Source organism: Trifolium pratense, linkage group LG7 (genome assembly GCF_020283565.1).
Source record: "Trifolium pratense cultivar HEN17-A07 linkage group LG7, ARS_RC_1.1, whole genome shotgun sequence".
Lineage (NCBI taxonomy): Eukaryota > Viridiplantae > Streptophyta > Magnoliopsida > Fabales > Fabaceae > Trifolium > Trifolium pratense.
The window spans coordinates 12083242-12205137 of NC_060065.1; the positions used below are offsets into that span (position 1 = coordinate 12083242).

Genomic DNA, 121896 nt, shown 5'->3' on the forward strand with positions numbered 1-121896 from the left:
AAAGGATTAATACTAGACAGAACAGTACAAGACATAACAGCACAACACATGGCAGAACAACACAGAACAAACTTGTATGATATTGAACATTTTTTTGGCTTAACAATGTTTGGTGAATAAAATAGTATTTTGGTATTTTATACAACTTGTACTTGGGACAAAAAGTTGTGTTGTGGTTTAGTGGGGGACAAAAATTTTTGTTTTTGTCCTGTCCCTTGCCTTCCAGTTTGTCCGGTCCCTGAAACAGTTTTACAATCAAACACAGTATAACTAGAGTTGTCCTGTCCAGTCCCTTATTTTTTAGGGGATCAAACGCACCCATAAGTTCTGTTACTTGTTTGTTTCTCTCAATCTATTTTGTTTCTACTTTAAGATTTGTGGGTTAAAATAATCTGAAAGCATGCTCATGTCAAAGCTATATTTGGGATTGAAAACTAAATTAACATTTGAAGTATCCAATTTAGATCTGATTCAAAAAGTTCATTGTTTACCTCTGATTTTTCTTTGCTAAGTTGTTCAAGATTGGTTCCTATTTCCTAACTTTAATTCAGAGAACGATAACTATTTCTTATCTAAAATAACAATAAGAATAGTACTCACCATAGTTACTTTTGGCACTAATGCATTCTTATACTGAATTTTTGTTTGCCGAACTGAATTTTCTTCATTAAAATCATCTTCATCAACCAAGTCTGACAACGTTTTGCCTTTATATTTATCAGGATTAATATCCATATCATTCAAAATCATTTGCTCAGCTACATTAATCTGCCACAACTGCAACAAAAAAAAAAATGCATTTGTGTGATGGGCAAGTAAAGATTATAACCATAATTTCAGGAAAGAACGAGGAAAAAACAGAAAAGAACATATCACAGATGCAAGAAACAGAATGATCCACTTCCGTTAGGTCTAAGCCGCCTAAAATTCCAACATATTCCATATCTTTCGGTTATATTCCCGCCATCAAATCCAAGCACTCTCACCCATTGATTGGCAGCCACCTGCCTGTTCTAACAGACTCCCCCACCTCAATTGTCATCCTGCCCTAAGTGCCTTATGATTACCAGCCCCTCTTCTTTTTATTTTTTTGGTGCAACCCCCTGTTCTTTCTTTGAAACATCTGAACTGGGCCCTAAATAAGCACAGTAATGGAGTGCCCATTAAAGTCAATCTACCAGTCCATATTTTAACTGCATTTCAATGTTATAATAAGTATGTTATGTTCACGTTACTCTTAGAGCATATTAGAGTTTCAACTGTCACCCATTGAAGGACACAATATCTAGTGAGTGTAGGTGATGGATCAATTATGCATATAATAAATATAATAAAACAAAACACTTTTTTATGAAATCAAGAGAATTGAAGTATTTTAGACTAAAACCAGCAGTTATACTAGTTATAATCAGGAAATAATGGACGAAGCTAGTAAAAAGCAGCCAATTAATTTGAGATCCATATTGTCACACAATATTATGCATTTTAAATGTCTGTTAGAAGCCCCGCATTGGCTAGAGATATGGCAAAGATAGCCTTTATAAGTGTAGTGCAAACCTCAACTCTCAAACTAGCTTTTGTGGTTGAGTATAGGTCTCTCAAATTCTAATATGGTATCAGAGTCTATCCTAGATCCATTTGTTGTTTGTTGTGGAGACCTCCCATATTTGGGGCACCCGTTGTTGTTGATTCCACATTCCAGCTTGTTCAGTCCTGGACGTGAGAGGGTGTGTTAGAAGTCCCACATTGGCTAGAGATATGGCAAAGATAGCCTTTATAAGTGTAGTGCAAACCTCAACTCTCAAGCTAGCTTTTGTGGTTGAGTATAGGCCTCTCAAATTCTAATATGTCAATCAACAAAGGATAGCTTCATTACCACAAAGCTAATGTAGCATCAGAAGCTTTAGCTATATGAGCTCAGTCATGTTAACGCATTATCAGGGTGGGATAGTCAGTTATAAAACTACCCTTTATCTTCTATGTCCGGAGTTGCCCAGGAATATTGTTAACATAATGACAGAATCATAAATAAGCACCTCCTCAATCTATTCTATTAGTTTTGTGGTCTCATTTTTTACAACAGCACTGAATTGACGAGTACCAAGATAGGGTTGAGGAGACCAGATTTAGCATTTAAATGAGAGAATTTGCTTCAATATATGAAACAGCAGATCCTAGTGACAGACACAGGTTCATGTGAAACATTTAGAATGTTCTTATTTGGCTTCACATTATGGAGGTGTGAATAGGATCTCATATGGGGTCCATGACCACCCTAAGGATAAGGGTGGAAACAGGTTATAAACTAAAAAAGCCTATGCACTCACAAGGATTTGGAACCACCGTGTGCTTGTTAAGAGAAAGTTGCCATAATCAAGAACCATCAATGATTTCTACTGACCAATATAGCCTATGCATGAGATAAACAGTCACTCTAATCGTCCCTTGCAAATTTTTAAAAACAGTCCATCAGAACAAACCTTTTCGACATATGGGTGATTAGAAACTAGAGGTTCTTCCTCTGGCTTGTCTCTTGGATCTTTTCTAGGAACAGGAGGTCTTCCACAGTCACGCTGCAAATTTTAAAATATCAAATACAAAAAATGCGATCATAATAAAGCATTAATTTTGATATCAAGAATAACTGAATGGTATTGAAAAGGTACCAACGATTTTGTTAGAAGGTAAACCTTTGTTACTAATTCCCAAAGTATCATATTAATATTTACAAGATGAAGTCCAATTGATCAATCTGCCCCTAATTTTCTGAATTAAATCTGAAGTTACACAGAATCCAATTTTTTAAAATAATATCATCCAGCCGTTAGCATCTGATAGGTAATGATTATAATAGTTTGTGCAAACAGAAACTTCTTTTTTGTTAAATTAAATTGGTGTGCAGAAGCATCACTTTAGAACCCAACCAAACAGATACTTTGCTGGAAACAAACCTAAAGACAATATCTTGCATTAAGTATAATTAGATACCGACAAATCCTTAGAGAATAAATATACATTTGAACTTTTACTTTTCAGAAAATGAAAGCATGGATTATTCACAGCAATGTTACAATACAAAGAGCTTTGAAGTTTGGTGAATGCAAAAATATTTTCCATCTGCAAAAAAATTGAGGTGGTTTAGGGAAAAGTGCAAACCCGCAATTCATCAGGATTAGTATCTTCCTCACGGTGAAATATTGGTGGGAACTCGAATCTGTTAAAGCTGAAGTATGAAAATGAAAAATGTGTTAAAATTATCAATTGTAATCAAATTAATAGTGTTTTAACTATATATTATGAAGTGTTATTTATAGAGGTTGAACATCACAAACACATAATCGTACATCAGATGATCTATATTTGGATCAACAAAACGAAGTTCGATTGGGAACCGGAAGCGATAAGGATCTCGTTTTGCCTACAAAGTAAAATTGCAAATGAGTTAAGGAGTCTATAGTAAACAATCATTAAAAGAAGTCCACTTATGCTCAAAAAAGATATAAATGAACTATGTATATGTTATAGAATCAGTCATATAGCCGTGTGTATCCTACCTACATTGCCTGTAAAACGATGCAGAAAAGCTTAAAATATGGATGCACAGAACAATTTCAGTCACATGCAACCAATGACATGGTTAAATGGTGAATTATAGTGCAAAGTTGAAACAAGACTAGACCTTTCTGAGTACCAAAAATGGATAAATAAAATAAATACCCATCAACCACTGGGGTCATAGGTGCCCAGGTCCGACACATAGACCAGCCTTTTGATGGATAAGGCTTGTGATTGGTCCACAGTTGGGTTAAACATATCCCCCCATTTCCCTTTGGAATGAGGTGAGCCATAAACTGGAAAATTGGACACCTAATGTGCCAAAACATGAATAATACAATTTGAGCTAGAGTTCCTATTTCAAAACATGAATATAACACATGAAAAAAAATGCAGCTCCAAACTAGTTTTGTAGCGATGGGTCAAAACATACTACAAAAGCTTCAGCATTGTGTTATTAAGTAATTTAAGGTAAATATTAAGTGACAACTAGTGACTGAAACACTCACCGTAATTTCAACAATGACAGTCATACCCACATTTATATGATGGCGAATCCAAAACCAATCATTGTTCTTTATAGGAACCCACCTAGAACACATTACAGTCGATGAATATTCCAGAAGAAAACTTGCATAAAAGTAAAAGCTAAAACAGTTATACTGAACAAGATAAACAATGCCACAGAAGTAAAGCCTCTAAGTTACTCATGATAACAATATGAAGTGCTAGTTACACAGCTGCAAAAAACAAAAGAAACTATGCATAATCCATGGCTGTGTATACATTGAAAACAATATCTCCTAGTCAAAGATAAAAGAAAGAGAAAACAATTTCAATGTTGAATAGTTTTTAGTAACCTGGGCTACCACATGATACAAAAGAGACAATATGGTAACCACTTATTTTCTAACAAAAGAATGCATCCAAAGTCCAAAGATTTAACCAGTCTCGAGTATGTGTGTCTCGTCACTTTTTTGGTACTTATTTTGTTACTGCTGATGGCTTTGGATGTCAATGGAGCATTTCAGTGCTGCTATAGATGCTTGTGAAGTTGCTTTTCCCGATTTTGAAATTTGTCCCATTGTTATTTTTGTCCCCCGTGATATTTGATTATGTATGCATTAAATGCCGTTAAACAATCTAAAACTATAGTTATTAACTTAGCAAGAATATCATTGTGGAAGCAACTCAATATTGCTTGAGTAGTACTCCAGCATCCAAAACAATGAGGAAATAAACACCCTACGCAGAAAAGTTAAGGGAACACTTAAAAGATGGACATAAGGATTGGTAGGTACCCATCATATACCCCGCCAATGTCAACAAATGCCCCTTGATAGAGATGCAAAGTTGTAACCTTCCCCACACAAACCTGCAATGAAAAATTTCCCACGTAATTAATGATTCCACATAATTATCATTTAAGCATTTATGAAAATGGAACAAAAAAAAACAAAGAATTACATATTTATTTATTAAGAATTATGATACAGAAAAGGACTGATTTCAATTATATGGATGCAAATAAAGCCAAACAAAAATAGGATCATCCATTGGATTACAAATACAGTTGTCCAATTAGAGACACCATAACTGAGCAAAGCCAAAAAAAAAAAAAAACTGTGACAACGCGATGCTGACATTAAAGGGTAAATTCAGCTATTCATAGTTTTCTTAAACAAATTTTCCAGTCAGCAATTGAAAAATGCAACTTTCATGTCATAATTTGCCTACTGAAGACTAGTCGAAGCCTTCCATATAAAATCATTTTTTTCCAAGCAGCATAGAATGATATACATATACAATGCTATGCTTGCTAGCTTGCTTGTTCCATGCACATAAAACCATGATAGTAGTAATTCGTAACAGCCAGGTTGTATACGAAAACACATGAATACCCATAGGAAATCTTAATACTGACAAAAAGTAAAGCATCTGCTTCATAGACAACAGCAATAGAGTACAATAATCCATAAATATGAGTCTCATGAACTAAGAATTGCTTAATAGCTTACCTGGCCAGGATAATAGAACGGTAGCTCGTACTGCAAAAACCATTAAAAAAATTAGTTAGCACCAGAACAACTTTACTTTCTCACATTCCAAAGACATACCAACAAGAAAGAAGAAATACGAAATTCATCAAATCCTACCATGCCCTCCTTGTAGTCCTTGCCTCTTTTCCTTCTACCAGGGTAATAATCTTGGTCAATCTGCCACATTCACATCAAAATTAGCATTAACAATCCAGATAAACCGAAGTAAAAAAAAATCATGAATGCACAAGTATGAAATTGAAACCTTATAAGATTCCTCTTCCAATATATCCTTGTTAGCTTCCACCCACTCGTTGTACTGTTTCAAAAACACCTTATACCTATCCAAACACACATCATCAGTTTCAGTTCTAACTCCATTTTCTATATCCTCCAACCTCACTCTCTTCGTCTGCACCTTATGTGCTTCTCGAATAAACGCCAGTTCCTCCCGATCCACCTCCCACCCTCTCGGCGGCCAATCACGCGGTGGCACTAACCTTACCACCAAAGGTCCCGCCCACTTAGTCACCAACGGCTCCGGAATCTCTCCCTTAATCTCGAACTGCTTCGCGAGGTACTCCTCTTCCGTCAATCCCATTTCCTCCATCTTCTTCTTACGGTACCTAGGGTCCAACATTTTGAAAGCTTCAATGGATTCCGGTGAACTGAGAGGAACTTCTTCACCTTCATTGAGACTCGTACGCGCGAATTCGGCTTCTGGAGTGAGGATTTCATCCCAGGGAGCCCAGCCGCGTTCAATCCAGTTGCGTCTTCGAGCTTCCTCCTCCGTTTCCTTGCTTTTGGGGCCGAATGTCTCGATGAAGGTTTCGTCGACGGGGAACTCGTCGGAGGTGTAGGACTTGGCGACAGTGGTGAGTGGCGATTTTTGATGAAGTATGGACGGAGGAGGAGGACGGTGGAAGTGGAGAAGGGGAGAGGGAGGGTTTAGGGGTTTAGGGAAAGTGAAAAGATAAGAGTTGGGGAAGACTTGCATTGTTCCACTTCACCAACTTACTTCACAGAACCAGCATTACTTTGCTTGTAGATATACTACTGGATACTAGCGTAATTGTAACTTAGCACCGAGTTAGTTTTCACTTACAAAAATCTTGAAAGGTTATTTTTTGAGAGAAAAAAAAAATATTCATTCTAATAATTAATAGAGGGCGAGTTCTACTGTGCACAAGTCACTAATGCCTTGCATGATGCAAGACTTGATTTTAACCGTTAGATGGATTCAGTACATCCTAATATCCTACATCCTCACCACATTATCCTATGTTGGATTAATCTTTCTCTCTCATCAATTAATCCCAGATCTCTCTCTGCTGAATCAACCTCATTTCATCTTTCTCTCCTCAATTAATCTCATCTATCTCTCTGCTCCAATTAATTTCACATAACCCACTCACTCATTCATTGTGAAAAACATAGCTTTTTCTAAGAAATTGTATGGAAGAAGAAATTGGTAACAACACCAAAAAATTCACTTTAAATTTTTTCTCTATAACGATGGCAGAAAATGGTGATGAATAGGGAATAGCAGAAATTTTGATGAAGAAAACATTCAAGAGTGGGGGAGGAGAGAAACGTGGACAAATTAATTAGGATCAATAAATCTTGAATCATTTTTATTGTTATAATTTTTTTTTTTGAAACAGTTATAATTATAAATAATTCTTGAATTTTTGAAGCAGTTATATTCTTGAACTTTGAAATTATTTGTTATTGGAAATAATTTCTGGGTTTTTTTAGTTTGTCATTGTTGTACACTATGTGCTTGAAAAAGATTTGAACAAAAATAAATAAATAAAATTTCGTAAATTAAAAAAAAATGAAAAGAAAAACTAAAGTGATTTTTTTTCGTCAAAAAGAAAAAACGGAAATAAAAGTTGATATAGTGTGGAGGGAACATGAAAGCATTTTGTAGAATAACTTGATCCAACGATTCAAACAAGTGTTGCATCATGAAACACATGTGAAACTCTTCCATATTAGACAAAGCCATTAATAGAGTAATACAAATTCAATATCATTACAAATAAAAAAATAATCTGCGAACAAACTCACAACATCAAATTAATAGCATACGACGGCAAAATATCTACAAATAATATGATAAAATTAAAGTCACCGGAATGTCCATGCTTCCAGATCTGCAATGTTAATACTCAAATAATCTCCAATTGATTGAAGTTGATTTTTCAATATGAACTAAACGAATACCGCAACAAGACAAAATATCAATAACATCGTACCAAGACGACGACCAACACAACGCCGCACTTTGACGACGATGACACAAATACAAAAAAAAAATAACTAAAAGACTCAATCCATGTGAAAATATGCAAAGGGGTGATTTTAGGCCAAAATGATCTAAAACTACCCCTCATCGGTAGAGGAGGAAGAAGAAAACTCAAAAAAAGAAACTAGGACCGAAAGGCAAGAGGAGTGTATGAAGAGCAGTGGTTTAATTAATCTTTCTGAAAGGTTATTTGAATAACTAATTTTTAATAATTTATTTTACAATTTTTATTTCTCATGTTCTTTCTCTATTGTTTTTATCCAATGAAAATAGAAAAAAAATGAAAGATCTCAAAATTGTCTTAAAATTGTTGTTCAAATAACATACCTCAAAAATCATACTCCCTTTATAATACTTTATAAGCAAAAATACATTTTTAGGTTCATTGTATATTTAGTGTATCTGGTCTATTATGGAGCAAATACAATAAATATATAATAAACTTAGAAAGTGTTTTTTTTGCTTAAAGTGTTACGGATGAAGTATATCTATATCTACTTCTACAAAGGCGGTATAATAGAAAAGAGAAATATAATTCTTGTGAAAGAAAAAAAAAAAAAAAAAAAAAAAGAGAGCAGGGTTGAGGATCTACAATAAGATATAGTATATTGATTCATCTAAATCATGATTAATTGGTTTAAAAGATTGGTAATGATGAATCTCTAAAAATTATTAAGAATTAATTTTAACTTTTTTATTTTTAAATTTTTTATTTTGAAATTGTTTGTTCTTTTATTTTATTTTTTAAAAGTGGCTATCCATTGGATTTAAAATTAATAACTATCAATCATCCATTGATTTTAAAATTTAGGTGGATAGATCCAATCCATTAACAATTTTTTTTACTTATAGATGGATCCATTAGTGAATTGATTGGATGAATAATGCATAAATGATTTTTTTTACACCCCTATCATGGATCAGTATGTGTCATTGATCCATATTAAAATTTGTCTTATTTTGAATCGCCTATACTTGATTTTGAGTGGTTGAAGGCATAATACTGTTATGAGTCATGAGAGTAAAAAAAATACGGTTAGATTTTTTTTAATTGTTTTTCTCCATATTACTAAGAAAAAAAATTAAATAACAAATAATTTAAGAAAGGGAAAATAGACATGAAAAGTCAAGTCATGTAAGCTAAACTCAGTTGGTAAACTATATGGGACATTAGTGGCGAGACTAGAGTTCAAACAAAAAAAAAAGTATGAGGAACCGGTGCATTACACTGATGAACTGATGCATTGTTAAGTTTTTGGGGATTTTGAACATGTGTATGGCTTTCTTGCAGACGGTGCATAAGCTATTCAATCTGTTTTTTATTTTTAATAAATTTCTTGAACTGGTGCATGTTTTCTTAATGAACCGGTTCGTGTTAGACCACTAAAGTTGCCTTGTTGTCACTTCATTTTATTCTGCCTATAACAACATTGCAAAAATCATAAACTATGAGAACTTTAACTTAGTTCCTTTATCTTTTTCACTCTCTTCAATCACTATCTCTCTATTGTTATTCAAACGATTGATCCGAAGATAACATCCATGGTAGCTAATTGCGATTAGCTTTTGGGTTGGAATAAGTTTGGGAATTCTCAAGCAAGCACATGAAATTTTCACTTCAATTGGGATTGAAGTATTGTGCGACAAGCTTCGTTCAATAGAATCGGCCATAGCTCGGGTGGGTCGGAGATTGAGATATTGGTGTGTTAACTACACAATCAATCAAAGAGAAAAATAGAAAAGGAGCAAAAGAGGCTAGGATTTACATTGCTCTAACCTAACATAATGAAAGTTACAAGAAAACATATATAGTAGAACTTAATGAACTATACTAACCTAAAAGCTTTAAGGGCTCAATAACATAAGCCCATATTTATTATTATCTAACATCTACCCTCAAACTCACGATGCAACAACAAGAAGCATCGAGAGTTTGTCAAACAAAATGAAAAACATAATAATATAAACTCCTTAATGCTACCCCTCAAGCTAAAGCTTACTAAGCTTTAAGTTTGTTACAAAATTATTCCAATAACTCATCAATCTAATCCAACTAATATCACAATTCATATCCAATAGAGAGCAATCCAACAACCAATGAGACGAACCAAACAGCAAACCAAACCAAATTGTTCCAATCCAAATTGAACCAAATCAAACCATCCAAGGTAGAGAGAATAACCAAACGAAATAGAGAGAGAAGCAACCAAGCAGAAGAACAAATAGAGAGATGAGCAACCAAACAAAAGAACTAATAGGGAGAGAAGATCAATCAGACAAAAGAAAATCGGCAGAGAGCAGCAATCAAACATAAGAAAGTCAACAAAGAGGAGTAATCATACAGAAGTCAGACCAAACAATCATCAAGGAGAAGCAAACAGAAGAAAACATCGGAGGGAAACAATCAGACAAAAGAAATCATCAGAGAGAAGTGATAATACAGAAGAATAGAGAGATAACCAAATAGAACCAATAGGGAGAGAAACAATCAAAGTGAAGAAACCAATAGGGAGAGAAACAAACCAAACAGAAGAATTCAACAGAGAGGAGCAATTAAACAAAAAGAAAGTCAATAGGGATGAGATGGTCAATCAACCAGAGTCAAACCAAACGATCCAAATAGACCAGTCTAAATGGAACCAAACAAAATCAAATCAAACAAATTCAAATTCAACCAAACTGCAAAATCAAACCAACTAATACCATAACAAAAAGCCATAGAGAAGAAGACAATCAAAGACATGAGTGGTGGCCAAAAATTTAAATCTTTCTTCAATGAGAACTTTTCACAAACACCTTAGAAGCACTAAGCAAACAAAACCAGCCATAACAAAACAAACCAAACCAAACTGCAATAATCTAAACTAAGCATATCCAAATGAAAACAGAACCAACCAACGCCATAGACCAAACCAAACATTAAACTGCCTCGGAAAAACAAAAACTATATCTTAACACAAATTGTAAAAGAATTACATACGGTGGCACTAGAAGGCAACAACAACAACAGAAAAAAAAAAAAAAAAAAAACAATCAATGCTCCCACCAAAACAAAATTTCAAGACTTTATAATAGAATTCAAAAAGAGAAACTGAACACATAGAACCTACCTTATCAAAATAGTATTGATATCAAACACGTGATGTGGAAAACTGAGTATCACAAAATCAGACCGGTCAATTAGAAACAAATAATCAAACAAAAGACTCGACCAAGAGAACTGAGATGCAATTGAACAAATTAAATAGAGGCAATCAAAACCGAATAACCCAATAATTTGCAGACAACTACTGATACGACAATCAACAAATTCAGACCATTAACCGTAACTCAAAAATCCAGAAACTCGATTCACGATTTTGTTCCCAAATTTTTTGAGAACTCGCCATCAGAAGCCAACAGGTGGTTCAAGCGGATCGAAACAAGCTCTCGATACCATGTTAACTACACAATCAATCAAAGAGAGAAATAGAAAAGGAGCAAAAGAGGCTAGGGTTTACATTGCACTAACCTAACATAATGAAAGTTACAAGAAAACATATATAGTAGAACTTAATGAACTATACTAACCTAAAAGCTTTAAGGGCTCAATAACATAAGCCCATATTTATTATTATCTAACATCTACCCTCAAACTCACGATGCAACAACAAGAAGCATCGAGAGTTTGTCAAACAAAATGAAAAACATAATAATATAAACTCCTTAATGCTACCCCTCAAGCTAAAGCTTACTAAGCTTTAAGTTTGTTACAAAATTATTCCAATAACTCATCAATCTAATCCAACTAATATCACAATTCATATCCAATAGAGAGCAATCCAACAACCAATGAGACGAACCAAACAGCAAACCAAACCAAATTGTTCCAATCCAAATTGAACCAAATCAAACCATCCAAGGTAGAGAGAATAACCAAACGAAATAGAGAGAGAAGCAACCAAGCAGAAGAACAAATAGAGAGATGAGCAACCAAACAAAAGAACTAATAGGGAGAGAAGATCAATCAGACAAAAGAAAATCGGCAGAGAGCAGCAATCAGACATAAGAAAGTCAACAAAGAGGAGTAATCATACAGAAGTCAGACCAAACAATCATCAAGGAGAAGCAAACAGAAGAAATCATCGGAGGGAAACAATCAGACAAAAGAAATCATCAGAGAGAAGTGATAATACAGAAGAATAGAGAGATAACCAAATAGAACCAATAGGGAGAGAAACAATCAAAGTGAAGAAACCAATAGGGAGAGAAACAAACCAAACAGAAGAATTCAACAGAGAGGAGCAATTAAACAAAAAGAAAGTCAATAGAGAGGAGATGGTCAATCAACCAGAGTCAAACCAAACGATCCAAATAGACCAGTCTAAATGGAACCAAACAAAATCAAATCAAACAAATTCAAATTCAACCAAACTGCAAAATCAAACCAACTAATACCATAACAAAGAGCCATAGAGAAGAAGACAATCAAAGACATGAGTGGTGGCCAAAAATTTAAATCTTTCTTCAATGAGAACTTTTCACAAACACCTTAGAAGCACTAAGCAAACAAAACCAGCCATAACAAAACAAACCAAACCAAACTGCAATAATCTAAACTAAGCATATCCAAATGAAAACAGAACCAACCAACGCCATAGACCAAACCAAACATTAAACTGCCTCGGAAAAACAAAAACTATATCTTAACACAAATTGTAAAAGAATTACATACGGTGGCACTAGAAGGCAACAACAACAACAGAAAAAGAAAAAAAACAATCAATGCTCCCACCAAAACAAAATTTCAAGACTTTATAATAGAATTCAAAAAGAGAAACTGAACACATAGAACCTACCTTATCAAAATAGTATTGATATCAAACACGTGATGTGGAAAACTGAGTATCACAAAATCAGACCGGTCAATTAGAAACAAATAATCAAACAAAAGACTCGACCAAGAGAACTGAGATGCAATTGAACAAATTAAATAGAGGCAATCAAAACCGAATAACCCAATAATTTGCAGACAACTACTGATACGACAATCAACAAATTCAGACCATTAACCGTAACTCAAAAATCCAGAAACTCGATTCACGATTTCGTTCCCAAATTTTTTGAGAACTCGCCATCAGAAGCCAACAGGTGGTTCAAGCGGATCGAAACAAGCTCTCGATACCATGTTAACTACACAATCAATCAAAGAGAGAAATAGAAAATGAGCAAAAGAGGCTAGGGTTTACATTGCACTAACCTAACATAATGAAAGTTACAAGAAAACATATATAGTAGAACTTAATGGACTATACTAACCTAAAAGCTTTAAGGGTCCAATAACATAAGCTCATATTTATTATTATCTAACATGGTGAAGATTTAGTACTTGCAACAAGGAGCCAATTGGAGGTTTAAGGAGAAGCTTGGGGTTTGATCTTTCTTGAAGATCAAGGTTTCAAAAGCGTTGGAGTCCATTCATCAAGATTGAACAGGGGTCTCAATTGTTGTTGTAATTGTATCTCTAAACATTTGTGTTGTAACTCTTTTAAAATAGATTTTGAAATAAACGGCTCAATTTCTCTTTTTGGAAATTGGGAGAGACTTACAGACAAGCAGGGACAAGAAACTTGAAAACTCCCTAAACGAACATTCAATTTCTCTTTTTGTGTGTTGTTTATTTTCTCCTTATCGATTATTTTTGTTCGTAGTTATCGCTTTGAAACTTTAATTGACTATTAGTGATCAAGCCTCATTGTGTTTTCAATTAACATTGTGAATATTGCACACCAAGTGTTTGATAAAAACACTCGTGTCAATTTCATTGATTTTAATCAAACTTCGAAGGCTTGAACAACCAATTGCTCGATAAAAGTTTCAAACATCATTTTTCCTAAATTTCGCTAAATTGGAAACATGTAAACCTCGTGTAATATAATTGATTAGGTTACTGATTAGCGATTATTTGATTTGGCGCAGGACGGAAGCGCTAGGTTAGCAAAACGCTAAACCTAATGGATAAAGACAAGCCGCAAACACAAACTTGTCAAAATAGGGTTTCGGAGTCCACCGAAAGAGTAATTTGGAATCCACCAAATTTGAGAAAAATCTCTGAATTTTTATTGAATCAAAAGGTTTTTTTCAAGGCTACAATAATTTAGTTTAAATAGGAGTGGAAAATAAAAATAACAAATCTCCTAAAAAGATTGTAAAAGAAAATAACAAACCTAACTAAATAAAAATAAGAAATCTACCAAAAATATAATAAAACTAAATCTAACTAAAATAATAATATACACAAGAAATCCTCCTACATCAGTCTCCTCTACCTCAAAAGAACTCGACCCCGAGTTCTCGTCTTGATAAAGAGCTTTCTTTGCAGGTTGACTCCTCCAATGAACAAGAGACCACCCTCCTGGATCCCATTGAATGAAGTGAAAGGACCTTTCTCGTGTCAACACATCCAAACGAGGTATTAGAATATATGGGGTGCAATTCTCAGTGAAATTTAGCACTGCAGAAACAGCATGAGCCTGTACTCGAGCATTTTCAAAATCATCCATGGCACTAGCTAATGCCGGAAGCACTAAGTGGTGATATTTAACTTGCAAGTCTGGCCCTAAATCTGTGGACAACTGCCCAATTGCGTTTATAGCCGCCCATCGCACCCTAGGGTGTGGGTGAGAAAATGAATTCAAAACCATTGACAATACATGCTCCAGATTCTTTGTCATCACCTTTGAACAACCCTCTGCAATTTGTGCGATGGCAACGAGCGCAACATTGTGCTTTTGCCATTCAGGGGAAACCAAGTAAGTCGGCAACAACTCAGACGCAACCGGCACAATCGTGTTCCCACCCAAAGAAATTGAAAGTCTGTCCAAACATTCCTGTCCAAATCCATAGTTAGTAGTCTCACCAGCATCCTCATCCTCGGTCAGTGCAGCATGCCAAGCAGGATCATCTTCAATATCCACCAAGGAATCAGGGTAAGTTTGTTTGCATAAATTGAAGAGATTTTCGGCTTGGGAACGGTGGTCGTTGGAGGTTGACATGAGATTTGTAATTAGGGATTCGAAGTGAGTGGAATCTTGGCCGAGAATTAACGCCATCTGAGTTTGGTTGTTTGGATCGTTGGCGGCGGCCATGGTGAGAGAGGCGGTGGCGGAGGAATTGAATTGAGTTTTTTGAGTGGTGGTGTTGTTGGATAACTTTGTCACCTGTGTTGTCAGAGCTGTGATGGCCGCGGTTAAAGCCGTCATGGCACCGTAAAACTCTGCTTTCGTCACCGGGTGATCTCCCATCTGATCACGTTAGAAAAAGAACAGGAGAAACCTGCTCTGATACCAACTGGCGCAGGACGGAAGCGCTAGGTTAGCAAAACGCTAAACCTAATGGATAAAGACAAGCCGCAAACACAAACTTGTCAAAATAGGGTTTCGGAGTCCACCGAAAGAGTAATTTGGAATCCACCAAATTTGAGAAAAATCTCTGAATTTTTATTGAATCAAAAGGTTTTTTTCAAGGCTACAATAATTTAGTTTAAATAGGAGTGGAAAATAAAAATAACAAATCTCCTAAAAGATTGTAAAAGAAAATAACAAACCTAACTAAATAAAAATAAGAAATCTACCAAAAATATAATAAAACTAAATCTAACTAAAATAATAATATACACAAGAAATCCTCCTACATCATGATTTCTCCTCGAAAATTCAAGAACAGTTTTATTCACATTACTTTCCTCTCCAATAGTTCGGGATAGACGTAAGTCGATCCGGAACCGCTTCGCAAACGCAAAATTTTTAAAACTTTCACCCCTTCTAAGTCGAAAGCCATAGGTCTAACACATAACTATTCCGTGTCAAAATGCAGAAAATAGTGTAATCTACAAAGATCTCAACTAACGCAGGAAATAAAAATAAAAAAATCCAACATATTGAACCAAAATGAGAAAGCTTGCACATATAATGCTTGTCTTTTACCAATATACTTGCCTTCAAATTATGTAACACAGATAGATTAATTGTAATTATCTGTACACTAAAACAATCTTATGTTACATAATACGAGACAACCTGTATTGATTCTTTGTTGTTGCTTCCATCTTTCGGTCAGAAAATCTTCATTGCTTTTAACTTTGAGATACTCATCTATATCATCATATCTCAATCCTTTTGATTTAGCTGAGAATGACTGCTCCGGATTACTATAAACTTTTCCAATTTTACTGAATACATCCTTTCCAACATACTCCTTAAGGTAATCAGGACTCCAGCTTCCACGACTGCTGCTAGAACAGTTACTTTGATCTTTCAAATGTTCCTATAACATGATGAATTTCAATAACCTTTGTCAGATAAACGGAGAAAATTAAAAACTACACATATCGTAATATGTAAGACAACAATCATTGGCACTCTTGAAAATTTGTGAATGTCAACAACATACTTATACGATGTATTCACATCATATATCAGCAGATGTCAAAAATTTAAGACGGTGATTATACATTTCAATGTAATTTTCCTAAACTTGTGTTTTTTAGCAGTCAATGGAAGTGTGCATGTGAAGACTTGATGCATAAATATGTTCATATTTAAATGGTCATGTTACTTTTCCATGAGATCTCAAATGCATTTGAAAACAAATTAAAAGTTCAGTGATAACCTGAGTGGAACTCGGGGTGGCAGTATTTGGAGTTGATGTCAAAAGTGCCTTATTCATGTTTGTCCTAGGAGTAGTTTCGTTACTTGTTTCCCATTGCAACCATGGTAACGTAATCCCGTCCATCAAAACAGGAAGAGGTCTAGGGAACGGTGGACTACTACTAAATGTTTCCGGTTTTATCAGTCCTCCAATGGATGAGCTCGTGTCACTCCTTTCTCCATCAAGCGACGAAATATCTGTATCTTCAACATTTGAAATAAAGTCTTCAATATATCTCTCAGCCTCTTCAGTCAACCGCATAGACATTCTGTTTCTGTCATTACTTTTCTGGAAAATAAAATAAAATAAAATGAAAACAGTGCTTAAAAAACAAAAATGACGCATATGCTTTTCTTTTCCTTCACAATGAAAAACAAAAAATGGTTTTATTCAAATTACAAGGAAACTATTGTCAGAAACTCAGAATACTGAACACGATAGAGGCATGCACCTTCCTGGCTCTTGGCGGTTCTGGTATAGAAAAACTCTTTCTAGCAGGACTCAAATTGATCTTTTTAGTGGGACTCAGTTCACTAACAATCTTGGAAAGTTCTCTTCCTCGCTGGTCCTCAAACACAATTTCAGCTAATAAATCTTGTTTTCGTTTCTCTGACTGTAATTTTAAATAAAATAAATAAATGGTGTTGTTAGGCTAGCTACAACTTAACTCAAAAAAACCCTAAGAATAAAATATCAACTAGAGAAGAGGTAATATTAGGACATTATGCAATCAGAAACCATAAAGTATTACTCAGAATTTCACAGTATTCTATTAAAAGATACAAAAGAAAATTGCAAATGTTAAAAACGTGAAAGAGCTAATATTCAATAAAAATAACTATTAACTTCTAATACCTGTTCCAATTCAGTTTCATAGCTCCTTCTGACTGAAGAAACAGCCTGAACAGCATCAGAATCATCTGACAGCAACCGGTTACCTGGGGATAAAGGGGAGGCCCTTGATTTCACCACCGCCTTAAAAATGAAAGTTTCATTAGAGAGTAGGAAAAATTTCGGCGCACAGGGAAGGGTTGCATCAAAAGAACATACAGACAAGCAGATTTACATAAAACTAATTCACATTTCACATACTAGATTAGTTTCCATGTGCCTCAATTCTTTCCGCATTGATTTGTGCAATTCATTAGCCGTGTCAATGAGTCCAACCTGAAGGTGTTTTAAAACAAGAAGAATATTAGAAGTGCAATTCATAAAATTCAGGCACTACTTGCACAACTGTAATTCATCAACCTTATTCTGGGCATGAACCGCTCGTAACTTCTCACTTCCACTTTTTTTGAAATGAGCACCAGCACCTTCATCATCGGTGAGAACTGAAGAATGACTCTGAAGTTTCATAGTCACAATCACAGGTTAACTAAAATACGTGCATTGATAAAATGAGAATAATTTATGACAGTATAGATGTCACTTTGCACTTTCACCTCTATTTTTTAAATTCATTTGCGTCCTCTCAACATAAAAAAAATTTACTAGTACAAGTACAAGCTTTCATAGTGAGACAAACAAATATTAATTTACCAGAATCCGGACAATTATCACACTTACAGAGTAACCATCATAAGATCTCAAATCCTTTTGACTAAGAGACTTGTTCAGCACTTGTCTTTGACCCGAAGCAACTGGATTTTGCATTAGCGTGCTCCTAATATCATTATTTTTCAGATTTGCCCGACTTTTAGAGTTTTGAGAACGATCCAGGTCACTCTGTATCAGCAAACACACAAATACATCGGTATTTCATAATTGAATGTGCTCAAGGGAAATATGACAAATTTAATTGGAAGTCAAATTAGTCTCATAGAGTCCCAGTAGCTATATTCAAAACAAATTGTGTCTTTTTTGCATTCACTAACTGTTACAGTAGATAGTAGCTATATTCAAAACAAATTGTGTCTTTTTTGCATTTCCTATGTTAGATTTAGTTAGTTAGGTAAATAAGTTGGTTAGGAAGTTGATGTTAGTTAGCACAACTTTATAAATAGGATCACTCGTTGTATAGTTTCTTTCACATATTATTAATAAGAGTCTTATGCTCTCTATCTTTCATATGCATTTGATCTAGAACCATAGAATCCTCTGATTATTAATACTAAAAATATCATATTATTTTTATATTTTTTTGAAGAAGCTAAATTTGCCCAACCAAATTGGTACTAGAGAGAACCCTTAAGGAAGAACACACTCCCAGTCCCAGGTCCCAAGCTAATACCACCAGAAGCGGGTTCAATATCATATTATGTTATTCATTGGCAAGATAGAATTGGTTCAAAATCGATTTCTCAAGAGTAATACTAGCACCATTGATAAAATTAATAATACTCTCTGTTTATAGGGACATTTCCTATGGGGTAGAAATTGGAAAACACTTGAATTTCACCAAATAATAGAAATGACATTGAGCATGTGTTCTGTGTTCCAAATCATTATTCATTAGAAAAATAAAATGTCACTCCATCATCAGGTTAGGTCCCACTGGTCCAGCTGAATCCAGCTAGCTCATCAGTAATAAAAAAAAATATATAACAAACAAAATAAATTCAAAATTCAAACAAAGGAGCATTAATTATTACCTCAGAATCACTAATTTGGCAGCGAACCACCGAAAGCGATCTCCTTCGTCTCGAATTAGCATCAGAAACAGTTCTTCCTCCGCCGGCGCCACCAATACTGCTCCTTCTATCATCCCCAACACCAGAACTCCTCCTCGCAGACCTCCCTCGCCTCAACGACGAAGTTCCACCAGCAGGAGTAGACTCCGATTCAGAGCTTCTAGAATCAAGACGTCCACGATTTGCCGACTCAAAAAACTCAATAGCTAGATCATCAAGACTGATCTCCGGGAAGCCACAGCCTCTAACTGTGTTCACGAACTTCCCTCTAGGCGCAGGGAGGTCGGTGTCTGTGTCACCAGAGTAGCGAGAACGGGCAGGTCGGCTCAGGCTCCGAGAGCGGCGGTGGAGGGAGGAGGAGGAGGAGGAGGAGTCTTCGACGGAGGAAGCTCCAACGGGGATTCTTTTAGTGGTAGATTTGAATGCTGCGGTGGCCATTGGTAGAAGTGAAGTAGTTGAAATTTCAAATAAATTATGTGGGTTTTAATTTAAAAGATCCATTTTTTTCGTGTTTGAATTTATTGATGAAGAATAGAAGGGGTAAGATGTGTAGAAGAGAAACGGGGGAAAACAAATATAGCGGAGATATCGACAGAGCGTTATAAGGATTTGATTTGATTTTAATAACGTTTACCGTAACTGTATTAAAGCTTATTAAGGTTAATAAATCAATTTTCGATTTTATATCTGTTCTGGACTGGGCCAAGAGCTGGCCCAATCCCTTCTGCCCGGAGTTTGGGGCACAGCCCAATAAGGGGAGACTTCCCCGACACGTCAGCTAATGACGTGCCCTGCTCGACATAATGGGTAAGCAGCACGTCAAACACGTGCTCGCCTAACCATGCATGCCGATCCATTCAACCGTAGCTTAACAGCTAAGCAGCACGTTTAGCACGTGCTCCTTTATTCAAGCACACCTGTCATCGAGCCTATCCCTTACCCGCGAATAGCGGAACGGCTCCAACCAAGATAGAGGCAAATAACGGCCTTCCCCTACGATACAGGGACTATCTTGGCAGTTGAGTCTATTGGGCCGGTTATCCCGGCCCAATAGACCAACCTTTGGCCCAGCGCTGGGGGCACTATATAAGCTCTCCTAGACAGGAGAGCCAGGTATTCTGAATCATTAGCATTCATACTTTCTCTCTCTTCTTTTGTATCTCTCTGTTCACTTTGCTGACTTAGGCATCGGAGCACCTGCAGGTACAAACCCCCCCTCCAGTGTGGACGCTCGCTCAACGGACCGGCCATCAATCTATTCTGATCACCAGGTACGATCAGTGGCGCCGTCTGTGGGGACTGAGTTCTTCCCCATTCTTTAACCTTTCCTCAAAAGAAACAAAGATAAAAAACCAAACCTCTCAAGAAACTTCATCATGGCCAGTTCTTCGCAGCCACTCAACACCGACGCCAGCGACGACAACGTGCTCAACGTTCCGTCCTCTCCGCCGCCGCAGCATAACACCGTGCTATCACCGGTGCGTGACAATACCACCGTACCACGCGGTCCAGAAACCGACTCCCGCGACGGACGGGAAACCTCACTCTCTTCCGATGAAGAAGACGTTGAGAACCTAACCGATCGTCGTATGGGCAAACGCCCGCAATTCAAGCAAGAAGCTCCGGCAAACAACGCCGAACAGCCCCCCGTCTTGGCCAACTCTGAGGTCGCAGCCTTGATCGCTGCCCTCAAACAAACAACGGAGGCCATGCAGGCTCAAAATCGTCGACTGGACGAGCAGAGCGAAAGAATCGCCGCGCTGGAGAAAAGCCGGCGTCGCAGAAAGACCAACTCTCCCCCGCGGAGACACCAGGCTACTCCTTCCCCTCCTCGACCGGCGGCCGTCAAACATCGACGCCCCGACTTAGAGAGGGTCGAAGTTACTCCTCGGAAGAGGGACCGTACTCCTCCACATCGCGAGGGTAGGCTCTCCCCGGGCAAGAAAGGAAAACACGAAGCTCCGCGCCGCCATTCACCTCAAGGGTTGGCGAACATGGCCAAGCATGGCGCGTCGGGCAGCTACCGTCCTCGCAAATCTCGCAGTCCAACGCCCATGCCCGGCGACTATTCTCCCCGGTCTTCCGAGGACCATTCTCCTAACGGGAGCGACGAGGGTGATCCCCGATGCCCCCTGACCGCAGACATTCTGAGGAAGCGTGTCCCAAAGGGCTTCGAGAGACCTCCTACGCTCCCCGCGTACGATGGTTTGACCGACCCCGACGATCACATAGCTAATGTCAACGCTAACCTGGATTTCAGGAACATTAGCGGGGCCATTAGGTGCAGACTGTTCCCAACCACGCTGAGGAAGGGAGCAATGGCATGGTACCAAAGCCTGCCCCCTCAATCCATCCATTCATGGAGGGATCTTACTGAACAGTTTTGCAGACACTTCACTGCTTCCCGCAAGCACCCAAAGACTGTGCATGCCTTGGAGGCCATATACCAAGCTGAAGACGAAACTCTCCGCAACTTCGTCGAGAGATTCAACAAAGAGGCTGTGCAGGTCGAAACGACCGACGACATGAAAAAATACTTGCTGCAGAGGGGCCTTCGCCCGGGCAGCGATTTTGCCAAAGCTGTGGGCATAGAAAAGCCACCCACCTGGGACGACCTCCTCCTAAAAGCTCAAAAGTACATTGATTACGAGGAAGTCCAGGCAGCTGATGTCGCCCGCCTTGCTCGACCTGGAAGCAGCCACCCTGCCCGCGAGTCCTCCCATAGGAACGATGACAGGGGTGGCGACAAGGGAAGCGATAGAGGCGGCGACAGGGGGGGCGAGAGGGGCAGAGACAGAAGGAGGGGCGAAAGACGAGAGCCTCGTGGCCCTCCAAGCACATTCGCCACCTACACCCCCCTCGTCAAATCACGGGGAGAGATATTCGCTGAGGTTCACATCTCTGAGTTCGACAGAGCAAATGTGAAGCAACCAAAGCCGACCCCCTTGAAGCCCGGCCAAGACAAAAATAGGTATTGCAGATACCACAAAAGTTATGGTCACAGGACCGACGACTGCATCCAACTGAAGGATGCTATTGAAATCATGATCAGAAACGGACAACTAAGACAGTTCGTGAAAAGAAACAACGACCCTCGACCAGAGGCCGCGGAGACACGCGCGGTCGAGGAAGTACCTCCCCAACCAGCCGGGAAGAACAACGCCAAGCAGATAGCTATGAGCGTCTCCCGGCCAGAAGATTTTGCTATCCCCAGCGGTTTTGGGGACACCCATACTAGTCCTACGCTTAGCACGGGGGACTACTTCACAGACTCACTCGTCATATCCGGCGGTCACATGGACAAGCACACCGTCGGATCAATAAAAAGAAAATTCGAGGATCTCATCAACACGTCCTCGAATATGAACGCGACGCTGGACAAGGCGAAGGGGCGATCAATGCCTTTAGCCTTCTATCGAGAAGAGCTGCCCGGTGGGACAGCCAATTTCCAAATTCCCCTCCTCGTCCGGGCAGACATGGCCAACATGGACGTTCGTCGAGTCCTCATCGATCCGGGGAGCTCCTGCGACATCATGTACGCCAGTTTGTTCAGGACCTTACAGCTGGACGAGACACATCTCACCCCGTACTTGGGCTCAGATCTCACAGGATTCAATGGAGCAACTACTAGGCCTTGGGGTTATGTCGACCTGATCGTCACCTTTGGCTCCGAAGAGACTGCTAAGTCGATCAGGGTGAAATTCTTGGTCGTGGACTGCCCTTGCCTCTACCAGTGCATCATCGGCAGGACGGCCATAGCAGACCTGGTTGCTGTCCCTTCTACTGCCCACCTGAAGATGAAGTATTACACTCACAAGGGGCAGGTTGCTACTCTACACGGGGACATTGAAGCCGCGAGGAGGTGCTTTGACGCAGCATCCAAAGGCAACAACTTCATTGGCAAAGCTCCCGAAGCAAAGAAGCCAAAGCCTTCCTCGGAAACACCACCAAAGCCGTCCCAGGAAGCACCACCAAGTCTGCCCGGTCCAAGTGTGAGCTCTGTTGATCTTGACAGCCGCACCTCCAAGAAATAGCATAAGGAGGAGAAAAAGCTGAGGAAGGAGGAGAAGGAGGACGACGAGGCGAGCAAAGAGCATTATCGCCCCATTCCAGATGGAGACTTTGAGATAGTCCAGTTTGGCGAGGATCCAGAAAAAGGAGTCAAGATTGGTACGGGGCTCCCCGAGTTGGCGAGGAAGCAGCTGAAAGCCTGCCTTAGAGAAAATGCTGACTTGTTCGCATGGCACGCTGCCGACATGCCCGGGCTGGATCCAAACATCGCTTGTCATCAACTTACTGTCGACCCACTTGCTAGTGCTGTAGTGCAACGTAGGCGTAGGCAGTCTCCCGAAAAAGCGGAGGCTGCTGAAAAAGCTGTAAAAGACCTCCTAGAGGCAAATTTTATTTCTGAAGCCAGATACACTACCTGGTTGTCAAACGTTGTACTAGTTAAAAAATCTAATGGAAAATGGCGCATGTGTGTTGACTATACCGATCTCAATAGGGCTTGCCCTAAAGATTCCTATCCTTTACCTTGCATTGATAAATTAGTCGATAATTCTTCTGGCTTTAAATTATTGTCTTTTATGGATGCATATTCAGGATACAACCAAATCCCAATGGCTGTGGCCGACAGGGGAAAAACAGCTTTCATGACCGAGTCGGGCAACTATTACTACAACGTAATGCCCTTCGGTCTAAAAAACGCTGGTGCTACATACCAGCGGATGATGAACAAAGTATTCCGGGCAGAAATAGGCGACATGCTCGAAGTCTACATGGACGACATGATCGTAAAATCCCATGAGGAAATCGACCATACCGCCCACTTACGTAAGGTCTTCGAGCAGGCCAGAAAACACAACATGCGATTCAACCCAGAAAAGTGCACCTTCGGGGTACGAGCAGGAAAGTTCCTCGGATTCTACCTAACAGAACGAGGAATCGAAGCCAACCCCGACAAATGTCGTGCCTTTACGGAGCTCCCAACTCCGAGCAACAAAAAATCCATACAAACCTTGAACGGAATGCTGACCTCATTGTCTCGCTTCGTAGCAAAATCTGCTCAACACGCATTACCGCTTTTCAAATTACTAAGGAAAGAAGCTGTGTTCGAATGGACGGACGAGTGCGAGCAGGCCCTCCAACATCTTAAGAAGGCCCTGTCCGAACCCCCAGTCCTCTCGCGCCCGGATGTCGAGGAAGTGTTATACATCTACCTCTCCGTCGCATCCGAGGCCGTCAGCGCAGCCCTTGTCCGCGAAACAACGGAAGGACAAAAACCAGTGTACTTCACGAGCAAGGCTCTACAGGGGCCCGAACTCAGATATACACAAATCGAAAAGGTGGCCCTCGCCTTGATCAACGCAGCAAGAAGACTACGTCACTACTTCCTAGCACACACAATCATAGTACGAACCGACCAACCCATCAAATCATTGCTTGGTCGACCAGACATGGCGGGCAGGATGCTCAAATGGTCCCTCGAGCTTTCCGAATTCGACATTTGTTATGAAAGCAGGAAAGCGCTAAAATCACAAGTCCTAGCAGACTTTGTGGCCGAAATGACGAGTCCAGACTCCTCGACAAGCGAGGCAGACAAATGGACAATATTCGTCGACGGAGCGTCAAGCTCCACGGGAGCAGGAGCAGGAATTATCCTGGAAAATGAAAATGGGATCATCATCGAAGTTTCCCTGGCACTATCCTTCCCGACATCAAATAACCAAGCAGAATACGAAGCCTTCCTAGCAGGGCTACGGTTGGCCGAGGACATGGAGGCAAAAGAAGTAAAAATTTTCACAGATTCACAACTTGTTGCCTCACAAGTATTGGGAGAATATCAAGCCAAAAATGATAATCTCTCTGAATATCTAGCATTAGTGAAGGAAAAAATCACTAAGTTCGAATCCGTGGAGGTGCAACACGTTCCACGCGAGCACAACAAACGGGCAGATATCCTGTCCAAACTGGCGAGCACAAAAAAGAAAGGCGGAAACAAATCCGTCATTCAGGAAGTACTCCCCCGACCAAGCATCGAGAAGGCGAACAACGTCCTCGACATTAATGTCATTGGCGACCAAAATTGCTGGATGACCCCCGTGTACAACTTCCTCGCGAATGGAACCCTCCCCGACAATCAGAAAGAGGCAGCAATAATTAGACGTCGAGCATGCGCATATGTCGTCCTCGACGGAAAGTTATATAGAAGAGGATTCTCAATCCCACTCCTTAAATGTGTCGACGAGGAAACAGTCGACTATATCTTGCGCGAGGTACACGAGGGAATCAACGCCCAGCATCTGGGAGGAAGATCGCTGGCCAGGAAAGCTCTTCGAGCAGGATACTACTGGCCCACCATGCAGCAAGACGCAAAGGACCATGTGAAGAAATGCGACAAATGTCAACGACATGGGGACATGCACCTAGCTCCTCCCCACGAACTCAAATCTTTGTCGTCACCATGGCCCTTCGCTTGGTGGGGCATGGACATACTTGGCCCCTTCACAAAGGGACTCCACCAAAATAAATTTCTGATAGTCGCCGTGGACTATTTCACCAAGTGGGTAGAGGCTGAACCCCTCTCCGACATAACGTCGTTCAGGATACTCCGTTTCTTCAAACGCGACGTACTCTGCCGATTTGGGATACCACAGGCCGTCGTCACGGACAACGGGACACAATTCACGGACAAAGGTTTCCAAGACTTCCTCGCTGCCCTGGGGACTAAGCAACATTTCACTTCCGTGGAACATCCCCAGACTAACGGGCAAGCCGAGGCCGCCAACAGAGTAATCCTGCGCGGCCTACGTCGAAGATTGGACCAGAACAAAAAGATATGGGTCGAGGAGCTTGAAAGCGTCCTTTGGGCCTATCGCACAACACCACACTCCACAACCGGGGAGACTCCATTTAGAATGGTATATGGAACAGAAGCAGTCATCCCCGTGGAGGTGGGCGAGCCATCTCGCCGAACCGAGCAACCGCTCGAAGAAGAAATGAACGACGAAGCTCTCCGTGAAGAGCTTGATCTCGTCGAAGAGATCCGCACGGGGGCATCCCTTCGGGAAGCCACCCTTAAACAAAAAATAGCTGTCCGACATGACGTCAAAGTCATCAAAAGAGAATTTGAAGTGGGCAGCCTCGTCTTAAGACGAAATACTAAGGACTCCCAGGATGGTAAATTGGCGGCCAACTGGGAAGGACCATATCGCGTCATTGACAAAACAGAAAATGGCGCGTATTATCTCGAGGATCTTCGAGGAAAGAAACTTCCTCGACCTTGGAACGCCCAAAAATTAAAACAATATTATAGCTAAGTTATTGCCAAAGTAAAAAACACTTCTAAAAGGCTGCTCGGATCCTCTAGCAACGAGCCCGACACCTCGACAACGGAAAGCACGCGGGCACACGTGCTCGATCCAAATAACTGAAAAGAAGATACTCTGGCTCAGGAAGGGCAGAGCATCTCCCCGACGAGGATGACCTTTGAGACAAGCTCCTCGTCTTCGTGCCAAGGCTTAACGCCCAGCTCGCGATGGGAAGTTCAAGCCGCGGGGACGGGCACAACAACGTGTCGGTCTCCGTATTAGCCTCAGAAAACAACTCTAGGCTAGTTAGTTCCCTAAACTTTCTAAGTTAAAACCGAGGACGAAACGCGCTCGCAACAAAAAACTTACAAATATAAAAACGGTTTTGTCGAGCAGGCATACAACAATGTCGAGCAAGTATACGAATATCAAAACCAAAAATTTGTTAAGTTAAAAACGAGCAAGCATAAAGACATGCATATTCCACGCAGGTATAACTTAGCAAAACAAAAACAATAATTTAAACATACACACGAGGAGAACGAAATAAACGAGCAGGATTAACAAAACGGGCACTGTTATAAATACCGGGCATAAAAACCCACTTGTTCAAATATTACAAAACCGGGCACGCAGGCCCCCAAATATTGTTCAAAAACAAAGAAAATTACAAGTTAACGGCGCGCAGGCCCAAATAAAACAGTCGAGGAGGATCAGGTGCTCTCATCATGGCCCACTGGGTTATCCTCCGGTGCCTGGTCCTCCCCGACAGCTTCCTCCTCAGCTTCCTCCTCCTCCTCGTCATCATCATCACCAGCTTCATCGTACTTCTCCTCCTCAAGGGCCATTTTCTGATACTCTTCAGGAATAACAATCTGCCCGTTCTCAACCCGTTTGAGCTTGTGAATGCCATCAGTAATCAAGCCATGCTCGGCATTCACAACCCTGAGTTGGGCGATCGCATTCTTCCACCCATGCACCATGCTCGCCAACATCAAGCCCCCTTGCCTTTTAATCTCCTTCACCAAGTCTGCCCGACTCACCAGCCTGGAAGTCTCAATGGCCTCGTCGGCAGCTGGAGCGAGCTTGGACTGCAGGTCCGCTATCACCGCTTCCAAGCTCTTTTTCTCCTCGGCTCTCCGGGTCTCCACCTCCTCGAGCCTTTTCTTAGCAAGCTCCAGCTCATCCCGGCTTTCCCTAACATCTTCCAGCAGCTGGCCATAATTCTCTTGCTTGCCCCTAAGGTCGATGAGCTCACCCTCCAGCTTCACAATGTGCCCCTCCAGCTTGGCGTTTCGGGCAGCCAACTTTTCCACCTCACGAGTTGGCCCCCCTTCATTTAATACCAGGGCTGTCTCCGCCAGCCGGATGACCGCAGCAATATCCTCATTCAGCTGATTCTGTCGGGCAGCTGAAGAAACACCCAGAACATAACTCTTCTCCGATGCAGGCACTTGGAGGGGATTTTTGTCAAAAAAGCTCCGGTTGCTCAAACACGCGGGGAGGACAAAACCACCGTCCCCCTCCGACAAGTCGACGATAGGCGTCATCTGTTCCTCCCGATGCCTCTTTGCACGACCTCCCGGGGTCCCAGCTGAGCTTCCCACCGGTGAAGATTGGGTGATGCTCCCCGAAGCAGTCCGTTCGGCAATCAGAATATTAGGCTTGGATCTCCTCGCCTTCTTCTTTGACTTCTCCCCTTTTTGCTCAGCAGCTATCCTCATCAGTTCGGAAGCAAGATCAGCCATTCTACCTGCAAAGTCAGAAACATGGTCAGAAAAACGGGGAGAAACTCAAAACATCAAAAAATGCTGAATTTAAAACAAGTAAAAAACGCGCAGGGTAAAACAAGTAGATACCCAACAAAGTGTGTAACGACCCGATTTTTAGTAAATCGATATTTTATATATTTGCATATATTTTGGGTTAGTGTTAAATATTTATTTACGCGACCTATGATTATTTAGCGCGAACTTAAGTTTGTGAGCGAAACCTTTGTCGTGTTAGTGGGCTTGGGCGTGTGATAGAAGCTTAGTGGGCTTAGGCAAGTTGGGCTTGAACCAAGAGAATTGGAGAGTAGTATAAGTACCAAGTCAAACCCATGAATAGGATCACAATTCATTTTTTCATGAGAAGTGAGGTTTGTAAGCTTAGAAGCAAAGCAAGAACCCTAGGAGAGCAAGAAGAAGAACTCGAGCAAGGAGAAGAGATTTAGAGGCCAAGAATCATCATTCAATCCAAGGTGAGAGTGGTTAAGCATAAGCTTGGGTGATCCAAGAGAGGGGAGGTGTCTAGCCTCCATTCCTAAACTCTCTCATCCAATTTCTTTGGGGTTTGGGTGAAGTTTCTTTATCATAAACATGTCTTTTCATCTTAGTATGCTTAATGAACATCTAGGAGGGAATATGTATATGTTTGATGATGTTTTTGCATGTTTATGCAACTTTGCTTATTTTGCAAGAAATTGACATGATTTTGTATGTGTGATGTGTTTTGGTGTTTTTGATTGTTGATACATGTATATATGTATGGTATATACATGATTGATCACTTGTTATGCATTTATAACATGTTTAGATGTATTTTTGAGTGGAATCAATGTTAAACCGCCTTAGAAACTCAAGAACAGATATTTTCTGGTGTGGTTCGCTACCTGTTCGCTCAGCGAATAGTTCGCTACGAGTTCGCTACATGTTCGCCATGTACCTGTCACCCTCTGATGTTGTTCGCTACGTGTTCGCTACGGGTTCGCTCAGCGAACAGCTCTGTGACAGCAATTTTTGTTAATGTTTGTAAAGTGTGTGTATCCATGTATTTGGTTTCGTTTTGGTTTGGAATTATTATATGTTTAATAATTGTGTTGTGTAATGGCATTTATATAAAATGTCAAAGAAGAATATTAAGGTTTGTATACTTTAATAAAGAGGGATATCAGCTTGTCTGATAAAGAAGTAAGTTGGATTAGGTTATCCATTTGTGAGTTTACCATATGTTTGGTATTTGCATGACATTCATACATTCATGCATTATTTAGGGATTTCAGACTTGTCTGATAAAGAGGATATTGGGCTTGCCCAATAAAGAGGATATCAAAGGTCAGGTTCTTTGATAAAGACGATGGTACCACATGCATTAGTCGTGTCTAGGTTGGCATGACATTGAATGTTTGGCATTAGTCGCGTTTAAGTAAATGTGCATTTATTTGGTAAGTGTTATGTGAGTTCTTTGTGTGGTCCGAAACGACGCGAAACTATCTGGTTGTGTATTTGTGAGTATGTGTTATCTGGTGTGTTGCTTATGGAGGCATGTGTGTGAGTTAGTAATATGTGATAGGTTGAATATAGGTGCGTTTCTATATTCGTATGTATGTGATTATGTTTACTAACTCTCTACCTATTTGTTATGTGCTGGACCTTTGGGGGTTCAGGTATTCAGGTCGAGGTTTCGATCGAGCTTTAGCTGTAGATCGTTTTGGTGAGGAGCACTTTTGGTGAGGAGCTAGTGTAGGCTACCTTTGTATAGTTTTGTTAAGTTAGTTTGGTTGTGATGTATATTAGTGCTCTGGTATGTTGTAACATCGAGTCGGGGATCGTTTGTATTCCGTCGTATATCGATGCGAACATCTTAACTTATGTTTTATGTAAATGAATTATCTTTTGAACTATTTTGTTCATTGCTTTGAAAATCCTTTATGTTGTGTTTTCCGCTGCGACGTTTCGTGTCGTGTGCACGATCGTTTTATAAAAATGTTTTCCCGTAGCGCTCCGGCTACTTATCTTTAAAGAGTTTTTAAGATCACGTTTTTAAGGGTAGTTAGTTCGGGGTGTTACAATAGTTGGTATCAGAGCAGGTCGGTTCATGTGAGCCATTAGGATTTTCTTTCTCTTGTATGAGCATGTGTTGGGTACACTGTTAATACATTCTAACGTCGAGTTGTGATTCGTTCAGGAATCATGGCTGCTGCTAGGACCAACGCTCAGATTGCACAAGCTTTGACTGCTTTGACTACATTGGTGGTAAGAGATAATGACCCGGGAAGGGATAGTGAGAAAAGATTGGAAAGGTTTATGTCGCATAAACCGACTCTGTTTACCGGGGGCTATAACCCGGAGGGAGCTATCAAGTGGTTAGATGAGGTGGAGATCATCTTTGAAGCAATGTGTTGTTCTGAGGAGAACAAGACTACTTTGGGAACTTATGCCCTTAGAGAGGAGGCAATCGTTTGGTGGAGGAATGTGAGACTCAGGATAGGAGTGGACGGTGTTGCTATCGTTTGGGAAACTTTCAAAAGGGAATTTTTAAGGAAGTACTTTCCGGCTGATGTGAAGAATAAGAAAGTGATTGAGTTCATGGAGCTCAAGCAAGGAAATTTATCAGTCGCCGAGTATTCGGCTAAGTTTGAAGCTTTGTGTGTGTTTAGTCCACACTACAACACGGTGGAAGCCGAAGAGGATAAGTGTGTCAAGTTCGAGAGTGGACTTCGTCCGGATAACAAGCTTTTGATTGGATTTTCTGAAATCAGGGATTTTCCGACCCTTATGACCAAGGCAAGGATTTGTGATGAAGATAGCAAAGCTAAGACCAACTACTATAAGGTTCTGAATGATAGGAAAGGAAAAGGTTTGGATCGTGGTAAGCCGTATGAGAACAAGGGCAATGGAAGTGGAAAGAAGAAGCAAGGAAGTGGAAGTTGTTACAAATGTGGAGAGCGGGGTCATATGTCATATGATTGCCCGAGGAAAAGCGACAAGTGTTTCAATTGTGGGCAGTTTGGGCACAAGGCCGATGCTTGTCGGGTGAAAGTGTTTTGTTTCAATTGTGGCGAGGAAGGTCACAAGAGTCCGGCGTGCAAGAAACCGAAGATGCCTCGTTGAGGGTTCGTTCTCTGCTTTATCTCTTAGGTAATTTCGAGGGCGAAATTCTTTTAAGGGGGGTAGAGTTGTAACGACCCGATTTTTAGTAAATCGATATTTTATATATTTGCATATATTTTGGGTTAGTGTTAAATATTTATTTACGCGACCTATGATTATTTAGCGCGAACTTAAGTTTGTGAGCGAAACCTTTGTCGTGTTAGTGGGCTTGGGCGTGTGATAGAAGCTTAGTGGGCTTAGGCAAGTTGGGCTTGAACCAAGAGAATTGGAGAGTAGTATAAGTACCAAGTCAAACCCATGAATAGGATCACAATTCATTTTTTCATGAGAAGTGAGGTTTGTAAGCTTAGAAGCAAAGCAAGAACCCTAGGAGAGCAAGAAGAAGAACTCGAGCAAGGAGAAGAGATTTAGAGGCCAAGAATCATCATTCAATCCAAGGTGAGAGTGGTTAAGCATAAGCTTGGGTGATCCAAGAGAGGGGAGGTGTCTAGCCTCCATTCCTAAACTCTCTCATCCAATTTCTTTGGGGTTTGGGTGAAGTTTCTTTATCATAAACATGTCTTTTCATCTTAGTATGCTTAATGAACATCTAGGAGGGAATATGTATATGTTTGATGATGTTTTTGCATGTTTATGCAACTTTGCTTATTTTGCAAGAAATTGACATGATTTTGTATGTGTGATGTGTTTTGGTGTTTTTGATTGTTGATACATGTATATATGTATGGTATATACATGATTGATCACTTGTTATGCATTTATAACATGTTTAGATGTATTTTTGAGTGGAATCAATGTTAAACCGCCTTAGAAACTCAAGAACAGATATTTTCTGGTGTGGTTCGCTACCTGTTCGCTCAGCGAATAGTTCGCTACGAGTTCGCTACATGTTCGCCATGTACCTGTCACCCTCTGATGTTGTTCGCTACGTGTTCGCTACGGGTTCGCTCAGCGAACAGCTCTGTGACAGCAATTTTTGTTAATGTTTGTAAAGTGTGTGTATCCATGTATTTGGTTTCGTTTTGGTTTGGAATTATTATATGTTTAATAATTGTGTTGTGTAATGGCATTTATATAAAATGTCAAAGAAGAATATTAAGGTTTGTATACTTTAATAAAGAGGGATATCAGCTTGTCTGATAAAGAAGTAAGTTGGATTAGGTTATCCATTTGTGAGTTTACCATATGTTTGGTATTTGCATGACATTCATACATTCATGCATTATTTAGGGATTTCAGACTTGTCTGATAAAGAGGATATTGGGCTTGCCCAATAAAGAGGATATCAAAGGTCAGGTTCTTTGATAAAGACGATGGTACCACATGCATTAGTCGTGTCTAGGTTGGCATGACATTGAATGTTTGGCATTAGTCGCGTTTAAGTAAATGTGCATTTATTTGGTAAGTGTTATGTGAGTTCTTTGTGTGGTCCGAAACGACGCGAAACTATCTGGTTGTGTATTTGTGAGTATGTGTTATCTGGTGTGTTGCTTATGGAGGCATGTGTGTGAGTTAGTAATATGTGATAGGTTGAATATAGGTGCGTTTCTATATTCGTATGTATGTGATTATGTTTACTAACTCTCTACCTATTTGTTATGTGCTGGACCTTTGGGGGTTCAGGTATTCAGGTCGAGGTTTCGATCGAGCTTTAGCTGTAGATCGTTTTGGTGAGGAGCACTTTTGGTGAGGAGCTAGTGTAGGCTACCTTTGTATAGTTTTGTTAAGTTAGTTTGGTTGTGATGTATATTAGTGCTCTGGTATGTTGTAACATCGAGTCGGGGATCGTTTGTATTCCGTCGTATATCGATGCGAACATCTTAACTTATGTTTTATGTAAATGAATTATCTTTTGAACTATTTTGTTCATTGCTTTGAAAATCCTTTATGTTGTGTTTTCCGCTGCGACGTTTCGTGTCGTGTGCACGATCGTTTTATAAAAATGTTTTCCCGTAGCGCTCCGGCTACTTATCTTTAAAGAGTTTTTAAGATCACGTTTTTAAGGGTAGTTAGTTCGGGGTGTTACAAAGTGTCCTCGGCAGAAACAGTTTTGCACGACAGTAATAATCTGGTATTAACGAAACGAGGTTCGATCCTCGGTCTACCATGCTTATCCAAAGCAACATCCCCTAAGCTGGTTATAACTTTGCAAGGCTTAAAGCCATCCACATACGCTTTCAGCTTCTCAAAGCCCGCCATCTCTGCCGGGGACAGGTCCTCGCCAGCCGTTAAGTACTCGTCGGTCCGCAATAAGAAATGCCCCGACGACCATGACAGCGGGAAACGCAGACTCCACTCCGTTACCTGCTCGCCCTCCTCGTCCAGCTGAGGAGACCCATCCTCAAGGAATACAGGCCTGTCCATATATAAAGAGTTCAAAGCAAACTCCGTCACCGGCCTCACTACGTAGTACCTCTCCTTGAATCCCCGAGCAGACTCCACGAACATCTTAAATATCTTGCTCGATTGATGCTTCAAGGAAATCCAACCTTGCTGGTCCCCGACCTTCTGTCGTTGGATTTTGAAGATATAGAAAAATAAAGAAACAGTGGCCTCCACCTCCAGATATCGACAAAGAATCTGGTACGCTCAGATGAACGCCAACGCGTTTGGATGAAGCTGGGAGGGAGCTACCCTTAACCGACCAAAAATCTCGGCTTCGAGGTTGTTGAAGGGCAAACGATATCCCATCTCCTTGAACGCCAGTTCGTACATGGTAAATCCACCTTCCGTGTACGGCGAACAAATCCGCTCCCCCTCAGCAGGTATGTGAACCTCCCAGTTGACCGCGCCAGCCTCCTCGACGATGGTAAAAAGCCGGGGATCCTGAGCGGTAATTGTCGAAGCAATGCCCCGAGGCTCGGGCGCAACCCAGGCCAGCTCCGGATCTGTTATGGTGTCGACCAGCTTATGTTTTGACGCCGCTTGGCTCCCCGTAGCCTCCTCTGTGTCTGACATTTCGAATACCTGAAAAGCAGCGAAAATAAAGTGAATTCGACAGTCATATCAAATCCACCCTTTCACCACAATTCAAGTGAAAGGGCGTGTAGTAGGGCGAGGACGCTGTCCCCGACCAAAAGCCCTTATCAAAATGGCAAAACAAAGACAAAAACAGAGGAGACGAGGAGAACCATTTAACAAAAACGGGGAGAAGCTCCCCGACACAAGCTCAAAACGTTGCTCGACGCTTAGAAGCAAACTTAGTTTTGCATAAAATCCTAAAGTCAAAAACGGGGAGAAGGTCCCCGACACAGAGTTTTTACAAACTCATTTTTCTCAAAAGAAAAAGCGGGGAGAAGGTCCCCGACATTCATACAATTCATAAAGACGCTCAAAATATGCGCGAAGGCGAAAACGGGGAGAACTAACCTAGTTTTTTGCTACAATAAACGGGGAGAGGAAACAACACTCTCCTCCACGACATAAAACCCAGAATTCCCAGAAATTCAAACTACTCATGGTGTTCTTTGCAGAACCCAGAAGATTCATCTTCATATTCATCACTTTAGCCCAGAAATGCATGAATGTTCATCAACATTCAAACGATTTTTCCAGAAACCCATATGTTCTTCATTTTCCCAGAAAGTCTAACGAAAAACAGGCTTGAATCTAACGAGAAAAGGTCAAGGATTTAAGGCACCAACACATAGGGCAAAATGGGTACAAAACAAACCCAAAACAACAGAAGCAAAAGGCAAATAAAAGCAAAACTACAAGTAAAGTTCAAAGGGCCAAAACGCATGAAAATGCAAACACAGAGTTACCATCAACATAGAGTGGATCTCAAAATCAAAGAGGAAAAAGAACTTTGGTTACCTTTGATTAGGAAGAAATTCGAAGTTTGGAGCTTGAAGTCTGCGGGCTTGGAACACGAACCTTTGGAATACGAATGGCAACAGCAAATAGCAAGCAGCAACAAGTGCAGAGGAAACAAACAGGTGAAGAAGGGAAAAGCTACAAATGACCTTTCCTCCCCCTATTTATAGACTCTCCAAACCCTGCACCTACATCACAAAAAGATACGCCCCTTTCATCACCACCGTTGATCAAAATCTTACGGCCCTGATTAAAACCCATCAAAGGGCCCTGATTCAATCTGATGAGAATCGAAGAGACGCGCCAATCCAACGGCTTAAACGCCTCCTCGTAAAACGAAGCAACAGATGCGTGTTCCCAATGTCATCATTGCACCCGTCAAATAGCCCATACACGTGGCAACAAAAGATGAAGAATCCGTCTTTTCACATCCCATCGAACAGACCACGCGTCTCTCGAGGGACTCATCGTCATCACCAACGCAATTATCTCCCCGACATAACGGACAAGCGCGAATTACGGGCAAGCAAAACAAACGCCGTAAATAAACGTGCCCGCAAAAACAGGCAACATCAACAAGATGCACTTAACACAACACCTCCTCGACAACCCGTCGAGGAAAGTAAAAGCAAATGACCTAGAAAGGCAAAATTCCTTCCCCGTAATTTCCTCCACGAACATCCTGGCACGCGTCACGAGCAAAAGGAAATTTCCTCCTTGGATACTTCTCCTCGTCGTGCCAAGGAGGAATTTACGAGCAACATACAAGTGCGCCCCTCGCGCAAACGAGCAACAATCATGGCCAATGAATTATGAACTCCTCCTAGGAGTGACGGGGAAAACAACTCCTCGACATACGGGGCCTGGACCTTAAGTCATTACTCCTATGCCTAGGAGCAACGACTTGGGGGGCTCCTGTTCTGGACTGGGCCAAGAGCTGGCCCAATCCCTTCTGCCCGGAGTTTGGGGCACAGCCCAATAAGGGGAGACTTCCCCGACACGTCAGCTAATGACGTGCCCTGCTCGACATAATGGGTAAGCAGCACGTCAAACACGTGCTCGCCTAACCATGCATGCCGATCCATTCAACCGTAGCTTAACAGCTAAGCAGCACGTTTAGCACGTGCTCCTTTATCCAAGCACACCTGTCATCGAGCCTATCCCTTACCCGCGAATAGCGGAACGGCTCCAACCAAGATAGAGGCAAATAACGGCCTTCCCCTACGATACAGGGACTATCTTGGCAGTTGAGTCTATTGGGCCGGTTATCCCGGCCCAATAGACCAACCTTTGGCCCAGCGCTGGGGGCACTATATAAGCTCTCCTAGACAGGAGAGCCAGGTATTCTGAATCATTAGCATTCATACTTTCTCTCTCTTCTTTTGTATCTCTCTGTTCACTTTGCTGACTTAGGCATCGGAGCACCTGCAGGTACAAACCCCCCCTCCGGTGTGGACGCTCGCTCAACGGACCGGCCATCAATCTATTCTGATCACCAGGTACGATCAATATCTTTATTACAAACAAACAAACAAACAAACAGAAAACAAAATTATGACAATCAATCGCACACAAAAAATTTAATTTGCTGTATATATGTTGTTAACCCTCTGGATATTATATTCAGAAGATTGAGGAATGTTCTAACAAAGATTCTTTAATATTTCTCATACAAAAAAATCTTTAATTGGAAGTTTAAAATGTCTAAAAAAACCGATTTTCAGCATTTTATTGGAAGTTTGAAAATAAAGTATTTTATGTCATAATTTAGTAATTTTTTTTCAAGAAGTCAGTAATATTTTAGAGTCTGTTTGTTACAAATTACAAAAATAGTGATTTTGATGTAAAATAATTTAGAGATTAGTTTTTAGAAATTTTTAGAAAAGTTTAATTTACTTTGTGTTTGTTTATTATAATAAAATTATTTTTTTTTAAATAAAATAATCTTTAGTTTGTTTGGATACAACTTATAAAAGTGATTTTTTTAATTACAAATAACTTTCTTGTTTTAACATTTCTTTTCTCTCTCGTCTAAAAAAATATAGAGTAAATAGGGTTTTACCCCCCTGCAAAATGGACGAATTTTGCATTACCCACTTGCAAAAACATATTTTGTGATTACCCCCTGTAATATAAAGATTCATTCAATTACCCCCTAATTCGCCAACTAGACATGGAATCTTTTTTTGTTATGATGTGGCATGCATATGTGGATTTTCTTAGAATTTTTATTTATTTTTATTATTATAATTATTCCAAATCATTGTTATTTAAAATAAAAAAAATAAAAAAAATCTTCATCTCAAATCCCACAATTTTTTTTCTTCCAAAAAACAACTTTCATATCAAATCTCAGGAAGCAACTTTCATCTCAAATCCCTAAATCGAAAAAAAAAAAAATCATCATCTCCACAGTTCCTCCAATTCAAACTCTTCCTCCACCTCCTCCATAACCACCACCACCAACAACAACCCTAACATAATCAACTCCTTCATCCCTCTCCTTCATGATCTCTACCTCTCACGTGTTTATTCCTTTGATCTTGGTGAATGATATGGGTTGGGTTAGCAATTACAAGTTCAAGAAAAATAACAACAACACATGTTCTCCAAACATCATTAATTCTGATTTAATTTTAATTTTTTGGAAAATCAACAAACAACAAAATTCAGATCTGAAAATCGGCGGAAATTAGTGAGAGTGATGCTGCAAGGAAGAGAGATGCAATTGGTGGGAAAGAGAGATGGACGACGACAGTGGTGGTGGCTGGTGGTGGAGAATGAACCGTGAGATTTTATGTTTTGAGAAACTTATGAGTTTTTTATGGTTTTGGATTTATGGGTTTGAGAGTGAATTGATGAGATGAAATTTAAGATTGAAGATGAAGTTTGTTGTTGTTGTTTTGATTTTTTTTTTTTAATTGAATGAAAGAATGGGTTGTTGTTGTTTGTTCTTCCCATAAGAGTGGTAAAGATTGTTGATGTTTCTTGCTGTTTGTTTTTCCCCTTTTTTGTTTTTTGTTTTTTATTTTTTATTTTTTTTAAATGACATAGCTCAATATGTGGCAAAATAAAAATTAAATAAATAAAAACAGTAAAAAAAGCCATGTGTAAAAAAAAAAAACCACGTATGGTTGCCATGTCAGCAAAATTAAGATTCCAAATCCATGTTGTCAATTCAGGGGGTAAAACAAAGAATCTTAATATTACGAGGGGGAATCACAACTTTTTATTTTACAGGGGGTAATGCAAAACTCTCCTATTTTGCAGGGGGTAAAACCCTATTTACCCAAAAATATATTATTTTATAAGCTGGTATAGGAAGTAGGAACATCAGCAATAGCTGCACACGAAAGGTGGACACCACTGGAGCAAGGAAAGTACAAGTGTAATGTTGATGCGTTGATATTTAAGGAGCAAAATTGTTTAGGTTAAGTTTCAATTGGAGACAAGCCAACAATGTAGCTCGTTTGTTAGCAAGAGCGGTGTTGTTCTCTGCTATTCGCCAATATTTTGATTATATATCATCCTATATTGAATTTGAGTTGATGAATGAAATAAATTAAGTTTATTGCGGTACAAAAAAAAAGGGTATTTTCTTTTCTTTTTTGTCAACTAGTCTAGTGGCTAGAAATTTCACCTTAAAGGTGAATAAGTGGAGTGTCCGGGGTGGATAAGTGGAGTGTCCATGGTTCGAAGCCCGGCTCCTGCACATACAGTGCGATGTCCCTACTAACTGAGCTAAACTCACATTGACAAAAAAAAAGGCTTAAATGCACTTTTGATCCCCCTATTTTCAAAAAAATGAAGTTTTGGTCCCCTATTTTAAAAACCAACTTTTTAGTCCCCCAATTTTAATTTTTTTTTGAGTTTTGATCCCCCATCCCATTTTAAGGCTAATTTTATTGATGTGGCATTGCCACAAATGCATATCAGCATCCATGTGGACAAATTTAATATACATGTCATTATTTATTTTTAATTCAATAAAACTTATTTTATAAAATATTTTAATTACTAAAATTATAGTATTTTTTAAAAAGAAATCAATCAAAAAATAATTCAAAAAAAATCAAAAATCACATCAAACAATCCATAGCCCCCATTATCATCATCCACTTATCCAGTTATCTTTACTCTTCTTACCAACCCAGAAAACAAAATAATCATGTTTCATCATCGTATCATCATCGTAAACTCATTAAAATAAAAATCTCAAAATTCACAACATCTAATTTATTAAACCTAAGAAAAAACAATCACAACATGGACATGGTCCTCTTTTATTCAAATCAAACAATTGCATATTGAAAGCAAGTTTTGTGTTTCAAGAACCTCCAACTTTTATCATCATCCAACTTTATATAAAACCAATCTAGAATTCAACTTCAAACAATTTCTGGGTTTTCATTCAAATTCATCCAAAGTCATAGATAGTTTAAAGAGTATGAGTAATTTCTATTGAAACACAAAATCATCTCTAATTTCTTTTTGTTTTTAAAAATTCAGAAATTGTTGAGTTTGAACGGAAATCATAGAATTTGTGAAATCCATAAGAAGGATTCTCTCTGACGGTGAATAAAATTCTAGTAGTTGAAGGTTTGATAATTAGGGTTTCAAATTTCATATTTTATAAGATTTAACAATTATTATTTCAGTTGATTATATAATTCTAATAATTAAAATATTTTATAAATAAAGTTTTATTGAATTTAAAAATATATAATAATGACATGGATATTAAATTTGTCCACATGAATGTTGCTACATCATTAGTTACAAGACCACATCAACAAAATTAACCCCAAAATGGGATGGTGGATCAAAACTCAAAAAAATGAAAATTGGGGGACTAAAAAACTAGTTTTTTAAATAGGAGGACCAAAACTTCATTTTTTTGAAAATAGGGGGACCAAAAATGCATTTAAACCAAAAAAAAAGTCATTTCAAATAAATGACAATTTGACTTTTTTTTTTTTGGGAATATCCAAAAACCCAACTGCTCCAAACAGTTAGCGATAGTTATAATTGTGGTTTTTTTTTTTTTATAAACTATTTTATTTTATTTTAAAGTGTTAAATAAATTTTTGGTCCGTATAAATATCTCGAACTTTATTTTTAGTCCTTATAAAATTTTTCAGTAACTTTTTGTCCCTACTTTTCATAAAACTCTTGTATACTTTCATATTTTTGAATGATTTTTTGTATTCATGTTTATAATATTATAAGAACATCTCCCATAAAAATTTATAATTTTTAGGCTAAATTGCACTTTGGTCCCCTAAGTTTCACAAAGTTGCAATTTTGTCCCCCTAATTTTCAAAATAACACTTTTGACCCCTATCTTTACCCGCTTTTCAAAAGATCAATTTTGACCAAGTCAACGCCGATGTGGCAAGTCACTTAAGTAACTCGGCTGCCACGTCAGCTTCTTTTGCCACATAATAATTAACAAAAAATTAAATTAAATAAAAAGGAATAGAAGGAAGTCATGTGTAGGAGCATAGAGATCCTTATCAATCCTTCAGACTGGTTTGGTTGGACTAGACTTGCGAAGGTAACTAACTAGGCTGGTTTTGTTTCTCTAATTTGGTATTGTCTCTAATCCGAGAGTTGCCATATTTGCAGCAGGCATTGCAACAGAGAACGAGGCTGCCGCCGAGGATCCAAATCGGAGATCGGTGAGTTTGTGTGTGAAAAAGGAAATTTTGAAGGTATTCTATATGGCCTATATTGTTGATGCAGCTGGTACTATTGTGGGGTCAGCATTAGGTGTTACAACAACTGCAACATTTGTGGAATCATCAGCTGGGATGAGAGAAGGGGGTAGGACAGGATTAACAGCTGTGATTATTGGTTTGTTTTTCTTCTTGTCATTGTTTTTCACTCCTCTTTTCTCAAGTGTTCCTCCATGGGCTATAGGTCCTTCACTTGTGATGGTTGGGGTAATGATGATGAAAGTTGTGAAGGATATTGACTGGACAAATATAAAGGAGGCTGTTCCTGCTTTTGCTATAATGCTTCTTATGCCTCTAACATATTCCATATATCAAATGGGATTGTTGCTGGTATTGGACTTTATGTTTCTTTTAGTCTTTTTGACTATGCTGCACTGCAAGTATCATAAATTGGTTGGGGGAAATGAGAAGAATCGTGATTAAGGAGCATAATCAAGTGTCGGCCACTACAACAGGTGTTGACTCAATAGTGAAAATTATTTGAAATTTTAGTGTATCCTTGCTTGTCTAGGGATCTCTAGTTATAAGAGACCTAAGCAGTTACAAGATAAATTGCATTCGTAGTAGTAGCCTAGTGAGGGTGGTTTTGTATATTTATTTAGGAAATGGATTAGGTGCAGTCGACTTTTCTGTTCAGTCGTTTTATAGCCGTCCAATCATGATCGGACAGTTAAAACAAATGCAATCGACAAATACAGTTTTTAAATCCAGTCGTCTGAAATATGTTTATAATATTTCAAAAACACAAAAATAGAGACCAAGTAAAAAGTAACATCTTCAATTGAAAAATAAAACCAAAATAATTATAGGATAATAACAACAATAAGATTAAGAACAGTACTCAGGTTTTAATTGATAATATAAAGCTATTCTAGTACACAGGGCAAAGAGGTAGCAAAAGAACATCTAAACATTGCAGCATAGGACTCTACTAACATCAGTTGTGGTTTATATGTACAGAAATGATACGCTCAAACTTGTTCACAACCCGAAAAACACACACATCACCTGGTTTAATATTATTTTCTCTTTGAAAATCTAACCATCCACTTGCCAACCATGTTTTTTTATGGCAAAGGACCGGCCACAATCTCCCCAGTGGATCCCTAAGCAACACCACCATCCCCTTCGTTCCTATTCCAGCTCGAGATAACGACAAGCATAGTGACAATTTCTGCAGTACATGAAAGTCCAAATGGTCAAAAACTGATATTGATAGAAGAATATTGAGCAACCATGGACAATTTAAAATTACAACAAAGATGACAGTAGTAAATTTTAGCATTCAATCAGATGGAGAATCACGAGCATTCAAAATAAAAATAAAAATAAAAATAAAATCTAGTTCTGAGCTAGATGCAACCATAAACCCTGCTCCTACAATCCCAGTTTGTAAGGCAAAATCAATTTAGTATAAATAAACTACAAAACAATAACAATGTATATAAATACAACCGCAGATAGCGGTGTTAATTTCATACAAGATAATGATTATTAGTGAGCACTTCAGAGGTGACAGTTTCCGCAGCTTCAGCTTCATTAAACTCTCCCTCAATAACCTCTGGCGACCCTGCAATCGAACATCTTAATTTAAATGTAAACAAATGCATGCAGCCACAAGTAATGAAAGTGGGAGATACAAAGAAAAACACCTGTCGCATTTAATTTGTCATTGAAACTGCCCAACTTGGGAGTCATTTCCATAGGCACTTCCTTTATTTCACCTGAAATTATAACAACTGAAATGATTACTTCGGGTGAATCAAGAGGCTCCTCTGAGAAAAAATATATTTAGACTGAAAAGACGCACCAAAGTGAATTCGATCATTTAAGAGATTGGAGGTATCATTGGGTTCCTGTTTAGCGTTCTGAAAACCAGCAATATCAATAATATGCAAAGCATGTTGGCGACTTAGTAACTTCGAATTTAATCAGTTGGAAAAATTACAAGCATTCAAAAAATTGAACTATCTCTGCGAAGTGCAAACATAACTTGTGCTACCAAAATCCCAGTTTGTGAGGCAAAATCAATTTATCTCAAACTATATAACAATGCATAAAACAAGCTCAAATAGGGACGGTTAGTTTCGTACCATACGGTCATTATCAGTGAGCACCACAGACGAGACAGTGGCAGCAGTCTCAAAGTGCCTGTCAATATCTTGATTAAACTCTCCCTTAACAACCTTTGGCAACTCTGCGATCAAACATAGCTATCCGTGAGACAGAATCCAGTAATGTATGTGCCAATAAATGCAAGCAGCCACAAACAATGATAATGAGAAATATAAAAGAAAACACCTGTTGCATGCAATATATCATTGAAATTGAAACTGCCAATTTTGGGAGTCATGTTCATAGGCACTTCCTTCATTTCACCTGAAATCATAATGGTTAATTGATTACTTCAAGAGAATCAAGTGGCTCTGTGAATATATATATATATATATATATATATATATATATATATATATATATATATGGGGAGGGATCAAATTACACCGGTGTAACATTTGAGTAATGTTACACCGTTCAATAACACTTAAACGAATACAAATTTTACAAAATCTACCGTTGGATTGAAAGCTTATATCGTATAGATCATCTATGTTGAATTGTATAAAAATCTAAAATCGTTTGATATGTTTTTGAGATAGATCAAGATTAACGGTATTCAATAAAAACGCATAAACCATTAATCTTCATCGGTCTCAATAACATATCAAACGATTTTAGATTTTTGTAAAATTTAACATGGATGATTTATACGATATAAGCTTTCAATCCAACGGTGGATTTTGTAAAATTTGAATTCGAATAAAGCTGTCAATTTATAAGTTTTTTTTTTATCATTTTTGCAAATTTATGTGCCTGTGTAGGGTTAGAATTTGCCCCGACTACTAAGAATATATATATATATATATATATATATATATATATATATATATATATATATATATATATATATATATATATATATATATATATATATATATGTATGTATAAACTGAAAAGTCGCACCAATGTGAATTTGAGCATTTAGGAAATTTCTGATCTTGTTGCACCTCTCTTCAGCCGCCGAATCACTTCCTAAAAATGAGCCAATGTAATGAAAAACTTAAAAATAAAATAAAATAAAAAAAAATAAAAAAAAACTGTAGGAAATCATCGCATATATTTTAAGAAAATAAACCAAGAAGCCTGGAGTCCTATTATGTGTGAAACAAACCAAGCTGTGCAATATTTATCTGATGATCCATTAACAAAATGAACAAGAAGCAGCTCTGTTAAATGGAGTACCTAAGCCTTCAGCAAACAGGCACTCTTGAATTTCCTTTTCGGACATGATGAATTTTCCCTCTTTGTTTTCTTCAAGTTTCAAAGTAGAAGTCTTGGCATATCCACTTTTGCCTGAATCACCAACAGAATTGTTTCCTCCAGAAGTTTCAAAGCGACTCTCATTATCTTGATTAAACTTTGGCAACTCTGCAATCAAACACGGTTATCAGTGAGACAGAATCCAGTAATGTCCGTGCGGATAAATGCGCTAGCCACAAATAATGATAGTGTGAAACATAAAAGAAAACACCTGTTGCATGCAATTTATCAGTGAAACTGCACATTTTGGGAGTCATGTTAATGGGCACTTCATTCAATTCACCTGTAATCATAATACTTGATTAATTACTTCAGGGGATTCAAGTACCTCGTTTGAAAATATATATATAAAAAAACTGAAAAGACACACCAATGTGAATTTGAGCATCTGAGAGATATCTCGTCTCATTGGGCCACTCTCCATATATCACCTCTGAATCACTTCCTAAAAATGAGCCAATGTAATAAAAAAATAATAAAAAGCTGGCTGTAGGAAATCATAAGATTTAAGAAAATAAACCAAGCCTAGAGCCGTATTATTGTGTGAAACAAAGTTAATATTTATCTGATCCATCAACAAAATGAACAAGAAGCTATTCTATTAATTGTAGTACCTAAGCCTTCAGCAAACTGGCACTCTTCAATTTCCTTTTGGGATATGATGGATTTTCCCTTTTTGTTTTCTTCAAGTTTCAAAGGAGGAGACTCGTCATGCACGCCTTTGTCAGAATCGACGAGAGAATTGTTTCTTCCAAAAATTTCAACTTCAAGTGCATTTGAGGGACTTTCGTCTTTGGATATTGTCGCCTCAGCACTTCCTAAAAATAAGTCAATGTAATGGAAAATATTAAATTGGCAATTATAGGAAATCATCACACATAGTATATTACAAGAAATAAACCATGATTCTTGACGCCCTACAAGTGTGTGAAACAAAAACCATGCTTTGAAATACTTATCTGACCCCTTTACAAAACAAAAACGAAGTTATTCGGTTAATTATAGTACCTAAGCTCTCAACAAGTTGGCACTCTTGAGCCTCCCTATCGAACATAATGGATTTCTGCTCTTTATTTTGTCCATGTATAAGAGCAGAACTATCGTCATATGCGCTTTTATCTGTCTCACCAAGATAACTGTTTCTTCCCAACAATAAAAGTTTAGATGCATATGAGGTATCCCCTGTACCCAACACTTCTTCAAGCATAGGATCTTTGTTAAAAACAGCTAGATCATCATTTTGATATATGTAGCTTGTTATGTAACATGGGTCTTCAATGTGTTCTGATGTACACTTAGATCGAACCCTTCGATCCTCATTATCATTTTCTGAAATATTTTCTATGCAATTTTGTCTAACAAACTTACCACTTCTATCTCTCTTTCTCCCATTTCTTTTTTTAGAAAAATCTAGTCTTTCACACACAGATTCATCATAGATCTTGACATCAAAATTCAACTTGTTAATGAAATTGAATACCACAATATCTCCAATTTCAAGCCCATGCTCCTTTGAGAAAACATCCCATCCTTCCTTAAAAGCAAAAGAACCGTCAACTTTTGATATTGTAACAATTGTTCGCCCTCCCGCTGAATCCTCGAGATTGATTTTCTTACCAATCAAGGTTGACATAATATGATTCAACTTTGGTGGAAGATACTGCATTTTATTTTAAATAAAAGATGTAAAATATATACAACATCATAAATAGACATGTTCACAAACATGAATCAAAACAATGAATGAATGTATTTTTAATCAAGCTAAAAAAAAAGAAAAAAAGTATTGACTTGTATATATTGTCACACACAATAGCCAAAAAAAAATGTGCATGTGTGAATTTGCAATTAGTTTGACAGAATTACATCGAGTAAACCCTAAACTCGCCGTAATTTTGGTAAACCTACCGTAAGCAATTTAACAGTAAACAAGTTAGAAATGTAAAAGATAATGTTGAGGAAGATACCAAAACATTGAAATCATCAGTATGAGGACGGATGAGCTTGTAGAAAGAGTTAGGGGAGGTTGTGGGTGTTCGATGAGAGTGAAAGAATCGACAGTTGTGAAGACAAGATAGACACACTTGTTGTGGATTGCGACCCATTAATTACAATCTTGAAAAGGAAAATGTAGAACTAGAAGAGAGGCGAATACACAGAGAGTCAGGAAAAATAAATGAAAATGTTGAAATGCTTGTTGAGTTTAGAGTTATGTGATGATTTCATATAGTACTCCCTCCGGTCATTATTAATTTATTAATTTAGTCAATAATGTATCAGATTCATCAATTTTACTATGAACCTAAAGAATGGTTTTTACTTAGACCATGTGTAGTGGTGTTGAATGAGGGGTGTTGAATGAAGGTCAACATGTTGAAACTATTGGAGTGAAGGTGTTTAATGTGATGTGGAGGAGGGAGATGATGAATGAATTCAACATGTTGAATCTGCAACCAGGGGGACGCGTGCCGCTTCTTTATTTGCGCAGCCAGGCGCGTGCGTCACACGCGCGGACAGGGCGCGTGTGTGCAGAGGGCGGAGAGAGAATTTGTTTTTTAAGATAAAGCGTGCCACTTGTTAGCTGCTGATTGGTTCGCTGGATTTTTATCCTTTGAACTCAATTATCTCATTGCAAATTAATTTTTTATTTTTTTACCAAAATTCGTGATTTTTTTTTCTCTACAAATAGAGACTTGGTTCATTTCATTTGGACACAGAAAAAAAAACAAGTTTTTCACTATCTTAATCTATTATTATCTTTCTAATTAGTCTTTCTTTTGAAGTTTTAATCTTTTTTTAGTGAAATGGATCCCAACAATTCTTCTAATTATCCCAACAATTCTCAAAATCCCAACAATTATCAAAACTCCGACAATTATCAAAACCCAAACCCCAACAATTATCAAAATCCCAACAATTATCAAAATTCAAATCAATTTTTCAACCAACATCCTCAAAACATACCTAATTTTGGTTTAACACCAAATTTCAATCAATCATCCTTTGTTCCAAACTATACAAATTTCAACCAATCATACCTAATTTTGGTTTAACACCAAATTTCAACCAATCAACCCTCACTCGTTAAGTGTTAATTATTTTAATTTAATTTTAATCGATAATTATAATTTTATTTAATCATAAAAACAAAAATTTAAATTTAAATAAGAATATGAAATAGAAAGTGGTGGGGTAGAAAAAGTGGTGGGGTAGGATGTTGAATAGAAAAACCATTAGAGAGGGTAAAAGTTGAATGTGTGTTGAATGATTAGGTGGAAGAAATAGAAAATCATGTGGAGTGAAAAAGTGGGTGTTGAATATATTTTGGTGTTGAGACCATTGTACATGGTCTTATAATAGTCACGGAGGGAGTATTTTTTTTCCTTGGTTTGCACGTTTTGTGTCTTGCAGAGGAGAGGGGGTGGAAGGAAGGAAGAAGCGAGTGTGACATAAAGGTTACACGCGTCTCACTATTATTGGGACGTTTCCAAAAGCTTTAGATTCGAATCTAGCCTGAAAAGACAGTAGAAGATACGCCCAACAAAATATTTTTTCTAATCACACTCCTAAAATTTCTGATTACACCTCAAATTAACTAAAATCCTCACGGGTTTATTAATTAAGTTCATGAAAATTAAGTTAACGGTGAATCTCTTAAACCGACTGGAACTGTGAATTAAGTTTACAGAATGTTATGTGAACTGAATTTACTTAGGTTATTATTATGATTTGAAATATATTTTATAGGTAAATGATCTTATGTTACGTTTAAATTATATTACACTTACTAACGATTGAATTCACACACAAACATGAAACCACATGAAGAAAAAAAAATGTCTTGAAATTGAAAAGGTATTTCTTAAAAGAATATTTTCAAAATTCAATTTTTTATTGTGATTAATAAGACATTAATGAAGTTTGTGAGTTTGTGAGAGATAACATATTAACTCATTGATGTATCTCATTGATGTATCTCATTGACATATCAAATGATTTTCGATTAATGTTATATTATATAAATATTTTTCAATTCAACGGTCGATTTTGTAATATGATTATCCGGTAAAGAATTATCGAATGTGTTATATAAAAAGTTTGACACATTTATGTCATTTGATCATGACTCATATATATATAAGATACATATATTGACTCCAAAAGTATGTCATTAGTATTACTCCAGATCTTCACCCTTCATTTTATTTTAATCCAATTGATTAAATTCATTTTAATTAATAATCATGTGAGCTCGTTTTTTTAATTATTCTCACAATGTTTTACGTTTTTTTTTTTGTCAAATAGCCTAGTGACTGAAAATTTGGATGATCAGAGTTCGAACTCTGGCCCCCTACATATATAATGCAATGTCTCTGTCAACTGAACTAAGTTCATTAGACACAATTTCATTCCTTTTATTACTCTAATATTCACGATTTCCTTTTTTTCTCAATATTCACGTTCATCTGTATTATTCTGAACTCATATCCTCTTTAATCTAAATTTCTCCGATGTCATTTTCTTAACACGAATTCTATTTGAATTTAATTTCAATTTTGAAATTGTGCACTTCATTACATTGTTTTGGTTACATTGCTGCATTGCGTTGCTTTCACATGCTCTCCTTTTTTCTGTCAAGTAGTCTAGTGGCTAGAAAATCCACCTTAAAGATGAATAAGTTGAATGTTCTTGTTTGAACCCCGGCTCCTACACATATAGTGCGATGTCTCTGTCAACTTCGTTAAGATCATCGGGACTCCTATCACGTATTTGTCATTATTTTACCATTAAATTGATTTTTTTTTTAAATCAACCCACTAAATTAAATTTAACCGCATATTTTTTTCCACTTCTATATTTTTTTTTATTATTATTTTTTTAAGATAAAAGACCACATATGATTTAATTTACCAATAAAAGGATTATTGGTCCCAATTTAATAAATCGGGGGTGATTTTATTTTCTTTTGGTGATTTAACTTTTTTGCTTTCAATGATCGATTGTAGACTCATAGTAGTAGTTAATTATTATATACATGATGATTTCAATAGATCTAATTACCAAGAAATTTGTTTGAATTCATTCTCACTTAACGATTTGTAATGCAGTAAAATAAGAACGGAGTATAGTCAAAAAATAAATAAATAATAATAATCCATATATATAAATCCTAGATAGTTGTGGAATTGTCTATCTAAACCCTAATCCACAAACCAATGAAAACATTTCATTTAGCCACATCATCCACTTACATCCATTTAATGTGGGGTACTAATTGTAATAATAATAATAATAATAATAATAATAATAATAATAATAATTATTATTATTATTATTATTATTATTATTATTATTATTATTATTGTTTTGGGTTATTATTCATTTTAAATTTTTTTGTTCATTTTATTATTTTGTGTATTTTATTGTTTTTTTTTTTCAAAAAAGTTAATGCTTTTGCTAATTTATTGTAATCTTTTTGAAATGTATAAACACATCTAATATAAAGATAAGAAGAACGACGGTGGGTTAATGGAGAATATAATGATAGATTTTCATTTAATAAAAAAAAAATAATGATAGATTTTCATAGGCACCTCAAAGTAGGGGTGACAAAGTGGGTCGGTCGGCCCATCCAGTTTAAGCCTGTCCAAAAGCGTGACGGGGCGGGGCAACTTAGGTGTATGGGCTCAAACTCGCCCCGTTTATTGGTAGCGTGCTCTACGGTCACACCCAATTAATTGGACTGCTCTACAACCACATCCAATAGAGAGAAAGCGAAAGCCTAGTGAAAATCTTTGGAATCAATTTTGAACTTGCCGTCATAACTCATTCATTTCACTCCTCACTCATCCTTCGATTCATCATCTATCTCCACTACTCCATCACATTTTAGTGGTTTCATTCAACCCCGTAATTTTTTTTTAAATTCAAGTAAATTAATGATTTATATTTTTGTTTATATGCTTTATAATCAATGAATATTTCTCCCATAGCATGATCTTTTATGGGCTGGTATTTTTTCATCTTCTTCACGGATTTGATTATCTACTCCGAAGTTTTTTTTCAGGTGAAATTCACTCCAAAGTTATTCCATCATAAAAAGAAATTCATATCCATTGTTCTTAAACTAATCTTCCTTTATGAATATTCACGGATCTATTTGTGTTGATCTTATTCTTCACATGACAATAAAAAGTATGTCGAATTTCATAATTTTTAACAATGAACTATAGTTAAAAGATGAACAGTTTAAAAAAAATGGTTTAAATGCATTTTTGGTCCCTCTATTTTCAAAAAAATGAAGTTTTGGTCCTCCTATTTAAAAAACTAGTTTTTTAGTCCCCCAATTTTCATTTTTTTTTAGTTTTGATCCCCCATCCCATTTTGGGGTTAATTTTGTTGATGTGGTCTTCTAACTAATAATGTGGCAACATTCATGTGGACAAATTTAATATCCATGTCATTATTATATATTTTTAAATTTAATAAAACTTTATTTATAAAATATTTTAATTATTAGAATTATATAATCAACTGAAATAATAATTGTTAAATCTTATAAAATATGAAATTTGAAACCCTAATTATCAAACCTTCAACTACTAGAATTTTATTCACCGTCAGAGAGAATCCTTCTTATGGATTTCACCAATTCTATGATTTCCGTTCAAACTCAACAATTTCTGGATTTTTAAAAACAAAAAGAAATTAGAGATGATTTTGTGTTTCAATAGAAATTACTCATACTCTTTAAACTATCTATGACTTTGGATGAATTTGAATGAAAACCCAGAAATTGTTTGAAGTTGAATTCTAGATTGGTTTTATATAAAGTTGGATGATGATAAAAGTTGGAGGTTCTTGAAACACAAAACTTGCTTTCAATATGCAATTGTTTGATTTGAATCAAAGAGGATCATGTCCATGTTGTGATTGTTTGTTTTTTCTTAGGTTTAATAAATTAGAGGTTGTGAATTTTGAGATTTTTATTTTAATGAGTTTACGATGATGATACGATGATGAAACATGATTATTTTGTTTTCTGGGTTGGTAAGAAGAGTAAGGATAACTGGATAAGTGGATGATGATAATGGGGGCTATGGATTGTTTGATGTGATTTTTGATTTTTTTGAATTATTTTTTGATTGATTTCTTTTTAAAAAATACTATAGTTTTAGTAATTAAAATATTTTATAAAATAGGTTTTATTGAATTAAAAATAAATAATGACATGTATATTAAATTTGTCCACATGGATGCTGATATGCATTAGTGGCAATGTCACATCAATAAAATTAGCCTTAAAATGGGATGGGGATCAAAACTCAAAAAAAAATTAAAATTGGGGGACTAAAAAGTTGGTTTTTAAAATAGGGGGACCAAAACTTCATTTTTTTGAAAATAGGGGGATCAAAAGTGCATTTAAGCCAAAAAAAAATATATTATTGCATATTTTACTTTCGTTATCATTTGTTCATCCAAGGGTTGTGATAACTCTTGTCATCTCTCACAGTGAAACTCCTCTCACTTGAAAGTATACAAGCGAGGACTATACCTTACTCAAAAAATAAAATGTAAAAGAAGCTAATCAAAGCTATAACAAGGAATTCCCAAGTTATCTTGTATAAAATCATCCATAATTACAAGCGGTATTACATTCCACCAAGTTAATGTAGGCAACAAGTGACCGTAATTCGCGAGCTTGTCAACACATGTAACACCTCAACTGGCGAGCTGTTAGCGAGCTGTTAGCGAGCGTGTTCGCTGTAGCGAGCATGTAGCGAACCACACCAGAAGAACATCTGTTCTTGAGTTTTCTAAGGCGGTTTAACATTGAATCCAACCAAAAATTCATTCAAACATGTTATAAATTCTCTTAAACAACAATTCCAAGCATATATGATATCAAGGAACATTAATCATCCCTTCCAAACATCCAAATACATCAAACAATCAAAATCATGTCAATTTCTTGCAAAATAAGCAAAGTTGCATAAACATGCAAAACCATCATCAAACATATACATATTCCCTCCTAGATGTTCATTAAGCATACTAAGATGAAAAGACATGTTTATGATAGAGAAATTTCACCCAAACCCCAAAGAAATTGGGTGAGAGAGTTTGGGAATGGAGGCTAGACACCTCCCCTCTCTTGGATCACCCAAGCTTATGCTTAACCACTCTCACCTTAGATTGAATGATGATTCTTGGCCTCTAAATCTCTTCTCCTTGCTCGTGTTCTTCTAGCCAAAACCCTAGCTTAGCTTGTTCTTGCTCACTCAAAACTCAAAGAAATGAAATGAGATACTATTCATTGGTTTGACTTGCTACTTATACTACTCTCTATTGGTCTTGAACCAAGCCCAATGGCTTAGGCCCATTAAGCTCTATCACACGCCCCAAGCCCACTAATATGGCAAAGGTTTCGCTCACAAACTTATGTTCGCGATAAATAATTATACGTCGCGTAAATAAATATTTAACACTAACCCAAAATATATGCAAATATATAAAATATCGATTTACTAAAAATCGGGTCGTTACAACACACATGTTACCAGCTTCAAGAAAAATGTGGGAGTAAATCACAGTCAACCCAAGAGCAAAACAATTCGCCCAGCTATTTCGAAGATCTCAAGGAACAATTGAAAGATCTTTAAATGCACAAATTGCTATCATCAAGTCACTTCCAGCCAGGTGTTATTCCAATTTTTAGAACTCGCCACCTCCATTGCTAAGATCATTCATGTGAGTTTAGCGTGTAGTACTAACTCACGAGGGATAAGAGATGTGAAACTGCCAAGATGGTTAGACGAAGTATCCTGAAGCTAACCTTAATGGAATTGTTAATCTTTCATTTCACTGAGTTTTCATTGAATGAATGAATTCGACCTTCTTTACAATGAGTTACAGTTACACTTAAATAGAACTGCTTTTCTATCCTAGGTGGCAAAGCCACATCACCATAGTCTAACTGACTAGTGCCACATCAGCACTTAGTTGTAACTGAATCCTAACAACTTGTGCCACATCACTATTATTTACAACTGACTTTGTTGACTAGTATCTTTACAAATTCATATAGATCTAATACTCTATTATTCCCCCCTCAAACACAAGGGGTTTCATGAGTTGGAAACACTTTGAGTTTGGTGCGAATCACTGCATAATTGGCAGGAGAGAGAGGTTTGGTGAGAGGGTCTGCCAGTTGATCAGTGGTCGGTACATGAAGAACCTGCAGTTGTTTTGATAGAACTTTCTCTCTGACAAAGTGAATGTCAAGTTCTATATGTTTGGTCCTTGCATGAAGAATAGGATTATGTGCTAAGGACACAACACTGATATTGTCACACAATAGAGTAGGTATATGATAAGGGACCTGAAGTTCTTGCAGAAGAGATTGAATCCATAGTAATTCAGCAGTGGTGTTGGCCATACTCCTATACTCAGCTTCAGTGCTTGACCTTGCTACAAGAGGCTGCTTTTTAGATCCCCAAGACACGAGGTTAGAACCAAAATAAATGCATGATCCAGAAGTGGACCTTCTGTCATCTTGGTCTGTTGCCCAGTCAGCATCACTGTAGGCTCTCAAGGAAAATGAAGGACTTGAAGAAGATGGATGTAGTAAGAGACCATGATTTACTGTACCTTTGAGGTACCTAAGAATTCTTTTGACTGCTTTCCAATGTGATTCAAGAGGATGTGCAATGAATTGACAGACCTTGTTGACACTGAATGATATGTCTGGTCTTGTTAGAGTTGCATATTGAAGTGCCCCAACAGTGGATCTGTATAGAGAAGGATCAGACATGGCATCTGTGCCAAATCTGCTAAGTCTGCAGCTATTAACCATGGGAGAGCCAATTGGTTTGCAGTTGTCCATTGTGGTTTTACATAGCAGATCCCTGATGTATTTGCTTTGATTGAGTATCAAGCCTCCTGAAGCAGTTTTATGTACTTTAATACCTAAAAAATAGTCTACTTCTCCTAACTGCTTTAAAGCCAATTTGAAGTTGAGTTTTTGAATGACATCTTGAATGAGATGAGGAGCAGACCCTGTGATGAGGATATCATCAACATATATTAGCACATAAGTACAAGCTCCTTGTTGGTGAAGGACCATAAGAGAGGGGTCACACTTGCTTGCAATGAAACCCATTTGAAGCAAGGTTTGAGCGAGTCTTTCATACCAAGCACGAGGGGCTTGTTTTAAGCCATATAGTGATTTGTGTAATTTACAAACCAATGATTTGTCAGAGGATTCAAAACCTGTTGGTTGAGTCATGTAAACTTCTTCATGTAGTATACCATTCAAGAATGCATTGTTGATGTCAATTTGTTGCACAGGCCATTTGTATGTTACAACTAAGGTTAAAATGATTCTGATGGTCACCGGTTTGATGACAGGTGGGAAGGTTTCAGTGAAATCAAAACTTGGAGTTTGAAGGAAGCCTTTTGCCACTAAACGTGCTTTGTATTTATTAATAGTGCCATCAGGGTTTTCTTTTATCCGGAAGATCCATTTGCACCCAATAGCCTTTTTGTGTGGTGGGAGAGGTACTAAGGACCATGTATTATTGTCTGTGAGTGCTTTGAATTCAGTTTGCATAGCTTGCAGCCATTGAGGATCTGCAAGTGCACTTTTCACAGTGGTGGGTTCAAAGATAGTGGTAAAGGCTTTTGGTTTGAGGTGGCATGTTTTGGCTCTAGTAATCATGGAGTGGTCATTATGATGGGAGATGATGGTAGGTGGTAGTGAGTTATGAGTTTTATTTGTAGTTAAAGAGGGAGAGTTAGCAGGACTGTTGGTTATTGGTGAATTACTGTGGTGTTCAGTGTTTTTGTTGACTGAAGCTTGTTTTGGTGGGTTAGGATATGACTTTTCAGGATTGTGACTTGTACTGGTTACAGAAAAGGAGGATTCATTTTGAGGCATGTGATGAGAGAGAATAGAATGAGTGGAGGAGTTGACATAGTTATCAGGGCTATTGGATGAGTTAGGAAACATAGTGACATAGGGAAATTGGGTTTAATGAAATATGACATCTTTTGATATATAAATTCTACCCTGCTCATCTAGACACTTGTGACCTTTGTGTTGAGGAGATATTCCTAAGTAAACATAGGGACTGGATCTGTATTGTAATTTATGTTTGTTATAAGGTCTGAGATGAGGAAAACATAAACAGCTAAAAACTTTGATTTGAGTGTAGTCAGGATGAGATTTGAATAGAGCATGATGAGGAGAATTAAACTGACTTAAGGCACTGGTAGGCAGTTTGTTAATAAGATACACAGATTGAGTGAAGCTATGATCCCAAAATTTTAAAGGAAGAGAGGATTGAGATAAGAGAGTGAGCCCCATTTCCACTATTTGTCTGTGTTTTCTTTCTACAGTCCCATTCTGATGTGATGTATGAGGGCAGGTCAGTCTATGTTTCATTCCTAACTCATTCAATAAGGTGGTGAAGGGGCGAAATTCACCACCCCAATCAGATTGTAAGGCCTTAATGGTTGCTTGAAATTGATTTTGAACAAAGGCTAAATATTGTGTAAAGGTTTTTAGTGCATCTGATTTGTGTTTGAGAAAGTAGATCCAAGTATACTTGGTATAAGTGTCAACAAAAGTAATGTAGTAGTTGTATCCATAATGAGATGTGTAAGGGGCTGTTCCCCACAAGTCACAATGTATTACCTCAAAGGGTTTAGTATAAGTGGTATTGGATAAAGGAGCAAAGAGTCTATGAGATTTACCAATACAGCAGAAAGTACAGAAGGTAAAAACACTTTTATTTGAATATGGAATATTACATAGATGCAATACAGATTCAACAGCTTTATTGTGAGCATGGCCTAATCTTAGGTGCCATTTTTGAAACTCACTACCTAACTTGTTAGAGGACACAACTGTGTTACAACTAACATTTTTATTGAAAGCAGGAAATTGATTAAAGCTAGAATTAACAGACTCTTTGAAAGCAGGAAATTGAGTAAGACTAGAGTGAACAGACTTATTGAAAGTAGAAGTACTAGGAGACTGAACTTTGGAGTTGGCATCTGTGGTAGCAATGAAGTTGAATGGCTTGAATTGGTATAAGCCATCTGCTCCAACTGTGCCTTCAAGCAGAGTTTTCTTAGAGTCCTGAGATTTAACATAGCAATTATATGGGTGAAATTCAAAGACTACATTATTGTCTTGAGCAAATTTGCTAACAGATAACAGGTTTTTAGATATATCAGGAACAAGCAACAAATCATTAAGCCTAAGGTGCACATCAGGATTATTAGGAGATTTAAATTTTGAGTGACCTAAAGCATGAATAGACACACCTTGGCCGTTTCCCATCATCACTTGATCATGGCCTTGATAAGGAGCACGATAGCCAAAGTTATGTGGATTGTAAGTAAGGTGATGTGAAGCACCAGAGTCAGGGTACCAAGAAGCACTTGACATAGAATCAAACTCTGTAGTTGGTGTGAAATATTGTGGAATAGCTAAATGTGCAGTGGGACGAGCATAGGGGTTAAAGTGTGGTGTTCTAGGGTTGGAAGAGGGATTGCAGCCACGAGCTTGAGGTTTTGCATTAGATGGATCATACCTGTACCAGCAGATAGAGGCATCGTGATTGGGCCTGTCACAAATTTGACATTGCACTTTACCTGTGTTTTGAGAGTTTTGAGTGCGGCCTCGACCTCGACCTCTTCCTTTGCCACGACCTTTCCCAAGATTTGCAGTGACATTATAATGTTCAGTTCCTGATTCTTGAGTGGTAGTATCCACAATTGGATCATTGGAATGTGTTTCAGTGTGAGCAACGTTTGCAGATACGCTAGGGTTCGCTAATTCTTGCCTGAATTTCTCGAATTGAACCTCTTGAAGAAGGAGCAGTGCTTCTACATCTTCAACTGTTGGCGTTTCAAATCTGCTGTAGATCATCATTACAAAGGAGTTATACTCTTCTGGTAAACCTTCAAGAATTGCGTCTACCTGTTCTTGCTCAGAGACGTTGTCGCCTACTGCAATTAACGAATTCACAATTGATTTGACGCGAAGAAGATACTCATTGACAGATCTGGCATGTTTCTTGGTGTTCTTGAGCTCCGATCTCAATTGTCGCGCACGAGATTTCAGAACTGAATTGAAATATTTGTGTATTTTCTCCCATACTTCGTAAGAGTGCTTACAGCTGAGTACTCGTGGAAGAACGCCATCAGAGATGGTGGAGAGGAGCCATGTAAACAAGGTTTGATCCTTGAAAAGCCATTGTTGATATTCATCAGAGTTCTTGCCGTCCAAACGATCTGCAACGGTGGCGAATTGAAGCGGGATCTGAGGATTCACAACGAATCGATGGAGATTGTGTGCAGTTATGACGCCGTTAACTTGTTGACTCCAAAGGAAGAAGTTTTTGTCATCTAATTTGATGGTGAGTGAGTGTGTTAGACCGGATTTGGATGAATCTTTCTTAGTGTTAGGAAGATCGGTGATGATTTCGTTAGTTTTGGCGGTGTTGTTTGTTTCTTCCGCCATTGTTGAAGGTTGAAGCTTGCGGAAGCGTTGAACAATGGAACCTAGAGGCTCGCAGATACCATATTGGAATTGTTAATCTTTCATTTCACTGAGTTTTCATTGAATGAATGAATTCAACCTTCTTTACAATGAGTTGCAGTTACACTTAAATAGAACTGCTTTTTTATCCTAGGTGGCAAAGCCACATCACCATAGTCTAACTGACTAGTGCCACATCAACACTTAGTTGTAACTGAATCCTAACAACTTGTGCCACATCACTATTATTTACAACTGACTTTGTTGACTAGTATCTTTACAAATTCATACAGATCTAATACTCTATTAAACCTCCACAAGCTGAAGAAGTTGTGTTAACTGAGCGTATCCGCTTTTAACCGAAGAAACAGGCGGTGTCTTCCTATGGACCTGCATAATTTTCGGGGCATGATGAAGAATAGGAGTCACAGGGAGACTATGCAAGATGTCAAGATCAGCTTGGGACGCTGAACAACAGTCGTTATCCAGGCTGGAGCTGATGTGAATCGAGGTACAAATCTTCATTTGCGCAGCACGAAAATAAATACGGGCTTCGTTAAAACGAATATCATTATGTGCCATCCAAATTGTATGGAAAGAGTGAACAATAGATGCGTGAGCAAGATGCAACACCTGCTTACTCCATGAAGCCCGTAGGTAAAATATGTTAAAAATAGGCAACACAAGCAACATTAAACAAAGTGTCCAACCAAACTCATGTCGTAGTAAATAAATAATACCATAAACTTATAAAAAAATAGTAAATTACTATAAAGTAGTAGAAAGTTACTTGTAAAAATATAATAAAAATACAACTAAAAATTAAATAAATACAAAGAAAAATACAAATAATATATATATATATATATATATATATATATATATATATATATATTTGAGTAGAAATTGATTTTTTTTGGTTACATAAAATTAATTTTGGTTTAAAGAAGAATATGATGATGATGATGAATATATGAATATGATGATGAATTTACGGGTTTTACTATTTTTCTTATGAAAAAAGGATATATATGGACTTAAACGAGAAAAAAATAAGATAAAAACTCAAGCGTTATAAGTAACAAAGATAAAAAATCTCTAGATTAATTTTACTTTTAAATTTTTTATTACATAATTACTATTTTTTGGTGAGAAATCCTACATCGTGATTATTAATTTTTTTGGTACAATCACGACATTATCTATTTCATGTTAAATGAGAGATATGTGAAGATAAACTTTTTTTTTAATTAGAGATATGTCCCGGTTCGAATCCAAACTCCTGCATATATTATGATATATTTCTACCAATTGAGTTAAACTCACGGAGACTCTGAAGATAAACTCATTATCTAGGAGTTTTCTCCTAAAAATTGAAGAGTATATTCCTTAGAAGGTGTTTGTTTCACGGATACAAAAATTATTTTTAGGAGGGGAGGTGAGGGAAGGGGAGAAATTCAAAACACATTTTATACCACTTTTTGTTTCCCCCCAAATTGGGGGGATTTGGAGGGGAGGGGAGACATTAAATGTTATTACAATTTTAATTATGTTGACATAATTATCCTTATATTTAAATACAAAAATCATCCTTACTTGCATTTTTAATGTTGCTAACTTGCTATTTTTTTGTGTAAAAAAAAAGACTTGCTACTTTTTTATTATAAAAAGAGAACTTGCTATTTGTTTAGGTTTTTGCTTACGTTAATTATTATTCACTCACACAGACATATATAATTTGTTTTCAATTTTTTTTTTTTTATTCGTTGATATTTTTTATTTCCACACAATTTTCAATCTGTTGCATCGAATATACAATTTTGTCATATAATTGTTTTGCCTACGTTTATATTTTGTTACATGTGATTAATTTGTTTTATATAACTTTTTGTCTTTGCCTATTACGTTAAATGTATATATATAATTTTTTTTATAAGATTAAATTTTAAATTTTTGTGTGCAGTTTAATTTTTATAAATTATTTATTAGATTTAATCAACCATCAAGATAAAAAAATTAACATCAACAAATAATTACATTTGTGGAGTTTCGAGTCTATTGAGTTCTTATATTTAAATATTTATAAAGTGAGTAATTTTAAAATAATGAGACTCTTATAAATTATAAGGATAAAAAAAGTAATTTAATTATATCATCTCTCCCCTCCCCTCGTGAACCAAACATATTTGCAATTAAAATCTCTCTCCCCCCCCTCTCCTTCCCTCTTTTGAACCAAACACATCTGCAATTAAATTTTTTCCCTCCCCTCCCCTCTATAAAAATCCCTTCCCTCCCCTTCTACTCTTTTGAACCAAACAGACCCTAGGTACTTCAGAATAAGATGTTCCCACATTTTTAAGGCAGGAATGAAAAGCCATAGTTATTTCATGGGAATAAATTTTTATTCCCTAATAACAAACATTTTTTTTAATTCCAATGCCATATTCCTAGGAATAAGTTTATAATCTCTGAAATAAACGCTCTCTTGGTCATACTTTTAGAGTCCATTAATTCCTCTGATCTCATATATAAATAAAAATTCATTTTTTGATTATTGAATAATTGATATATCTAGTCATTCATAAGATGTTCAACGGAGAATAAGATATCAGCTAAGGATTCAATCTCTATACCTTACTTCTCTCGGCAAAGAAAATGGACCCGATATGTCCAATTATTATTTTTTGATCATAGAGGGCAAAAGCCCGATACGTAAAATTATTCAATAAACATGAAAATGAATCTTTACAAAAAAGGATTAAGTGCACTTTTTTGCTATTGTGATTTTCTTTTGCTTTTTTTTTCCTTTGCCAAAAATATTAAAGATACCCGAACATATTTTGAGAAAGGAGTCTCCGTAAACTTAGTTTAGGTGATAGAGATATTAAATTATATTTACAGGACACTTTACATATTAAGATTTTCTAATCACAAAACTATTTGAAAAGAAAAAATTGATAAAGGAAAAAATAATAAGACGTTCAAAGAGATAACCGCAATAGCATTTAATTCGATTTTTTTCATTTTATTTTTATTTTGCTGTCTAAAAATAGACAAGGCAAAAGTTAAAGAAAAAGCGAAACTATACTATACTACTACTATTTGCCTTTGGCACTGCGGCCATCGATCCGCGTTTTTCTTCTGAAGAGAAACTTACTCCATATAATAATAATAAGTACTATAACAACGAAAAACCTCGCTAATCTAAACCTTTCTCCGTGTTCGTGAAAACCACGCGCTTCTAGGGTTATCGATTTGTTTCGGAGCCATGGTTCGGCCTCCGCCTCGTGATAACTGGGAGAAGCTCGTTCGAGCGACGTTGAAAAGGGAGCAGTTGCGAAATGCCGGTCAAGGACATGCCAGACACCCTAGTGGAATCGCCGGCGCTGTTCCGCCTTCTCTCGCTCAAACAACTAACGTTGATTTGATTTTACAAGCCGCCGATGATATTCAATCGGAAGACCCTAACGTCGCCAGGATCTGTAAGCTTTCAAATCAGAATTTCAATTTCTGAAATTTCTGAATTTCTTTGATAAATGCAGTAGTAGACGTTGTTTTTTAACATTAGATCTAGTTAGGAGCATGCCTTCTCTGTTTACGGGAGTTTTGGACTGTTCTCATGGTGGCAGTGTTGAAAGTAGATAGTGTTGCAGTGATAGGAGTTTGAATTTTTCGTTTAATTTGTGTTATTTTCTTGGTATTTAAATTGCTGTGGTACTGGTATTATGGAAATTTTAATTTAATGGGGACTAAAATGAAACATATATTGAAAGTTGTGTAATGTTGCACCAGCCTTTGAATTCTAAACCATGATGCTACGCTTGCATAGTTGCATTCTGTTAACATTGTTAGACTGAAATGGATGGAAGGACCGAATTATTGGGAATTTGAAGTTTGAGGAATTAATTTGATATAAGGCATATCATTCCGAGAGTACAAAGGTTTTACTCTCAACTAAATTTATGAACCATGGAATTTTGTTTAGAGGGAAGGAGGTTGGTTGACTATGAATTTACTCACTCTCTAAGTTTTCAGCATAGGGAGGAATGTGTTATTTCACTTGATTGGTTTGATTTAACCCTGTTTTAAGTGCTCCATGATGTTATTCTCTGTATGTGGATTGGTTTTTGCAATTCACATTACATTTCTTTTCGTAGTTGGCTCATTATTATTTGTGCTTTCAACATGACTTGATTAGAATTTTGTTCCTTTCTACATCCTATGGCGTTGTAGGATTTGCATGGCAGCCTTTGGTGGCTGCCATTCTCGTGATGCCTTCGGTGATTGTAAGCCGGGAAAAAGATTGGGGCAATTATTACCTTATTTGTAAACCATGAGAGTAAATTCTTTTACGCTCACCTTTTGTCTCTTCTGTCCCCTCATTATCGACCACAACATCAAACAAACTCTCCATCAAAGCCTTTTCAGCCTCAACCTCTCATCTCCAGTAAACTGATCCTGTGGGCTTTTCCGGTGACCTCCCATATCTGGCAACCTTCACCCTTCCTTTTCCCCATATATATTTTTTAATCTTTGCTGCTCTATTTTCAGCCAACCTCTTCTTGCTTTTGCCACAACCTTGAATGCTATCTGCCATTTTTTATGGTGGATTTTTGGCTTGCCGCCAGGAACCACAATCGGCCATCAACAATACTGCTGTTCCTCAAATTTTGTAAAATTGAAGTGTTTAAGCTAATCTGCATGTACATTTCCTTGTCTTGTAAAATATCAAGATATCACAATTCATTGCATGCTTATATAATACATGGAGTATGTGAAAACTGTGATTAAGTTCATAGTGTTCTTTTTGTATGATTACGACTTTTTACTTTTGACCTTCAGTGTGTGAGCAGGCATATACTATGGCTCAAAATCTCGATCCCAACAGTGACGGTAGAGGAGTTCTTCAGTTCAAGACTGGTTTAATGTCCGTTATTAAGGTAATTCTAGTGACTTTGTAGGAATACATTGGAAAGGAAACCTTTTCTGTCATTTGATTCTTTTTGTTTTTCATGTGACTTTTAAGTGCTTAACAGCTCACCTGCTAATGACTTTCATTTAACTATATTCTATAGCAAAAACTTGCTAAAGAGGGAGGTGTTCGAATTGATCGCAATCGCGACATTGAAAACCTGTGGGAGTTTTATCAACGCTACAAGCAACAGCATAGAGTGGATGATATCCAACGAGAGGAACAGAGATTGCAAGAGTCTGGAACTTTTAGCTCTACACTGGGGGAGTATGTCCAACTCATGAATTTTAGCTAATTAAAGTCCAATAACGTAGTTTATTTCTTCAGTGAAATCAGAAGGTTGTTGTGATCCTACTACAGAAATGGCCTAAAAAAGAGCGTATAAAGCGTAGACAATGTTCACCATTCTTTCTTTTTGGTTACAAGACAATGTTCACCATTCAAGCCAGTTTATTGGGATGTGTTAGAATCAAACCTAGGATGATATTAAATAATGTGTTTTTTCCCCACCAGTAACTGTACATACTAAAGATGTAGCATCCTAGGCATGACGAGGTGCTATTATTGGTTGACTAACATAACATTTGTTCATGCTCATGAATTCTAGCTCGGGACGTAAAGGGTGTGGTGAGATCCCACATAGACTAGAGATATGGCCAAAGTAGTCTTATTAGTCTCGAGCAAACCTCGCCTTTTGAGCTTACCTTTGTAGTTTAGTTAGTCCCTGTTGAAAGGGAAAATGATAAGAGAATACAAGAGGCATATGGTGAAAACCGTGTATTTAAGAGCATCACAGACATTCTATTATATAGCCGATTCTACAATTAAGAGCATTGATTACAAAAGGAATATGTGCTATGGAATATGCTATGCTAAGAATAATCTAGGACCTTTTGATAATTAATAATTATTGTAAATTATTTTTTTTGAACGGCAATCATTATTTTAAATATACTCTAGAATATTCCTTTTATAATCAATGCTCTTGATTGTAGAATCGGCTATATAATAGAATGTCCGTGATGCTCTTAAGCACACGGTTTTCACCATATGTCTCTTGTATTCTCTTATCTTTTTCCCTTTCAACATGGTAACAGAGCCTCTCCAAGATCCGTTGGGCCACCCGCCATCGGGCCACCCATCGTTTATATCCACGCACCAAGCCCAATAGTGTTGGTGTGAGGGGGTGTGTTAAGAAGTCCCACATCGGACGTGAGTTGGCCCGGACAAGAGTTTATGAGTAAGAGGCAAACCTCACCTTACAAGCCGGTTTTGTAGGGTTCAGTTAGGCCCAACACCCAATTCTAAGAGTACCAAACCCAAATTCTAAGAAAGGTTATTTGTTCTTTTGTCTGTGACTAAAATGTTGATGCGTATTCTCTATTACGGCTCTGAATTATATTTCTCTATGGTTAAAATTATCAACCTGTTTCATAGGATATGCTTTTGTATGTTCCTGAAAATTTGATGTTTGGTCTGTGTATTTTGATCCAAATTTACCACAAATTGAAAATAAATACAAAAGCATTATGCAAAAAAAAAATAAAATACGAAAGCCTTTGCTTGATAGTGCCCTTTAATAAGCTCTTGAAATACTCTTTTGCTTCCTTGTCTGCTAAAGTTGATATGAAGTCAGCTTTTATCCTTTCATTTTTCCGCATAGGTAATTGCAACGTAGTGCGAGTATCTCACTTTGTTGTGACTAAGAAATCATTCTGTTGAAGGTTCAAAACATAGAAATATCTTAATAATGCAAAATGATAAGCTAATACTGATATAAAACCACTGAAACTGGGAGATGAACTGTCCATTTACTTTCCGGAAGTTATAAATGTTAATATGCTACTATCATGATGTGCAAGGCTGTCTTATTTATATTGATTAAAACCATTAGAATTATCTAGATTATGCTTTACTCTTGTATAATTTTTTTGCTTATTGATTTGTTCTTCTAGGTTGGAACTTAGATCGTCAGAAATGAAAAAGATAATTTCCACTCTACGTGCCTTAGTGGAGGTCATGGAGGCACTTAGCAAGGATGCAGATCCCAATGGAGTTGGTGGGCTCATAATGGAGGAGGTACTCCTTTACATAATTTTAAGATGTTTATCATGAAGCAGACTAACTCTGCTGATTATGCATGGGCAGTCCATTTTTCAATTGTTCAAGATAGTGTTTTAATGTTTTAACAATTAATTTTATTGTTGATAATGAATTGGGCTGTTTCAAAATTGTTAGCCACTTTCAGTTTTTCGGGTTAGAACTAGTTGACATCGAGAAATAAAAATTCTTCTGACTATATGTTGTCATTTGACTCTTAATAGTTTTATTATATGAACTTGGCAAACTTATAATAATATTTACTTTAACAAACCGATTGTACATATAACTTGTCATCTTTATCTTACATGTTTTCTTAGTTGAGAAAATTAAAAAAGTCAAGTGCAACGTTATCTGGAGAGTTGACGCCTTACAATATTGTTCCTCTAGAAGCGCCATCATTAACCAATCCTATCAGAATTTTCCCAGAAGTAAGTTGAATCCTTCAGAGTACTTGTGGTATCTCCTTCCCACCTCTATTTCTCAGTTAGCTAACGTTGTTATGTTTCCGTAATTGATAATCACTTAAAAGGTGAAGTACAAACATTGAAACACCCATTTACGTTTGTATGCATGATTTCTGTAATGTTATCGAGTTTCTCTGACTTATGTGGTTTGATTCTTAATCTCAGGTTAGAGGGGCAATTTCTTCAATCAGATATAACGAACAATTCCCTAGACTTCCTGCTGGATTTAAAGTATCTGGAAAACGGGATCCAGACATGTTTGATCTTTTGGAATTCGTATTTGGTTTCCAGGTTTGTAATGGTTATAAACTTTTCTGTTGCTGTATATCCTGGCTAATCCTGTGGTAATTAAACCCATCTTCATAGGTTCACGCTGGATACCCCTCTCTAATTTTTATTAATATTGATAAGTGGTTCCGAATATTAAGGATCATTTGTTTTGAGAATTATATTTCTAGTTTTCACAATTTTATGATTTTTAGGAATGGACAGAATCTTCTGTTTATGTTTTTTCTTTGTACAGCTAGGAGTAGATTTTAGGTCCACCTGTTTTTAAGTATCCCCTGTAGTTCTTATTGTTATTTCTTTGTTACCATTTTGATGGAGATTGTCTCCAGTTTTTCCTAGGCCTAAATATGTGCACAGCTGTTACCCTAATCCGACTTGTATCTGGTTCACGGAAGTTTATTGGTTTTGTTATTTAGTATAACAGACCTATCTTACTACGGTTTTTCTTATATATATTTAAAATTTTAATGCCGGTTTAGCAAGCCTTGGTATGGATACAGTTACCTCTGTAAAAACAAAAGCCGTGAATACAATTTCCCATTCAGATGTAAAATCCTCTCTCTCTCTCTCTCTCTCTCTCTCACTCCAATGCAGCACTGAAACTTCCGATTGATCCTTACTGATAGAGCTGTAAAAAGGGCCTTAAGGGGCCGGCCCTTTAAGGGGCGGACCCACTTATTCCTGATTATTAATTTTATTTAAATTTTAAACACAGTTTTTTTAGGGTGCCGATCGTGGACAGTGCTGATTGAAGAAAAAGAGAATAAGTTCACGACACTAGAAAAATTGTTTAAAATTTAAATAAAATTAATAATCAGGAATAAGTGGGTCCGCCCCTTAAAGGGCCGACCCCTTAAGGCCCTTTTTACAGCTCTACTTACTGATGAACGAGCTGCGTTCCTTTCTAACAGCCACAAACACAGTTCCGATACCGATAAACTTTGAGTTAGGATCAAATCTAGATCATAATAGTCTATGTGAATTAAGACAGTTTTTTTTTTTTTCCGAGCAATTCTGTAGTTTACCTGCTATCGTTGATTTTGTTTTATGGTACACTTGATTTTAGCAAAAGGCGAAGCAACGTTGGTCTGGGACAGAGTGTTGGTCTGTAAAGAACCAACACGAAAATAAATTAAGCTTAGCATAAATGAGGATGTTGCATTGGATGTGTAGTAAGACTAGACGAGATAAGATTAGAAATGGCAACATTAGAGAGTTGGGGTAGCACCTATAGTAGAAAAGATGGTGGAAACTAGGCTTAGGTGGTTTGGGCATGTAGAGAGAAGACCCCTGGATTCTATAGTAAGGAGAGTAGATTAAATAGAGGGTAGTTAAATCACTAGTGGCAGAGGAAAACCTAGAAAAACTATACGAGGAACTATTGGGAAGATCTAGAGATTAATGAGTTGGATAGAAATATGGTATATGATAGAGCATTCTGGCGTTGTTTGATCCAATGTTGATGGTAGGCGATCCCATTAGTGGGATAATGCTTGGTTGTTGTTGTTGTTGTTGTTGTTTTTCACTAGATTTTTGTGTGGAAGTTTTGTAGTTACTATTAAATAAATAAGATTATCCTTGATGTATGAGTCTTTTAGGCATAAATAATTTGTTTCTAACCATGTTTAATATTTGTCATTGATAATCATATTTTTCTTTTATGCAGAAAGATAATGTTAGGAACCAGCGTGAAAATGTTGTTTTGATGATAGCAAATGCGCAGTCGCGACTTGGCATTCCTGCTGGAACTGATCCAGTGAGTCCTTTTCAAGTTTCCAATTTAGCGCGGTTTCATGATTTACCATTTACTTTTTAAGTTTGTAAGCATACTATTTTGCTTGATTTTCCGTCTTAACAGAATATTCAATTATTTTGAATATACTTTCATGTTTTCGGCGAGGGTTGTTATACAACTTTTGCGTGAAATTATTTAAGAGTTCAATGCCAATTTTTTGTTTCAGAGGTGATCTAGAAATTGGGTTTCCAAGGATAGAATTATGTTCTCCACTGTTAAATAGATTTGCAATTTTTATGCATATTTTGTATTCATTTGTTCCTTTAATTGTTTGTGTATGGATTTGACTTTCAATGTATGAGCAAGACTGCTAGACTAGCGTTATGTTTGCTTATAGGATCAGAGAGTTTCATACATTTAAGTTGTTTGTTTTTTGATGCATAAAAAGCGTTTAGTTTTACTCTGAAATTGGAAATTACTAAAAGTTGTGGAAATTTGTCACCCATTTGGTAGGTTATGGTTTGTTATATGCAAGAGGTTTGTTCATCCGTTGAGTTCTTCTTTATAGGCCCACTTTTGTATGTGATAAGAGTGAAGATGGGTTTGTAGAGTGGGTTTTTAACGCAGTTAATCTAATTTTATGTGCCATCAGTACATAAATGCAGTAACTTATATATTATATTTTATATGGAAGAATGGTAGGAACCTCCTTTTCTCTAGCAGATAATCGGAATTTAACCTAGAAAAGACAAAGATAAATGTTACAGAAAAGGAAAATTGGATAATGACTGCCAGTAAGCTAGCTCTTCAACAGGCTAACTTCCTCTCAAAATCTCCTGAACTGGAATATTATTACCTCCATTTCTCTCTATCTTCTCTTTTTATCTTATTCCTAACTTAATTGCCCTCTGTGCCCTACCTGCTTGTGACCAAGTTGTTACTTGTTACAATGTTGACCCACATATTGCGTATCACATTTCTTTCTCCCCCATTTCCCACACAAGGCATAATCCAGCTGACATTCTCCATATGTGCTAAAGTACAGTATAGTTGGTCTCTAACAGTGACTGTATTGTGTGTGCCTGTTTGCAGTATGCTGCCTTGATGTTTATGTGTGGGAATGTTTTTGTGTCTTCCAAACTTACTGTTGAACTTTTTATGATCTCTTCATCCATTGATTTATGCTTTTTGAAAGGAAATTAGTCTTTTGCTTTTCTCTTATGTCTGATGGAATATACAGAAAATAGACGAGAAAACAATCAATGAAGTCTTCTTGAAGGTTCTAGATAACTATATCAAGTGGTGCAGATACCTGCGAATTCGTCTTGCATGGAATAGGTCATTACTTGAACTGTCTCTTGTTTTGAACTAGTTTTCTCTGTGAGTTTGCTTGATAAGGTTTTTGTTCCCCGCAGTTTAGAGGCAATTAACCGTGATAGGAAGCTTATTTTGGTTTCTCTATATTTTCTTATATGGGGTGAAGCTGCGAACGTCCGGTTTCTCCCCGAGTGCATTTGCTATATATTCCACCATGTAAGTTTTTTATTGTACTTTTTGACTTGTGGGTTATCTCTGCCTTTGTTAGCGCTGTTTCATCAAATAATTGAGATAAACTTGATAATTTCTTTCCTTTCATAAAATGGATATTTTGCATCAAATATACAGTTAGGCTACTACCATGCTCTCTGTTTTGATGAGTTTAAAATAGCCTTTGCGATTAGTAGCAGATATATAGTCGCCTGTGTCATTCAATTGGAACAAGTATAAAATGACATCTGTTTTTTATACTTCAAGTGAGTATTGAACATGGAAAAATATTAGGTTCTAATCGATTAGGGCTCCAGTACTCTCACAAAAAGGAAGGTATTAAACCTGCCTGTTTTGAAGATTAACTTGCATTTTTAGTAGTTGGACTGTTCTGGTCAGATTTTATTTTAATTTTTACATACATTTTGATGGTATCTTGTAGCTGTCTGTACACGTTGAATTCGAAAGGTTAGACACAGAAAAAATAGAAATAAAAAGCATTCAATCATAAAATAGAGATTTTATTTTAATTGAATGTTTTTTATCAATAATTTTTCATAAAACATTTGTTTCTTTTTTCAGTTGAAAGAACAAAGGAAAGTACTGTGTGGTTTGTGCTTTCATGTTACTTAGGTTATGTCCCTTTTACATAATGCTAAATATTTGACGTGTATGATGAAGCTTGTAGACTGGGATGGATCCAGTCACAGTATTATTAATAAAAGTCTTGTAAACATTAAGGCACTAGTTATATAACTTTTTTCGTTAAAAAGTTGAGGGAGTGTGGCCCCCACCACCACTTCGATCCACCCTGCTGAGAGTTAGTTGTTTCAAGTCACTTTTGAAGAATGCTAAAATTTCCCCTCTTATATTGGTTTATTCAGATGGCAAAAGAACTGGACGCTATTTTGGATCACGGCGAAGCTGAAGCTGCAATCAGCTGCTTAACCGATGATGGTTCTGCAAAGTTCCTCGAGAAAATCATTTGTCCTATATATGAAACGCTAGCTGCTGTGAGTTGCTTTATTGATCCTTAGCACAATGAAGTCATATATTTTAATTTCTGTTACGTGAGAGTATTCTTTTAATTTGTTTCGCATTTGATTTGTTGGTGAAAGCAATCACACGAGTCGCATCATTATTCCCTTTTTGTGCATGCTTCTGTTGATGGGTGAAACACCACACCCTGAACAAACACCTAGCTAAGTGAGGGGCTATTAAAAAATTTGATTACTGTATCCAGTGGCTGTGAAAATCTTAGGGTCTCTTTGGGAAAAAAAGGGGGGGGGGTGTTGCTTCTAGCCTGTACGGGCCACGGGTAGGCCACATAAACCAAAATAAAGTCTTAAAAAAACCAAGTAAATAATCGCCCCTAGCCAGGCCTCTTTTTTGGAGATTGAATATATATATATATATATATATATATATATATATATATATATATATATATAATATAATGTGTGTGTGTGAAGAAGCGTATGCAGTGTATATGGTATGTGTAACTTATATTCTGCTGCTACTTTCATGATATGCAGTGTCCATCTTTTTTGTTGTTTTTTTACATGTTGTACCTTTTTACTAGTGTATGTTTAAGTTGATTTGCCTTCTTATTTTTGTTTGATTTTTCTGTATAACGGCTGACCCGTTTAGCCCAATCCCATATAGTGCTGGGCTCAAATAGTAGTTTCAGAGCCTGTATTTTAACAGGGTTTTTGGCCCATCCCAATGAAGCCAGGTAGCCCGTTTTGACTGTCCTATCCCCCCCATGGACTCAAGTACACCTCTTTTTGCCACTGGGTGAGCTTTCAATTGATCTGCCTATCCATCAGACCCACCTTAACTTTAAACACCCATTTGCAACCAAGAAATGATTATCCAGAAAGAAGTGGAACATGCTCCCAAGTACCGTTAGAGTCTTTAGCTGAGATCTCATCAATTATGGCTTGTTTCTCCCAAGTACTGTATCAGGGTGCATTTGATCTACTAAAAAATAGGGGATTGGACAACTTTTGTTATACCCTGTTTGATTATAAACTGGTTATGGGACTGGACAAAATAGGTAGTAAGGGGCATGACAAAAACAATAACTTTTGTCCCTTGCTGAACCACAAGACAACTTTTTGTCCATAGTACAACTATAAAAAAATACAAAAATACCCATTTTGTTTTCGAATATATAAAATTTTATATCTATATCTCTCTTCGGTACAGTTTTGTCCTATCCTGTATTGTTCCGCTCAATACTTACTATTTTGCTAATCAAACGCACCGTCTTTAGTTGACATCTCATCAATTATAGCTTGTCTCCACCCTTGGTGAGATAATGCTTCTTGAACAGTCTTATAATAAAACAAACGAAAGTGCAGAAACAAAAGGATAATGAGCGGGAGATAAACGATGGTATGCCAATAAATTATGAATATGATTAGGGTTATGGGTTGAACGTTTACCCTCGTCGATTTGCGGATGATAATGGACAAATCGGCCGACGCTGATGGAGCCGGAGAAGTGGAAACACTTGGAACATGAGTTGAAGTGCGTGGTCCAAACCGTCACTCATAGGCGATGCCAAACCGGTTCAAAGGCGGTGGAGACTTATGTGATGATGAAGACACATATGGTACTGCTGAAGGAACAAAAGATAAAAAGATTGATCTTGAGCATAATTGGGTTGAGCCTAAATCAACCCTACAAAAAAACCAGTTAGGTGAGAACTGTCCACCACTTGTTAACACATTTTCTGACCATATCTCATCCAATGTGAAAATCTTAACAACCCCATCACGCCTGGGACTGAAAATATGGAGCGTGACCCGAGTGGTCTGATAGCAGGTGGCCCAATGAATCTTGGATAGACTCGATACCATCTTGGGATTGAAATCTTGTCTGTACTATGGAGAGGAATCTACACACATACGCAAGACAAAATTACACAACAGTTCTTTTGTAGTATTATAATTATCTTCGGTTTTCTTTTATTATACACATACTTACGTGCTGCTCTCACTCCAAAAAAAAAATGCAGGAAGCTCATTACAAAAATGGAAAAGCTGCACATTCAGCATGGAGGAATTATGACGACTTCAATGAATACTTTTGGTTAGCAGCTGTCATGACATGTAACATTTTTTTACTTGTAGGGAATTTTCAATTCTAATTTGTGGTCATGTGTAGGTCGCCTGCTTGTTTTGAATTAGGCTGGCCAATGAGGACTGATTCGCCGTTCTTACGTCAGCCGAAAAGAGCTTTCAAGAGGGTTAGTTTTGATGCTTTCTCATTCTATGATATTTAGGTTGTTTTTATATTTTTCTCTACAAATATGACCTTACTATAATTTATTTTTCTTCCACTTGGACTAATATTTTTTATGCCATCACAATTGAGTATAGTAAGTTGTAATCGATAATTTTGCTGTAGTTGTTTTCATTCCAAAAATTTATGTTTTTTTAATAGACCATTTTGAACTTTTTCCCTCATATATTCAAGATTGTTAGTCATTTTAAAATCATTTGCTGGTTTTATGATTGGTGTTTGTTTTGTTAATCGAGGGGTAATTTTATTTCCCTTTCTGTTTGTATTGTACCACACAATCATAGCCCTCCCTTTCTGTTTGCATCATAATCTCGTTAACAAGCTTTGTGAGCCACCTAATGCCCCTATCTCCAAAGACTTTTCCATACCTCAATTGGTATGTTGTCTGGCCCATCTACCGTACCATTATCCATCCTTTTCAGCGCTTCTTTAGTTCTTTTACACCTTGTTCTTGAATCTGGCAATATGAGGTATAATTTTGGTCGTCCTCTCTAATGTCTAGCCTGTTAGAATCTGGTAGAATATCAACTCCTTCATTAAATAAGTTGCGAAAATAATTCTTCCATCTATTCTTCATATCATATTATCATTTTCTTGAACCAGAACTTTACCTTCTTCATCCTTTATACACTCCACTGGTCCAAGTCTCTTGTCTTTCTTTCCCGCTCTTTAGCAAGCCTGTATATAGGTTCCCTACTTGGTGACTAAGGATTGGTATATCCGCCAAAAGCATTGGTTTTTGATTTGCCAACCGCCTTCTTGGTGTCTTTCTTTGTAGTAATATTGTATTTTGAGAATCTAAGTAGTTTGACCTATGGAATTTATGGGTTGTGGTTATGGTGACTATTTTTTTTTAATACTTAATCACAATCATTATTGTATTAATTTTTCTTGCTTGTATGTTGAGCACGTGATTGGCAGACGGGTAAAAGCAGTTTTGTTGAACATAGAACGTTTCTTCACTTATATCGAAGTTTCCATCGTCTTTGGATCTTCTTGGCATTAATGTTTCAGGTTCCTTTTTTCATCCATCAGTTTACTCTGAAGTATGAACTATTATTACTGATGACTAATGGCTTATAACATGTGAATGCTCCTCACAGGCTTTGACAATTATTGCTTTCAACCATGGACATATCAACCTGAATACTTTTAAAACAGTACTTAGCATCGGGCCATCATTTGCAATCATGAATTTCATCAAGAGTAAGATGTTTGTGTTTTCTAATGTTTTTGCTCGATTGAATTGCAAGTAATTCTCAAAATACTATTTTTATGATGAATAGGTTGCTTGGATGTGTTGCTCACATTTGGGTCATACAAAACTGCAAGGGGCATGGCTGTGTCAAGGCTAGTAATAAGGTTTTTTTGGGGTGGCTTGACTTCAGCGTTTGTAACATATGTTTACCTGTGAGTTTCTGATTTTCCCTTCGCTATTTTGTTGGGTAAATAGCAGTGTTGTCATGAGTTAAAAGTGGGTTGAGGTGGTAAAGTGATGCGTTCACATCAATGAGGTGATGCAAATGTTTTAAATAACTATAATGATTCATAATTTGATATAAGGACTAATCACAAGCAATATATGGATTAAATACAAATTATACTATAACAGTTCTTTGAAAATGTCAAGTAAATCAATATAGTTTAATAAATAAATATATAACAGACCAACTGTGACACACAACGGGAAATGTAGAAAATAAGATCATGTATCTGGAAAAGCCGTAGCTTCAGTCCAGAATATTAATATGGGATAAACTTAAAGGATAAGGGCCTTTAGCTTCAAGACTGGAAGTGCAAGTTAGGCACGGCAATAAATTTCAGATCGCATTCTCAGGGTTTCTTCTTGGATTGCCTTGTTATTAATTTATGAGGTATAGTGGTCTGAAATTGCACATTACATCAATGCTGGTTTGCTACTGAGCATTTGTGACCACTGACCACAGGAGCCACATCATCCGGATGTGGCCAAGGATCAAATCTACTTTGCTGCAGCCATCAGGCAGGCCATATTGGTCATTAAGGCTGTATTGTGCCCTGCCTCAGTTCTTAGGTTGGCAAATCTGCCAATTTTGACTACACTGGTAATTGGGACTGCATCTCAACTCCCAGAGTTTTTACAGTATTTGTGCTACAATTGCAGGAAGGTTTTACAGGAGAGGCATAATAACAACTCTGACAATTCATTCTATTTCCGGATATACTTGCTTGTGCTGGGCGTTTATGCAGCTATACGCGTATTCTTTGCATTGCTGCTCAAATTTCCAGCCTGTCACAAACTGTCTGAAATGTCTGATCAATCATTCTTTCAGTTTTTCAAGTGGATATATCAAGTGAGTTATTTTTACTAATAATACCTGACAAGGCTATTTTCAGGTTATTTTTGTATGTTATTATGACTTGGTTTCTTTTTCAATGAAATAATTCAGGAGCGGTACTATGTTGGACGTGGTCTTTATGAGAAAATGAGTGACTACTGCAGGTGTGTTGTGTGCAGAAAACCAAATTTTTCATTTGCATATAGGATGAGACACCTATTTACTTATTTTTTCTCTTTCTGGTTTGAACTTCAATCCATTTATCATCGAAAGGACTATGGTTAGAAGAAGGGGAAATTGTATAGAGCTGCCTTGAACATAAGGTCTTTTGCACGTAGTCACCTTCAAGTTTAATATCGTTTCAATTTTCTCTAACATTTAGTTATTTTGATAATAAGCCTTTATGTGTTAATTTTGAGCTAACACACTATTGGGAAACAGATCCTAATATTTTTTTTTTCTTATATAATTTAAACCATTGATACATGTTTTTTAATTTGAAATTGATTTTTTTTATTACGTTAAAATAATAAAAAAGAAAGATCACAAACTTGAAATTGTCTCCGGTCGTCTTATTTATTTCATTTACTTTATCTCTTTAGATTAACAAGTTAAAATTAGATTATATAGTTTCCATAATAAATTAAGTACAAACTGATGGTTTGTGTTTAATACGGATAAAAATGCTAAGATTAATTTATTGGTATTGAGGTCCCCCACGTTAAAGTAATATCTTCCGTTATAATAGCTAGAGTCTGGGTGCCAAAATAGTTTGGACTTTCTCTATAATGATGCTTTTGCGTGATAATAACCTTTTTATCAAAAAAATTGGCGGAGTTTAATGACTCATTGGAATCGTGGTTGATTGAAAGCTGTTAGAGTTCAAAAGTGCAACAAGGTTTTATACAATCTTCCCAAAAAGAGAACAGTTATGAACTGTCATCAGTTTTACTCTGTTTATCTGCAAGAAAAATAAACCGATTTACTGGGAATTTTTATTTCAACCAGCAAACTACTGTCCTTGAGGCATGTCAATTGTGCATGGTTCCATTGTCATAATTAGCAATGTCGATGATCCACTAGGGTTGTTTCTGTATTGGGTATATTTGCTATGTTGTCAGCAGCGCTACTTTGTGATAAGGATATTTCATTTTGCTTTTTTTTTTTTTTTGTTGTTGTTTTCTGCAGTTATGTGGTCTATTGGTTGCTGGTACTTGCTTGCAAATTTACTTTTGCATACTTTCTCCAGGCATGTGGATTCTTATCTCTTTCTCTGTGTGTAAATTTGTCGATCTATAGTACCATAGATATTACCCACTTGGGTTGGTCCCACTTGGGTTGGTGCATTGATATTGACTTGGGACCTGGAAGTGTGCCCTCTTGAGGTCTGAGGTTCGATTCTCTCTGGTGCCAATTTGAGTGGGCTAATTTAGCTTATTCAAAAAATAGTACCATAGATATTGTAAGATTTTTATTCTGTTCCTAATTCCTGGTTTCTAATATTGCAGATAAGGCCTCTTGTTAAACCTACCAATATCATTGCGGATCTTCCATCTTTGACTTACTCCTGGCATGATTTAATCTCAAAGAGTAAGCCTATACTGTTATTTAATATTTGTTTGATGGTTCAATTTTTAATCCCCGTGTTTGTCTACCATTTTGCTTGTGATACCATGCCAAACAGTAAAGGATGTAAATGGAAGATTTTGAATGAATTCCATTTATTTAAACTACATGGTGGAATTAGATTTTCTATGTTGAAAAGGCAAACTGTCACCTCATTCACCATAATTACTAGATACTATCACTATGTGACATGTATTGTTGCCCTATTTGCATTTTATCAAAGGAAACTAGGAAATGTGGAAAACAATACAAGTCATCCTAATTATTTACTGAAAATACGCTGCCCCTTAACCACATGCAAGATACTTGTCAACTTTTCAACAACTCGCAAATGTCTTTCTGACTACATGTACCCAGTACACACCTTTGCTTAAAACTTTTAATCACCATGTGATGTGACTGAGAATTATTAATTAAGGATTCATAACCAAGCAGTAGCCCTTTATCTATTAAGGAAAGTGTAGTGGTTTTTTTTCTCTAAATAATTTATTGTGTTGTTCTTATGAAATTTGATGATGTATATATGTCTCTCTCATTTTTTCTTCCAATCCCAGACATTCTGTCTCTGTCTACTTTATACTGTGAATATCAATATTAAGTTGCATTTGTTGATTATGTTTGTATTTGGGTTTTGCAGATAATAACAATGCCTTGACTATAGTTAGCTTGTGGGCTCCTGTTGTGTGTGTCAGTATTCTACAACTCTACTTTTCATTAATGTTAGCAAACCGTTGTTTGATCATGCATTTATGCAAGTTTTTTAGTTTTTTTGGTAGAGTTAATCTAATGCTATTTTTGTTCTGGTCCACCGGTGGGGGGCTTAATTGAGGCCTCACCCTTGAAGCCCCACCTGTTGTAATTGTACATTTATTTAAAATAAACACTTATAATTATAATTCTAAAATGTAGTACGCTCAAAACATTGCTAGCAACTACGATTATTTTGTTAATAGTTTTCTTCTTGTTTTCAGCTATACTTGACAAACCTTTCTAATGTATGTACAATGTACATTCTGCAGATTTATCTCATGGATCTTCACATTTGGTACACTGTGATGTCAGCAATCGTCGGTGGTGTAATTGGTGCACGGGCTCGGCTAGGCGAGGTATTTTGGTTCCAGTGTGGTAACCTTTTGGGCTTTGTTCTCTGCTTTTTTTATTTCAACTGTTAATCAAAATGGAAGGTATTTGAGTTTGCAAAGTCCTAAAGGTATTGTGAAAACTGATTTATAAGGAGGGCTTAACCATGGAAAGAAAATAGCCGATTGAGTACGGCAAAGAGGAGAGGGAGGGGGGGGGGGGTAAGAGAGTGGATATAATTATTAGGTAGGTAAGACAAAAATGGTTTGAGAAACCAACTTAATATTTTATTTGGTGAGTTTTGAAAGGAGGTTTACAATTAAAAATGGTTTAATCAATTCAATTTGTTTATATTTTTCGTAGAAAATGAGAATTTGGTAGTTTTAAATAAGAAGAAAATATCAACGGGACATGAGCGTAATAATATAAGAAAGAGGGTTCATTTTTTTTTCTTGGACCAAAATCATACATTAACTATAATGGAGGGAGTAACATTTAAAAAAGGCTTTCTTTTCCTGTTTTAGGGTGCTAGTCTGCATTTATTTTATTGAAGACATCCATGTTACTGTGACTGATCTGTTTTTTCCATAGTTGTCTCATTTCTTGTATGAATTGTTTCTTGTTAATAACTTCCAACAGATACGTTCAATTGAAATGGTGCATAAACGTTTTGAGAGTTTCCCTGGGGCATTTGTAAAAAATTTGGTCTCTCCGCAAGCAAAAAGGTGGGTAATTTAGGATATAGCTGTTTTAACTGATATAGCTTTACTTGTTTTACTTTTTCTCTAAATTCTTCATTTTTATATTTTGATTTTGACTTGGTGGACAATGGAAATGTTTTTTTTAATATTGTTCGGGTGCTAGATATTTCTAGCCCATACTTTTTGGTGTTTAGTTACTTCCTCCAGTCCTGATTATACATAAAAATAACTAAATGCACACCTATTAAGAAAGTTTGTTGAGTGAAATTAATATCCCCGATCTCATATGTTCCCTCCGCCCCTAGTTATAAGCATCTATTGCATATTTCAATATTAAGATAAGTTGGTACTGTAATTATCGTGTATAATTATTAATAAATTACCCTGTGTATAGATGTATTTAATATTAACTTTTTATATTCACAGACAAATTAGTAGTATTAATTTAAGCTTATGTTTGGAAAAGAATAATGCACATTTCTAGTAATTTGAAAAGGGTTTGTATATCTTTAGGGACAATTTTTTTTTCTCAATTGGTGCTTATAATTGGGGATGGAGGGAGTAAAATATTAGTGTATACTCAATAGTGCCCTTGATAGGAACTTGTTCCATGAGAATAAAGATTCATTGGTCGATAAAACACTTATTAATTGATGGTTATTTTAGGATATTTGTCATTAAATAGAGTCAGAGGTAGTTTATGTGCTTATATTCAAGACCAAAAAGTGAGTCTTTTGTTGCTTGTATTCGAAACTGGAGTAGTATTTTGCTATGTTTGGTGAATACTCATCCATTTCTATACGAATGACTTTAGAAAAATATTGACTGTCGTTTTGTGTTTTCAAGAAACAATTAATTGCCGTGTTTACTACTCCAATTCATTATACTCTTCCATCCATTCATGACAATGATTAATACCCAATGGCCGATACAAACACTTTTTGTAAAAGTTTTACACCCATTTATTAATTATCTGTTTTAATGTGTAGAAAAACCTTGAACAACAACTATTTAGAAATGGAGGTAGTGCTAAACTTGTGTAGAAAACTGTCACGTTATTTTTGAGCTATTTGATACATCAAGGTTTCTTGATGGTGTGTCATGTGTGTGTTCTTGTTTGGAAGCCAAATCTTAGAATTGAGAGTTGGGCCTAACTCAACCCTACAAATCCTGCTTGTAAGGTGACGATTGTCTCTACTTTATAAACATATATTCAGGCATCGTAACTAATGTGGGACATCTTAACACACCTCCTCGCGCCCATCGCTTTTGAGCTTGGGACGCGAATATAAATGGTGGATGGCCCGATCAGAAACTTGATAGTAGGCGGCCCAACAGATTGTGGAGAGGCTCTGATACCATCTTAGAAGTGGGAGTTGGTTGCCGGAGGGGTGGCAGCGACGCTAGTAGCGGGATGTGATGAAACAAACCGGGAAAAAACGCCGGAATGAGTCATGACAGCGAATAATGGGCAAATTGGAGTTAACACACAGTTTGGCGAAAAAATCTCACCGGAGGACTGTGGGTCCACCGGGTAGGCACGATGTAGGGTTGCCTCTTAATAGGCTCTAGATACCATCTTAGAATTGAGAGTTGGGCTTAACTCACCCTTACAAAACCGGCTTGTTAGGTGAGGATTGTCTCTACTTTATAAACATATATTCAGGCCATCTTGCAACCGATGCCAATTCACCTCCTTTGTACGGTGTAGATCAGATCAGTCTGCTTTTTGTTTGGTATATGGGGTGATTCAAACCGTTTCTTTCTTGATGCGATTATTCTGTATTCTCTTAGGGGACATAATTTTTTTTTTTTTTAGGATTAATTCGTAAATGGCTTGACTTCATCCCTCCAGTCAGTTTGAAGGGACTTAATTTCGAAACCAAATTGGAATTCAAAAATGGTTTTGAATTGCTTGTTAAAAAAAAAAGGTTTTGAATTGCTTAAAAATAGCAAGAGAATCAGATTTGGTTTAACAATAAATCTAAGTAAACCAGTAGCTGCATCTACAAAGACAGTATAGGGAACATTTGCTGGTCCCCACTAATCACCGTAAACTAATTCTAAAGGTATAGTGTAGCGAGTGTGTGAAAGTGGTGAATGCAGTCTTTGAGCTTTACCCATAGCTAAAGCAAACTAAATCTCAAACTCAGTTTCAATTTCGGAAACCACTTAACAATAGTCTTGTGGTAGTTCTTAAATGATTACGTCTATATGTTGGTGAGGAGGAACAAAATCTCCAATGGAAGCTAACGAATCAACAATCATCTTGATTACGATGCGATTTTGGGAATGATTGTGAATGCGCATCCAAAGCTCAGATTCACGAGTACATCCAATAATACGTGTCATGATAGATCTAGAGATTGTGGGTTGAAGCCACGATAGAAGCCACTGTACTGACTGCCAGTGCCAGCTGCAGATCCTTTCCCTCTAACTAACTGATGTCAGCCTGGCCGCAGGGAAACTTACAACAATGGCTTGCTGGGGAAGTTTAAACGTAAACAAACGTAAACAAAAATAATAGACAATAATTCTATTCTCACAAAGAAGAATGATAAAATTTCAAATTGTGAATCTAATATTTTCAATGGTAGATTCAGTCGCAGATTTTTTCAATATCAATACACCCAATACAATATATTTGCTCGTATCCTTCAATATTTCTCTTCTCTAATAATTTTTTTAGGTATTCAAAATTTTGATGTGTGCTTGTGACCAGATATGATAAATTATTGTCCTATTGTTTGATTTATTTGAAATGCTATTTTAGGTTTTTATCTTCAGTATTTTTTCATGATAAATTCAATTTTGTTTGTGCTTTTTCAGGATTACCATCAATGGACCATCAACTCAGGTGATCATCATCATCATCATCATCATCATCATCATCATCATTATGACCATTATGATTGTTCTTGTTGTTACTTGTACTGCGTGGCAGGGTTATGTTTTGGGGTTGAACCCATTAATGAAGTTCATTTTTGAAAAACATCCTAAAAAGCGCATGGGTCAGGGGGGCACATGCACTGATGTAGCCTCTCTAACTTTGAAATTTCCACACACTACCCTATGTTATTTTCGTTTTGTAATTTTACCCACAAAATATGAAATTTTGCACACGTTCCAACCCTCTTGCTCATGTTTCTTGGCACACAACAACATAGCGGTGACAACACCCACTGCCCAAGGCGACAATTAGTAGCTTTAGCAAGTCTAATTAACTCTTTTGTCTTTTCTGAATGTAACTAGAGTGACAGTAGGATAAAGCTTTTGAATTGTGTGTTGATAATTCATGCTTACAAAGAATAAGTGGCGTGTGAAATCATCCATTTTCATTGGGATATTGGGTATAATTGCCACACAGCAATGAAAATTAAGTTGTTCAGTTTAGACTTGATATATAATAATATGAAAACAAAAATTAGTCTTTCAGTGTATGCAACTATACAGACTTGATTTTTGTGACAAGAACTTCCAATTTGATGTGAGTAATGTGTTCACTGAATTCAAAGTGTGGATATTGGTTAAATTTAATTTTTAGAATAGTTATTGAATGTGTGAGTATGTCAATTTTATATGCTGGTGTTTGCAGAACTTGACTCTTCACTTGTGTACTTATCAAAAGTTATGTGTTTGATAATAGGTCATTTTGATGTGATTTTCCTTCCTCCCCTTATGGAAATATGCTGTGTTTGCTATTATATTTATCTATTCATGTACCATTCTTTTGCGAGGAATATGTAGCATGCAGTATGGGTAAATGAATGTGGTTTGTCTGGTACAGGATTCTCAGGATATGAACAAAGCATATGCTGCCATGTTTGCTCCATTTTGGAATGAGATAATTAAAAGTCTGCGCGAGGAAGATTATATTAGCAACAGGTTAGTCGAAGGAAACTTGCTGCTTTACAAAGTTTCAAAATTCTTGTGCACTGAAACGGGAAGGCTTTGCAATATTCAACCTACTCCTTTTCTGTTTCTTTTCTTCTTCTGCGAAGGAGTCAAAGAACTTATTGTGTGCAAAGTGACTGGGTGGATTATGCTGAATATTTTTGTATCAGGCTTTGCATATTTTGATCTCTTGAATTTTTTTCCGTTCATTTACTTAATGTTAAAGGATGGTTTATCCACCTCTATCTATCTATATATTTCTATTTCTGTCTTAATATTTCTTTTGCTGTTCGGAAATATGAAAAACAGGATTTGTTTGCTTTGGGTTTTAAAATCCTGTGTTGCCAGGCTTAGCTTTTTATTAATTGCTTATTTGTTTATTTTTTACTGTTACAGGGAAATGGACCTACTTTCTATTCCTAGCAATGCAGGAAGTCTGAGATTAGTTCAATGGCCTTTGTTTCTTCTAAGTAGTAAGGTGTAACCACTATGCAATATGAATAACAAGGAATGGATTTTAAAGAGACTTCTATAGTTTTCTGGGTTTCCATATGCTTTCTGACATAATATCTTTTTTTTCAGATCCTGTTGGCGGTAGATTTGGCTTTGGACTGCAAAGATACACAGGCAGATCTTTGGAGCAGGATCTGTAGGGATGAATACATGGCTTATGCAGTTAAGGAGTGCTATTGCAGTATTGAAAAAATATTATATTCCTTAGTTGATAACGAAGGAAGACTTTGGTATGATATTTACTGCTCTATCTTACTGCATACTATTGTGTTGCATTTTTTAAGTTAGAGTAAGTGTACACTTTTTTAGTGCTTGTTTTGTGTTGCCATGACATGAGTGCTAATGCCATTTTTCTCTCGGCTGTATTTGGTATCTTTTGTACTGTTGTAAATGTGGGAGGAGATTAGGGGCTCTTCATGCCGTTGTGGATGACATCCACTTGAAGAGTGTCGTATAAAAAAATAACAGCACTTAATGGATAAGCCATTTTTGTTTAGAAAACTAAGCTCTTAATTTTTTTAGTAATTCTGTACTTGGAAAACTCAAGGGACTTGTTTTTCCAGACAAGTGCTGTTTTTTTAATTCTTTTAGCCCCTTCTTTTTCTTTTGTTTGTATTCTTGTTTATCTTCTTGATTTGTTGACAAATTTTGAATTTTAAACAATATAGATTTTCAAAGGACACTATGTTTTTTATATGGCGGTTTTCTCTTTATTAGAAGGATCCCTTTGCTCTCCACAAATATGAATTTCTTTTCATTGCTATTAAAAATTTCTTTTAGTTTATCAACAGAAAAGATGGATGCCTTTCTCCTGGATGCTTGATCTTTTAAAAGATTGAAAAGCTTAATGAACTTTGTAGCTTGGATAACTTGACAAGATTACTTCACATTTCCAAGACTAAAACTCTACCCTTCATGACATTTTCTAAGATTACTTGACAAGATATTCTGTGGGGTAATTGTTATTGAGAACATGAAGTTACCCAGACTTATAAATCAGGACAATTTGTATTGGTAGCGCCGTTCAAATGTGTGGCTAATTACGTTCACCAGATGATTAATGAATATAAAAATGCATCACTACTCATTAACCATCTAATAAACAGAATTAACCATGATTTTGAAATATGCATGATATTAAGGTTTTCTATTATATATGATATCTATATCTATTAACCAAAATTTGTGTTCAAATAAACACCTGAAATTCCTGGTTAATAACATTGAAAATCATTGTTAATTGTATTATGTGAATGGTTAGTAAAGTTGTGACACACTGTTATATTCATTAACAATATATTGTGAAGAGCATTAACCATTCAACCATTTAAATTGTTGTTGAATTTTGTTGGCTCATTGTGCGTCAAAATAACACACCTCTAATTTAATGATTTGATCAAATCCTATTTATTAGTTTACTTTATCTTTGTAGCAGATGGATTACTGTAATGGAAATTTAATTATCTGTTTTGAAATTTCTTTTGAATGTTAATTTAAGTTTTTTGCTCATATAATAAGTTAGTGCATTAATTTTAGTGTTGAGTGGCAGATCCATGCTTGATGAAAGATTGTAAATATTCTCTTTGACAGGGTGGAAAGAATTTTCCGTGAGATCAATGACAGTATATTAGAGGGTTCGCTTGTTATAACCTTGTCTCTTAAGAAGCTTCCACTTGTTTTGTCTAGACTTACGGCATTGCTCGGACTCCTGGTAATTTTTTGGTTGACTATTTGGTATTATTTATAATATTTTGTTACATATAAATAATGTCATGTTTTCGTTAATCTCTATCTTATTTTATGGGTAGTTTGCTTTATCTTATAATCAAGCATTAGAAATACTCCACTATTAACATAGAAATAATTTAGTAAATAATGTATAATAGGAAACTCCTGCTATAATATTTGGTACGGATGTTATATTAACCACACCTCACTCCTTATTTATCAGACTCGAAATGATCCTGCACTCGCAAAAGGTGCTGCAAAAGCTGTTTATGAGCTGTATGATGTTGTTACTCATGACCTGGTGTCCTCAGATTTAAGGTACATGGTTGCATAACTGAAATTTCATAACCTTTTTATAGATTTTTTTTCCTTAATATTCTTCCCTCAGTTTTCTTTTTTTTATTTAAATTTTTCAGGGAGAATCTTGATACATGGAACATTTTAGCAAGAGCTAGGGATGAGGGCCGCCTTTTTTCTAGGATAAAATGGCCTAATGATCCTGAAATTGTAAGTGCCTTATGTTTTCATACAAGTCGTCCTTTTATCACTGTTTATACATATCATTTAATTTATAAGGTTTCTTTTTGTAGAAAGAGCTTGTGAAGCGGTTGCATCTTCTGCTTACTGTAAAGGACTCTGCTGCTAATGTTCCAAAAAATCTAGAAGCCAGGAGAAGACTAGAGTTTTTCACAAATTCATTATTTATGGATATGCCTTTGGCAAAACCTGTTAGTGAAACATTACCATTCAGGTATGAGTGCACATGCATATACTTTATTGTGTTAATTCTATCTCTCTTAATATTAACATTTGTTGATTGTGTTTTATTTGTCAGTGTTTTCACTCCATACTATAGTGAAACTGTGCTTTATAGTACATCTGAATTGAAAAAGGAGAATGAAGATGGAATTTCTATTCTATTCTATCTTCAAAAGATTTTTCCAGGTAAGGTTTCTTTTCTCCTAGATTCCCCTTTGAACATGTCAATGTTAGAGTTCTTAGAGTTCTCAGTGACTCCTTAAATATAGACTTTTCGACAAAATACCGATACCTAAGTTCCATAGCTTTGCTTCCACTAGCCCGATCATAATAGATTTTCTTACTCAATGTATCAGAGTATATTCAAGATGTAAAATTGAAAGCTTTGCTTACTTTCTGTACTGGCAGTTAGGTCAGTTGAAACAGTTAGTGTTGGTTGAATTTCCTGTTATTTTCGTATGCATTGTATAAATACTGTAATCTGTATCACAGAAAGCATCAACAATACAATCATTTCATTCCTCACAGAATTGGACTTTTTTCTCTTCTCGCAGAACAACACTAATACAGTGTTGTATTTCTAAAATATTGACTGAATGCAGGCTGTTTCCGTCCTTGTTAGTGTTGTATTTACTTTTGGCTCTTAAAAGATTTATCCATTAATCGTTATGTCTTAAAACTTCATTATTACACTATCGTGCTCCCCTTTCCCATTCTTAGTCAATTTTGGAGCAAAAAAAATGTAACAGGGGGAAGTAAATTTATATTTCAAGAGGAAACTGTTTGAAAAATTATAGTTCTTAGTGGATAGGAGATGGACATGGAATGATTTTTGTTATGATGAACCTTGCTATTTTGGGATTGAAATTTTATTATTTTACATTGCAGATGAGTGGGACAACTTTCTTGAAAGAATTGGCCGAGATTTGTCTACTGAGGATGCAGAACTTCAAGAAAATTCTAGCGACGCTTTGGAACTTCGTTTTTGGGCATCTTATCGAGGGCAGACTCTGGCTAGAACAGGTTATAATTTCTTGCCAAATCCTGTTTGTCTAAGTTTATGTTTCCATTTGACATGAGTTGATGCATAAATAGTGTATTTGCAGTAATTTTGGTTTCTTCCTTGAACGCTGTGCTAATGTTTCTTCAATCCCTTCCTCTTTGGATTTGCAGTGCGTGGTATGATGTATTACAGGAGAGCTTTAATGCTGCAGAGCTTTCTGGAGAGTAGATCACTGGGAGGTAGTTAAATAAAAACATTATTCTAATTAAGCTTGTCATGTATATTTGCTGACATCGGCTGTATGAATAGTGGACAATTATTCTCAGAACAACTTCATTACAAGTCAAGGTTTTGAATCATCACGTGAATCACGGGCACAAGCAGATTTGAAGTTTACTTATGTCGTATCATGCCAAATTTATGGTCAGCAAAAGCAGCGAAAGGCACCCGAAGCTGCTGATATTGCTTTGTTGTTGCAGAGGTATCATAATTGCATGCTCTTATTTTCCCAAGCACTTTCAGTGTCAAGACTGACAGTATTATATTGCATTTATATGGGCATCTGTGTGATAGTAGCTTATTATGTATGGTAGTCAAGCATTACTGCTTTCCTGAATATTTTATAGAATGTCGCATAAAAAAATATATTATAGAACTGAAGTGTGCTTTAGATGCTACCTAATGTCAAATATGAATTGCATATTGAAATTTGATGAATGCCATCTCATTTTGGCATTTTAGATTACAAAATGTGACGGTGGTACATATTGGTACATATTTAGGTGAATCTGCTATTGCTGAATTTTCTCAATTAACTTTTATTTCATAGTTACATCTGCGTTTAGAAAGCATAATTTCTTTGTCATTGTTTTTTTATTTTTTATTTATTTTTTATTTTTTATTTTTAAATATTTTGTTACGCCAAACCTTTATCTTTGTTATCAGGAATGAGGGTCTCCGAGTTGCTTTTATTCATGTTGATGAAAGCACAACTGATGAAAGCACCCCACGGGTGTTTTACTCAAAGCTTGTCAAAGCCGATATAAACGGAAAAGATCAGGTGGGAAAAAGCTTTGACTAATGCCATTTTTTACTCATTATTATATAGCAATTACAGTTTTATCCTTAAATGTTGTGTTCTACCTTGACGGGTTCTTTATGTTTTTCTTGCACAAAGGAAATATATTCTATCAAACTTCCTGGGGATCCAAAGCTTGGTGAAGGAAAGCCAGAGAACCAAAACCATGCGATAATATTCACACGTGGTGATGCGCTGCAAACTATTGATATGAATCAGGTCAGGACATTGCCTCATGATGATTTGCTCATTCTGTATATTCAGCTTTTATGCATGATGTTTTGTACATTTTTTATATCAAAATGGTTATTGCAGTATTCTATAGTGTTCTAGTTTAGTTATGATAATCGTAGTTAGCTAACAGTTAATTGTTAACTCGATAATAGTCAGTAGTTAGTTAACTAGCAGACCTCTTAAATATTACTAATTAGAAATTGTAATAAACTGAATCGATAATCAAATTATATTTTCATTTCCATTCACAAATTCTGTTTCTGAAAGTTATATATATATCGCATATTAAAACTATTTAGAGTATAACATAGAGTAGAGATGCACTCAAAACTTATCCTTGATCTGTTTTGGACCAAGATCTTTGTTATTGCACTCACATTCGTCAACGCTCCAAATGTTCAGTCATGTGCTTCAGGGGATGTGTTGAGATCCCTGTTATTCCACCAGCATTAGTCCACTCTTCAGATACTCGGTCCTGAGCTTGAGGAGTGTGTTGATAGTTGCACATGACTATAGATATATGGCCTAGGTAGTGCTCAATTCTAAATATTGAAGGAAATGGAAGGTCGCTCAATTCTATGCTTACATGTTGGAATCATGTTATGAATTTGTTTTGGCGTAGTTTCTCTTTTTATCTGAATCTAAATATTGCACTGTTGCATTTTGTGATAGATGTGGTTTCTACCATAAATTACAAAAGCTTAATTAACTATATAAGATCTGGATATGTTTTTTTATTTTTATTTTCATGCTTTGTACAATCATGACGTCGAACAAGTTATTAAATTATGAGGACCCGTGAATGACTAAATGTTAAAACCTTTTCACAATTACTTGTATTCGAATCTAGTACTTCTATTTATTCATACAAAAATAAATTTTTTAGCACTTAACTATATGTTGCAGTCATGTTGTTTAGCAAATTTTATCCTATTATACTTCACCCAAATTCTCTATTTTTGCTTTTATATGCAAATATTGTTTCTCCCGTTGTGTACTCTCTTTTAGAATTTTGGTGAGTCCAAAAAGCTATATGAAGATTTGACGATTAATATACAGAATTCATTTGGCATCTTAAAATTCACTCCTCACATAATACATTTGAAGCTGAATCATGGACAAATATGGGTGGCTCAATAACAGATCACTGAAAGGCTTTGCTATCTTCTTAGAATTTGGGATAGGTCTTAATTCAATCCAAAAACCTAGCTCAATAAATGAGAATTTTCAACCCTCTAAAGGACTACTCGGCAATATCTCTAGTAAATGCAGTATCTTTGATTAATATACGGTTCCCTAGTCTGTGTTTGGTGTTCAGGTCTAATTATTTAGTGGAGAAATATGTCGTATTCAATCAAAGATATGTTTGTAAATGAAAGTGACTGGAAACAGTTTTACTAGACATATTTATATTTATTGGATACATTATGTTTGCTAGGACAATTATCTGGAGGAGGCAATGAAAATGAGAAATCTTCTTGAGGAGTTTCATGCGGACCATGGCCTTCGCCCTCCAAGCATTCTTGGAGTGAGGGAACATGTTTTTACGGGAAGGTGTGGCATTCACCTTTAAAAATTCAATAAATGAAGTTACACTATTGGGCTTTAGCTCCCCCTCATTTGCTTACATATTGCATGCTGATACTTCTGCAGTGTCTCATCGTTGGCTTGGTTCATGTCCAATCAAGAAACTAGCTTTGTAACTTTGGCCCAGCGCGTTTTAGCAAATCCTCTCAAGTAAGTTGTGTTTATTGCTGATGCTGTGCACATTTCAAAATTAATGGAAGTGATTGGTTAACCCAATTTTTTTTATTTTAACTACACCCTCTAATTTAAGGATGCTGGTTTATCTGTATACACGTTTCATGTTTGGATATTTTTGCGTCATTTGATCTTTGTTGCTGATTCCACTTGGTGGGAGTTTGATTTCTGTTGATACTATTTTGACGTTGCATCTACCATCAATGCATTGGTATTTAAATCTGTCTCTGTAGCATTCTATATTGGCAAGCCTCAGTTACTTTCAATGTGTGTTTTTCTAGGACTCCAATTTATGTTTTTACTATTCAATGCCAACATAATGATGATTTTAATGCTTCAGTCTTATGATTTCAAATGGAGTCTTTAGCTTTCATTTCAAATGGAGTCTTTAGCTTTCTGTTAACTATAACTTCTGTTACATGTAGACACCGATAATAGATGCTCTACATGATACATGAAAATATTTATAGTTAAACAAGAGAAGAGATAATAGTTTGGTTGAGGTGCTAAAACATACACAAACACGTACACACTGTTCATCCTGTCCCGTAACATTTTCTCATACTGCTTAAGGTATCTAATAATTGTAAATAAAGCACACCAGAGGTTCCATTTTTTAATTTTTGATGATTGTATCTATGAATTCATACACCATTTACATTATTAGTGGTAATTATTTCCTCTGTTTCTTCGAAGTGTCGTTCTTTTAGAAAATTTGCATTACAATTTCTTTTTGTTTTAGAAATTCAAGACAACATCAATTAATATTTTGCCAATTGTACAATCTTCACGTGGCATTAGTTAATTAACACAAATATTTATTAAGAGACAGAGCTATTAATAGATAACTGAATTTAAGCATTTTAATTGAATTTCTGAATGTGTAGGTAATTAAATTAATCGTGTGTTACTTAAGGTTGAAATTCAATACATTTTTAATTTTATACCCTCCCAAACAATGATAATTAGAACTTTTATTAAAATAGATTGTCATACTTAATAGACTCTTTTTTTTGTTGGTTGGAAAAAATCTTGCAGAGTCCGCATGCACTATGGGCACCCAGATGTATTTGACAGAATATTTCATATAACCCGGGGAGGGATTAGTAAAGCTTCACGTGTTATTAATATTAGTGAAGATATATATGCTGGTGAGTAAAGAATCTTCTCTGTAATCCATATTTATTTATGGATATTTTGTTGTTGAGAAGTGTGCACATCAGACAATGCTTTGAATAGTGTATTAGTCATCAATGCTTAGCTGCCAGCAGTTAGTACAGCTGTCAAGTAGTTCATTTTAAGCCTTTCTGACAACATTGTCGTGAAAGATAATGACCGGTCATTATACACTATTTTCAGGAGATGCATTTTATTGCCATCTGTTTAAGACCATGATTATGCAATTTTTTTGATATTAGTATTTCCATCTATATGTTTTTTGTTCTATATGATTAATCTTGTGAAATTGAGAAATAATTATTGTGCAGGCTTCAACTCTACGTTGCGACTTGGAAATGTCACACACCATGAATACATTCAGGTTGAATATACAAGTACACCATGAATACTTCCTGGTTTTAGATCAATGCAACTTTTCCATTTGTTAATTTCTCTTGCCTTGTTTAGGTTGGAAAAGGAAGGGATGTTGGTTTAAACCAGATTGCCCTCTTTGAAGGGAAAGTAGCAGGTGGTAATGGAGAGCAAGTGCTTAGCAGGGATATTTACAGGCTCGGGCAACTGTTTGATTTCTTCAGAATGCTTTCTTTCTACTTCACAACTGTTGGTTATTATGTTTGTACCATGGTATAGTTCTTAAGCTCCCATTTTTTTCTTTGAAAATGTGGTGATGTTGACTGATTTTTGTTTTTCCATTGACTTCATCTGATTTCTTATAATGCAGATGACAGTCCTCACAGTATATATATTCCTGTATGGAAGAGCATACCTGGTAAACTGTTTAAGTTTTGTTTTATTATCTGCTATGTTTCTCCACTTCTGTCCGACTCTAAGTGGACTATTTTTTTTTATAGTACCTTATTTACAAAGGATATAGTATCTTCATGGTTATTGTATTTACTATTTCATTTTCCAACAAATTTTTGTTCCACCATCACTTACAGCAAGATGAACTGCAACTCAGTTGGAGAGTGTTATTAATTTCCCGCTAGGTTTTTCCCTTGATAAGTAATATTCATATCACTTTTAACATGTCTTCCTTTAAGCACACACTGGCTTGCATGATAGGGGTCTTACTGTGAATATGGGACATTTCTCATTTAGTCACATTTTCAGTTGCGTGAAACATATAGTTAGGTGATTAGTTTTTTTCAATTGGGTTTACTTATTATGTTATATCCTAAGTTGTGCTGCAGGCATGATTTCTGAAGGAAAATGATTTTGTTGAAATATTGAAATATTTCTAAATTTCCTACTCTTTGGGACTTTGTTGAACTTGATATTTTTTCTTTATGATGTTCTTGCTCTCAGGCGTTTTCTGGTCTTGATGAAGCTGTCTCAGAGAAGGCAAAACTGATGGGTAACACAGCACTTGATGCAGCTTTGAATGCTCAATTTTTGGTGCAGATTGGTGTTTTTACTGCAGTACCAATGATAATGGGGTTTATACTTGAATTAGGGCTGCTGAAGGTTAGTCTATGTTGTCAGGGAACATTTTTTTTTTATCATCTCAGAATATCATTCTTGATTGTTTTATCACTTTAGTTGGTTCAGTTTTATCAGTATTAATATAAAAAATAAGAATGTTAGATGTTAAGGCATCATAAAACATTATTCGCTAGGAAAAATGCTAAATTATCCGCATTTGGCACGTATTTGATACAAATATGGGTATGATATGCCCAAATATGTATCCTGTAAGTACCCACTATTATTTATTTACTTTCTTTTCAAAAAGAATATCAAATACAATTTTGACATGGTTTCACTATTCCTAAATATGTCTGGATATGTCTAGAGTGCCAGCCAAACATCAAAACCATAACATGATAAGCACAACATCGGAAAAATAAAAAACGACACAGAAGATGGTGAGAGAAGAAGAAATAATGAACTGGAAAACCGTCGGTTTAGCCGATTCTACATGATCTTCTCTTTTTATAAGTAAAAATATTCACGAAAAGGTATCGTTTTTCGGTAACCGAGAAATCCAAGTAGAAGCTCTTCCCATATCCTTGTGCCTTCTCTATTAATTTTCTTGTAGAAGCTGGGTTCTGGTTTAGAAAAGTGAGCTGTCAGGATGCAGATGGACAGTGGCCAGAGAAGATGCACTGTGGTGTATTTGTAGGAGAAAGAAAAGATGATGTGGTGAACCACTAGTCTGATTAGATAATTAGGGTTATGACTTATCTAAATAAAAGTTTTGGGCTAACTTGCCTGCTATCCTTTGCAGCCCACTGCTCATTTTAAACAGATGAATAACATAGTGATTAACTTGTATTTCACAATGAGGTTCAAACTTATATACAATCATAAAATAAGGAAACCAACTATCCTAATAAATAGGAAACTAAATCTATCATAATAAATAATAATCAACACTCCCCCTCAAGCTGGAGCATATATATCATATGCATCCAACTTGTTACATATATAATCAATCTGAGGCCCCCCCGTAGAGATTTAGTGAAGATATCAGCTAACTGATTATTTGAGCTCACTGAAGAGGTTTTAATGATGCCAGAAATAATCTTTTCTCTGATAAAGTGACAATCAACTTCTATGTGTTTAGTCCTCTCATGAAAAACTGGATTTGAAGAAAGATACAATGCAGACTGATTATCACACATAAGTTCCATAGGACCTAGTTCACAAAACTTCAACTCTTGTAACAAGTGTTTCAACCATAAGAGCTTACAAGTAGTGTGAGCCATAGCACGATACTCTGCCTTCTTGCTTGACCTTGCAACAACAGTTTGCTTTTTACAGCATTCCAATGGCTATCACAAGGTGAATTTAGAAATTGACTCACAACACTAACAGCAAACGAAATATCTGGTCTTGTCACTGTGAGATAATTCAGTTTCCCAACTAACCTTCTGTACAGCTCAGACCTTATTCATAAAAAATCAGTTTGGTATATGTTAAGAAGTCCCACATCGGTTGCGAGATGGCCTGAATGTGTGTTTATAAGTGAGGGCAATCCTCGCCTTATAAGCCGGTTTTGTAAGGATGAATTAGACCCAATATAAAATCTAAGAGGATCTATATATGATTTGTTTATATATAAAATTTTGATAAATATATCCATGATCTGCTCTCGTATCCCGAGTTTTAATATTTCTTGTGTCCCCATATTTTCATCTTATTGTACTCGTATTGCATGTATCAATTATATTCGGTTTCTTACTTTCATTTGTACTTCTTTTCATAATCCTATATCGTATTACATATATCGATTATATTCAGTTTTTGGTCTTTATATATCCTAGATACTCTGTTCTTTTTGGCGTTATATATTGTCTATATCTCATGAAAATGTTTGCAGGCTGTTTTCAGTTTCATCACAATGCAACTTCAGTTGTGTTCTGTCTTCTTCACATTCTCTTTGGGAACTAAAACTCATTATTTTGGGCGTACTGTTCTCCATGGAGGTGCTAAAGTATGTCTCATCATCATCACCATTATTATTATTATTATTATTATTATTATTATTATTATTATTATTATTATTATTATTATTATTATTATTATTATTATTTCAACATCAGAAGACTCAGAATTCATAAGTTGAAAGTGTTTGACCTTTCACTGTAGTACCGAGCAACTGGTAGAGGGTTCGTTGTCCGTCACATTAAGTTTGCTGAAAATTACAGACTATATTCTCGAAGCCACTTTGTCAAAGCGTGAGTAAAATTTACAATTTCTTTTATTTTTGTTTTGGTTGATGTTGAAGGACATTGAGTTACATTGATTTTATCATGTCTGTGCAATACAACAGGCTTGAAGTAGCACTGCTACTTATAGTTTACATTGCATATGGATATGCAGAGGGAGGTGCTGTTACGTATGTTTTGCTAACTCTTAGCAGTTGGTTCCTTGTCATTTCTTGGCTTTTTGCTCCTTACATTTTCAACCCTTCCGGTTTCGAGTGGCAAAAGTAAGTTGCCTGGATCTTAATTACTTGGTGCTATAATGTAAATACAGTAGTCATAGTTGTTCACTGTCATGGAAATATACTTATTAGTGTAACATTAATTTTGTGTGTGTATATATATATATATATATATATATATATATATATATATATATATATATATATATATATATATATATATATATATATAGTGTAACATCAATTACTTCCGTTCAATTTCTGTAGTTAATAGACTTGTATTCTGATATATTTTTTATAAAATAAATAAACACAGTTTGTTCCTACATTGAAATTTGTTATCAACTTGGTTCTCTAATGATTAATGAATAAAAAATGTTCAACGTTAATTTTTGACAAATTCAGAAAGACTGAATTACCAATTTGATATCAAAAAGCTGACATTTGAAATACCATTTTGATGTTGTCAAGAGTCCCACGCTGAACATGGGTTCATAAGTATTAGAATTTGAGAGGCCTATACTCAACCACAAAAGCTAGCTTGAGCGTTAAGGTTTGCACTACACTTACAAAGGCTATCTTTGCCATATCTCTGGCCAATGTGGGACTTCTAACAATAAGTATAGGCAGTCTTGTTATTGAAGCAATTATGAGATGTCAATTTTTGCATATTTAGAGGACCATAATGGAAGTTCTTGATTTTGATTTGGATCGTTTTCTATTTCTAAATGGGTCATTTTTCATTGTCTGCAGAGATGATGAATTCAGTTAACTTACAATCAAGTGCTTAGTTTACTAATCTGATTATCTGTTTCACAGGACTGTTGAAGATTTTGATGATTGGACAAGTTGGCTCCTTTACAAAGGAGGAGTAGGAGTGAAGGGAGAAAATAGCTGGGAGTCTTGGTGGCTAGAAGAACAGGTAACATTAAACTTTTTCTCTTGATTGTTTGTATAGTTATCTCGTCAAAGATAAAACATTGCTTTACTTTTATGAAGTAAATAACTTACTTTTTCAACCTAAATTGTGTGTAAAAGGAACTCAAATGCATTAGTGTTGAGTTTGTGTACAAGCAACTCAAATGTTTACATATTCAAGAATAGGGTGCCATGGTGCATGCTTTTGTAATGGATATAGTCATGAACATTAAATAAATAACAAAACTAAATACTAATAACCTAATCGACATCTATAGCCTTCATATTGATGCTTTCTCTATTAATTTCTAATGACAGTTACTCTTTCTGTAGATGCATATCCAAACTTTGAGGGGTCGTATCCTGGAGACAATTTTGAGTGCAAGGTTCTTCTTGTTTCAATATGGTGTTGTGTATAAGCTACATCTTACTGGAGATGATACATCACTTGCGGTAAACATTCCATCTTCCTCTATGCATTTGATAGTTAGGCTTAATGCAATTTTGGTCCCCCTATTTTTTTACCGCAATTTTAGTCCCCCCCCCAATTTATAAAAATTTAAACATTTGGTCCCCACTTTATTTTGGCTTCAATTTTGAGATTTTTTAATTCTAGATTAAACGCAGAAATAAATAATTACATGTTATTTAAATATTTTATTTAAATTAAAAATAATGGCTTCGGGCTTCTTTTAATATTTCATAAACATAAAGCAAATACTTGAGTCTTATTTATAGGTTCTGACTATTTTCTATTTTGTAGATATATGGATTCTCATGGGTTGTATTGGTTGGATTTGTCTTGATATTTAAGGTTTGAACTTTTCCTGATAATTTTGTAGAGCACCTTTTCTGTTTATTTATTTTAGACATCAGCTATCTTAATTATCATTCCGTTTTCAGATTTTTAACACCACTCTTTCCTTTGGATTATAATATTTCCTTGCTTTGCAGATCTTCACTTACAGCCCAAAAAAGTCGGCCGATTTTCAGCTTGTTTTGAGATTTTTACAGGGAGTTGTATCTATAGGCCTTGTTGCAGCTGTGTGTCTTGTTGTTGCTTTTACTCAACTTTCTATACCTGACCTTTTTGCAAGCATCCTTGCTTTTATCCCTACCGGATGGGGAATATTATCTGTAAGTTTGGTTTATTTTTGTACACTTTTCTTGATTTGAATCAATGTGGAGATCATCTCAGACAACTGCTAGGACACAACAAATAATTATCAGCAAGCAAGTTTCCTAGTTTATTTGGCACCTCTGAATTATGCTCTATTGAGAATTGTCCTGCATTTATACCGAGGCAATAATATTACCAAACTTTCAAGAAAAATAAGTGCGAACCATAGAACTGTAGAAGTTTCCTTCAGCAAGACATTATTTGTAGAGCCTTTGCGATAAAATAATGTTGCTCTTTGGGATGGTATTATCATAACTTCCAGGTAGAACTTAGTAGAGAATCAAAATGCTATGGCTATAATAATTTTTCTAGATGTCTAAAATAACAAAATAAGTTATCTTGAATTGTGCATTCTCTTAAAATTTGGACTGGGTCTAACTCAGATTGTAAAGTGATGAATGCCCTTCACATATAACTGACTGTTTTTTAATAAGTGTCAATGCTGGCAGTTGAAATTAATTTCTAAAATTTTATATAATGTCTACTATTTTGCAGTTGGCAATTACATGGAAGGGTATTATGAATAGACTTGGCTTGTGGGATTCTGTTCGGGAGTTTGCTAGAATGTATGATGCTGGAATGGGTATGATTATCTTTTCACCAATAGCATTTTTATCATGGTTTCCATTCATTTCCACTTTCCAGTCTCGCCTTCTCTTTAATCAAGCCTTTAGTCGAGGTCTTGAAATCTCCCTCATCCTTTCTGGAAACAAAGCTAACGTTGAGACATAACTCTCCCTATTGTATATTTGAGATGTATATTTTTTGTAGTATAGAGTTGACTTGCTTGTACATTTAAGTAAAAGAGAAAGGAAGATGCTTTTTTGAATGGGTCTGTGTTTGTTTTGCATGGCTCAACAGTTTAGTTCCACCATTTTGTATTTTGTCGTCATTATATTTTGGCAATAGTTACGTTATCTTACGATACATGAGAGTCATATCTCGATTCAATATAAAGCTCAACTTCATTAATACAAATTTTTAATGTGTATCTCTATATTGGACATGAATCTCATTTTGAATCTCAATTTTTTTATCATGAACCCAGAGTTAAGTTTGGGATACTCTTGTACGTTGTAAAGGGTTGTAATATTTTTCTTGAGGAAAATTTTACTTTCAACCATTATACCTTCACCCTTACAAATTACCAAATATTTCAGTTTTACCCTCTTACCATTTGTTTTGCCCCTTTAAACTTTTATCCTCACTTTTAACTTTTATATGAATTCAACACCACAAAACATTTTCGGTATGAAATTTTTTTCTGTCAAACAATTTCCTGAAAATACAACTCTGCATATCATCATATCACAACGCAAATACATTGATAATTGATATTCACAACGCAAATACAACTCTGCATATCATCATATCATTCCTTTTTCTAAGCCAAGAAAAAGGATTAATAAATCTGGTTATACTAGAAATTTATAATATAACCCTTTTATCTCTAAATTCTTTCTCTAATTTTCTTTACTCAATCATGCAGATATGAAATTGAATTGTTATTAATTTTAAGAATTAAATAGTTAAATTCAGAGACACCAGTATCCACTCGATGAATTGCTTCCACTACGGTTTAGAATCAGTCTCAAATACTCCACCTCTTTTATAGTTTTTTTTTTTTTTTGACACCTCTTTTATAATTAAGGATCATTTACCTTGAATCCAAGATGTGTCAACCATCGCAAATTGTCCCATATGGTCTCTAATACACCATTCCACGCTTGTACCATGCTCACAAATTGTTCCGTGCTATCGTAAATATTAAGATTAATTAGGAATTTAAAATAGTAAACTGGCATGGGAACATACTTCAATAATTTCACACTTAGGAAAGAAAACGTAAATGGGATGTTAGTAGTTAGAAATGAAACAAATTATTTTATAATTTTAATGTATTTGGATTTTAATGATGTATATCTCGACTAAATATTCTAGATGATTTTTTTTGGGATTATATTTTGAATTTTAAACTTATATTTTTACAATGGTACATAGCATCTATGTTATTTATTTATTTTTATTTTTTACGAGAGCGTTATTAGTTTAAATCGGTATATAATACTCCCTCCGTAACACTTTATACGCAAAAATGTACTTTTTAGGCCCATAATATTGACCAGATACATTAAATATACAATTAACCTAAAAAGTGCATTTGTTGGATCGACATAGTTTTGTTGGTAGGTTTTTATCGAGTTGGAATCCTCAAGATCGGATATTGTTTGAAAGGACTAGGCGTGTAGATACTCCGTGTTGACGGTAGTGGTCGTTCGTCGTGCTAATTGCTGGTTTTTTTGTGATTCTTGTGCTCGGGGTGTTCAACCCAATTAATTGACCAACCCTCGCTTGAAAAAGCTATCATTTCTTATTGCTTGCTGCAGGGAGAAGCGGGTATGTGGACCGTCTCCGTGTTGACGGTAGATTCATTCGTGTGGAGTTATTAGGAGTTACTAGGATTAACAAGAAGTTGGTATTATCATGTTTCATTGTCATACTTAGCTCTATGTCCCCCCAATTTTTGTATATATACTTTTTTCCTTTTTTTTTTTAATATAATAAAGAGATATATGCAAAGGATGAGATGAAGCCTACTTTATCCTCTGATGTCTAGATACTCTTTTCCTTATAAAAATAAAAATAAAAATAAAAATTGAAGTACCATAAAAACCAGTAAAACTGTTAAAAATCAGTTCACTGTTTTGTTTTTTGGATTTTAACTCTAATTTTTTTTAAGAAGCTAAATTAACCTACCCAAATTGTCACTAGAAAGAATCGAAGTGCCCGTTTGGTCCTACTTATTTATGACTTAAAAGCTACTTTAAGAATAAAGTTGAAAATAAAACTTTAAACTTAAAGTTGAAGTTGTTTGGTAATTTATTATTTTTTAACTTAATTATCACTTTTAAGTTAAATCTGTTTGGTAAAATATTTTTATAAAAGTTGAGATATTTTAATACAAATATATCATAAATAATAGGCTTATGAAATTCATATTTTTTTAATAAAAAAAATTATACTATGTAGAGACTTGACTTTTTTTACGGAAGATAATTTTTTTTTTTTTTTTGTTTACAATGAGTGGGAATCGAACCCATAACCTATAGTGTACAACCCAAATCCCTCACCACTAGACCAAACCTAATGATTTACGGAAGACATGATTTTCTTATAATGCAAATACAACATAATGGAAGACGTGAATTCTAAGAGTGTAGGAAATAGTTCATAATTAAAAATATAAATCATCACCAACTTAAACAATTTTATTTTCAACAACCTATTGGCTATCTCTTATATTTATATTCTAAGCTTGTTCCAAAAAGCTAGCTTTAACCTAATTCCTATTTCACTCTCTTTTTTATGTGGTCCCCTTAGTATTCTTTTAATCTCAACCGTTTAACAAAATGAATCATGTTCATACATTTCTAATTTATATATCATAAACTATAAATATTGCTATATTAATAGAGCTGTAAAAAGGGCCTTAAGGGGCCGGCCCTTTAAGGGGCGGACCCACTTATTCTTGATTACATATTACACCTAATTAGACTCATGCGGTGCATGGGTCAAAGTTCTAGTTAATACTATATACACAGTACATATACTATACTATAATAAAAAAAAATATAATTAATACTATAAGTGTATATATAAGAGATTAATATTAATATTAGTACACCTGTATAGATTAATATTTTATGAGAATGATATCTATATATGAGAATTAACTAGTATCCAGATTCGTGCCAAGCACGGGTAAATATGCGTGTTTAAAAAAAATGCGTGTTTAGATTTATTGACTTGTAAATAATATATTTTACATTCTTTACCAAAAAAAAAATAATAATATATTTTACCTTAAATAGATTTTTTTTTTAATTTTAATTGCCAATTTAAGATAATTAATTGCTAAAATAACACTCTGTGATAAAACCTAACTGTAAAATTTATGTATAGTGTCTTGGATTTTCTTAGGGAAATATACTTTTTTTTAACTAAACATGTTAAGAAAAATATTTTTTTTTATATCTTTATGAACTTAAAAGTTTGTTCATGTTGAGGAGTATGGTTGATCGTATTACTGCAAATATATATCAAGGTGATATTTATGCAAATAGTAGTTGACTCCAGGTATATATCAACGTGACTATATTATTAATTACGAAAGAATCACTGGTTCACATTTGTTTCTTTTGCTAACAATGTATCATAACCTTTCCGGATCAAAGAAGATTATTTTCTGAATGGGTTTTGGGTGTTGGCGATGGAGAAATTGAAGATGACAACGACAATGATTTAGAACTTGACATTCCATCAGATTTATTGATTCCAAATTCAAGTGATCCTCTTGTTTCTATCGTTGAAAGCACATATCCTCAACTTTTACAAAATATGAACGATATAACGTGTTTCCAAAATAGAGCTATATATATTAGCTCATAAAAATTCAATAGTCGACACAATAAATGATTATATGTTGGATTTAATTCCCGGGGAAGAAAAAACATATTTGAGTTATGATACTCCACTCCCACAGAATGTAGATGGTCAAACAGTAGATGATGTTCAAACTCCCGAATTTTTTAACACGATTTCTACGTCGGAACTCCCAAATCACAAGTTGAGACTTAAAAATTAGGATTATGCAATGAAACAAGACTTATTATTCCAAGATTGGGAAAACATGCTCTTGTAGGAAAAATTATTTCATGAAGTAATATTTGTGATCTGGTTTTCATACCTAGATTTTCTCTGACACCATCTGACGTAAGAATTTTTTTTAAATTTCAACGGATACAATTTCCTTTCATGATTTCTTTTGCGATGACTATTAATAAGAGTCAGGGACAATCTTTAAAGCATGTTGGGATATATCTTCCGTCGCCAGTGTTTTCACATGGTCAGTTGTATGTTGCGATTTCAAGAGTTACTTCTAGAGAAAGATTAAAAATATTGATCATCGACAATGAGGGTGAAGATACGACTAAGACTTCGAGTGCGGTTTATAAGGAAGTCTTCCGTAATATACCTTCCTTTGTATGAATATTTACCCAAAATTATTGTTGAACTCGTTTAATGTTACACAAAAATTTTCATATACCTTATATTATTCAATTATCATATCGTAATTTATAATTACATATCTTACAGCTAATTAGACCTGTGCACCGCATGGGTCGATGTTCTTGTTTATATTCTAAGCTTGTTCCAAAAAGCTAGCTTTAACCTAATTCCTATTTCACTCTATTTTTTATGTGGTCCCCTTAGTATTCTTTTAATCTCAACGGTTTAACAAAATGAATCCCGTTCATACATTTCTAATTTATTGCCTCCACTATTCTTTGATTTTTACAACACATCATTATCATTAATTTCCAAATTAAACAAATTACTTAATTTGTATATATATTATTATTTTATTTTATTTTTTTGGTAGAGATATATATTATTATTATTATTGCATACTATATATATCATAAACTATAAATATTGCTATATCTTTTATATTATAAGCTTGTATACACAAGCAAATCCTAAACCCTAATTTGTTTTCTCTATTTTCCCTCCATTTTATCTTGCAATTTTTATTAAAAAATAATACAATTTTGTCTTGACTAGGATTCGAACCTGCAATCCTTCAATGGGTGGCAATATTTCCAACCACTATGGCAAGTATACCAATTATGATTAAAATTATGTGAAATAATTGATAAGCACCATCAATTTTAAAAGTATATCATATTAAAATTATTGTTGACTATATTATTTATCACGAAATATTTTTATGTCTTTCCTGATCAATATTTTTTTTTCTACCGGATCATAAATTTAGAGAATAATTATCATGTGAGATTTGGAAAGTTATTATCACGTGTAATTTGGAAAGTAATTATCAAACTCAATTCTACTAAATCAATTTTTTTTGCAATACAACCAAACACAACCATGGTCATGTCACTAATCACATTCATTATTTTGATTTTAACATTGCAGATTTAATATTAACCGATGATCAATTGATACAATTTGCACTAGCAGACCAATTGTGATTTAAATCATGTCCACAAAGTGTTAAGCTCCATCAACTTTCATAGGAAAGATTTCATACGACAATTAAGCACCATCAATTTTCATTGCAAAATTTAAACAATTAAAAACCAATAATTTCTTATATTATAAGCTTGCTAACATAAGCTAACCCTAAACCAAATTTTTCCCCCTCTCATTTTATCTTTCTTTTTATTGCAGTTTTATATTAAAAAAATACAGATTTGTCATCGAACCTGCATCCCTTACTTACAATAAAATCTTTCAACCGCTAAATCATGTGCTTCAATTATGAAAGAATTTAGCAATCCTAATATGTTAACCCCGTTTTCAATAAATTTGAACGGCGGAATTAATCACAATTTTTATTTATTTATGAATGTCTACTTAAGTTTATGTTCTTGATTATGTCTTTAATTTTTTTTTAACCTTTAATTATCATCAATTTTTTAACCTTTAGTTATCAGCAATTTTTTTTAATAAGTAAACAAAACGACGGGGTTCCAAAATTATTTAAAAAATATATAAAATATAAAATAAGCACATAAACAAATATATAATAATTAGTCCATGAAATTCCCTATACTACTCTTATTGAAAATGCTCTTAGAATTTTTGTATTTTATTTTTTATTATTACATATTACACCTAATTAGACTCATGCGGTGCATGGGTCAAAGTTCTAGTTAATACTATATACACAGTACATATACTATACTATAATAAAAAAAATATATAATTAATACTATAAGTGTATATATAAGAGATTAATATTAATATTAGTACACCTGTATAGATTAATATTTTATGAGAATGATATCTATATATGAGAATTAACTAGTATTCAGATTTGTGCCAAGCACGGGAATATGCGTGTTTAAAAAAAAAAGTGTGTTTAGATTTATTGACTTGTAAATAATATATTTTACATTCTTTACCAAAAAAATAATAATATATTTTACCTTAAATAGAATTTTTTTAATTTTAATTGCCAATTTAAGATAATTAATTGCTAAAATAACACTCTGTGATAAAAATTAACTGTAAAATTTATGTATAGTGTCATGGATTTTCTTAGGGAAGATACCTATAGTTCATATTTTTCTTTTATCAAATTAAAAATGTATAATAGTTGTTGTTTCTATTTTTCTCTACAAAAAGAATTGTAAAGTTGATGGAGAATAATTTCTCTATGGAAGAGAGGTTTCGTAAAAAAGTTGTGAGGTGGATATGAATAACAAAAGAAAGAAAATCGATTCTCGTATTAATATTTAAGCAGAAATATAAGTTCCGGTGGAGATTAAAAAAAAAAAGTCTCCCTATTATTATATGACTAAAAATATAGATTCCGTAAAAATTATAAAATAAATAGATCTTCTCGTATTAATATATGAGTAAAAATATGGGAATGGATTCTCTCAAGTGTGATTTACACTTGAGAGAATAAAGTGTAATCTAACACCATCTAAATTCATTTTCTCTAAATTTTTATATGTTTCTCTCTCTTGATCAATGGTAACAAACCACACTTTATTCTCTCAAGTGTAAATTACACTTGAGAGAATCCATTCCCTAAAAATATAGATCTAAGTAGAAATTATAATGCGTAAAAAAACAGTAGAAATCATTAAAAAAAGTCATCCGTATTAATGAATAAGTAGAAATATATGTTACTGTAGAAATTACAATAAAAAATAGGCCCCCGTATTGATGTACGAGTTGAAATATATGTCACGTAGAAATTTAAAAAAAGATGTCGTATTAATATATGAGTAGAAATATATAGATCCCATATTAATATATAAAAAATAAAATAGATACCGTATTAATATATATATATATATATATATATATATATATATATATATATATATATATATATATATATATATATATATATATATATATATATATGGGAGGGATCAAATTACACTAGTGTAACATTTGAGTAATGTTACACCGCTCAATAACGCTTTAACGAATACAAATTTTACAAAATCCACCGTTGGATTGAAAACTTATATCGTATAGATCATCCATGTTAAATTTTACAAAAATCTAAAATCGTTTGATATGTTATTGAGACCGATGAAGATTAATGGTTTATGTGTTTTTATTGAATACCGTTAATCTTGATCTATCTCAAAAACATATCAAACAATTTTAAATTTTTATACAATTCAACATAGATGATCTATACGATATAAGTTTTCAATCCAACGGTGAATTTTGTAAAATTTATATTCGTTAAAGCGTTATTGAGCGGTGTAACATTACTCAAATGTTACACTGGTGTAATTTGATCCCTCCCCATATATATATATATATATTGTAATATATAAACTGTGTTGATCGACAAATACTAACAAGAGTATTCTGTAAAATAAAAAATTTAAAAGTAGCAGGCATGAATGTTGATATAAAAATTAGAGGAAACAAACAAAGAACAATGATGATTATGAATTTTGTGTAGGTGATAGATAAAGAGATAGGGCAAATTTAGTCAAAAAAAAGGGCAAATCAAATATGCTATTTAGGGAAAGATTGTAAGACTAATCACATGATCTTTGAATTTATGAATTATTTTAATGATTGTTTTAGGCCTTTAGATTAAATAAAATTAAAGGAGGAGATTTGGTGTCAAACTAAACTTTGACACCTGGTGTCAACGGATCCTGACTCATATATATATATATATATATATATATATATATATATATATAAAAGTTTATGTAGTAATTAAAAAAAATAATCCTCATATTAATATTAGTATAAATATAAATATAGATTTCATAAAAATTACAAAAAAAATATGGGTCTTCATATTAATATATATTAATAGAAATATAAGTTCTCATAGAAATTACCAAAAAAAAAAAATAGTCCTTCATATTAGTATGTGAGTAGAAACATATGTACCCATAGACAATTTTAATAGAAAATAGGATTTCATATATTGATGTATGAGTAGAAATATAGATCTCGTAGAAATTAAAAAAATAGGTCTTCGTATTAACACAAGTTGGAATATAAACTAAAATAATTGTTTTTGTTATAAACTATTTCTAAGCATGAACCATAATATGGAAGAATAGAGAAGAAGAAGAGGAAGAGAGAAGAGAAAGGAATAGACTTTGTATTATTCTATTCACAAGTGTGCTTTACATTGTAACAAGGGGTCCTATTTATAGGACACATTTATGGGACAAGAAAACCTACACAATAATAGACATTCATTACATATTATTATTCATAACACTCTCCCTTGAATGTCCATTAAAGATATGCCTCGTTAAAATCTTACTAGAGAAAAAACCATTGAAAAAAAAATCCTAGTGAAGGAAAAAGAGTACATATCATCCTTTATATGTGAACTGTCTCGTTAAAAACCTTATCAGGAAAACCCAGTGGGACAAAACCATGGTGAAGGGAAAAAGAGTGCAGAACATATATATTTATGTCTCCCCGTCATAAAAACAGTTATATATGAGATGAAAAAACCAAATAATCTTTGGTGCTAGTTCCTCAAAAGATTTGCTTGAAGTTGATTTTGTAGAAAGATTTGACATATTTTCTTTATTATACTCTTCTCCAAGTTAGCAGTGCTTTTTATGTTATCTTCATATTGAATTGTTGCGGGAATCATCCTTTTGTAATAAAAACAACAAGTTCTTGTATGCGTTGAATTACAGGCCTCGACAAAAGTGCATTCTCAACTTGCTTGATGTAGTGCTAAAATCTTCATATGATTGGATGATATTGTTGTTTCTTTAAGGTAAATAATATGCTTGACTTTGTTCCACTATTTGTGTTGGCTGAAAAGACAAAAATAAAATACTACATGTATAACGAGTAAAATATATTAGTGTCCTCAATTGAATTAAGATATGGTACTTCAAGACCAATTCAAATCGTTCATCGTTTTCTTGAATCTTGACACATCAAATGACATCGCGGCCATTTTAGTACACGACAAATTAGATTCATCAATGTCAAATTGTTTTGACACTTTTGCTATATCTTTTTATTGAGACACAAAATTTTATTTAAATTATAAATTTGCAATTCCAAATAAATTTTTCGCATCCAACATATTTCATTTCAAATATTTCTTTAATCAACAAATTTCAAAAACTCTTCAAGAGTTCTGATAATATTTATAGCAAATGATATTTCTCGACAAATATATTAGCATTTGATGTATCGTACTTCATAAACAATTAGTAATCTTCATTTTCTCGAGCTCCTAAAAGAAATTTGTTCAATATTGATGAACTAACAATAACTAGGGTACACAATTGATGTGATTTTTTCATATAGAATCATTTTTGGACATTTGCTTCATAATTCGCAAAATATCTTTCAAATACTCATTTTTGTTTGAGAGACAAAAAGACTTATTCAATTTTATTAAATCATCTCTTAAATAGTCTATTTTACATGTCTCACGAAAATTAAATCCTTCGAGGATTTTCACATAATCATTATCTAATGAGCCATGCTGTAACACATCTTTCAAATAAATCGAGCATTTCATGTGCTACAAAACTTAATCAGTTATAAAGAAGTATTGAATTCACTTCAGGTGAATATGCCTCTTGAAAATTAATGCTAGACGTTTATTGTAACACCCTAACCTGAATACTAGTATTATTCCAGTTTTATAAGAGGATTGTCTTAAAATTTTAGCAGCGGATAAAAATAAAACTTTATTGATTAATAGTTAAGGATGGAGATAGAGGAATATTATGAATTAGGGTATTACTATTCCCAAATTACATTGCTATAAATTTAATTAGTATACACGTGCATTAGATGAAAATCTTTTACTAGTGACTTATACATTTCTATGTCTTAACCTAGACAATATAAATAAAATTGAAATACTATACACCCTCCCTATGTGTCCAAATCAGAGCGAGGCTACACCGGAACACGAACACCAAAACGCAACACCTGAGAAACTGAGCTCCCAAGTGCCCAGTCAAATAACAAATAACAGGGTGAGTTTATGTAATAGGCAAAAAAAATAGGAAATATACAACAAGGTATAAACATGATTATATCACATTAATAATTCATGCAACATTTATACCATTTAATCAACACCTCAATTTACACATCACTAATCAATTAATTAAATCAATCATACAACATTAATTACTTAGAATATCGAAGATATATTACTAAATATTCAACTCACCATTACACATCATTTAGCACCCACCAATTAACACACACAAATTATCACTTATCATTTAGTGTGCAATTATGCAAACATCAATTAACAATTTATCAGTCACACAACATTTCATCTATTGAAATTAAGTATGCAATGTCTCCCTAAACACGACTTATATGCATGTGGTACCCATCGTCATAATTTTGGAAAACTGATTCCAAATGTTTTAGATCATCGTCTCTAAAACAACAGTAAATTAGATCATCGTCTCTAGAATACTCATCAATAAACACAACTTATGAATGCATGAATATAATATACCAAACATATGGTTTTATCTCAACTATAACATCAACATAATATGGATTACTTAATCCAAATATTCTAAATCATCGTCTTTAGAATACACCTACGCATGATAAATCCTTATTTATCATCATCAATAAATTGAACGTCCTAGTTATATTCATAAACAATCACACCTCGTCATTGTGGATAAGCACGAAAACACCGTCATTGTCCATACACACGAACACATCACTAATACACCAAAAGAATTCATACACCAATAAAATTCATCATTTAGTACACGAATAGAATTCATCAATAATCCACGTCAATGAAACTTCATCAATAAACTCACAAATAAAGTTTATCAATTAAATACATTAACTAACACATCAATTTAGTTTCATTCATATATTCATCACCATTATCTTTTCGAAGATTGGATAAAATAATTTAGCTAATCCTAACTCCACTCAACTACATTCTCTATATTTCCCAAAATTCTTACTTATTCTTTACTATATTCGTTTTAATTCGAAAACAACTTCTCCTAATTAATCACTAAGTTTTATCATGAAAAGTAGTGATTTAAACTCTCCTAAACTCACCTAATAATTAGGATCAAGTAGTATAAAGATTAGGGATAAAAAGGGATGGGCAAACCAGAGTTGCAGGACTGTGATTTGCGCATGAGGCGCAAAAGACAGCATCCACCTTCAGAATTTTGCAGGTTTTGACCTGCTCACCGCACAGACCATAAGTTGAGCTACGTATATCGGATTTCAACGCGTAAACATGCCTTGAAAAGCTAAGGAAAAGAGCTACAACTTTTATGTTGACGTCAAAAACCAGTTCAGAACGCAAAGGGGTCAAATTTTCACGTTTTTGCTTCAGACTTTATCAAAAACAGTTTTTCTTAAACTATAAAAATTCAATCTTTGATTTTCCCAAAAACCCAATTTGAATCCCATTAATCCTAAGACTTAACTAATCAACACTCATGATATTTGAACCTCAACAAACATCATTCCATCAACAATCAACACCAAATCATCAAGATTCATCATCATTAATTCATTAAATCATATAAAAACCCATTTTTCTCAAAACAACACACAAATGAACAACACAACAAGATAACATGGATTTTCTCATATATGATTCAAACATGAATCTAAAAGCATCAATAAGATTATTCACAACAACTAAAACAACAACCTACACCCAAGGGTTTTATCACAAAACCCAAATCTAATGAGAGGGATGAAGGATCTTGGGAGATGAGAATGAATTTCATTCTCTCCCTTCATCAACCAACCTCTACCCATAAACAAAACTCCCCTTACCTCTAATAAAATGGAGAAATGTTGGTAAGTTGACTTGATCAATCCTTGAGTTCCTCTTCTTTCTCTTTGTTCATCTTCTTATTCTTCCTCTCTAACTTTCTCCCAAACCCTTTTCTTTCTCTTTTCTCTTCTTTCTCTACGCTTCTTTTCTATCTCTACCTCTTCTCAATTCTCAATTTTATTTTATTTTTGACCTCTCTCTCTCTAACTTAACCTTACATAATCATAGATTAAGTTTTCCCCACCTTGCCACATTACCATTTTACCCTTGCACTAAAATGGGCTCATACATGACTAGCTCAATAAATTGACATCCTAATTAACACATAAAACACACAAATATGCCAATTAATTAAATCAAAATAAAATAATAAAATAAATAACACATTTACGAAATCGGAGCGTTACATTTATCATCATTTTCTTTTCGTTGGAATAAGTTGCATAGGAAGATGTAAAAACAATTTTTATTATAATTAAATGCAATTTGCATTTAATTTTATGAAAATAAGGAAAAAATATTCTTGAAAATGATTTTTTCTCTTATAATTTGGGACAAAAAAAAAAGAGCTTTTTTCCCTTATAATTTGGGACGGAGGGAGTACTAGTTATTTTCATCTTCATGTGTATGGACTGCTGGTCCAATAACCTTTTGCTTTGCAAAGCTAGTTTAATATTGTATCAATCACATCTACCTATTTAGTCAATAATTTCATTGTCTTATAATCTTTAATAGACTTTGATCCATGATCCTTATTGTCATTTATCACATATAGCGCTTTATTATGTGCAAAAATATTGTCAATGTTGACTTCATCTCGGTTTCATCGTATTTTATTCATGACATAATTTATTGAGATATCTTTGTTTTAATAAATTACAGGTACCTGATGAGTTCTTTTGGAACTGATAATTATGTCAAATACTTTTTCAAAATTTTTCATATCCTCCCTTGGGTCATATTTCTTTTTAGCTCCTTATCTTATTTGAGGAATTTATCCTTGAAACCGATTTGCTTACCATGCTTCAAGCGTGGTTAAGAATCATTTGCAATATTAGATTGTCCGACAGAGACATTCTTTTTTATCAGAGCATTAGCAGCTATTGATTGATTTCATAAACTTTGCAAATGAGTTATCTTTTGATAATTTGGTTCAAGCTATTTTATATGAGGATCAAGATGAGATAATAATAATAATTTATTAATTCATCACTTGAAAATTAGCCTTCTGGCTATAAACAAATCCCTAATTATTGGCTCAATATAATTTATAAGGGATGAAGAGTTATATCAAATATATTTTCCCAATATTCTTTTACGACCCATTTAAATGCATTATATGGGAAATTAGGTTTATAAACCAAAATTCAAATAAATTAGGGGAGAAGTTATGTATATAATAATTTGTTGGCATGCTGCTATTTAATATCTCGACATACATGTTTGAGTGTTCCCAAATATAACTTATAAGTTATAATCTCATAAGTATCGGTCGTGTAATTAACTTTAGACGTCTAAAGAATGGATCTTCAAGTCCATTATTATTTGTTTGTGTGAACATATTCTACAAGATGTTCGGTATAAGTTTCAATTAACATATGATATTTATAAAATACTTTCTAAAATAATATATATAAATGAGCTATTTAAAAATAATCTCACAAACTTCTGGTTGTGAGATGATAACAAACATACATGTGACCATTTAGTTGATGCATCAATTAAACTTATAGAAATATAATTGTTCCACATCATCGGTGTATTGATTTACAAATATCACCTTATATATATTCTAAAAAAAAAAAGCTCATTTACTTAATTTGTTAACTTTCTTTGGGAACTAGTGTAATACATAAAAATTATTAGAAAGAAGAAACTTCAAGCCCTTCAATATGTATCAATATTTTTTTTTTTTTGCATCATAATAGATCCGGGATAACCCAACCGGTCTTGCCAATGACAAACTTAATATGATTTAATTTGTAAACTTCTGGTTTACTTAAATATGCGCTTAAGTTACGTTGCACTATCCCAAACTAGAGGCAAAGATTGATAACATGTCTCGTAATATAGAAATACAAGATCTCCTCCGTTACTTGTTTCAATATGATATTTATTTATGTGAATATCCTCCAAACATATATATAATAAATTTCTTTAATACTTTAAAATATACAATACATTAGCAAAGTATAACTTTGTTTCTCGATATAACAATGTAGTGGCTCTTCTGGAGCCTTCAATAATATTTGTACTATCAAACCATAGGATTTAATTCCTTCCAATTTTTATTTTTTATTTTTTTATTTTTATGAATAGTAATAAAGATGAATACTCTCATGCTAACAAAATATGTTTCAGCAAAAAAAATTCTTTTTCAGTAGAACATAATAAAAGTAATAATTTATTTGTATGAGAATTAAAAGAGTAGAAATAAAGTATAACAGAATAATGTTTATGTGAATTTCAGCAGAATTACAAATTAAAAGATTGTAACCAAAAAATTAAATTACAAGATAGTAATAATTAAAATATTTTGAAGAGAATAATCTTTATTATTAGGGGGAAAAAACGTATGAACCATGCATTCAATCATGAGCTAAATGTATCAATAATATTCATCCAATGTATGTGCAACAATGGATATACAAAATATTCTTGAAATTATCTTTTCAAAGTTGCTACTTCTGGAGCATATTCGAGAGACATAAATAATTTTTCTATTAATTTCCTTTAATTTTGGTCCATTCTATACCAAGATCAAATAGATCATATAGATCGTAATCTTGCCGTAAGAATTTGGTTCTTCAACAAATCTCTTTTTAGAATGGCCGGAGAAATTCAAAATTTTACAATCATTCATTTCATTGAGCGATACTACAAGAATGCTTTAATATTTGATTTTAAGTTCTTCAAGAACTATACAAATAATTTTTTCATTAACAATACTTAAGGAAATCCATATTCTTTGAGCAACATCCATCTAAGATGCGCCAATATTAAAGCTTTAGTTCTTCAAAAACTATATCACAAGTAATCTTCATATAATGATCACAATGATCTTCATAATTTCTTCAAGAAAATTTCATTCTTTGAGCAATCATTCAAAGATGCTTCAATATTAAGGTTTTCCCTTTTTCTTCTTTAATTAGTTCTTCGAGAACTAGCTAATATCACATATATTTTCATTAGTTTTGCTAATTTGTCAACTTTTCCTTTTGTTTTTTTTTTCTTTTTCAATTCTAGCGAGAAGCCGAGCTTTTAAAATTAACACAGCCATGACTATTACCACGACCATGGCCACAATTTTGTCCATGTTAATCGTGTGTTGCTACATTCACTTCCGGGAATGGAGTAACATCAGTGGGTCGGACTTCATTCACTTCTGGGAATGATTTTTCATTCATTTATCATTGATATATACTATCATCAAATAATAAAATTAAGTAAATACTTAGATAAACATAATAAACACAGTCAAATAAAAAAAAATATTCCAATTATTTTTTATTAATACTAATGTAATGTAACGTACTGAAAATTTATAATACAAATTAAATAGTAACTTAATAATAATTATAATGTAACCTATGTTATGAATAAGATTAATTAGTAACTTATTGAAAAAAAAATTGGCATATGATTATATGTTATGTGCTCGCTTGTTAAAAATAAATATGATTTGCACCAAATTAAATTTTTTACTTAACAACAACATGATATGCATAGATCATGAGCAATATACAAAGAAGTATTCTATAAGAAAAATTGGCGCATGATATATGTATGTTTAGTTTTGATTATTATTATTATTACGGTAAATAAATAAATCCAATAAAAATTATAACTTGTTATGACTCTAAAAAAAATTGATAAAGTTATCCTTTAAGGATGCATGTATATTGAATTCTTCTGGAATTCATAAGAAATAATTTAATTTTTTCTTTTAAGTTCTTCAGGAACTATATAATATCGTTATAATGTCAAAATAATCCTTTATGCAATCCTTCAGGGATGCATATATATAAAAACAAAAGAAATAAACAAAAATGCTATATAAAAGCATGCATATATTATAATATATCTAATTGTACGATCCTTCATAGATGTATCCATAATGAATTCTTCAAGAATTCGCGTAGTATAAAAATTGATTTTTAAATTCTTCAAGAATTGTATATAACAGATCAAATCAGTTATTTATCCAATCCTTCAGGGATTGATGTTTTTGAATTCTTCACAAATTCAATCGAAACAAAAATAATATAAAAATATGAAAATCAGTTATTTATCCAATCCTTCAAGGATTGATGTTTTTGAATTCTTCACAAATAAAAGATTAATATGAAAAATTATAAAAATAAATAAATTCATTTTACTCATATCTATGAATCTTCATGGTTCATATTTTAAATGATACACTTATGAATCTTTAGGATTCATATTATAAAATTTCATGTTTAGAAACGTATGCTTGTGAATCTTCAGGATTCATATTTTAAAATTTCATCACACTATGAATCTTCAAGATTTATATTTCAAAAATTTCACCACGATACTTCTGGATCGTAGGCTATGAATCTTCGTGATTCATATTTCAAAATTTTCACAATGGTGCTTCTCGACCGTACGTTGTGAATCAATATAAAAAAATAAAAGGATCTGGAAAAAATAGAATAAAAAAAAATCATACAGAAAATAAATTATCACTTCTCATAGTTGCTATACATTTCTTGAAAGAGGAGAGACTATCGTGCTGATAACGTATTATGAACTATTTCTAAGCATGAACCATAATATGGAAGAATAGAGAAGAAGAAGAGGAAGAGAGAAGAGAAAGGAATAGACTTTGTATTATTCTATTCACAAGTGTGCTTTACATTGTAACAAGGGGTCCTATTTATAGGACACATTTATGGGACAAGAAAACCTACACAATAATGAACATTCATTACATATTATTATTCATAATAGTTTTTAATTTGATAAAAAAAATTCGGGAATAGTAGAAACATAGACCATTACATTGATCACTGCTTTTAGTGCATTGACTATATTAATACGGTCTCTTTGAAAGTATTTCCTTTTAAATTGCACACTACTGGTACTTTTTATAATCAATACTGATGATTGTATCCTGCCATTCAAAAAACAATTGTATCCTAATTTGTTTCATTGTACTGATAATTATAATTAATGTGAAATTATTAGTCCGATTATAAATCAAATGAAGAGGGACAATTTTTAATCTGATGGTCAACTTTGTTATTAATTTGATTATTATATAATTTAATTTTTTTTCCAAAAGAGGAATAGCAAAGGGCTACTACCTCAATATATATATATATATGAGTCAGGATCCGTTGACACCAACTAGTTTGACACCAAATGTTACACCTCTCAATAACGTTTTAACCGATATAAATTTTATAAAATCCACCGTTGGATTGACAGTTTACATCATATAGATCATTTGTGTAAAATTTCAAATAAATCCAAAATCATTTGATATGTTATTGAGATACATCAAAATTAACGGTTTTTGTATTTTTTAAATGCCGTTAATCTTTATGTGTCTCAATAGCATATCAAATGATTTTGGATTTGTCTGAAATTTTACACAAATGATCTATATGATGTAAACTTTCAATCCAACGGTGGATTTTATAAAATTTATATCGGTTAAAACGTTTTTGAGAGGTGTAACATTTGGTGTCAAACTAGTTGGTGTCAACGGATCCTGACTCTCTCTATATATATATATATATATATAGTTAGGATCCGTTGACACCAGGTGTCAATCTAAAATTTGACACCAAATCTTATCCGTCTAAATTTTTTATCAAGCGGCTAATATTTATGCAACATGATAACTTGTGTGGACTCTCCTTAGACTCACGTGTTTTAGGTTTTTATTTGATGGTTGCTAAATACAATTCCAGTTTTACATCCCTGCTCCGCGGTGGATCAACCAACAATCTTTTAATTTCAATTCCCAGCGACACCCTATAGGAATTATCATGTTGTCTCTATCTTTTTTCAATATCGATTTACAAGGTCATAGGAGAGTATGAGGTACACAATTACTAAAAGTGAAATTTGGGAAAGGAGGTTCTGGCCATGAACAAATTAAAAGTAAAACCCTTTTTCTAACAAATCAAAAACCATGCTTGTTGTATATCAATTCTTAAGTACATGGGTTAGAAAAATATTTATTGTTATATTGTACAAAACATAAAAAAATTAAAAAAAAAAAATGCATATCATACGCAAATTTTGCATGTATCATATTGAAAAGTATAAACAAATTATTTTTCATACTTTACCTATTCTATGCATATGCCAATTTTTTTTTCAATAACTTACTAATTAATATACGTTACATTATAATTATTATTATAGGTTACATTATAATTATTATTAATTTCATTATGTTACTATTTAATTTGCATTATAAAATTTTATGTTACATTATATTAATATTAATAAAGATAATTGGAATTTTTTATTTGACTGTGTTTGTTATGTTTATCTAATTATTTGCTTAATTTTATTTGATGATAGTATCAATGAGAAATGAATGAAAAATCATTCCCAGAAGTGAATGAAGTCCGACCCACTGATGTTATTCCATTCACATAAGTGAATGTAGCAACACACGATTATCATGGACAAAATTGTGGTTATGGTCGTGGTAATAGTCATGGCCCCGGAAAAAAAGTGGGAAAATTAGCAAAACTATTGAAAATATATGTGACATTAGCTAGTTCCCGAAGAACAAGAAAAGAAAAAGGGAAAACCTTAATATTGAAGCATCTTTGAATGATTGCTCAAAGAATAAAATTTTCTTGAAGAAATTATGAAGATTATTGTGATCATTATATGAAGATCACTTGTGATATAGTTCTTGAAAAGCTAAAGCTTTAATATTAGCGCATCTTTGATGGATTGCTCAAAGAATGTGCATTTTCTTAACCAATATTATGAATATTATTGGTATAATTTTTGAAGAACAAATAATTTAACCATTCATGAAAGATTGTAAAATTGTAAATTTCTCTAGCCATTATGAATAGAGATTTGTTGTTGAGTTCCTGAAGAACTAATTTTTTTTTACAACACGATTAAAGTCCACATGATCTATTTGATCTTAGTATAAATTGGACCAAAATTAAAAGAACGATTATGTATGTCTCTTGAATATGCTCCTGAAGTAGCAAACTTATGAAAATAATTTCAAAAATATTTGGTTAATCATATTTTAGATTGGTACAATTTCAATAATTATCAATTGAAATGTGAAAGTTTTTACATGATAATTCGACTTTATTTCTCGATGCACAACTTAGTAAGATCTCTATCTATCTATTTTATATTTTACTATGAGGTAGACGATTATTATTCCCTATGAAATATATGCCTAAGAAAAAAGTTACATTTAGCTTTTTATACATTAAACTTTGAATTTATTTTATGGTGATTATGTTTTCTTAAGCTTTGAATACAGTTATTTTCTTAATTACTTATAATTATAATTCGGTTACAGTTTTTAAATATAAACTGGTTTTTAATTATTCTGTTACTTATTTAAATCAATTTATTGATTTTAAATTATTAGATAAAAAAAAAAAATTAACTGTTACTGTTTTATAATTCTGCTGAAATCCACATAAACATAATTGTTAGCATGAAAATATTCATTGATATTACTATTTATGAAAAATTAAATTTTATATATTTTTTTTGGAAGGAATTAACATTTATATTTAGTAGTACAAAAATTATTGAAGGTTCCAGAAGAGCCAATGCATTGTTATATCGAGAAATAAAGTTACGCTTTGCCAATATATTGTATATTTTTAAGTCTTAAAGATTTTTTTTATGTTTGAAGGATATTCGCATAAATGAATATCCTATTGAAACAAGAAATGGATGAGATCTTGTATCTCTATACATTACGAGACATATTATCAACATTTGCCTCTAGTTTGGGGTATATTTATATATATTTGTGCAATTGAAGCACATGTTCTTGTAAACCAGAAGTTTACAAATCATAATAAGTTTGTAATTGGCAAGATCAGTTGGGTCATCTCTGATCTATTATGATGCGAAAAGTTTCTATGGATATGTATTGAATGGCCAGAAGTTCATTCAATCTAATATTTTTTTGTGTATTACTAGCTCGCAAAGAAAATTGATAAATTAAGAAAACGAGCGTCTCTTATTTTTTAGAATATATATAAGGTGATATTTGTAAATCAATACACCGATCATGTGGACCGATTAGATTCCTAAAATTTTAATTGATGCATCAACTAAATGGTCACATGTATGTTTGTTATAAACTCACAACCAGAAGTTTGTGAGATTATTTTTAAGAGATCATTTTATATATATTATTCTAGAAAGTATTTGATAAATATCATATGTTAATTGAAATTTATACCAAACATCTTGTGAAATATGTTCATACAAACAAAAAATAATGGACCTGAAGATTCATTCTAAGTTATAGTTGGGAACACTCAAACATGTATGTTGAGATATTGAATAGCATCATGCCAACAAATTATTATATACATAAGCTCTCCCCTAATTTATTTGAATTTTAGTTTATAAACCTATTTTCCCATATAAACATTTTTGGATGTGTTGGATACGTCTCAATTGCTCCAATATAATGCATTTAAATGAGTAGTAAAAGAATATTGGGAAAATAATTTTTATATGAATCTCCAAAGTGAGCCAATAATTGGAGATTTTTTTACAGCTTTATGGGCTGATTATCAATTGGTGAATTAGTTTTCCCAATATTAGGGGGAGATAATAAGCAGCTAAAAAATATGAACTAGAAGTTCAATTGAAATGTTTTGAAATAAATTAATAATTGTTATTTTGATCCTCTTAGAAATCAATATGAACCAGAAGTTCAAAAGATAACTCATTTGCAAAGTTTATGAAATCAATCAACAGCTGCTAATGCTCCAATAAAAATGAATGTCCCTGTTGGACAATCTAATATTGCAAATGATTCCTAACCACGCGTGAAGCATGGTAAGCAAATCGGTTCCAAAGATAAAAATCCTCAAATAAGAAAAGGAGCTAAAAACAAAGATGACCCGAGCGAGGATATGAAAATAGTATTTGACATAATTAATTTTCTAGTTCCAGAAGAACTTATCAGGTACCTGTAATTTAGAAAATATAGAGATCTCGACAAACTATGTCATGAATGGAATACGATGGAACCGAGATGAAGTCAACGTTGACAATATTTTTGCACATAATAAAGCGCTATATATGTGATAAATGACAATGAGGATCATAAATCAAAGTCTATTAAGGATTATAGACAATGAAATGATTGACTAAATAAGATAGACGCAATTGATACAAAATTAAACTAGCTTTGCAAAGCGAAATGTTTTTGGACCAGTAGTCCATTTCATCTGCAGATGGAGATAAATCGATATGAATAAGTTTTCAAGAGAAAAATAATAAAAACAAAATGTTTAGAGTTTGAATTGTTTATCAAGTATATTGATAAATGTCAATCATTGATTTTCAAGAAGCATATTCACCTGAAGTGAATTCAAAAAATTAATTAAGTTGAGTAGCATCTGAAATACTCAATTCATGTGAAATATGTGTTTTAACGTATTTTACTGGCTCACTTGATAATGATGATCCCTGAAGGATTTAGTTATATTTGACAATAAATTATTTATATCCGAGGCTTATATTAATGATAAAATATCATCTAGACTCCCGAAGAGCTTATGAGATATTCTCATTTAAATTTATAATTTAAATAAGATTATATAGCAAAAGTATTAAAACAGTTTGACATTGACAAATCTAATTTGTTGTATACTAAAAATGGTTGCAATGTCATTTGATGTGTCATGTCTCAAGAAAATGATGAACAATTTGAATTGGTCCTGAAGTACCATATCTTAATTCAATTAAGCTCACTAATATATTTGCTATAATTTCGTAGTATTTTATTTTTGCCTATTCATCCAACCCAAATATTGAAGTAAAGCAAAACATAGAATTATTTATACTTTAAAGAAACAACAATATCATCCAATCATGTGAAGATTTTAGCACTACATCAAGCAAGCTGAGAAGATGTTTTTGTTGAGGATTGTAATTCAACACATACAAGAAATTCGTTGTTTTATTACAAAATGATGGTTCCTGCAACAACTCAACATGAAGATAATATCAGACGCAGTGCTAATTTAGAGAAGAGTATAATAAAGAAGATATGACAGAATTTTCTACAGAGTCAACTTTTAGTAAAACTTTGGAGCAGCTAGTACAGAAGATTATTTGATTTTTCATCTCATGTATAATAATTGTCTTTATGAGGGGGAGATATAAATATGTTCTGCACTCTTTTTCCCTTCACCGTGGTTTTGTCCCACTGGGTTTTCCTGGTAAGGTTTTTAATGAGGCAGTTCACACACAAATGATGATGTACTCTTTTTCCTTCACTAGAGTTTTTTTTAGAGAAAGAATATCCTTCATGGACATTCAAGGGGGAGTGTTATGAATAATATGTAATGAATGTCCATTATTGTGTAGGTTTTCTTGTCCCCTAATTGTGTCCTATAAATAGGACCCCTTTGTTACAGAGTGCAGCTTTGCTCCATTTCCAAAGGCTCCTTTTATACCCAATTCATTGCATAGATGGATGACATATGGAAAAAATAAAACTAACGGTTGAGATTAAAACTAATAATTAAGTATTTGTTTAAAAAAACAAAAAAGAAATAAGAACTGAGAAAGAAACAGTAAAAAACAGTAAGTCTTCTTCTTCATCTTGTTTCACTGATACAACATTCGTTCCATCTACACCTTACCACCTATCGGCGCCACCCCTCTGTCCGTCACAACGGCGGCTCCTTCGTCCTTTTTTCTCGCCGCTTCCGTTTCCACAAACAAAACAATTTGAATAGCATAACATTTAAATACAAACCACTGCAAATTGAATAAACCAGATTAGTAATAAGCATAGCTCCTCATCATTTCACTCTCAATATTTGTTCGTCAAATAAATTTTAGTAATAAACACAACATTAAAGATGAAAGGAAAGCATTAAAGACGAAATGAAGGCGAGACGGCGAGGTGGTGCTGATGATGTGTCATGTGTGGAGAAGAAAGGAGAAAGAACGCCGCCGTGACGGAAAGAGGCGGCGACGGCGAGAGAATGAGGGAGGAGAGGCAGCGATGAGGCGAAGATGAAAGGGTTTCTGTTTTGTATCAGAACGCGTGTTTCTTTTGTTTTTTTACGGTATAAGCAAATAATTACTAGTTAATTTAAACGTTTTAATCTCAACCACTAGTTTTATTTTTTCCACGTGTCATCCATCTATGCAATGAATTGGGTATAAAAGGAGCCTTTGGAAATGGAGCAAAGCCGCACTCTTTGTTACAATGTAATACACACCTTGAATAGAACAATACAATAGTCTATTCTCTCTTCTCTTTCTCTCCTTCATCTCTTCTTCTCTATGCTTGTTATTCTCTAGGAATAGTTCATAACAATTTTGTACTATATTATGTTGTAAAAATTAGACCTAATCACAATAATAAACCACATATATTTATATAAGTAATCAAATAACGAATAACATAAAATAAGAATAGATATTATAGAAACTTATCTTTATTGATTTCGTCAACCACCGCAACATAAGCAGCCATGAACTTTCAAAACCATGAATGACCTGCAAAATAGTGAACCATCGAACAATACCTGAGGCGTGTTGATCGCACTGTCCTTAAGGATTTATCCGCCTCATAAGCGCAAATCCCCCAGGATTCAACAGGTCCTTCCCGGATATGAATCATATCCGAGGTGACAGAACTAACAAGAAATAATTAAACACTGGTGATGTAATCCATGAAGATAACTCAATTGTATGTAAAGAGGAAAATAATTTTCTATTTTAATAGTGTGATTTTTGACCTCATATAAAACAAAGGAAGAGGAAGCAATCTCTTCCATGAGTATTTTCTCATTCATTCTCTACCTTTTTATTTTCTTCTTGGTATATTTCTTATAAGCACAATACATTGGATCCTCTATAAAATTATTAACCTTCCAACCATAAAATCCTAGTAATTAGTATTGAAAACCAATTAATAAGAATTAAAAGATAAACATTTACTTTATAATATGTTATGCCTTGGTTACAAATAAATTTATTAATTTAATTATTATAAAATAATTAACTTTAAAATAAATTATTTATAAAATATCCAACATATTACATTCTATAATCCTTTTGTTTCCCAGGTTCAAAATCGTTAAAATAATTTTCATCCACCGAAGAGATTACTGGATTGAGTCACGGGTCGATACGCTCTTTTTAAGACGTTTCGCGGCACTGCCCAAATGTGCAAGACAAACGATCAACCACGAAGTCCCCAAGATAAAACAGCTCAGTTCTACGGATACCGATAAACTATAATACTAGGATCACTCTTAAAACATAATAATAATAATAATAATAATAATAATAATAATAATAATAATAATAATAATAATAATAATAATATTAGTATCTCAAAACAAATAGAATAAACTTCAATATTATTCTCTAATTATTCTTTAAGCTATTAGGAACACAACCTAATACAAATCTTTCTTATTAATTTGCATAACCGAATAATAAAACCAATTGATATGAATGTTTCATTCATTCTAACTTTAATATGGCTCACTCCACTCAACTAAATATTTCAAATGAATAAGTAAACAATTGATTCATAATCACTTACAAACCAACAAATCAAATAATCTCTAAAGTTAGTGGACTTGATTATTTGTTCCATGAAAGAAAATAAG

The 121896-nt window shown here is 34.7% G+C and overlaps 5 protein-coding genes and 1 long non-coding RNA gene across 8 annotated transcripts in view; 2 read left to right on the plus strand and 4 right to left on the minus strand.

The window, feature by feature from the left end:
* LOC123897018 (protein PLASTID TRANSCRIPTIONALLY ACTIVE 10) overlaps window positions 1-7204 on the minus strand; it is a 9851-nt gene extending 2647 nt beyond the window's left edge. Inside the window, exons 1-9 of one of the 2 annotated variants that reach the window (XM_045947514.1) lie at window positions 5860-7204; window positions 5712-5771; window positions 5574-5603; window positions 4857-4930; window positions 4065-4146; window positions 3345-3418; window positions 3157-3223; window positions 2481-2573; window positions 601-777 (exon numbers count right to left, since the gene is read on the minus strand). In XM_045947514.1, coding sequence (XP_045803470.1) covers window positions 601-777; window positions 2481-2573; window positions 3157-3223; window positions 3345-3418; window positions 4065-4146; window positions 4857-4930; window positions 5574-5603; window positions 5712-5771; window positions 5860-6591 — 1389 coding nt within the window. In that variant the 5' untranslated portion in view covers window positions 6592-7204. The remainder of the gene's footprint in view (window positions 1-600; window positions 778-2480; window positions 2574-3156; window positions 3224-3344; window positions 3419-4064; window positions 4147-4856; window positions 4931-5573; window positions 5604-5711; window positions 5772-5859) is intronic. The other variant, XM_045947515.1, reaches the window with a different exon arrangement.
* An 8380-nt stretch (window positions 7205-15584) lies between these two features.
* LOC123897019 lies at window positions 15585-19893 on the minus strand. Its single transcript, XM_045947516.1, has 8 exons — window positions 19188-19893; window positions 18163-18321; window positions 17845-17940; window positions 17686-17760; window positions 17449-17568; window positions 17045-17206; window positions 16555-16881; window positions 15585-16209 (listed from the first exon to the last, which is right to left on the minus strand). Exons 1-8 carry the CDS (start codon window positions 19662-19664, stop codon window positions 15928-15930), a joined length of 1698 nt encoding a protein of 565 aa, XP_045803472.1. The 5' UTR covers window positions 19665-19893; the 3' UTR covers window positions 15585-15927.
* Window positions 19894-35299: 15406 nt separating this feature from the next.
* LOC123895855 (adenine/guanine permease AZG2-like) lies at window positions 35300-41387 on the plus strand. The gene is made up of 2 exons (XM_045946330.1): window positions 35300-35348; window positions 40855-41387. The coding sequence occupies exons 1-2, from the start codon at window positions 35300-35302 to the stop codon at window positions 41385-41387; spliced, it is 582 nt and encodes a 193-aa protein (XP_045802286.1).
* A 405-nt stretch (window positions 41388-41792) lies between these two features.
* On the minus strand, window positions 41793-46741 carry LOC123897020. Of its 2 annotated transcripts, XM_045947517.1 has the most exons (13): window positions 46310-46741; window positions 45351-46002; window positions 44957-45160; window positions 44713-44787; window positions 44554-44625; window positions 44265-44450; window positions 43986-44054; window positions 43266-43343; window positions 43058-43161; window positions 42775-42832; window positions 42617-42688; window positions 42446-42534; window positions 41793-42138 (listed from the first exon to the last, which is right to left on the minus strand). In XM_045947517.1, the coding sequence occupies exons 1-13, from the start codon at window positions 46445-46447 to the stop codon at window positions 41902-41904; spliced, it is 2034 nt and encodes a 677-aa protein (XP_045803473.1). In that variant the 5' UTR covers window positions 46448-46741; the 3' UTR covers window positions 41793-41901. The 2 variants fall into 2 exon arrangements, with proteins under 2 accessions (XP_045803473.1, XP_045803474.1); XM_045947518.1 differs by lacking the exons at window positions 44265-44450; window positions 44554-44625; window positions 44713-44787 and having other exon boundaries at window positions 46310-46557.
* A 14153-nt stretch (window positions 46742-60894) lies between these two features.
* Window positions 60895-97137, plus strand: LOC123897021 (callose synthase 10). Its single transcript, XM_045947519.1, has 51 exons — window positions 60895-61376; window positions 62737-62834; window positions 62970-63133; window positions 64822-64945; window positions 65287-65397; window positions 65599-65724; window positions 67388-67477; window positions 68697-68794; window positions 68872-68989; window positions 69868-69996; window positions 72009-72082; window positions 72158-72239; window positions 73217-73309; window positions 73399-73501; window positions 73582-73705; window positions 74439-74628; window positions 74725-74777; window positions 75802-75862; window positions 76122-76203; window positions 76877-76926; window positions 77259-77345; window positions 77959-78044; window positions 80850-80877; window positions 81808-81905; window positions 82311-82392; window positions 82497-82657; window positions 84018-84138; window positions 84379-84473; window positions 84572-84662; window positions 84746-84906; window positions 84991-85100; window positions 85803-85937; window positions 86088-86156; window positions 86227-86398; window positions 86863-86977; window positions 87095-87214; window positions 88668-88783; window positions 88883-88966; window positions 90029-90141; window positions 90478-90530; window positions 90617-90793; window positions 90891-90938; window positions 91478-91636; window positions 93495-93608; window positions 93764-93852; window positions 93948-94106; window positions 94881-94983; window positions 95313-95432; window positions 95743-95793; window positions 95934-96116; window positions 96655-97137. Exons 1-51 carry the CDS (start codon window positions 61163-61165, stop codon window positions 96889-96891), a joined length of 5721 nt encoding a protein of 1906 aa, XP_045803475.1. The 5' UTR covers window positions 60895-61162; the 3' UTR covers window positions 96892-97137.
* Window positions 97138-106949: 9812 nt separating this feature from the next.
* LOC123897022 lies at window positions 106950-109423 on the minus strand. Its single transcript, XR_006804720.1, has 2 exons — window positions 109030-109423; window positions 106950-107177 (listed from the first exon to the last, which is right to left on the minus strand). It is a non-coding gene; the product is annotated as an uncharacterized LOC123897022 (long non-coding RNA).
* Between the last annotated feature and the right edge of the window lie 12473 nt (window positions 109424-121896).

What these genes read in the sequence shown, in the direction of transcription:
- LOC123897020 (XM_045947517.1), bottom strand. Translation starts at nt 46,447, where the DNA reads ATGGGTCGCAATCCACAACAAGTGTGTCTATCTTGTCTTCACAACTGT. An exon ending in TGATAAATTGCATGCAACAG is followed by an intron (nt 44,451 to 44,553) that starts GTGTTTTCTTTT and finishes GTTTGATTGCAG; the next exon opens with AGTTGCCAAAGTTTAATCAA. An exon ending in AAATGCTCAAATTCACATTG is followed by an intron (nt 43,344 to 43,985) that starts GTGCGACTTTTC and finishes TTATGATTTCAG; the next exon opens with GTGAAATGAAGGAAGTGCCT.
- LOC123897021 (XM_045947519.1), top strand. Translation starts at nt 61,163, where the DNA reads ATGGTTCGGCCTCCGCCTCGTGATAACTGGGAGAAGCTCGTTCGAGCG. An exon ending in TTTAGCTCTACACTGGGGGA is followed by an intron (nt 63,134 to 64,821) that starts GTATGTCCAACT and finishes TTGTTCTTCTAG; the next exon opens with GTTGGAACTTAGATCGTCAG. An exon ending in TCTTCAAAAGATTTTTCCAG is followed by an intron (nt 85,101 to 85,802) that starts GTAAGGTTTCTT and finishes TTTACATTGCAG; the next exon opens with ATGAGTGGGACAACTTTCTT.
- LOC123897019 (XM_045947516.1), bottom strand. Translation starts at nt 19,664, where the DNA reads ATGGCCACCGCAGCATTCAAATCTACCACTAAAAGAATCCCCGTTGGA. An exon ending in CGGTTCATGCCCAGAATAAG is followed by an intron (nt 17,761 to 17,844) that starts GTTGATGAATTA and finishes AAACACCTTCAG; the next exon opens with GTTGGACTCATTGACACGGC. An exon ending in ATGAAACTGAATTGGAACAG is followed by an intron (nt 17,207 to 17,448) that starts GTATTAGAAGTT and finishes TTAAAATTACAG; the next exon opens with TCAGAGAAACGAAAACAAGA.
- LOC123895855 (XM_045946330.1), top strand. Translation starts at nt 35,300, where the DNA reads ATGGCAACAGCAAATAGCAAGCAGCAACAAGTGCAGAGGAAACAAACA. An exon ending in AGTGCAGAGGAAACAAACAG is followed by an intron (nt 35,349 to 40,854) that starts GTGAAGAAGGGA and finishes CCATATTTGCAG; the next exon opens with CAGGCATTGCAACAGAGAAC.